This window comes from Eptesicus fuscus, chromosome 10 (assembly GCF_027574615.1).
Source record: "Eptesicus fuscus isolate TK198812 chromosome 10, DD_ASM_mEF_20220401, whole genome shotgun sequence".
NCBI classification, from domain to species: domain Eukaryota; kingdom Metazoa; phylum Chordata; class Mammalia; order Chiroptera; family Vespertilionidae; genus Eptesicus; species Eptesicus fuscus.
In genome coordinates, this window is record NC_072482.1 from 20,971,869 (window position 1) to 21,092,027 (window position 120,159).

The 120,159-nt window shown below is 43.6% G+C and overlaps 4 protein-coding genes and 1 long non-coding RNA gene across 10 annotated transcripts; 2 read left to right on the forward strand and 3 right to left on the reverse strand.

Moving 5' to 3' along the window:
- The first annotated feature begins 328 nt into the window (after positions 1 to 328).
- On the forward strand, positions 329 to 2,728 carry LOC129150580 (uncharacterized). The gene is made up of 3 exons (XR_008557292.1): positions 329 to 420; positions 1,683 to 1,834; positions 2,403 to 2,728. It is a non-coding gene; the product is annotated as an uncharacterized LOC129150580 (long non-coding RNA).
- A 3,861-nt stretch (positions 2,729 to 6,589) lies between these two features.
- On the forward strand, positions 6,590 to 17,852 carry TMEM14A (transmembrane protein 14A). Of its 3 annotated transcripts, XM_054722011.1 has the most exons (7): positions 6,590 to 6,688; positions 6,790 to 6,830; positions 9,722 to 9,810; positions 11,212 to 11,289; positions 12,891 to 12,992; positions 13,549 to 13,636; positions 17,029 to 17,852. In XM_054722011.1, the coding sequence occupies exons 4-7, from the start codon at positions 11,220 to 11,222 to the stop codon at positions 17,066 to 17,068; spliced, it is 300 nt and encodes a 99-aa protein (XP_054577986.1). In that variant the 5' UTR covers positions 6,590 to 6,688; positions 6,790 to 6,830; positions 9,722 to 9,810; positions 11,212 to 11,219; the 3' UTR covers positions 17,069 to 17,852. The 3 variants fall into 3 exon arrangements, with proteins under 3 accessions (XP_054577986.1, XP_054577984.1, XP_054577985.1); XM_054722009.1 differs by lacking the exon at positions 6,790 to 6,830 and having other exon boundaries at positions 6,590 to 6,735; XM_054722010.1 differs by lacking the exon at positions 6,790 to 6,830.
- An 18,789-nt stretch (positions 17,853 to 36,641) lies between these two features.
- Positions 36,642 to 56,128, reverse strand: LOC103300630 (glutathione S-transferase A2). 2 transcript variants are annotated; one of them, XM_008157505.3, is made up of 7 exons: positions 56,088 to 56,128; positions 51,050 to 51,156; positions 43,244 to 43,295; positions 42,095 to 42,227; positions 40,047 to 40,188; positions 37,796 to 37,927; positions 36,642 to 37,019 (listed from the first exon to the last, which is right to left on the reverse strand). In XM_008157505.3, exons 2-7 carry the CDS (start codon positions 51,134 to 51,136, stop codon positions 36,897 to 36,899), a joined length of 669 nt encoding a protein of 222 aa, XP_008155727.2. In that variant the 5' UTR covers positions 51,137 to 51,156; positions 56,088 to 56,128; the 3' UTR covers positions 36,642 to 36,896. The 2 variants fall into 2 exon arrangements, with proteins under 2 accessions (XP_008155727.2, XP_054577976.1); XM_054722001.1 differs by lacking the exon at positions 56,088 to 56,128 and adding an exon at positions 55,157 to 55,213.
- A 3,326-nt stretch (positions 56,129 to 59,454) lies between these two features.
- LOC114228342 (glutathione S-transferase A2-like) lies at positions 59,455 to 73,419 on the reverse strand. Of its 2 annotated transcripts, XM_054722406.1 has the most exons (7): positions 73,373 to 73,419; positions 68,930 to 69,034; positions 65,857 to 65,908; positions 64,677 to 64,809; positions 62,750 to 62,891; positions 60,587 to 60,718; positions 59,455 to 59,725 (listed from the first exon to the last, which is right to left on the reverse strand). In XM_054722406.1, the coding sequence occupies exons 2-7, from the start codon at positions 69,014 to 69,016 to the stop codon at positions 59,603 to 59,605; spliced, it is 669 nt and encodes a 222-aa protein (XP_054578381.1). In that variant the 5' UTR covers positions 69,017 to 69,034; positions 73,373 to 73,419; the 3' UTR covers positions 59,455 to 59,602. The 2 variants fall into 2 exon arrangements, with proteins under 2 accessions (XP_054578381.1, XP_054578382.1); XM_054722407.1 differs by lacking the exon at positions 68,930 to 69,034 and having other exon boundaries at positions 73,373 to 73,397.
- Positions 73,420 to 78,433: 5,014 nt separating this feature from the next.
- LOC114230796 (glutathione S-transferase A2-like) lies at positions 78,434 to 95,320 on the reverse strand. Of its 2 annotated transcripts, XM_054722404.1 has the most exons (7): positions 95,275 to 95,320; positions 90,531 to 90,635; positions 87,166 to 87,217; positions 85,977 to 86,109; positions 83,358 to 83,499; positions 79,552 to 79,683; positions 78,434 to 78,698 (listed from the first exon to the last, which is right to left on the reverse strand). In XM_054722404.1, exons 2-7 carry the CDS (start codon positions 90,615 to 90,617, stop codon positions 78,576 to 78,578), a joined length of 669 nt encoding a protein of 222 aa, XP_054578379.1. In that variant the 5' UTR covers positions 90,618 to 90,635; positions 95,275 to 95,320; the 3' UTR covers positions 78,434 to 78,575. The 2 variants fall into 2 exon arrangements, with proteins under 2 accessions (XP_054578379.1, XP_054578380.1); XM_054722405.1 differs by lacking the exon at positions 79,552 to 79,683.
- Between the last annotated feature and the right edge of the window lie 24,839 nt (positions 95,321 to 120,159).

Below are 120,159 nucleotides of genomic sequence, written 5' to 3' on the forward strand. Positions count from 1 at the left end.
GGCAGGCTCAGCCAATGAACATGAGCTTTGCAGAGGGGACTCCGCCCCCTACTTGGGTCGCAGAAATGCGTCCCACTGCATCCCCGGAAGCCAGAAGGTGTGCTGAGGCGTCTTAGTAACGAAGCGGGCTCTGGGGCGTCCACCGCGTCCACAGCGGCGAGCGGAGCGGCCAGGTGTGCCCAGGATGTCAGAAGCTGGTGAGGAGAGAGGAGCATGGAGGCACGGACACCCCCCAAAATGGACACAAGGCCGCTCCCGTAGGCGGATCGCCTGCCTGGGCCCGGGAGTCCTCAACCTGGAGCCAGAAGGCCAGGGAGGCAGACCAGAGGACGCGGGGCAGGTGCTGTGGGGGTGGTGGAAGTTTCGGTTCAGCGTCGTCGGGGAGCTGCCTGGAGGAGATGGCAAGTGGCCGAGAGGAAGGTATGCCCTTGAACCTGGGCTGAGCCAGGTCGAAGTTGGGGTCTCCATCCTCTTCCCTCCCTCCTTCCATCCTTCCATCCTTCCCTCCAGCTGGGGATGGAGTCACTTACTGACTGCAGTGTCCACTGTCGCTAGGAACCTGGGTGCCTGAGGTCATATCTTGTGCTGCCACTTTCTAGCCAAATGAACTTGGACAAATTATTTAATCCTCCTGAGCCCCCAAATTCTCATCTGCATAATGGGGACAACAGGAGTGCCGGCTTTCTAGAGTGGTCGTAAGGATTTGTTCAGTTAGTACACATCAAGCTCTTAGAATAATATCTGGCACTTAGTAAGTGCTAATCAATATTAGTTACTTTTACTGTTATTATGATAAGTATTTGACAATGTCTGATTCAGTGGCTCCTGCCAATGAAATGTATCAAAGCACAAAGCTTCTTCTCCCTAAAAGTATTGGGATATGTGGCCTCTTGAATGTCTTGTAGGCCCACAGAAAGCAAGCTTTACAAACCACTTAGGGATGAAGATGGAGTGAGCCACATCTTTGTGTCAATCAGGGTGCATGTGACTGGGGATCAGTCCCAGACCAGCGGTAAATGATAGCGTGTCTCCTCCACCCCCTCTCCCTCAAGAGAAACCCCAGGACAAGTTCACAAACTTTTTTCTGCTTAAGAATCCTCACCTGGGAGCCAGTTAAAAATGCAGTGTCCTTGGGAATGGGGACCCATAGCCAGCCGGCCTGGGGTTGAGCAGGGTCGCAGGGCCACTATTAGTAACCATCTAAGCCAAAGAAGGCCAACCAAGTTTTTTGAGAGTGACATCTGGGTTCAGGGTAAGACAGAGGTAGATGGTAACATTTTGATAAGAGGGTTGGGTTTTGGTCTTGGGGTAAGAAAACAAAACAAAAGAACACCTTCCAGTGTGAGGAGTGCCCAGGGCCTGGTGGGTGAGGTTGCCTGTCCTTTCCCTCTTCCACCTGGGGGTGCCGTGGTCTTAAGTTTAGTTAGGGTCCATGTAGAGCTGAGATTTCAGTAAGGAGGTAATGCACATTTGTTAACGTCTTTCAAGGGTAGACTGTGTGTGTGTGTGTGTGTGTGTGTGTAGACCTTGGCTGTGGATGGTGGCTTTATTTGTTATTTTTCCAATGCAAGATTTGGGAGATCCAGCTCTTCCTTAACTCATGGATTTCCTATAAGACATTCTAAACCAACAGCTTCCTTGTAAGATTTCTTGTGGCCATGTGTCTCACCCTACCATTTCAGATAAATAGTTCGTTGGTGGCCTGATACAAGCAAAAAGGACCCAAAAGACTATTTTACCAAATTTGGAGAGGTCCTTGACCATACTATAAAAATGGATCCCAACATTGGAAGATGAAGGGGTTTGGGGTTTATCCCCTTTAAAAATGGAGAAGGTAAGCTGCGTACTCCATCAAGGGCCCTTGTGTAGAGAATTTCTTTCTAAAAGAACATCATGATCACGATGAGTTTGTGTGGGCTGCATGTGGCCAAGTGTCCTGGGGGAAAGTAGAGTTTAGGGTCTTACGATGTAAGTGGGGAGTGAGAAGTATATGGGTTGAGGTCCAGGTAGAGGACAGTAGATATTTCTTTCCTATTTGGGGCACTGCACCAAACACTTCACATGTGAGGACTAGAGAAATATCCAAGGATGCAATGAGGTAAGTATTATGTAAGTGTCGTTTCACAGAGAAAGAAACTAAGGCCCGGAGAAGATTCAGTAACTACAGTAGATCACACAGTGAGTAGGGGGTGGAACAGTGAGGATTTCCTGCTGCTTATTGTGGAGGAAACAAGTCTTACACTGGGACTGCCAGGACAGGGAGTGAGGACTGATTTATGTGTGTGTGGCTAAACCAGCCTGACTTCAGGTGTAGACAAAGAAAATGAGAATTATAATACCAACGCAAGCATGATCCCTTCACCAAAAAAGAAGGCTGAACGACTGTGTTATTTTAATGACAGATGGATTAGGAGGTAAATAACCCAAACAGAGCATACTGCACCATATGGAGAAAAGAACTTGCAATTGGATACAGTGGAGAAGGGGATAGAAAAGCATGTATGGAGACTGTATCTCACAAGTCCAGGATGAGGCAGGCAATACTTCTAAATCAGTCAAAAGTGTTTTGAGCCCAGCCAGCATGGCTCAGTGGTTGAGCATCGACCTATGAACCAGGAGGTCACAGTTCCATTCCCGGTCAAGGACACATGCCTGGGTTGCAGGCTCAATTCCCAGTGGGTAGTGTGCAAGAGGCAGCCAATCAATGACCCTCTCTCATCATTGATGTTCCTATCTCTCTCTCCCTCTCTCTTTCTCTCTGAAATCAATAAAAATATTTTTTTAAAGTGTTTTCATGTCCCCAAAAGACGCCAGTGTTCAGTCAAAAATAGCAGCTGCTAAATGAATTAGTTTGGGCATACCACACAAACAAACATGCATTATCATATTGTTTCCTTGATTGTTCTATGAAACTGAGTAAATTTACATTTTCTGATTCAGAGGTTGCAAGTAAAATATCTTGTGGGAAAACAAAAGAAGAAATTTCCATAACAGATGTGTTGGCCCCTTACAGCGTAGAGCTGATTTTGCCATATCTCACCAACAATGATGTTTTCTACAGCATATCAACTTCAAGGGATGAGCCAAATCATGGCATCAAGAAAATGTTCTCTTTAGCGCTTAAGTACTTTGACGTGAAAATGGAGTTTTAAATAGTGGGCTTGATATCTATGAGGATTTAACAAAACTGCTGAAATCATAAAACAAAAGATTGTTGATATTTTGTCCAAATGCAAACTAGACTTAACTCATCTATCTGCATATTTATGAAACAGGACAAATGTAAATTTTGGCAAATTCCATTCAGTCTATAAACTTCTTAACAGAGATAATGAAAAGATCTTACCTATTCAATGACCTGCACATCTTGTATACAACATCGCTAAAAAGGGTTGTGATTTGCTTAAATATGATATTGAGATTTTCATAATGAAAGTTTTTGGTCATATTCATCAAATGCAAAAAAGCACTTAATGAGTTTTTGACTTTATAGAAATGGAAGGAGATCACCTCTGTAGATATGTGCCTACAAGATGGGCATCATTGCTCCCAGCCATAAAAACCATGCTAAAATGTTGGCCTGCCATAAAATCATATTTTCAAAGTGTGGGACAAGAATAATATCCTTTTTGATTTGGAAATATATCGAGGATGAGAATGGAGAAAAGGACTACAGTAAGATAGAAGTTTATATGCTGTTTGCCAGCACTGCTTGATGGTCTTTCAAGAGGCCATAAAGAGCCTGTAAAAAGGATAACCTGGCCGCTGTGGGAGTCAGGCTGGACTGGCGCCACGGGCGGCAGGGACCCGCGCCTGAATTGCATAGCGCCAGGCCACCGCAGGAGTCAGGCCTGACTGGCACCACGGGCAGCCGGGACCTGCGCCTGACTTCTGCCCCAGGCCCCCCCCCCCCCCGGCTCCCCCTGCCTGTGTCCACTCCAGGGCTGCCCAAGCCAGTGCAGCAGCTCAGCCAGCCCCAGGCCCTCCTGGCCCCCCATCTCTGTCTCCATCTCTGCTCCGGGCCTCACCTGCGCACGCAACCTCCTCCTGTCCAGTCATGACCCGTTATGGCGTCCCAGCCTAATTTGCATATTAGCTCTTTTTATATATACTGTGTATACATATATATAGATAGGAAATACCTAATTAGCCCTCTTATATTTTTATTCCCCTTTTAAAGTCTTGTGTATCTTATTTTGATTTGTATTTAAAATACCCATAGCATTTTAGCACAGCAGTATGTGTCTAATTAAGAAATAATTATACACATATTGGGATGCTTGTTTAAAATTTCCTAAACTGATGAGCACAGGCCTAAAAAAATAAGTAACCATGTGGGTTTTGGAAGAAGAGAAAAGTCAAGGACCTGAAGCAGACTCTTTTGTTTCTTTAAAAATCAGTAAGTCTCCTGTGACTGGTTTTTATGAATCCATCTCCCAAAGCCAGGGTGCCCCTGGAAGAACCGATACAAACTGAGTTCCTGCACATTTAGAAACGAGGGCCAGGCTCAGGAACCACAGGACACTCACTGAGGTGTAAACATCTGGGGAGAACCTGCCTGAGCAGCCAGTCTGCCAGTCAGTCGGGCCCTCAACCTTGCTCGTCCCTTCTCCAATTCCTTGTGCAGCATATACAACTTCTGAAAACCCACATTGCCATAGATTGAGGGTTCCAAATCCTGAGGGGCCTGGGAATGGAAATCAGGAGATCTGAGAACTTGGACAGGAAAAAGAAAGCTCTATTTCCATTAGTCTCTCTAATTAAAATTTAGCATTTCTTTTCATTGGGAAAATAGGTTGCAAACTACAACAATATTAGTACCTGTGACTCTGTCATCACTAGGAATCACAGATATTCACATGTTACAGATAACCTCTAACTATTGTTTATGTGTACCACTATTGGAAATTATGGTAATTATTAAACCCGCTCCTAGATTGTGTGTTTTTATAAAGAAGCACATCTATTATATCACAGGTGTACGTGTTTAATAATTTAATAACGATTTCAATAAAATTGGCTTCCTTGGCAATCCTGTGTATCTTGTGCATTTCTCCAGACTGCCAAAGGGGTTGGTGGCACATTGGGAGTTAGTATCTCTGCTGTGGATCATGAATAGAAAGCTTCACAAATAGGTAGAGGTCAGTAAGCTTTGCTGTACCCCTGCCTGGTGCTCTAACCTTACCATTAGCTGGAGCAGGTGGCAGCTGGTGGCATTTGAGTTGAAAGGACAATGGCCCCTTTGCCCAAGACCTTCCTGTTTCCACATGTCCAAAGGTATGGCATTTCTGTAATATGCAAAGAGTTGGTTTTCTAAATTTAGGTGAAAATGCCTTGAATACCCTGAGGCTGTTTTTACCTTTGAATACCTTTGTGACAGGGATCTCAGAGGGCACCTAATCTGAGCAGCATCTTAAATCCAGGCACGGAGGTTCAGGGGAAGCTGTTTACCAGAGTTCACATCAGTTAAAGATAATGATGCATTCCAAGAGGGTTTTAGTTTTATTCTGAATAGAGAACGTGTGCTGGGAGTCTGAAGCGGGAGGAGGTAGGGGGAAAGAGAGAAAGAGGATGGGAAGAGAAGGGGGTGGAAAGGAGCTCTGGGAGAACTCAGAGCCATTCTTCAGGACACCACTCCCTCCAACCCACATCCCAGTGCCTGTCATCAGCTCTCCTCTGAGTCTTCAGGAGTCGTAACTCCCTAGGACCAACTTAGATTTCTCATCGGTTAGTCACATTATTTCTCAGAAGTACTTTTAAGCACATGGAATAGATTCAGCAAAGTTCACAAGATTCAATGTATATTTTAGCTTTTTTTTTTTTTTAAAGAGAAATCTATTCTTCCCAGTCCCACAGCACCCCTAGCGCTGCTTGATGACTACTAGATGACAGCCTTGGACAAATATATCATGGGCTATTATGTAAGGAAATGGCCTAGAAGGCAATACCAGAGTGAGATGAGAAGTTGTTAGGAGGAGGTATGATTCCAGTCAAGTTAAGTTTCTTTTTGGAAATTGGTTATCCAAGGAGAAGACATTTAAAGTGCCTTCCAATTCTGGCACCCTTTCCCCTCAGATATTTAAACCCACCTAATCCTGGGCTTGGATGATAAAACTAGGATCATGACCTCCCTGCCACATCTAGATGACCCCTTAGATGGTGGGTAATGAAGGGTGCTTGGGCTTTGAAACCTGACAAACCTGGGCTCTCACCTTTGCACCCCACGGAGACTTTAGCTCCCTCCACTGAAAACGGAAGCAATCTTCTGGAGACTAAGTAACAGGCGTGGGTTGCTGCAGACACAAAAGTCCCTGGAATGATGAATGAACTTCAGGGTTAAAAATCTCCTTCTGGGATTCCTGCTACACCCAGACCCACCGTCTGCGAATGCTTGTAGGTTCCGCTCCGTGCGGCAGGAGGCAGCAGACCCCAGCCCAAGCTCAGGGCCAGAGCAAAAGCAGAGCAGATGGAACCAGCAACCAGATGGCCCCGCCCGGGATGCTGAAGGCCTACCTGACTGGCCATCTCCACTCCGCGGGGCGGGGCGGGTCTGGGCGGAGCCGCACTTGACAGTAGACGGAGGGACGCTGCGCATGCGCGCTCTGGAAGGCACCGCCCAGAACCAGCCGCCGCTGTCGAAACCCCGCAAAGTGGGGCGCAGGCCACCAGGACCACTTCCGGATTTCAGGTACGACGTTTGCTCCGGCTGGCTCCTGGGAGGACTTGGGGCTGTAGGTGAGTTGTACACCCTGCAGTCGAGCACTTGCTGCCCTGAATTTTCTCCCAAAGGCGCAGAAATAAACAGACAAGTAGCCATGCAGAGGAACTTGGTAGGTTTTTTTCAGGAGATGGGGGTCCCAGGGATCGCTTCTCTAACCCTCCTGGGAATTCCCCATATTTCTTCCTCCTCACGGTCTTGAATCTCCCACCTGTCCTCCCTCCCACCTTCCTGGAGCTAGGGAGAGGTGGGGTTAGGGGTGGGGCTTGTGGATCTTTGCAAAAATGCGTGGCAGGGTTTTACTTTCCTAGCACCACCCAGGTTTCACTGGAAAATGTGTCTTTCGAGCCCCAAGGAGTGCAAAGTTAGGTAATTGTTGATATCCAACATGTGAAAATGCTTTTTATATGATAGCTTACAGAAAATCTCTTAGTGGGGTCCCCAAATTTTGGAGGGTTAGCGGCAAGGCAGAGCTCTGTCACCTGGATTTGTACCCGGTGCACAAAGTCATTTTGCTGCATTGCACCCAAGATGCTTCCTGGCCCTTCTAAGTGCTGAGCATCTCCTTTGCGATGTGTCCCACATCGTCGTCCCCACCCCCCCCCCCCCCCCCCCGCCCATCTTTTCATGTGTGCTTCTGCGTTGCTCAAATGGTCCTGCCATGGAAGGGGAGAAAGAAGGGTGATTGCTTTTTGTTGGAATTTTCTCTGTGAGCACAGAAACTTCTTGCAAAGATTGGGAATAGATTTTTTTTTTTTCCCCTCATTAAAACAATGCTCAGTTCACTAGGAGATTAAGAGGCTGGCTGTTTCCTGGCATTAGAGCTATACTGAGGGTAGGTCAGTGACACCACATCTTCAGACAGAGGTTGTTTACTTAGGTTCACTCACCACTCATTCATTCAGCAGGTATTTACTAAAACCTGCCTGTGCATGACAATGAGCTTGATCCTGTGAGAAAGGCAAAATGAATGTAACCTGAGCTTTATATTCAAGGATCTGGGCTAGCTGAGAGGAGAGCTAAGTCCAACATAACTAACTCTCTGCCAGGTAGAAGAGGGTGTCAGAGAAGAAGTGGGGGGCTTGGAGGAGGGAGAAGAATCAGTCTTTCACATCAGGTGGTTGGCTTACTAGGAAAATTAGGTCCCCAGATTACTATCTAGTGATGAGCGATCTCTCATAAGCGTCAGGTCTCTCTATAGGCGTTTTCCCAACTGTTGTGTCAGGCATCACAGACTGAACATGTTTCAAACAGGTCTCATCATTCATGGTCACTTCCCTCCTTCCCCCACCACACACCTACTGCTGTTCTGGTGTCCCCTGTTTCAGGGACTAGCATCAAGGCTCCCCTGCCTCTTCCACTGCTAATGGTCCAAGCCAGAGACCCAAGGTGAATCATCTCTGACTCACCCCTCTCCCTCACCTCTGTATCCAGGCTTATTGATGCTACCTCCTGAACCTTTCTCATATCTGTCCACCTCTCTCCACCCTCATTGCCATTTCTCCAGGCCAGGCTACCATCATCTCATGCTTTGTTTACTGCAACAGCCTCTCAGCTTATTCCCCTGCCTGGCTTCCACACATCTCCCGCTACTGCAGCCAGGAAGTGCTTGCCGGAATTAAATCTGATCATGGGGCTCCCTTCATTCATCCTTTGCTGCCCTTGAGACAGAAACCAGATTCCCTCACATGGCTAGTCTGGCCCTGTCTTTCTCTCCAGCCCCATCTCTTTTCACAACCTCCTCGCAATTCTTTCCATTTAAAAACATGTTATGGTTTCTCATGCCAGGAGGCCTTTGCCTACAACACGCCCTTCCTTGCTACCCTCCTCACTTCGGTTACTCCTTTTCTCCCCAAAGTCCCAGCTGGGACTCTGCTTCCTCTAGGAATCCTTCCTTACGCTCCCAAGCCTCTTTAGGTGCCCATGCCTCTCCTCTTAGGGCTCATTCATGTATCTGCCTCCTCCGCTGTGCTGTACTACAAGCCCTGGAAGGCCAGGGCCATGTCTGAGGGCTCTGCTTCCTACTGCCTTGCGCAAAGAAGATGCTCAATAAATAGTTGCTAAATGGAATTCAGTATAAATATAAGTTGTAATATTATCGTTTGACTCGGTGAATGCCTGAATCATAAATTCACCCAACCTCAGTTGTTTTCTCAGATCAAGCTTAAAAATGGGTGTGAGGGTGAACAAGAAGAATAATCATTATTAGAGTAACTAATATTTGTTGAGTGCTCAGTATGTTCTAAGTGCTTTAGGGTATTAACTCATTTAATGATCACGGCTCTACGAGGTAGATATTTCTTATTATCCCTGTTTCACAGATGGAGAAACTGAGATACACAGAGATTAAAGAACATGCCTAATGTCACCCAGCTAGTAAGTGGTGACATCAGGTTTGAAGCCAACCATACACTGCGGAATATGATTAGTTCTTTCAGAAAGATAGTAAGTAGGACTGAACGTGAGATGCTCATTGGGCTGAAGATGGTAAGTCCCCAGATGGAAGACAGTGCCATGCGCTCACAACTTTTAAGCTATGAGGCCAAGTGGAGTGATTAATCCAGAATTTAAAACTCTAAAGAACATTTGTTTCGGTTGCATATTCACTTTTTTTTTTTTCAGCCAGTAAAGCTCAGTTAGGAGAGGCATTATATTGTCTAGGAATGAGACTTCTCTGAGTCTGAAATCTTGCTTCTGCTGTGAGACCTCAGAGATGTTGCTTGCCTTGTCTGTGCCTCTCCTCATCTGGAAGATGGGGATAGTAATGGTGGCACTTACTGCAGAGGGTCGTGGTGATAATTAAATGAGTTGATACATGTAAGGCCTTAGAATGGTGCCTAGCACATGGTACTTGCCCGTAAACATTATCATTATTATTTGTTTTTCCCTCATTTAGTCAATAATGGTTTCTGAACGCAGGTCCTTCCTACACATTCAGTCTCACTGCACTGCTTCTTGGGCACAGATGAGCTCCCCTGTTTTATTTCATTCTTCTTCCCACAGATCCTGAGGATTTTTCAGTGTTGCCTCCTTCACAAGGCCATCGTCTCCTCCTGTGCCCCGGGTTTCCTCCCCAAAGACCCTTTTGCACAGTAAGTTCTAGCTTACCCTCCGAGATAAGCTCACAGCCCGTTTTCCATCCTTCTGAGTCAATTTGTTACCAAGTGCTACAGGAAATAAAAGATCAGGTTAACCTAAATGACAAGCAGTGAGAATGCAATCTCATACACAATTCCTCGTATATACAAAGATAATTATTTCCCTCCTGGAGGAAATATAGATGTAAAAAAGTGAAGGTATATTGCCCTAACCGGTTTGGCTCAGTGGATAGAGCGTTGGCCTGTGGACTGAAGGGTCCCGGGTTTGATTCCGGTCAAGGGCATGTACCTTGGTTGCGGGCACATCCCCAGTAGGAGGCATGCAGGAGGCAGCTGATCGATGTTTCTCTCTCATCGATGTTTCTAACTCTCTATCCCTCTCTCTTCCTCTCTGTAAAAAATCAATAAAATAATTTAAATATATATTATATTTTTAAAAAGTTAAGGTATAAAGCACTATAGGGACTCTCAGAGGAGTTGGTGTTAAGGATGCGGTGTGATGCAAGAACCAAGAGCCAGCTAGTGACCAGTGTCATGTCTCTAGCCTGTAGCCCGTATACTTTCCCCTACATCTTAGAGACCTGTGGGCAGGACTTCAGTGGAGTCTTTCACCCCTGGATGCTTCAACTGCTGCTGTGACGCACAATACAATATCGTTGTCATTTAGTTAACTTTGTGCCTGGGCTTCGTTATATTCTTTAGTGACTTACCATTGATTAAGCGTGGATGTGTCTGCTGCCCCAGAAGAGCTGTCTCATAACAAAGCCCGAGATAAAGCACATGTTTAAAGTGAAGCTGTGGTTCAATCAACAAACACACATCCACATTACCCCTTTTCCATTCTTCGGTGTGAGGAGGATGGAGGGACAAATACCTGTTCAAAGATGAAAGAATTATAAGATGGAGTTGCTGACATCAAGGAATTTAAAGAAGGAGCAGTTGGCTCCAGACCAGGCTAGAGTGACTAAGGAGGTTGGGAGATAGTCAGGAAGGGGGTGGGCTGTCGGGGGTGGTTGGGGTTTGTAGGTGGGAAAGAGGCGGACATTCCAGGCATTAAGTGAAGATTGCGGTGTTGTCTCCAGTGAGGAGACCTGGCTAACCACAGCAGAAATCTTACTAGCAGAAGTAGAAGGAAGTAAACAGCTGAAGGTACAGCAGGTTTGGAAGACAAGGAAAGGAGACTCAACCTGGGTGTCTCCCGAGTGGACTTGAGGGGGATGAGCATGGTACACAGTGGTTGAGCGTCGGATGAGTGAAGATCTAGCTTCCCCTTTTTAGTAGAGAAATTAATGTCTATAATTCTGAGTAATGCATATCACTTTTATATACATTTGCTTTCCCCAACTCTTTTTATTTTGTAAAAGTTGTCCTTTCTCCTTTGTTCTACGATTGCAGCCTTGCCAATGGACCTTGTTGGTTTTGGTTATGCAGCCTTTGTGACATTTGGAAGTATTGTGGGATATAAGCGGAGAGGTAAGCCCTTTTCATCAAAATGCCTTGGTGGGGGCTGCTGATTGTATGAGGAGCAGCTGGGGGCCTGGAAGTAGGACCAGAAGTAGCTGGTGGCTGGGCACCAGTGGAAGGGATTCCTGGAAAAAGCCAGGTCTATGCAGTTATCAGGTTACTGCCTTCCTTAGAGATTGATGAGAAGTCCAAGGCCAGAGCACAGTTCTCCCCAGGGGGCTGAGGGCCTGGCAAGTGAGAACAGGTTCTCTGCTGGGATTCCTGAGAGCCTGAAATTCACGTGAGGTTTTGTTGTTCTTATTTTCTCTCTCAATATGTATAGCACTGCGGATATGCATTTGAAGGGAGAATAATGATGGCACCAAATTAAGACCTGTTAACAACTACATAAAAGTTGGCATATTCAGGGAACCAAAAGAAGGCCAGAGCTCCAATAATAGAGAAAACTTGGGCTTTTCCTAAGAGTAGTGGGAAGCCAGAGGGTCTTTAATTAGAGGAGTGATCTGTCCAGTGTATGTTTTTAAAAGGTCATGTTACTGTGTTTAGAGGATAGCTTTGGGGGAGGGGGTAGATGTTGGGGGTGCAATGAAAAATTTATCACTATATCTGACTGTAACATTCTAAGCCTTTATATATGTGACATGGATGATATTATTAACCCTGTTTTGCAATTGATAAAATTCAGAGAGGCCATGTGACTTAGCCAAAGTCCTTCAGGCAATAAGTAAAAGAATTTGGACTAGAACCTAGGGCATTTGGATGCTCATTCAGGATGCTGTTGCAACTAGGGTGTGTGTGTGTGTGTGTGTGTGTGTGTGAGAGAGAGAGAGAGAGAGAGAGAGAGAGAGAGAGAGAGAGAGGGTTTGTGTGTATTGCTGCAATGGTTCTTAATCTGAATTGCAATCTGAATTCCTATGGATATTTAAAAAGTAGAGCTACCTTGACCCTACTCCTCGGGATTCCAATCCAGCAGATTCTAAATAGAGTGAATTCCGTGAAGCAAGGGCAGTGCGTGTCTTGTTTAGAGTCACGGGCACGGAGCCCAGCGCACAGAAAGTGCTCGGTGTTGGTGCAATGAGAGGACGGGTTGGGGGCTGGCTGGCTGCGGCTGTGCCCTGGTTCTTCCCGTTTCTCAGTGTAGTCACCATTCATCCCTGAGTCCTGGCATCTTGAGGCTGGAAGCTTTGTTAATTATTCAGGATAGAGCCAGCACCTGGTTTGCATAGCACTTCTCTCTCTACCCCTATAAGCTAAAAATACCTCTGCATCTTATTTTTATCATCACAACCTCACAGTAAAGAGATGGAGACAAGGAGAATAGGGAGAAAAAAGAGAGAGACATAAATCAACCAGTTGCCCCAGGTCATGTAATCAATATCAAAACCACTACCACAAGGCAGATTTTCTTATTCCCTCAAATGAGTTGGGATTCAGCATGAAACAGTCATTTCTTACAGACTATCTACGAATAGGCCTGTATTCAGTTTGGCTATGTCCAGTTGCGATGCACAAGTAGAAATACACTGGAAGGTGAATGTATCATACTTGACGTAATTCCTTTCACTTTCTGATTCTCTTTCTGTGCCCATACATCCCCCTCTCCCCTGCAGGTGGTATTCCGTCTTTGATTGCTGGTCTCTTTGTTGGATTTTTGGCTGGCTATGGAGCATACCGTGTCTCCAATGACAAGCGAGATGTGAAAGTGTCTCTGTGTAAGTAAGACACTTTCCAGGTATGGAGCATTGAACCTGGGGGGTAGCTGATATGATGCTTCTAAATTTAATATTATTGCTTAGTGTGTTGGAATGGTACACAATAAAAAATTTGGCCTTCTTCTAAATACTAAAATAGTATTATTTTATTAATCAGGTCTTACTTTAAAAAAATATGTAATTATTTTCCTTACATTCAGTTACCTAAACATTTGTTGGGTGTCTCCAGTGAGTGCAGTATTCTGCCCAGAGTTCCTGAGGAAAGTTGAATAACCTAGCTTCAAGGAGTATTCTATAAATAGAAAGTTAAATTAGAAAAAGACTTCCTTTTAAAGGTGTTTCAAGAATGGATTTTAACATGCTTGTTTACTAAAACCTTTTTAATGAGCTAGTTAAGTGTTTTAATAGAGCTTTTCATCTTTTGAAGAAAATAGCAACTCAATACCTATGCATAATAGTTGTTATATTAGAAAGCTTAAATGATAGCCCTTTTTCTCACAAGTAGGCATTGGTGAGGTGTTTGCAACTCTGATTCATGTATTGGTTTGTCTTTTAGTTGCAGCTTTCTTTCTGGCCACCATAATGGGTGTGCGGTTTAAGAGATCCAAGAAAATTATCCCAGCTGGGCTGGTGGCAGGCTTAAGGTAAGAAAAACTATTTTAATGTTTTCCTCTGCACCTCATTTTGAAATGCTGAATTTTGGGCAAAAGTTGCCGCAGTCTTTTCGCAGCAAGGGTTCAGGAATCTGGAGAAGGGCTGCGCATAAATGAATAGAGACTAGACAAGAAATATAAATTTGGAAGGCATTTGGGGGAACCAGGCAGAAACCAGCTCTCTAGTGAAGTGGCTCCCCGAATCTCCGGACTCACGGCTTTTTATTAACACATTTTTCCCTTTAGCAAAGCAGATATACATATCAAAGGTAAGGTTTGGTAAACAATGAAGGATTATCAGGTTAGGGGAATTGCCCTCAGCTGTTTGGCAGCAGGTAATAATATGCAGATCTTCAGCCCTGCTGAAACTGTCCATCAGCTTTCTGATGAACTTCTCGCATTTATTATGCTAATTACTGTTCTTTAGCCTCCAGCAAAAAGTCAGTGTTAATTTGAAATGTCAAAGTAATTTTTTTTTTTTTTACAATAAGCATGACTTTGAACTCTTAAAATATGACTTCAGTCAGTCTTTGGGACGGATGTGCACAGAACATTTATATTGAATACTAGAGGCCCGGTGCACGAAATTCGTGCACGGAGGGGGGTTGTCCCTCAGCCCAGCCTGTACCCTCTCCAATCTGGGACCCCTTGAGGGATGTCCGACTGCCCTACCAGGATCGGGCCAAAATGGGCAGTCGGACATCCCTCTCACAACCCAGGACTGCTGGCTCCCAACTGCTTGCCTGCCTGCCTTCCTGATTGCCCCTAACCGCTTCTGCCTGCCAGCCTGATCACCCCCTAACCACTCTGCTGCCAGCCTGTTTGCCCCCAACTTTCCTCCTCTGCCGGCCTGGTTACCCCTAACTGCCCTCTCCTGCAGGGTTGATCACCTCCAACTGCCCTCCCTTGCAGACCGGGTGCCTCCCAACTGCCCTCTCCTGCTGGCCATCTTGTGGTGGCCATCTTGTGTCCACATGGGGGCAGGATCTTTGACCACATGGGGCAGCTATATTGTGTGCTGCAGTGATGATAAATCTGCATAGTACTCTTTTATTAGATAGGAGAGAGGCCTGGTACAGGGGTGGGGGCCAGCTGGTTTGCCCTGAAGGGTGTCCCTGATCAGGGTGGGGTTCCCTTGGGGCGTGAGGCAGCCTGAGCGAGGGGCCTGTGGTGGTTTGCAGGCGGGCCACGCCCCCTGGCAATGCAAGCAGAGGCTCTGGTATCTGGAATTTATTTTCCTTCTACAATTGAAACTTTGTAGCCTGGAGCAGAGCCAAGCCTGGTGTTCCCTCCGAGGCCCCAGCCGTTTGTGTTGGGGTTATAATTGAAACTTTGTTGCCTTAAGTGGGTGGGCCCGGCCAGGGTGTGTGGAAAGCTTTGCTTCCCCTGTTGCCGGCGGCAACCCTGGCCTGCTCTCTCAAGCTCCATTCTGCCGCCATTTGTTTGAATTTGTTTACCTTCTATAATTGAAACTTTGTAGCTTGAGTGGAGGCTTAGGCCTGCAACGGCTGGCAGAAAGCTTGGCTTCCTCTGTTACCTAGGAAACCTTGCTCTCTGTGGCTGTAGCCATCTTGGTTTGGGTTAATTTGCATGCTCACTCTGATTGGATGGTGGGCGTGGCTTGTGGGCGTGGCTTGTGGGTGTGTCGGAGGTATGGTCAATTTGCATATTTGTCTATTATTAGATTAGATACTTAGTGTTGCTATAGTATTTGATCACATGTACACTATATCATTTTCAGAATAAAGAACTCAAGTCTCATTTTTCTCAAGATTTACCCATCTGAGGCAGTATTTTGAGTTTTTAAGGGAGAAAACAATATTTTTTCCCAATAGGTCAGTAGGGAGCTTCAAGTTTCTCTTCATTTGCTCCCAGTAATTCTATCCATGAGATTACGCATGTTACCAAGTAAAAATGTATAGTTTATATGTTTTTTGAAAGAGGTGAATAACACTACTGTTTCTATCCAGCTCAATGTAACTTTTTAAAAATGTGTTTTTATTGATTTCAGAGAGAGGAAGGGAGAGGGAGAGAGATAGAAACATCAATGATGAGAGAAAATCATCAATCAGTTGCCTACTGCACGCCCCCTACTGGGGATCAAGCCTGAAACCCGGGCATGTGCCCTGACTAGGAATAGAACTGTGGCGTCCTGGTTCATAAGTCAACACTCAACCCCTGAGCTATACCGGCTAGGCATATAGGTTACATTTTTAATTCTTCCTGAAATCTGCCTTAATATATTAAAAGCCATAAAACATGTTCATTTCCTTTGATACACATTTTTGCCTTTTGAAATTTTTTCTGAAGAAATAATGAGATGTATATAATATCTGGTGTTTATTGCGACTTTATTCCTAATGCAAAACATGACAAACTGAAAAATTAGAAATAACTTAAAAATTCACCAGTAAGGAAATATTTCAGTAAATGTTTGTCCCCTTAATGGAATTCTGAGCAGGCATTACATGTCATGTTTTAAAAAACAATTTAGTGGCATTGGAAAATCTTAACATAAGGAGAGATTTTTTAAATGGATAAAAAAACAAATATACTGTGATCTCAATTTTTAAAAGTTTGTACATGAAAAACCAAGATAAGAAGGGAAATCCCTCAAACTGTTAGAGTTTGACTCTGGGTGGCAGCATAATGAGTAATTTTCTCCTTCTGCTCTGTAGAATTTTCTAGTGTGGCTGTGTTTATGATTTGGGGAGAAAAAGTGTGATTACAAAGACTGCTTTCCAGTCGGAGGCCTGCCTAAAAATGATACTTGGTGGTGGAAAGAATCAGAAGTAGGGTTTACGGGTCAAGAAGACAAGACCCCAAAAATATGAAATACCTGCTGCTACCACCCTTTTAAAATGCTGTTTTTGAAAACCACCAGAATATGTCTTAGGTTGATGTCCCTATTTTAGGGAAATGACTGTCAGTAGTTTCAGTTCTGATAGTAAAAAGAAAACTTGGGTATTTAAAAAAAAAAAAAAAAAAAAAGACAAGACCCCAATCAATGAAAAGTAGCTGAGATGGTAATTACTCCTCAGAATTGTTCCTTGATTATTTTTTTCAACTTGCTTAACTTTATAAGCTTTTGAAAGGTTTGTGTTTCTTTAGAAACCTTTCTCTCATAAAGCTTTATCCCAGATCTTTAGAACAGCAAGTTCTAATTTTTCTCATTCATTGAGTGAACATTTTTAACATTTCTAATTCAGTCATGTCTGGGAAGTTCAAATGCAGGGGTAATGAGGTCACCCCTGCTCCAACGGTAGAAGTCTGTTAGAAGCCTGGGAGCCAGGGTTTAGTCACACCACAGTTAGGGGAGCATGCGGCCCTTTCTGTCTCAGCCATGTAAGAGCCACCCTCCCTTTGCCTTTCTTCTCATCCAGCCTCATGATGATTCTAAGACTTGTCCTACTGCTGCTCTGAGAATCCGGAGGAACTGAAAGCTGAATTGATGTCATTCTACACTAACCGGCAGAGCACACTCTTGGAATTCAGAAGATAAATTTCAGTATGGAATGTTAAGGTTGTTATTTAATACTAGAAACAAAAGAAATACTGTCACCTCTAATATGAACACTAGTCTGAGGTGTTGTTGTTTTGTTTTTGAACAAAACTTTGTTTTCTAATTGTCAGGTACTGTTTTCATTAAGGGTATTTAATAGCCTGGCCAGAGTGACTCAGTTGTTTGAGCATCTTCCCATGTACCAAAAGGTTGTGGATTCAAGTCCCAGTCAGGGTACCTACCTGGGTTTCGGGTTTGATCCCTGGTCAGAGAGCATATGGAAGGCAACTGATCGATGTTTCTCTTTCATATCTATATTTCGCTCTCTCTCTCTCTCTCTCACTTCCTCTCTCAGCATGTCCTCGGGTGAAGATTAAAAAAACATATTTAATAAATTGTAATATACTTTTTCATTTGCTGTGTCTAGTTTTATATATGTGGTATTTCGTGACAATTCTAAATACTCATCTGAAGTGAATTTAAATGAAACTGCAGCGTATCAGATAATGGAATGCCCTAAGTGGACCTCAGAGAATGCTGATGTATCTATGTCATTTGAATTATATTAAAAATTATATGTTTTTCATTTTAATTGTATTGCTGCCAGCATTATTTTTGTTCCTTAAAAGAATACATCATCAGCACACTCTGTGCTAAAAGAATGTATTTAGTGTTCAAATAAAAGATGGTCTGTTTTAAACCTGCTGTTGTTTTTTTGTGTTTTTTTTTTCATTTTAGTGTCTTCTGTATATACTTAAATTGTCTTTGACATTTAACTATTCAATTATTAATGAAAGAAGTTGGGAAGGAGGGTTATTATGCCAGAACTCCTCCTCAGAAGCAGACATTCGTTTTCTCTCTCTCTCTCTCTCTCTCTCTCTCTCTCTCTCTCTCTCTCTCTCTCTCTCAACATTAATAATTCTGAAACGAAAATGATTTTGTCTCAATTCACCACTTCATTTTCAGACTTAGTTTTGACTTTTACTTTCAGGCCCCAGACTGAACATCAGTTCCAGCTCAATTCTCCCGCTGGTGGTTGTATGCTCTTTGCTCTTTGGAAGGTCATTTCCTCTCTCTGAAACTCAGTTTCTCATCCTTAAAGAAGAACCCGGACTAAATGATTGACAAGACCCATTAGAGCTCTAAACATCTGCAATGTTGTTCTTGTTGGCTCTGTGCAATAGTGTCAAATTTCAAACCCTTTTTTATTATTATTTTATGTTTTTAATTGAGCTAACATTTGTTAATGACATTATATACGTTTCAGGTGTACAACATTATAATTCGGTATTTGTGTATGCTATTGTGTGCTCACCACCAAAAGTCTGGTTTCCATCCATCACCATACATTTGATCCCTTTACCCATTTTACCTCCTCTCACCCCTGTCCCCTCTGGTAACCACCAATCCGTTGTCTGTATCTATGCGTATGTTTTTGTTTTGTTTGTCATTTGTTTCTTTTTGGTTTTATATTCTACATATGAGTGAAATCATAGAGTCCCTTTTCTTTTCCATCTGCCTTACTTCACTTAGCATAATACACTGCAACCTTTTCTTTAAAGGAAGTGGTGGGTAGAGCTCCCAACTGAGAACAGCAGAGTTGAATGTTTACTATACTCAGTTACCTTTCCCAACTGACTTTCAAGGAGGTTGTTAAACTTACAATGATAAGTAATTTAATTAAGGGGAGAAAGAAAAAAACAACAACACCTTAACTTAACGAGATAGGAATCCCAGACAAAATCCTTTGATATACTTTAAAAATATCCTACCTTAAAAAAAAAAAGAAAGAAAAAGAAGAAAGGAAGGAAGGAAGGAAGGAAGGAAGGAAGGAAGGAAGGAAGGAAGGAAGGAAGGAAGGAAGGAAGGAAGAAAGAAAAAGAAAGAACTCCACCAATCCTAATGGTATCAAAAAGGTTGTGGCCACAAGCAAGTGTGGGATGCCCCCCTCACTTGCTGATGGTCAAGGGTAATTGAGAAGAGCCTTCATATTCAAATTGCAAACAGCTACTCAGCTTATACTCAAATCATGATTATGACACTGAAGTAGAAACGAAATGTGAACTTGGTAATAGAATCATATACTCTATACCTGGAAAATGCTGTAGTAATTGAAAGCCTAAGAAAATAGTTTGAAGCTATGCCGTGTCCTGAACTTTTCCCAAAAGGTGGTGCAAGTAAGTGATGATGGATCAGCTTTGATGATGTTCTCAGTAGACCCCAGGTCAGAGTGAGATCACGTGGTCAGTCTGGGGCCTGGAGGAAAGAAGTTCTTAAATTTTTGCCCAGTGAATGTCTTTGAGGTGTTCCCTGCTGAATGGAGTCTTTCCTGGTCATTAAACTAAGAATGGTAATGTTACTCAATGCCTTTCTCATAATGGCTATGATTTTGAACATTTGTTGTATAGGAGACACTTTACCCATTAGACAACTTTGGAGTGTCTTCCCCATTCACAGTGGTTCCTCTTCAGAGAGAGATCGAGAACTGCTCGATCTCTCCCACCTCCTGCACAGGAGTGATGGGCTCTGCCGGCCATGGTTGCACTGCAGACCCCCACCTTCCAGCCACGACTGATTTGACCAGGTCCAGTGAGTCACCCAACTCAACTGCAACCCAGTTTTCATCCTAGGAATTTAGCTTTGAGACTCTGAGGCAGCTCTGTGTGTTGCTGGAACTGAAACATAATCTTTAATCCACCATATGCCACAAACAAATGATTTAGAAGAACTACTAAGAAAGAGCCCAGTTAGCCTCTGGAATTGAAATAGAGGAAGAGAGTTGGAGGGAAGGAAGAGAAGTTAGACACTGAAGTATTCTTGAGAGAAAACCCCCTCTTTCCTCACATCGGCCCAGTCAAATGCTGGAGAAGACAGGCTGAGAAATGCCAGAATCCCAGTATGGTTTAGGGTTTCTGCAAACCTGGGAAACATTTACCTTACTTCTTGCAAACTCAGAGCGACTCAAAAGCATTGAGTAGTAATGTCTAGGTGCTGTGTCTAGGCAGGTGGGCTTGAGATAGCCTGAGAGTTATCCACATAAGAGCCAGATGTTTCCAATGCGTAGTTACAAATTCAAAGGACCATGCTGTGTTAATGAAGGCAGGATGATCACCAGGGCCTGATAGGAATGAGGACATCTTGGCAATCTCCTATGTGGACAGAGGTCTGTTAAGGACAGGAGGGCCCTCTCCCTGGTGCCTAAGGACTTAGATACAACCCTAGAGAAAATATGGGGGGATGTTTTGGGAAGGAGACTAGAACTGTCAGATTTAATTTGGTGCACTTGGTGGAGTGGGGCTCAAAATCGAAATTAAATGTAGTTGCAGAAATAATAAAGATTAAATTCTTGCACTCTTGAGTTGGTGAACTGATGGTCACCCCATCTCACATATAACATAAAGTTCCCTTTTCAGAGTGGATGGCTTAGACTCCATTTTAACAATCAGTAGACTGATAATTATAAAAAAGAAAATAGGCCACACCACAGATGCTCTTGCATTACACAAAAATAGAGGAACATTATCTTGTTTTATATTCAAAGGCCTGTTCTTCACAATAATTTCCCAGGCTCTGATAGACCTCCAAGTTTTAGGGTCCCAGAAAGTTGGCCTGGATAGGATTTCTTCGGAATAGCAAGATCGGCAATGTTTTAAAATTTCTTAAAAGCAAAAGTGTATTCTGAATGCCAATGTCTAAATTAGTTGCCTGGGTTAAATGTTTCAAGTCAAAATATCTTGGCTTTATTTGGTTGAGGTCTTTATCTCCTAAATGATAATGAAGCTAGATTATAGGTGGGTCAGCTCTGAAAAGACGTGTCACCATCCTATCTAATAATAGAGTAACATGTAAATTACCATCACTCCGCTACGCCCACGATTGGGCGGCGGGAGGCTGGGGGGCAGGACTCGGGGTGGTCTATCTGGCCATTGAGAGGCACGGATCCGCTGCCACTGACGGGGGCTACCCTGCTGTTGAGAGGCGCGTCCCCCCTGTGCCTCTCAACGGCCAGATCCGTGGCCGGTGAGGGGGCCTGCCGCAGACACCCAGCTGCGCCTCTCAACGGCAGGGTAGCCAGGTGTCCGTGGCAGCCCCCCTCAGCGGCCGTTGAGAGGCGCAGGGGGCGGGAGTCCTGCCCCCTGAGCCTCTCAACAGCAGGGTAGCCCCCTCAGCAGCCACGGACCATCAAAAGTGGGGGAGCTGGGTGCCTGTCTGCTCCGGCACCAGGCCTTTCAGAAGCCTCCTCTGACCCGGAGGCTTCTGAAAGGCCTGGTGCACCAGCAGACAGGCACCCAGCTCCACCGCGAAAAGCAAAAGCATGTAGGGGACCCTATACGTGCATGATTCAATCATGCACTGGGCCTCTAGTTTCATAATAATTTGAAAAACTTGCTATTAAAAGTACAAATCACCCCAGTCAGTGTGGCTCAGTGGTTGAGCGTTGACCTGTGAACCTCGAGGTCACGGATTCAATTCCCGGTCGGGGCATATGCCTGGGTTGCGGGCTCGATCCCCAGTGTGGGGCATGCAGGAGGCAGCCAATCAATGATTCTCTCTCATCATTGATGTTTCTATCTCTCTCTCTCTCCCTTCCTGTCTGAAATAAATAAACTCAATAAAAATATTTTTTTAAAAAGTACAAATCAAAACTATGGTACCATAATTTGTAGGATGCTTGACTTCAATTAAACAACCAAAAAATACCTCTAAGAATTCAAATAAACTCAAAATGAACATTTTAAATGTGGAAAACATGTTGCTGATTTAGAAATATACTCTTGGTATTATATGTGCATATATCTGTATTTAAAATAAAATATCCATAAATGTAACAGATAATGATACATCTCCAGTCCGCTCAAGATGTATATACTAATTTGAGGTGAGAGAGCAACAAAAGTATTTGGCAAATATAACTGAACCAGTATTGTTAGTTCATTATAAATGATTTGAACTATAAGTTTTACTTTCATTAAAGCTATAACTTTATTATAAACAGAAAAATTAGAAATATTTTTAATATCTGTTATTTTGTGTTAAGAGTATAGTAAACACATTCTAGAGTAATTGCTGGATTTTTAACAACTAAACTCGTTTGCTTAAGAGAAAGTACTGGCTTCCTCAGACAAATGATACCAAACAGAACTCTGAGCAATGGGTATTAATAGAATATCATCTTCCGCCAGCATTTTCCAGCTCTCTTTCCTTTTGTAATTACTTCCAAATCTGTCTTTTACTGAAGTCAAGGGAAATTCTAAGAAGAAGGCTCAATAGGCCTTAAAAACACTGATGCCAGTTCTCTCCACCTACTTGCAGAAAAGGAGGGATTAGAAGCAATTATTGTGCATTTATTTCATTCTAGCCAGAAGAACGTCATAGCTTTCTGCTAAGTAGTTAATTTCATAGCTTCCAAGTGTGCCTTTGAAGTAAACAAATTTAAAACTCCATTGTTCAAGTGTGTATGAACATAAGGGATTCCTTATGTTCAAGTGTGTATGAACATAAGGAATTAAATGCAACAGTAGCTGCATGCCCCCTTCCCTGTTCTCAGCCTAGCATTCTGGGATTTTATCTCCAGTCATGCTGGCACCAGGCCTCCATTCTGCTTTGTCTGGCTAAAACTGGGTCTTAGTAACGTGAATTCGTGGGTAATTTAAGATAAAGAATTCCCCCCTTTATAAAAGTGAGTCTAGTAATCGAGTGCACAGTACAATTCATGCGTCCTTGGTTACTGAATACATACTTTCTGGTTGATGAAAATCTTTTTATTTATTTATTTATGTTTATTTTTATTGATTTCAGGGAGGAAGGGAGAGGGAGAGAGAGATAGAAACATCAATTATGAGAGAAAATCATTGACCAGCTGCCTCCAGCATGTCCCACAGTGGGGATTGAGCCCCCAATCTGGGCATGTGCCTTGACCAGAAATCGAACCATGACCTCCTGGTTCATAGGTCGACGCTCAACCACTGAGCCATGCCGGCTGGGCTGGTTTATGAAAATCTTTATGTCCTGCTTATGGCATAAAGTGAGGTTTGCTTTGCTCCTGGCACTCATTGGTCTGATTTGGAAAGGCTGTGCTTCGGTCTCCACACAGGAGGATGTCTTGGCACTGGGAACTGAATTGTTACTAACAGCGGAAAAGGAGGCTTTAAAAATAATCAGGTGCCAGCAAGATAAACAAGTTTATATATTTAAACTATAATGGAAAATTTTTAAGCAAAATCAATTGTCTTTTAAAAATCCTAATGGCCTATTATATTTTAATCTAATGTTTTTAAATTGACAATCTTGAAACACAGAAGTTTGCAATTGAGTGCAGTTCAGCCTGTCAGCATTTAGAACATGTTTCCTTCATGTATGTGTAATGTGCGGGAAGCATATATGTGAATGCACAGGTACATTCTTGTATTGGAAGCTTCATTTCAAGACAGATTAGCGTAAAGGAATTAATTAATTAATTTTTAATTTATTTTTATTGATTTCAGAGAGAAAGGGAGAGGGAAAGAGAGATAGAAACATCAATGATGAGAGAGAATCATTGATCAGCTGCCTCCTGCATGCCCCCTACTGGGGACTGAGCCTGCAACCTGGGCATGTGCCCTTGACTGGAATTGAACCCAGGACCCTTCAGTTCGTAGGCTGACTATCCACTGAGCCAAAGCAGGTAGGGCTCTCTTTATTCTTTTTTTGGTGCAGAAGCAGATGCGTTTTTCTTCAGTAGTTCAAATTATGGTTTCTAGTAGCTGTAACTTGACACTATACCTCCCAAAACACTGTATCATCTGAGCAAAACCTTATGGAAGAAAGCCAGACATTAGATTCCCGTTTCATCTAGAATGAAATCCCAGTTCCTTGACAGTACTCACAGGAGTGTCATCTGCCATCTGCCATCCCCATCTCATCCTCCACTCTCCAGCCACGTCTCCTCTGGCCTGGGGGACTGTGCACTTTCCCACGCCAAGGCTTTGAAAATGCGGGTTCCTCAGTCTGAAACCCTCTTGCCCATCTCCTTGCATGCCTGTTTTCTTCTCACTTTTAATGGCTCATCACCTCCCCCAAATAAATAACAAGTGCTGTCAAGGATGTAGAGGAAAGGGAATCCTCATGCACTGTTTGGTGGGAATGCAGATTGGTGCAGCCACTGTGGAATACAGTATGGAGGGGCCTCAAAAAATTAAAAATAGAACTGCCTTATGACCCAGTGATTTTACTTTTGGGACTATATCTGAAGAAACCCAAAACAGTAATTCAAAAGAATATATGCCCCCCTGTGTTCATTGCAGCATTATTTACAATAGCCAAGATAAGGAAGCAGCCAGGTGCCCATCAGTATGTGAATGGATAAAGAAGCTGTGGTACATCTAGCAATGGAATATTACTCGGATATTTTAATAAATGAAATATTACCATTTGCAACAACATGGATGGACCTAGACAGTATTATGCTAAGTGAAATAAATCAGTCAGAGAAAGACAAATACTATATGATTTCACTTATATGTGGAATCTAAAGAACAATATAAACCAACAAAACAAAAACAGACTCATAGATACAGAGAAAAGTCTGATGGTTGCCAGAGGGGAGGGGGGTTAGGGGACTGGATGAAAAAGGTGAAGGGATTAAGAAGCACAAATTGGTGGTTATAATATAGACATGGGGATGTAAAGTACAGCATAGGGAACATAGTCAATAATATTGTAATAACTATGTATGGTGCCAGTTGGGTACTGGAAATTTCAGAGAAACACTTTGTAAAGCATATGATTGTCTAACCACTATACCTGAAACTAATACAAAATAATATTGAATGTAAATGGTTTTTAAAAATAAAATTTGAAAAATGTTCTTTGCGACAGCATGAATGCACCAGGAGAGTATTATGCTAAGCTAAATAATCTACTCAGAGAAAGACAGACATCACATGATCTCACTTATATGTGGAATCTAATGAACAAAATAAACTGATGAACAAAATAGGTCCAGAGGCATGGAGGCATGAAACGAACTGGCAGATCCCTGAGGGAGGGGAGAGGGGAGGACAGAAAGAGGAGATTGACCATAGAACATATATGCATATATGCATAGCCCATGGACACAGGTAATAGTGTGATGAAGGCCTGGGTGGGGCGGGGGCTGGATGGAGGGGGGCAGAGTGGGGGAAAATGGGAGACATCTTTTAAAAGTGTCAACAATAAAAAAGTAATTAATTAAAAATGTTGCCTCCCCAGAGTGGCCTGCCCTTGCCATCCATCTAAAGTAAAGCTCTAACTGCATGGAATGGATCTGGAGAGTATTATGCCAAGCGAAATAAGTCAGGCAGAGAAAGACCAGTACCACATGATCTCACTCATATGTAGAATCTAAAGAACAAAATAAACTGATGAACAAAATAGATCCAGAGACATGGAGGCATGGAGCAGACTGAGGAATCTCAGAGTGAAGGCAGGGGTTGGGGGTTGGGAGAAGTGATTGACCAGGGAACTTATATGCATATACGCATGGCCCGTGGATAGACAATAAAATGGTGAAGGCCTGGGAGGGGTGCATTCGGGGTGGAAGAGATCAATGGGAAAAAACAAACAAACAAAGGGGACATCTGTAATACTTTCAACAATAAAAATACATTTAAAAAGTTAAAAATAATAAAAAGTAAAGTAGAGCTCTTGTTGGTAAAGGGTGCATACTTTCAGCTATAAGATGAATAAAGGCTGAGGATCTAATGTATGATGACATGGTGACTTTGGTTGATGACACTTTGTTGTATAATTGGAACTTGCTAAGAGAGTAGCACTAGAAGGTACTCATATAAAAAAGGTAAATTTGTGAGGTGATGGATGTGCTCATTTATTCGATGAGGAAATCCTTTCACAAACTGTACATATATCAAACATCACTGCCCTAGCTGGTTTGGCTCAGTGGATAGAGCGTCGGCCTGCGGACTGATGGGTCCCGGGTTTGATTCCGGTCAAGGGCATGTACCTTGGTTGCAGGCACATCCCCAGTAGGGGGTGTGCAGGAGACAGCAGATCGATGTTTCTCTCTCATTGATGTTTCTAACTCTCTATCCCTCTCCCTTTCCTCTCTGTAAAAAAAATCAATAAAACATATTTTCAAAAAAAAACCAAAAACATCACATTGTACACTTTAAATATCTTACAATTTCATGTGTCAATTATACTTCAGGAAAGCTGGGGGAAAAATAAATTAGAACTCTTCCCTACCTGCCCCCCAATTACTCTCTAATATAGTCCCTGTTTAATTTCTTCACATCCCTATCACAGGCTATAACTGTGATATTTATCTTTTTGTTTGTGGACTTACTACTCCCACTAAAACATAAATTCCTTGAGGTCGAAGGCCTTTGTCCATCCCATTCAGCACCAGGGACAACATTTTATATCTTAGGGCTCAAAAATATTTCCTGAATCAATAAATAAATGTGAAAAGTTTTGAACCCCTGGCCTCTAGGCTGATTCTACCACTGACCATCTGTGTGACCTGGACAAATCCAATCTCTGGGGACCCCAATTATTCATCCAAAAATAGCAAGGAAGATTAGATGTATTGAGGTTACAATGGTTGTCAAGTTTTAATGATTAATTCTTCCTCATTTTCTCAAAATAGTACTAGAGCAACCCGTATTTATGGCAACCTCAGAAAAAGTGTGGGTAGGTCTTGAGGGAGAACAACAGGGTGAGGATGGTATAATGATAGAATTTCAGTTTGGTGAATCCCCATCTCAGGAGCATGGGGCCCAGCCTTCACCTACCATACCTCCCTGCTGGGTAGATGTTTCTCCATGATTGCTCACTACTACCACCCTCTTCCCTAGCTTCTCCAGTGTGTGGGTGAGTACACTGTAATTTGAGGACATGGGAACAGAACGGAAGAAATATCATATCTAGGAGGACCCCATGTTGGAATGTCCAGTGTTTATTGAGTTAATCAGAGAAGGGGTCATGATGGAGAGAGTGGTGGGAAGAACAATTCAAGATAAGAAGGGAAGGAGAGTAGAGAGTGTGGAATAGTGGTCATGCCATCTTTGAGCTCATCCAAGTTGCCCTGCCAAATGCTGCATTCCCTGCCCAGTGCCAGACTGTGCAACCTTCTCATAGCATTCTTCACATGCCTGAGCCCCTGAGGGAGGGCTGTCATCGATAACTTGTTATTCATTTTGTGAACATTTGGGCCTTTGGAAATGAAGCAGGATTGGAGGGGGGGAGTGTGACAGCATATGGGCAAGAAAGGCACATACATCACTAAACGAAGGAAAGGAAGCCCAGGATTACACGAGCACTAGAGTTTGGTGGAGGCTGTGGGAGGCCTCTAGTAGAAAGTTGCTGAAGGAAGAGAGGTTGGGCTTGGATTTGCAATAAAGGTGTCAAAGAAGATAGAACCAAGAAAACACATTTGAACTAGTAGGACTAATTTGACAAGTTGTTTATTGGTTAAGAAACAAAAGTTCAAGACTTTGGAAAGAGAAAGCAGAGTCAAACGGTAGACTACTGGAGTTTGGGAAGTGATAGGAAGAGGGAAGGAAAGCAAAAGGGAAAACCAGCCAGGGATAAACCCCCACCCACCTATTGGCTCCCCCACAGCCTTCTGCCTCAGAACAGCTGGGCATCTGCCCATCTGCCCACCTCCTGTTGTCTCTACCCAACCTCTGTGCACCCATCAAGCCTCACTGGGCCCCAAAAACAGAGCTTGGTTCCAGCTCCCTCCCAGTCAAACTGATGTAGGAGGAGCCACCAAGTTAGACTGAGCTCATGTTTTGACTAGTTTTGGAGTGTTTATTTTATTTTACTTTACTTTATTTGATTTTATGAGGGGTAGGAATGTAGGTGGCTGAGGGGATTAGGGCAAGAGAGACCTAAGCCTCTTTGTAATTAGAAGGCAACATGCCAGAGGATAGATTTGTGGGGTCTTATTTACCTTTATTAGTTTTATTGCCATGTTTGGGGGTATAATTGACATTTAATAAAGTGCACATAATTTGTGCAACTGGTCAAGTTTTGACACATGTATACACCCATGAAAACATCGCTACAATCAATGTAGCGAATATAGCATGTCTTCATGCCCTGTTGGAATCCCCTCCTCCGTCCCCTCCCCATATCCCTGATCTTCTTGTCACTATAAATTAGTTTTCACTTTCTAGATTTTTCTATAAATAGAACCATACAGTAAGTGTTATTTTCCACTCAGCATAATTATTTTGAGCTTCATCTATGTTGTTGGGTGTATTCATTCTTGTTTATTGCAAAGTAATTGTACTCATTTCCTGTGACCACTGTGACAATTATCATAGACTGGATGGCTTACACCACAGAAATCCATTCCCTCACAGTTCTAGAAGCCTGAGTCTGAAATCAAGGTGTCATCAAAATTGGTTCCTTCAGATGGCTCTGAGGGAGACTTTGTTCCATGCCTCAGTCCTAGTTCGTGATGGTGGCCAGCCATCCTTGGCTTCTCTTGGCCTGTAGCTATGTCACTCCAATCTCTATCACAGAAATGGACAATGGAAAAGGATTCTGAAAAGAGGGACTGAGGGAATAAGAAAGAATGAACTGGAAGGTGTGAGGGAAAGTATGGAGAACTTTCCACCTCAGCCTTTTAGTCAGCAGGGTTAGTTGCTCTTTTGGAAGTTTACTCCAACATGCATTTAAGATTTAAGAGAAATTTTTCTCAAAAGAAAGAAAGAAAGAGAGAGAGAGAGAGAGAGAGAGAGAGAGAGAGAGAGAGAGAGATGGGAGAGAGGGAGGGAGGGAGGGAGGGAGGGAGGGAGGGAGGGAGGAGGGGGGGAGGGAGGGAGGAAGGAAGGAAGGAAGGAAGGAAGGAAGGAAGGAAGGAAGGAAGGAAGGAAGGAAGGAAGGAAGGAATTTCTCTGTTCCAGCAAACACATTGTTCTGAACAGAAGACTCCCAATATACTCTGAAGTTAGTCTGACTCTGATGCCATGGCTGAGCACTAGATGGCGCACTTTCTGGAGCAATGGGACCTCCCTGGTGACCAACAAAACTTAAATGCCTTTAGGAGCCTTTATCACTTTAGTACACAGTATCGGCCATTCTTAGGTGACTTCCCACAGTTGCAAATGAAACTGAGCCCAACCTACTAACCCTTCCTTTTCTTTTATAGATAAAGTAACTGTCCCATTCATGTTAGCTTTTGGGGGAGCAAAACTTCTCAAAAGGGTGGTTAGTAGCTGCTCTCTCTATTTCTCACTTCCTGTTTTCTCCTCAACCCACTCTAGTCAGGCTTCCACCCCACACTCACAGCACCTGATCTAATCAAGGTCAGCAGTAGTCTCTGGTTCCCAAATTCAATGTTCACTCTTCAGTCCTCACGCTCCTCCCTTCTTGATGCCCCCCTCTTACCACCACCACCCCCACCACCCCCCCACCCCTGCCACTTCACTGACAGACACCTCTGCCTCAGATTTCTTGGCTCCCACTCTGCTTCCCTGCTCCTCTCTAGCTGCTCTCTCATTCTAGGTCATCGTCTCAATCTGTCATTATCATCACAGTGACTCCAGTGCTGGTTTCTGTCTTGCTGTTTCTGGTTTGCTCTCATTGGGACTGCTTGCTCTGGGGCAAGTTAGCTGATCTGTCATGGGGACACTCAAGCAACCTTACAGAGAAGCAGACATGCAAGGAACGGAGGCCTACTGCCAATAGCCAGAGAAGAACTGAGGCCTCTAATAACATTTATGGGAGTGACCCACCTTAAAAGTGGATCCCTGATGCCCCAGTCAAGCTTTCAGATGAGTTCATTCCCTGCTGATGGTTTGATTGCAACCTCCTGGGAGGTCCTGACCAAGAACCACCCAACTAGGTTGCTCCCAGACCCTCAGAAATTATGTTAGATAATAAGTATTTGTTGCTTTAAGTCATTAAACTTTGGGATGATGTTGTGCAGCAAGAAATAACTGGTATACCCTTGCTTATCTCTTTGACCTCATCTTTCAATAGTTCCCACCATGCTCCCACAACATCTGCCTGCTGAAATACACCAGAGTTGTTCCTGACCAGGGTCCTTGCCCTCGTTGGTTCCTCTGGTTAATATTCTGTTACCCTGAATCTTCTCATGCCTGGCTTCCTCCTGTCATTCAGGGCTTAGTCTTCTATGACTACTCATTCTAAGTTAACCACTTCGCCATCGCCATCCCAAAGAGTCTCCACCACACTGCTCTGTTTTATTGCCCTCATAGCATTCATCACTAGTCACGATTCATTTTTTCATTGATTTGTTTATTTACTCATCATCTGAGCAGGAAAATGCTGTTACCATGGCATCCTCTGTGCTTAGAAAAATGTAGGGAACAAAATAGGTGCTCAGTAAACATTTAATGACTAAAACAATAAATAAAATCATTTCAATGTTATTTATTGGGACCATAATCTTTAAGAAAATGTCATCAATTTCTGAGGTCAGGGCCTAAATATTTTTTTCTATGGGTTTGTTTAGCTGGCCTGTTGTCTTAGAATGTCGCAACTATGTTGAAAGTTTCAAAGGACAAATATACTTAAACCTAGCTATGAGTGCATAAGGGAGGTGAACAAATATTGTGGGAGAAAGGTAGGAGTCAAGATGGATTATTAAAATGAACACAGATTAAAGTTGTGCTGCCTCAGTCCAAGCAGCTCTAGTTGGCAGAATGTTTCTAATACATACTTCTTCTTCAAGAAGATTTTGGAAAATTGGCAAGTTACCGTATATACTAGCTCAGATTTTGGCCCGATCCCCTCAGTACAGTCAGAGAAATTAATATCTGTTTTTCTTTCACTTTATATAATCTTTCCATAAAAATGGTGGGTGGTATAGAGATCAATGTTAATTATTTAATGACAAATATCTTCATATTTTTATTTTACAGATTACCTAGGAGCAGTTTTCAAAATATTTAACATCTGGTATACTAAATATGTTAATATGTAAATCAGTATATGTATCAAAAATTAAAAATATATTTCCACTTACAGTTCCAGTGATTTTTAACTAAATTATGTATAGCATAAAGATGGATAAAGATGTAGTGCAAACCAGTCACAAATCAGTGTAATCATTCCTGGTCACCTGTTTTTTTTTTTATAAACTGTCCACATGTCATGGGCTGTTTGGGTTGGCAGTGGTACCTTCCTCTGTGAAGGCCATCAACTCCTGTGGTGGTGGCCCTTTCTTCGTCCATGACTCCCAGTAAATTCCTGAGTCTCTCTACTGCTTTCTGCCCTGGTCCCATTGAGGGAAAGGGAGGTAGAGGCCCCCCATTGTGGCTAGCCCCAGAGTGCTTCCCCATCTTAACCTTACCCCTAGCTTTGTCAATAGACATTTCATTAAATTCTCCTTAGCCACTCTTTTTTAGTTAAGGTGATATCTTATTCTTCTTGTGTTCATAGCAATAGCCACGATGAAGTAAATCATGTAAAGTTTACTTCAGGATAATAAAAGGGAATCTAAGATATAAGTTATAAACTGAGGAGGGCTGGGTGTGATAAGATTGAGAACCTCTGCTCCAGAGCAAGGGTATACGAGGATATTGGTGGAGGGATGTATAGCAAAGCATAATATGCAAATTGGCCTAACAGAGGAATAACCGGTCACTCTGACGCTCACTGACCACCAGGGGGCAGATGCCCAATGAAGGAGCTGCTCCCTGGTGGTCAGTGCGCTCCCACAGGGGGAGCGCCTCTCAGCCAGAAGCACAGCGGCAGTAGCGGGACTTGCCTCCGTGGCAGCGCTAAGGCCCGGGCCTAAGCCGTCAGTTGGACATCCCCCAAGGGCTCCTGAGCTGTGAGAGGGTGCAGGCCGGGCTGAGGGACCCCCCTGAGTGCACAAATTTCATGTATCTGGCCTCTAGTCTATCATAATCATCTATCTGTCTATCCTCAATTATCCATCTATCAATCATGCATTTGTCAATCTATTTATCATCTATCTACCTTGATGCAGAGTTCCACTACAAATAATATTTTATCCTCCCTTAGTCATTCTGTATGTTATCCAGGTATTTGCATCACAACCACGTTCTCCTAACAGACACATATTTTGTGTATTTAGTTGAAAATACTTTATGGTTGATTTTTGCAGTTGGCTGTTAAATCTATGTAATCTTTCCAAGATAAAGTTGTTTTCAAAAATACAGTAATTCTCTATCCATTTGCACCTCTCACTCACCTCCACAGACTGTAAATAGCACCAGGATGGAACTCTACCCCACTCTGTGTTCTTCCTGCAAGTGCAGAGTGAAATGAAGAGAAAAAGTGAGAATATGAATCTTAACTGTGGTGACTGAATCGATGAAGTAATGACTTCTTGTAAAGCTTGTAAACAAATGATCATTGTTGCTATCTTAAGGGTGTAAAGCTTGAAATTTTGAGAAAAAACATATTAACACTATTGTCAAGTACACTCCTTAAAACGAATTAAATGCACATTTCTATAACAAATATTTTTTAACAAACAAGCACGCAAAAAAGAACAATGGACAGGACAGCTCCTCACACAACGAATTACCAACCCCCAAACGCCAGGAGCACCACACTTGAGAACCCTGTTCCAGCCATTTGCTAGACTGGCCATGAACCCCAGAGAGAGCGCGGGACTTCTCACTTAGCTAATCACAGCAGAGACTGAGTGCAATCTAGTGCCACTGACATTCAGACTGATTTCATCCTATCATAATATATTCAATTTTGAACTTCCACAGCCTCTAAAGTATTACAGTATTACCATTCACAATGGCTGCACATTGACTCTTCCAACAGAGAAAGAAACTTTAGTACAAACACCTAAACTCTCTTGCACTGGTCAGGTTCTCAGATTGCCAAAAATGCTATCATTTTTTTCTCCTTATATTATTAATTTTTCTCACATCACAATGCTTATGCCCTCCCTTTCTAAATTCTTCATTTTTACATTTTCATAAAGATGCATCCAGTAGCAATTGAATGAACAACTCTTGAACTGTTCCTTAAGCACACCAAGAAGGCACAATGTGAGTATAAAACAGACATTTTGTGTTGCCAAGAACACATTTTGAAATATTGTTTTGGTGATTTCACTGTGAGGATGTGCTGCCATGTATGAAGTTATAAAATCAGTACTTACCTTATTAAAGTCTGTCTCCCATTTGTCTCAGCAACTCACAGCCACCTCCTCGCGTGTTTAGCAGCTATTTTTGTAGTTGAATAACTTCTCCTCTTAAAGGGGGAGCTTCCAGAGAGGGGAAAGCCACTCCTACCGTGTACAGACTCCATGGGTTCAATGCCAAATTAGAAGAAAAATGAAAAGTCAACCTCCTATCATGAAATAACTGGTTATGTTCCTTTTAAAGGTCAGAAATAAAAGATTAAACAAAACATTTCAGATTGTGGAACTCTCTCTGCCAATCAGTGGACATGGCCTTTTGAAGAAGCTTGCTGTGAGGTTTGCATGAATTGGATGCAAGGACTAAGGTCTCTTCTGTGAGCAGAGAAGGAAGCTGAAATAAGTAAAGGGCAAGCTGATTGTGGAATACTTTTTCTGTTGGGTTTCAGATAAAATACAGGACACCTGATTAAATGTGAATTTCAGACAAGGGACATACTTATATTAAAAAAAAATTTATTGTTTATCTGAAATTCACATTAAACTGGGCATCCTGTATTTACTCTGCTAAATCTGGCAACCTAATTAGTACACCTTTTCCTCTATGCCACACTCATATCAGCCTCGCCAGCCTCTGGGCCTTTGCACAAGCTCTTTGTTCGGATTGGAATACTCTACTTTGAGCCACTACAGCATTATTGACCTTATATGTTTAATATCAGTTTTCCCCTAGCTCTGTGAAGTTTTGGAGGTAGGGTTTTTATCTTGTTTCCAGTCATGTCCCCATTGAGCTATTATGTGCCAGGCACGGTACTTGGCACATAATAGCTCAATAAATAGTAGAGTTTTAAAAAATTATTAAATGGAAAATTTCCAGCAAATACAACCATAGAGAGAATGGTAGAAAGTAGAGAAAGCCCAACATACCCATCCCCCTGCTTCAGCAATTGCCAGCAATGTTTTTGATCTGTACCCTGTTGTGGGGGCGGGGGGGGGGGGGGCGGTCGGTCATGGTGGTGACCTCCTAAAAAGATAGATCCATGTCCAAATACCTGGAACCTGTAAATGTGACCGTACTTAGAAAAAGGGTCTTTGCAGATGTAATTAAGTAACTTGAGATGACATCATCCTGGATTATCCAGGTGGGCCCCAAATCCAATGACAAGTGTCTTTACAACAGAAGAGAAGACGCAGACACACAGAGGGTGAGTTGATGTGAAGATAGACGCAGAGATGGGAGTGATGTGACCATGAGCCAGGGAAAGCAAAAAGCCACCAGAGGCTGAAGGAGGCAGGAAAGGGTTCTCCCTTAAAGCCTCTGGAGGAAGTGCTGCCCAGACAACAGTTTGACTTATAATTTCTGGCCTCCAAGAATGTGAGAGGATATATTCTGTTGTTTTAAGCCACCCAGTTTTAGTAATTTGTTATAGCAACCACAAGAAACTAATATATGGGAACCTATTTTACCCACAACCATGGAATTATTTTGAAGCAAATCCTAGACTGCCTATCACTTCATCAATAAGAAATTAGGTATGCTAATCTCTAAAAGGTAAGGATTCTTTCTAAGTATAATAATACTATTCTCTTATCACACTAAAAATTATAATCTCTTAATTTCATTAAATATTCAACATTCCAATTTCATCCATTGTCTCATGAGGGTTTCTTTACAGTGGGCTTATTTGCATCAGAATCCATGCAAGATCCCTATGTTGCACTTGAGTGATATGAATACAGTAGAGGCCCAGTGCACAAATTCGTGCACCTGTGGGGTCCCTCAGCCTGGCCTGCGGGATTGGGCCGAAACCAGCTCTCAAACATTCCCTGAGGGGTCCCGGATTGCGAGATGGTGCAGGCAGGGCCAAGGGACCCCACTGGTGCACGATCGGGGCCGGGGAGGAATGTGGGAGGTTGGCCAGCCAGGGAGGGACCGCAGGAGGGCTCCAGGGCATGTCCAGCCCATCTCGCTCTGTCCCGATCGGCTGGACCCCCACAGCAAGCTAACCTACCAGTCAGAGCATCTGCCCCCTGGTAGTCAGTGTACATAATAGCGAGTGGTTGAGCAGCCTTAGCATATCATTAGTATATTACGCTTTGATTGGTTGAATGGCCAACCGGACACTTCACATATTAGGCTTTTATTAGATAGGATTATGAAGACATGGGTGAATGAATACAGATGTCAGGCAGATGAGAGTGTGTGTGGAATCTTGAGGAATTCCCAAAGCCCAGACTCAAACCCTTAGGTCCTCAAGCTGTGGGTGGAGTTGTGCAAGGTGTTATGACCATTTGTGATGAAGCGGTAGGGAAGCCACCCAGCCATGACCGCACACCAGAACCTCACAGGAGAGTGGAGGAGGCACAGTGGCATTCAGCTTTGTTAGTGATTTAGAGGGCTCTGTGGGAGGCACAGAGAAACAACTGAGGTGAGGTGTTAAGCATGGTCAGGTGGGAAAGAGGGGATGAGGACAGATGGGAGGAGGAATTCCCACAGGCCTGGGACTCGCTGAAGGACTTAAAGAAGGTGGTGATACTCAAATGTGCATTTTAGGAAAAGTATTCTGGTTGCAAGGAGACAGCAGACTAGATGGAAGTGAAGCTACAGATAAGGAGCTCTGTGTGTCTGTCAGCTCCCTCCCCACGCTACGAGGAAGCTCATTGTGGGGAGAAGAACTCATTATGTCAAAGCCCAGATTTTCTGGGAGGGTGTTCATGATGAGCCCCGAGTGTGGCTGAAGTTAGAAATCACTCCTAATCCAGCCACTCTGCCCAGTGACCGGCCAGAAAAATAGATTTTATATGCATTCATTAACATATAATTTATACATGTAATCAGACCTTGGAAGTCCAGGTCTGAGCAACATTGAGTGATCTGAGAGAAAGCTCAGCCAGGGCCCCACTGAGCATTAAGCAGCAGAGCGATGATGTGCCAGGGGGTCATGGACTGAAAGGACAACAAAGGCACCAGAGAGCAGAGCTTGGGTCTGTTGTCTTGTTCATCATTTCCCCACCCCCTAGGACACACTCTGAAACCCTCCTGGACAGGACCCATGGAGCCCCCTCCATCAGCACCAGCATGAGGCTGGGAAAGCGACACCTAAGACAGGAAGATAAGTCCTTCAGTGACTCCCAGGCACGTGGGGATGCACTAAGAAGTCTGTAGTAGGCATATCACTGTTGTATTGCATGAGAACCAAACTCATAACAAAAACAAAAAAAAATTATTACCAGAAGGAAAACAACTCCTAAGTAAAAAAAAGAAAATTTCTTATACCATTACCAAAAGGGGTAGCTGTTTTCTTGTGAACAACTGAGAATGTCAGATATGAATTTTACACTTGAATCTTTGATGGGCTCTGTGACAGATATGTGACAATTCCTGGAAAAGATGAGAGACATCATAATTCATGTTTCCATTTTTTATTTAATTTTGAATTCCAAGAGAAATGCAATAGAAGGAGATTGAAAATCTGATTTCATATTGGAACTTAATGAACAAGAATAAACTGTAACTAAATCTGCTCATAGGAGATTTAATTATTTTGGAAAAGTTTATTATTCTCACAACAGCCAGGATCTACATCTAGGTAGAGCACTTCATTGTTGCACAACTTCTAAATATTGCACCTGCATGCGCTGGGCGTCCATGCCTGCTTTATTTAAAACTTGAAAATCTTCCTGGCTTCTTCTAAAGCTTTTGCATCTATGGGAGGCTTCCTCTGACTGCCGGGCTGCAGAAACTTCTTCACAGGAGGGAGGTTGCTGATCCTGGTTTTCAGAGCCTGCAATGCACAAAGCACAGCCTCAGATGGAGACACAACACCCACCTGTCATTACACAGGCCAGGGAATCTGAGACCCTCCTAGACAGGACCACCAGCGTCCCTTCCATCAGCACCAGCCTGAGGTGGGGAAACAGACACCCAGCAAGACAAGAAGATAAGAGGAAGGAAACACAGCTCAATACTTCCCCCAGAGACATGGTTAAGACTTGATTCAGTTCACAGTCTTTCCTGTCTTCCTCCCCACATGGAAATCTGGTAGCTTCATCACTCTTGTGCAGACAAGGAAGACTAATGAGTCTGTCAGAGCAACACAGGGAAAGGCTCCAAACTGGAGAAGTGAATATGTGGGACAACTGGGCTGGAACTGAAGATAGAAAATATAGAAGGTCAACCATGAGGATAGTCAAAAGCAATCTTCAGAGAGAGAGGGGCGGGGGGAGAGAGAGAGAGAGGAGAGAGAGAGAGGGCAGTGGGGAGGGAAGCACAGTGCTTGTGAAAAGGAGCAGGAGCTGAGGACAGAGACGCTGAGCCCTAGGTCCCTCTCATTGTGAAAGACAAACTATTCTCAGTGGGGCAGCATCTACCTCCAATTTCCTTGGCAAAACAAGATTCTTTTCCTGCCTCAGACCAGGGCCTATGAGCAAATTTTGAAGACCTGGGGGCAGCGGGGCGTGGACAATGATGCGATCATAATATTGCCAGTCTAAGAGCCCAGATATCAGATTCCAAGATTGAGAAGTGGGTTCCCTCCCCCAGGGCTGTGAAAGGGGTCACCTTCAGCAGTGGGAAGTTGGCCAGAAGGCTGGGGTCAATCTCTTCAACATAGTAGATAAGTTCAACCAGGTGAATGTCGGCCCTGCTCAGCCTGTTGCCAACCAGGTAGTGTTGTCCGTGGCTCTTCAACACCTGGTGCAATGGAGAAAGCAGGTTATGAACACAGGGGCACTCAGGCTGGGTCCCCCTGCTCCTTGCCCAGGTCTCTCCAGGCCGGCTTCCCATCTCTGCTGTCTCCCTGGACAGGTGCAGGCTACCATCTCTTTTTCCCATTCCCATATCAGTGGGCTCCCTCTATGCATCTTGCGCTGGCCCAGGGCTAGCTCTGGCTGCACTGTGTGTCTGTTGGCCCCTTGCTCTGCCCTTTGGAGCCCTGAACTTTAGCACATGGCTCTCTCTCTCTCTCCCTCCTTCTCTCTGTCTCCTCTCTCACTTGGGCAAAGATCCATCTCTAGGACATCCTTCTTCAATCCTGAGCAGACTATATCAGAGCCTACATTTCTCCGCTACTCATTTCCTGGTCTGTCTCTGGAACCTCATGCAAACCTGGGTTAACTTGAACTCACCATCTCTCTTGCAATATGGGCTCTGTCTCCTAAATTGCACTATGTTATGATCTGCTGCTGAAATGTCTATGTGTGAACTGCAGTGATACCTGAAATGCACTTTGTAATTTATCTAAAAACAGCATGTTTGATTGACAGAGAGAGGGGCTCAGAGATAGAAACTCATGATAAAGAAAACATAATGAAAGGTTAATGTTTGTATCCCCATGGTGGGTGCATATGTGTTCAATTATTCTGAATGTATGAAATTTTTCAGAATAAAAGTTTGGGGGAAATGTATGATATTTATTAAAATATTCCAGCAATCATAAAATATGAAGAGAATAAACACACATAGCACCACCAACTAAAGATAATAACATATTGGCAAATACACTTTCAGATCATGCATGCATATAGAAGAATGGATAATTATTTGGTAAAGAATATGATAAGGTCAAAACCTATTTTGTAACATACATTTTTAACTGATGTTATCATGGAGCTCTTTGATTTCAAAGTATCTGCATCCTCAAACTGCAGTGCCTACTGACCTTGTCATTGAGTGAATGTCCCCTAAACTCTCAGCACCACAAGGCCCAGGAGGGTGTATTATTAGATTACTATTCCATTTTTCGCTCTTTGAATATGGACGAACACACAAGTAATGAATTAAAATGTGTAGAATGAAAGACTGTTTCATAAATGCTTTTTAATGCTTTATAAAGATGAGAGTGTTAGTGTTAAACCTTTTTTATATGTAAGCCTCCTGTAGCCCTTACAATCATTATTTGGTCCATAATTTTTATTTAGTTTGATTTCAGGAAATTTGGATCTTGAAATCTTTTTTTACCTTCAGGGAGAAAAATTATGGTCTGCACTACATACAAAATCATGGAACTTTATTTCCTTATTTTGCATAGCTTTCCTCTAAAGTCTGACAATCCAATATTTTGTAGATTGTTTGTTCCTTAACATCTTTCATCTGTCTCTTCCTCTCCATCCCACTGCCCCCATCTCCTTAGATACTTCTCATCCGTCCCAGAAACACTGTTGGGCAATCGGTCTCATGTTTCCTACGCATGTTGCCAGCATATTTCCTAATAAGTTGCTTTCTTCCTGCTTCTCTTGGATGAAAATCCCCTTTATGGTGTTCTGCCAAATCCACTCCAATTGCTAGTTTTGACTCCCAGAGCCTTCCACAGTCCACACTCTAACTGTGGCCATAAAATGCCATCAAATAGAGAATTTTAAATCAGGTCCTAGTAAATTGAAATTTTGGCTCAGCCGGTGTTGCTCAGTGGTTGAGCGTTGACCTATGAAACAGGAGGTCATGGGTTACGGTCAGGGCACATGCCTGGGTTGCAGGCTCAATCCCCAGTGTGGGTCATACAGAGGCAGTCAATCAATGATTCTTTCTCATCATTCATTGATGTTTCTATCTCTCACTCTTCCTTCCTCTCTGAAAGCAGTAAAAACATATTTGTTTTTAAAAAAAGAAATTTTGCTGAAAGATTATAACTTGGGTATAACAGGTTCCTATCCTCCCCACAGCTGATTTTGATAACATCCCTGGAGAGCCAGGGTGCTCCATCAGTAGTCAGGAGGGCCCATTGGAAGTGAAGGTCAAAGACCCAGGACTTCCCAGGCACCATTTCTCTTTGTCCTCTAATCTCAGTGCCCCAAACACTGAACAGCCCACTTACCTTTTCAAAGGCTGGGAAATAACGATTCGTTGTTTTCTCTCTGATCTGGGTCATCTTGGCATCTTTTTGATCGGGTGGGCATAGTGGCAAATGCAAGATCATTTCATTCAGATCTGCCATACCTTCTGAATACATATCAATCCTGAAAGACAAAAATGACCCAATTGTCAACTGTCACCTGCCTTCATGTTATAGTTTAAAAATGTAAGAGAATGGGGAAACAGGAGAGGGCAACTCCATTGGGTGCATTTTTATAAGCCAGTCATTCAGCTATGATATTCACCTAATTTTAACATTTCATATCAAGGTGGATATCTACATCTAAAATTTTTGTTATGCCCAAGACCAAATATCCTGACAGAGAACATCAGTGAGGTGTTAAGAGTCACAGGCTTGGAGAAATGGTGGAGTCACTGCAGGTACCCAGTGAGATGCTACCTAGGGTTTGCCATCTCTGTTTTGGTTGGTCCTGGGCACAAACTCTATGTGATCCTTAGGCTGAAGGCCTGCCACCTGAGGGATCTGCAGAGAGTCCCTGGCACAGACACCTCAGTCACGTCCCTCTCCCTCTCTCATCCTGTTACACCACCCAGGCCCGTTTATATGCCCAATATTAGCAGTTCTTCCAGTGAGTTCCCATAGAACACAGTTCCCAACCCGCTCCATGTGCTGTTTCTAAACTTTGGCCCTGTTTGCACTGCTCAAGTCTCCACCTAAAACATCCCCTGAATGGGTGTGATTCTTTATATAGTTCCAACCAGTGCATATTCCAGGAGATAGGTTTTTATTGTGCCTAACGGGGCTTCCTATAAGAGGTTTTCCTTTTTTAAGAGATAACAATTTTATAGACATTTAATTCAAACACCATAATGCCCCTTTTTTAAATGTACAATTTTGTGATTTTTCATAAATTCACAGGTTTCTGTACCATCACTGCACTCTAATTTCAGAATATCTCCCCCCCCCAAGGGAAATGCTGTGTGCTCCCGCAGCATTCCACATTCTCTCTCCCCTCCACCCCCCACCCCACGGTCTCCCAGCCCCTGGAAACCAAAATTTCTTTCTGTTTCCATGAAAAGTAATGTTCTTGACACTTCATCTGAAAGACATCATACAACATGAGCCTTTGATGTCTGGTTTCTTTTATGCAACGTAATGTTTTCAAGGCTTATCCACTGTCACTCCTTTTCATGGCCAAACAACATTACATTCATGGATACACAATCCATTCATTGGATGATGGACACCTTTGTTCTTTCCACTTTTTGAATATTATGAATAATGCTATTATGAACATTTTTGTACAAGTTTGAGTGTGGATATATGTTTTACTCTTTTGAGTACATGCACACTTAGTAGTGGAGGTGCTGATATGGTAAATCTATGTTTAACGTTTTGGGTAACTGTCAGATAGTTCCTTACAAGATTTTAGTTTCAACCATGTGGTCCCATCACGACAGGGAGGAGACCCCTCCCCAGATGTAGTTGTATTGAATAAATCTGGCTGCTTCAGTACTTACATCAAAATGCTCCAGCATCTTGGGCACCAACCTTTACAAACCTTTGTCAAGTGGCCAGGCCACACAACAGGCTGATAAATTCGGTTCCTGGAAACTATTCCTGTGATTTATGGACCTTGAAAAGTAGCTCCTTCCAATCCTTTCCTCCCTCAGCCTCTTCTTTAATGGCCTGAGCACCTGGAGTCATGACTCCACCATCCTCCTGGCTTCATAGTTCACCAGTGTTTGGAAACCTCTGTCACTGCCTGTGCTACAGCCATGGACTGAATCTTCTTTTATTTTATTTTTTTAAAATATATTTTATTGATTTTTTACAGAGAGGAAGAGAGAGGGATAGAGAGTTAGAAACATCGATGAGAGAGAAACATCGATCAGCTGCCTCTTGCACACTCCCTACTGGGGATGTGCCCGCAACCAAGGTACATGCCCTGGACCGGAATCGAACCTGGGACCTTTCATGCAATGAAGAACCTAAATGTTTATTAATTGTTGATGAAAAAAAAAAAACAAACAGAAAAAAATACCTACAGGGCTCTCTCCTTTATGTCTTTCCCATAGAGGTTGTATTTGGCGGCAATGTAGTTGAGAATGGCTCTGGTCTGTGCCAGCTTCATCCCATCGATTTCCACCATGGGCACTTGCTGGAACATCAAAGACCCATCTTTTGAAAGAAGAAAGAAAAAGTAGAGTGAAACATCTCCACACTCATAGGATGAAAAGATGTTTGTTAAAATGACTAAAGATATGAATGGAAACAAAAAATTATGGCCTGGTAACGTTTTAATAGAAATAGTATTGGGTTTCCGCTTCCTGTAACCTTTTTCTTCACAATCTGCCTTTTGTTTCTTTTAATTTATTATTTCACTTATCTTTTTTCACTTCCCATCCAGATACACGGTAGGTGCCTGTGTTTTTTAATTGACTTATCTTCATGGATAATTTAGGAAGAAGTTGGAGAGAGGCTGCCAAGGGCCACCAGTCAGATGCCATTTCAGATGGGGAGTTCCCACAGTAAGTCTTGTGGGGTTCGTGGCATTAAGGCAAATTCTAAGTGAGATTTCTATGTAGCTGTTCTGTGTGCTCTTCAAACTCCAGCACTCGCCAGTGTGTGCAGGCAGGCCCTGTTTTCCAGACTCCAATGCTGCTGGCTCTTTCTCTTTCTCTTCCTCTTCACATTGTCACGTGGCCTTCCAACTAATTCAACACCATCTTGTTATCTGAGTCTGTAATACTACTGGGATATTACCTTGTCAAACCTGCCTAAGTCTTGTCAAACCTGCCAGATTGAAGGCAACTGCTGGGCCTGTTTCTACTCTCTTCACCCTGATGCATGTGTTTGAGAGTTGGTGGATAGATGGGGTCCTGAGCAGACACACCTTCACTCATGGTGGGTGCAGAAAGGCAGGAGAAGCAAAGAGGGGGTATTCCAGCTCACAGGGGATGGCTGCCTTGGCAAATACTCTGAGAGTTCAAGCCCTTCGTATCCTAAGTGAGTGATAAGACCTGCTCAAGGACCCCCATCCTTACACTTGAACCACTTTTCTTCCTCTCTATACTGCTCCCCCCCCCACCCCTGCCAGCTCTCACCATACACACACATAGGCATTGCCTGGTGTTCAAACCTCACTATTGACTTTATAGACTCCTCATCAGAGCAATTTAGATACATAGTCTTACCATTTCTTAACTTTTCCAAGTCTTCTGGACTTTGCAAAAATTGCTCTTCAAACTGGAAAGCAGAAACAGTAAAGGAGTTCTTGTTACTCATTCCATAGCAGTATAGAACTTAAAAAAAAACAAAACTTTATTGTTGTGAGTATTACAGATACTCTCCTTCCCCCCCCGCCCCCCCATTGACCCCCCCGCTACCCACTTCCCACTCCATTCCAGGCCTTTACCACCCTATTGTCTTTGTTCATAGGTAATGCATATAAGATCTTTGTGGGGTTTTTAAAAGATCTTTGGTTAATCTTTTCCCCTCCCTCTCCCCTTACCTCTGAGATTTGTCAGTCTGTTCCCTGTTTCCAAAAATAGGGACTTTTTTAAAACGCCCTGGGACGCGGGACAAATTGTTAAAAATCGGGACTGTCCCGCCAAAAGCGGGACGATCTGGTCACCTTATCCATGACTCCCTCCCCAAGAAAACCTGGGTTCCACAGAGATGCTGGTGCCCTCTGATCTGGACTGATAGGTGTGTTTCTCAATGACACCTCTAGAGGGCAGAGCTCAACAGAGTGCCACAGAAACGACCAGTTTTCCACAGAGAATCTGGAATTTTGACAAGGTAAGTGCTTGGCTGTGCTCCTAGACGCTCCCATTCTTCTTTTATTCATCTGTTTACTTGTCTGCATCCTGACTGAAATATAAGCTTCCTGAGGGCAGGGACCTTGTCTGTCCTGTTCTTCTGCGTATCCCCAGAACCTAGCACAGAAGCTGGCTCTGAAAGGTGAAAGGTGCTCAACAAAATCGTTGCTGAGTGGGTGTATTAAATCTTTTAACACAGTTTCTTACAGTCTGCTTCTCCCTATATTTCTGGTTTAGGCTTGAACTTAAATTACATTTATTTTCTAATAGTATTTTATTTTTATCTCTTTATTATGGAAATTTCTAGCATAAAAATAAACAGAAAATTATCATCCTGTACCCATCACCCAGCTTCAATAATTACCAACTCAATCCAACCCTATGTCGTGTATATGCCCACTCTCCCGCTCTTGTAATAATTTGAAGCCAATTCTAGACATCATATATTTCACCTTTAAATACTTCAATCTGTTCCTCTAAAACATAAGAATTATTTTTAAAATAACCACAATACATGATCACACTTAAAACATCAACAATGACTCTTTAATATCATCCAATATTCAATCAATGTTCATGTTTTTGATGTTGCATAAATGTTACAAATGATATTTTACAGTGTGTTTAAATTCAAATCCAAATAAGGCCCACACATTGTGATTAGTTTCTTAAAGTTATTTTAATTGTTTGTGTTCCTTAATGAGAAGAATTTTTTGTTGTCGTTGTTAATCCCCACCCAAGGATATTTTTTCCATTACTTTTTTTTTTCTTTAGAGAGAGAGTGGAAAGGAGGGGGGAGGGAGGGAGGAAGGGAAGGAGGAAGGAGGAAGGGAGGAGGAGGAGAAGGAACAGGAGGAGGAGGAAAGAGAAAGAGAGAAAGAGAAACATTGATGTGAGAGAGACATATCAATTGGTTGCCTCCCTCACCCACACTGACCAGGGTGGGGATAGAACTGGCAACCCAGGTATGTACCCTGGACCAGGAATTCAAACAGTGACCTTTCACTTCGGGGGCCATTGTTCTAACCACTTAGCAAAATTAGACAGGGTGAGAGGAAATTTTAATTAATACATTAGGTTAAACCTGTTCATCTCTTAATAACTGGCAGTTTTCTTTTTAATGCAAAACTCATGAGAAGCTTAAAAAAAGCTTATAGCTTACTGAGAAAGTGTGGCAGGACAGTACGAAGCTAGGAAAATTCCTGGGCAAGTGGAATAGGGAAACTGAGACAAGAACATTAAACCAGGCCAAACAATTTGAACAACCTATGGACAGCTAGTGAAACACAAGACCTTATCTTCCCTGACCAAGGACACTTGGGAGCAAATGGTTAATACTTCTCCCTGACCAGAGAATACGTAGCTTAACTCACCTGGTGGGGGAAATAGAACACAGAGACCCAATTAATGCCATTTGTGCCAGCCAAACCCAAGGAAAAATGAAGTCAGGGGAAAAAAATAACAAAAACCCCATTAGAACCAGACAGACCCAAGATAAAAGTAAAATAGTAAAGCAGACCAAAGAATAATCCTAAACTCCCTACACACTTATTTGGATGCATCAACATGTTAAAAACACAACTGGAAAGCTGATGAATATTCTATGAGCCCCCCACCGCCCCGCCCCCCAAGCTTCTCCTCCACAGGAAAAAAAAAAAAAAAGATAAAAAGCCCTCAGGACAGGGAGAAACCAAGATGGCGGCATAGGTGAAACACCTAACCTGCAGCCGGGCACAACAATTTCAAAGGCACAACTAGAGGTCAGAACGGACATCGTCCAGAACCACAGGAGAGCTGGCGGACTGAAATGCCCACAGCTGGGGGGAAGGAGAAGGCCACGGGGACAATCGGGGGAGCCGTAAAAGCCTGAGGTATGGAGAAACTGGCGGAGACACGAGCACGCGCGCCTGCGGGGAGGATGGAGCCGGAGAGGAAGGGGCGGCTGACGGCCTGGCCGGCGTTCACTGGCAGGAAGGAGATAAAGGCTCCGGAGTGCGCTAAGCGCCGGCTCCGACTGCACTGAGCGCCAGTTCCGGGCGAAACCCTGGGAAGCCAGGCGCAGGCTGGGGGAATGAATCTGGGCTGTGGGGCGCAGGCACAGAGGAGCGGGGGAAGGCAGAGCTCCAAAGGCGCGCACGGGAAGGGGCGCAAAGGACGGACTGTTGCCTGCGCCACTGAACTGCCCTAGCGGGAAGGAGACATAAGCTCAGGACCGTGCTGAACCCCAGTTCCGACTGCACTGAACCCCAGTTCCGGGCGAAACCCTGGGAAGCCAGGCGCACGCTGGGGGAATGAATTTGGGCTGTGGTGGCGGAGGCACAGAGAAGCGGCGGCTCCAGACGCGCGCACTGGAAGGTGCGCAGAGGACGGACTTTTGCCTGCGCCACTGGGTGGCCCTGCTGGGAAGGAGACAGGGACGCCAGACTGCGCTGAGACCCAGTTCCAACTGCACTGAAACCCAGTTCCAGGCGAGAATCTGGGAGTCCAGATTCATTAGGGGAGGGACTGGACTGTTTGGCAGTGGGCGAAACTCCAGGGCGCGTTTCTCTCAGAGGTGTTTGCAAGGAATACAGAGGGACACAGACACAGGAGCCTCATAGGGCGGGACTGACAGGAAGCCAAGGTTGTAGGCTCCACCCTGTAGCTCCGCCCCAGCCAAGCTGAGCAGAAGCTTTTTCCTGCTGAGTGCCTCAGGTAGTGGCTGACCCACACTGCATTGGAGACCCAGAAACGAGGGCATCTAGTGGTTGGTGGGAGATGACACCAGATTTCAATCACTTGCATAAGGGAGGCATTCTAGAGGCAGACTCAGTGAGCGCCAAGGCATTGCTGCATCAAGACCCGGCCCACAAACATGTCTCCTGCACAGCAACTCTTCCTATATGGACAAAGAGGGTCCTCACGGCCAATTGGCCTGGAGGACAATTCCTCCCAGTGACACCAACAATAATCAAGACTTAACTGTACAAAGGAGGACCAAGATGGAGACATAGGGCGGCAGCCTGATCGTTGCCTACCACAACAATATTGAGACTACGACGGGAGAGCAGAGCAGACACCAGCCAGAAAGACCGGGGGGCTGGCTGAGCAGATGCTCTACAACTAGAATAAAAGAGAGGGGTACGCAGGATGATGCTGATGCCGGTGACCCAAAGTCCACACTTTAAGAACTATGGCTCAGGCGACACAATGGTGGCCAGGAACGTGCTCGGCGCAGTTCCCCCGGCGGTCTCCGGCTGAGGGGACGGCTCCACTCGCTGCCGAGCACGGACAGACGAGCCCCTGGGAGACATGGGGTGGGAGACTCCGTGCTTGCTGACCTCCGAGTCCTTCAAGAATCTCAATGCCCCGAAGTGGCCAGGTGCGCACGAACAGCGACTGGCCACCGTTGCAGACCCAAGGGCCGACGCAGCAACACCGGACCAGCCCACCGCCGGGCACCGGGCACACCGGAGCCTTGCCGAGCCCGCCGCCCAACGAGTTCTGCGGCAGCCGCCCTGGAGCTCTGAGAAAATGACTGAAGGAATTGCTGAGAGGGAATTGACCAACAGGAATTGGGATCAAGAAGACGAAACCCCGCTAAGACCCGAGTCCAGGCGAGCCTGCGAGCCTCTGGGCTCAGATGTGGTCATACGCCTCTGGGTCTAGGTGAGGCCTCACGCCCCTGGGTTTGGGTGAGGCCACGCGCCCCTGGGTCCAGGTGAAGCTGGATTCCGGGTTCGGGTGAGGCCATGTGCCCCTGGGTCCGGGCGAATCTGAACCCTGGGTCCGGGTGAGGCCGTGGGCCCCTGGATCCGGGTAAGGCTGGGTCCCGAGTACGGGTGAGGCCGTGAGCCCCTGGATCCGGGTGAGACCACGCGACCAGGGGTCTGAGAGAGGTAACGCGCCCCTGGGTCTGGGTGGCTTCGTGCACCTAGGTCCAGGTGAGGCCACGTGCCCCTGGGTCTGAGAGAGGCCACGCACCCCTAGGTCCGGGCGAGACCATGTGTCCCTGGATCCGGGTGGGGCCTCGTGCACCTAGGCCCGGGTGGGGCCGCGTGCCCCTGGGTCTGGGGGAGGCCAGGCGTCCCTGGGTCCGGGTGAGACCGTGTGTCCCTGGATCCGGGTGAGGCCTCGTGCGCCTAGGCCCGGGTGAGGCCACGTGCCCCTGGGTCTGGGGGAGGCCAGGCGTCCCTGGGTCCGGGTGAGACCGTGTGTCCCTGGATCCGGGTGAGGCCTCGTGCGCCTAGGCCCGGGTGAGGCCACGTGCCCCTGGGTCTGGGGGAGGCCAGGCGTCCCTGGGTCCGGGTGAGACCGTGTGTCCCTGGATCCGGGTGAGACCTCGTGCACCTAGGCATGGGTGAGGTCACGTGCCCCGGGGTCTGAGAGGCCAAGCGTCCCTGGGTCCGGGTGAGACCATGCGTCCCTGGATCCGGAAGAGGCCTCGTGCACCTAGGCCCGGGTGAGCCCAAGTGGCCCTGGGTCTGGGAGAGGCCAAGCGTCCCTGGGTCCGGGTGAGACCATGTGTCCCAGGATCCGGGTGAGGCCTCGTGCACCTAGGCCAGGGTGAGCCCAAGTGGCCCTGGGTCTGGGAGAGGCCAAGCGTCCCTGGATCCGGGTGAGACCATGTGTCCCTGGATCCGGGTGAGGCCTCGTGCACCTAGGCCCGGGTGCGCCCAAGTGGCCCTGGGTCTGGGAGAGGCCAAGCGTCCCTGGGTCCGGGTGAGACCATGTGTCCCAGGATCCGGGTGAGGCCTCGTGCACCTAGGCCCGGGTGAGCCCAAGTGGCCCTGGGTCTGGGAGAGGCCAAGCGTCCCTCGGTCCGGGTGAGACCATGTGTCCCTGGATCCGGGTGAGGCCTCGTGCACCTAGGCCCGGGTGAGCCCAAGTGGCCCTGGGTCTGGGAGAGGCCAAGCGTCCCTGGGTCCGGGTGAGACCATGTGTCCCTGGATCCGGGTGAGGCCGCGTGCACCTAGGCCCGGGTGAGCCCAAGTGGCCCTGGGTCTGGGAGAGGCCAAGCGTCCCTGGGTCCGGGTGCGACCATGTGTCCCTGGATCCGGATGAGGCCTCGTGCACCTAGGTCCGGGTGAGCCCAAGTGGCCCTGGGTCTGGGAGAGGCCAAGCGTCCCTGGGTCCGGGTGCGACCATGTGTCCCTGGATCCGGGTGAGGCCTCGTGCACCTAGGCCCGGGTGAGCCCAAGTGGCCCTGGGTCTGGGAGAGGCCAAGCATCCCTGGGTCCGGGTGAGACCATGTGTCCCTGGATCCGGGTGAGGCCGCGTGCACCTAGGCCCGGGTGAGCCCAAGTGGCCCTGGGTCTGGGAGAGGCCAAGCGTCCCTGGTCCGGGTGCGACCATGTGTCCCTGGATCCGGATGAGGCCTCGTGCACCTAGGCCCGGGTGAGCCCAAGTGGCCCTGGGTCTGGGAGAGGCCAAGCGTCCCTCGGTCCGGGTGAGACCATGTGTCCCTGGATCCGGGTGAGGCCTCGTGCACCTAGGCCCGGGTGAGCCCAAGTGGCCCTGGGTCTGGGAGAGGCCAAGCATCCCTGGGTCCGGGTGAGACCATGTGTCCCTGGATCCGGGTGAGGCCGCGTGCACCTAGGCCCGGGTGAGCCCAAGTGGCCCTCGGTCTGGGAGAGGCCAAGCGTCCCTGGGTCCGGGTGCGACCATGTGTCCCTGGATCCGGATGAGGCCTCGTGCACCTAGGCCCGGGTGAGCCCAAGTGGCCCTGGGTCTGGGAGAGGCCAAGCGTCCCTGGGTCCGGGTGAGACCATGTGTCCCTGGATCCGGGTGAGGCCTCGTACACCTAGGCCCGGGTGAGCCCAAGTGGCCCTGGGTCTGGGAGAGGCCAAGCGTCCCTGGGTCCGGGTGCGACCATGTGTCCCGGGATCCGGATGAGGCCTCGTGCACCTAGGCCCGGGTGAGGCCACGTGCCCCTGGGTCTGGGAGAGGCCAAGCGTCCCTGGGTACGGGTAAAGCCAGATCCTGGGTCCGGGTGAGGCCGTGCGCCTCTGGATCCATCCGGGTGAGGCTGGGTCCCAGGCCCGGGTGAGACCACGCGCCCCTTGGGTAGGGGTGAGGCCACGTGCCCCTTAGTCTGGGTGACGCCGTGCCCCTGGGTTCGGCCGAGACCAAGCCAGAGGGAGTCGGACCTCCATTGCCACCATTTGTCCACCATCCAGAGCTGGGGGGTCAGTGCTGACATGTACACATAAGGAACTACTGGACATTGAAATTGGGTCTCAAAAGAACTGTTGGTCCAGGGGGAAGCTCGCTACAGATTGATTCATTTGCCTGTCAGCATAACTATTATTGCTCGTCTCACATTCAGTTCTTGTTAGTATATATCTAGTGACATATGATCTCGCTCATCTAGGGGAAATGATGAACAACATAGACTGAGGAACAGGAACAGAACCAGAAGCAAGGAGGCATCGATCGGACTGTCGGGCCTCAGAGGGAGGATAGGGGAGGGTAGGGGGAGGGTGGGGGGGAGGGGGAGAGTTCAACCAAAGGACCTGTATGCATGCATATAAGCCTATCCAACGGTTAAGTTCAACAGGGGATTGGGGCATGCGTGGGGAGAGGGGTGGGACGGGAATGGGGGGATGAGGACAAATATGTGACACCTTAATCAATAAAGAAATTTAAAAAAAAAAAAAAAAAAAGATAAAAAGCCCTCAGGACAAAGACCAAGAGCAGGCTCATTCTAGAGCACACCCATGCCCCTTCTTGTGCATGAACTTTTTACTTCCTCTGAAACTCTAAGGGTCTCCATGAGACTTGCAACCAGGAGAGCAGCGGGCTCAGCACCTCATCCTGTCTCCAAGGCCCCCTTTTCTCTGACTTCCCAGTGAGCTAAAACCATCCCTGCCTTGGCTCACTTCTTTCCTCTAACGTTTCTAGGGAGTCAAAGCAGACCACTGCCTAGCCTCTCTCCTGTTGATTCTTCTCCCCTAAGTCCTTCCTTTGCTTCACTTCCCCATCTTTTAAAAAGTTAAACAAATAAACAAACAAATTTACAATACTTTCAAAATCACCTGAACTCAAGTTGTGAAACCTTTCCTATACCAAGTCAAGAACCCACACACTACACCCTAGCCTGAGGCAGACCCTCTCCGGGCCTTTCCCTGTCCGGTAACAAAAGTACTTCAATATAGTCAATTTTAGATCCAACTTAAGATGACAGAACTCAGAACCCACCTCAACTCCAGCTGCAGCCAGGAGCCACCGGATGGACTCCATTCGGCCTCGTGCATTGAAGTAGTGAAGCTTGGGCTTCCCAGCCATGATGCAGTCTCCTGGTTTCTCTAAACATGAATGAACAAACGAACGAATGAAACACAAAAGCAAACATTCACTTTCTGATGTGTGGTAGAAGATCACCAACAATGCTGAGGAAGTATCTGCCTTCTTTGTGGCAGAGTTGGAAGAATCCGTGGAACGTATTTCTTGGTCTGATTCCTCACCCATCACTAGCCACCCCTGAGAAATTACTCCAAACCATTGTCATATTTCTATTGGGTAAGATCTGATTGACTTGGCAGGCAATAGGGGAGAGGGTGTGGTAAAGATGTATTTGTGGGTGTTAGGAGGAGGGGAAGGATTAGAAAAGTAATGACTATTGAAAATTTCCTAATGATTCTGGCCCTTTGAACACATTATATCTTTAATCCTCATAACAGCCCCATGAATTAGTTATTACACCCATTATTCAGCTCATGAAACCAAAGGCACGTTCACAGTCATACTCCCGCTAGTGATGGAAATGGAAATCTAAAAATAAACTAAAAAAGGGAAGGGCTAGAAACCACCCAGGTGTGGGCCCTGGGAGCCTGTGAGGCACCTTGAAACCAGAGGACTTCACTGAGAGGGAGGAGGAGGAGGGAGCAGAGTCAGTCCTCAGACCGTGGAGGTTATGCTGCATTTGTTCAAAAGCTGAACTTAGGGCAGAGACTCACTCAATTGTAGCTCAAAAGACCCTAATTCTTTCCACAAACACAGGGGGCTAATTCCTTACCTTTTTTGGAATTCTACATTTTACCTATACTTGGTGTGTTTTATAAGCTAGAAAATTAATGTTACTGCATTAACTTGACAGTCTATGGAATGGAACTAACATTTGTTCAATGCCTACCATACAATGGGCATTCTCTCACCTATTTATCTTCTACTTAATCCTATAAAAATCACCTGAGATGGATTCTGTTATTACTTTCCTTTTACAGTTGGGGATACTGAGGCTTCCAGAATAACTTGCTCAAGGTTAAGTGGTGTCCACCAACTTAAAAAATGAAATAAAAAAATAGAAAATATCAGAGTGCATATTAGGTAGAACAGGTAATCATTGTTTCATGAGGTTTAGTGTCAGTTATGTTTGTTGTTTGTGTAGGTGTGTGCATATGTGCACACTTCCTTGGTTATTATAAGAGGAGCAAATACTTTGGTTGTGTCTGGCCTATCCCAGGTTGCATAAGAACTGGACATAGCCAGGAACCTGAGAATGAAACTTAATGCCTCCAACAAGGGACAGAACTAGTTCTATCATTGCCTGAATGGAAACACACAGGACTCATTAAAAGCATGAATTGCAAAGCCAGGACTTAGAGAGAAACAGTTGCATTTTCTTTGTAAATCCAAAGTGCTGTTTAGAAAACATTAATTCTCTTGAACATTTTTGTTGTTGTGGAGTTTGAGACAAAACATATACTTCTCTTTACCCAATGGATATATCTCTGAAAAAGTGAGTGGACTTGAATTTTAATACCAAAATGTTTTTAATATCCACATTGTTAATGTGAGATTCAAAAATCTAAGCTTTAGAAAGTAAAGACTGTTGTGGAAACATATTTAATCAACCTGTTTTGGGTTTTATGTTTGTTATTTTTAAAAATATTTTTTTATTGATTTCAGAGAGGAAGAAGAGGGAGAGAGAGATAGAAACATCAATGATGACAGAGAATAATTGATTGGCGGCCTCCTGCAAGCCATACACTGGGGATTGAGCCCACAACCCAGGCATGTGTCCTGACTGGGAATCAAACCATGACCTCCTGGTTCTTTGGTTCATGCTCAACCACTGAGCCATGCTGGCTGGGCAATCAACCTGTTTTATAAGTGGAGATTTTGTCTATTGTACTTTCTTATCATGGGAAATGGGAGATGCAATGATTCAGCAGAATGAAGAGGAGAATTTAGCACTAGCATGTGGCAGGTGTTTGCTATGGACTAGAATTCGCAGAGCTTAGTGACTCAAATCCTCTCACTAAGCTGCCTCCTCCATTGATTGAGGATCAAGTTACAAAGAGAAATAATATCTATCTTATGTAATGTTTTATCATAAAGCTCCTCCTTAAAAAACAACGTTCTTCCCCTTCCAAATAGGAGGTACCCAATGTCCTGATATGACTGGGCCAAAAGTTATCATGAAACTGCCTGGTCAACAGAAAATGAGAACCACAGATAGTCAACGACTTGCCAGAGGTCACACACCTTTGTTCCTGATTCTCAGTATCTACTTACTGTGTCTACCCTCAACGACCCTAGGAAACAGCTTCTAATATCCCATTTTAAAGATGAGGAAACTGAAGTTTAAATGGATAAAGCACCACCCCTACTCTCCTATGCTTTGTTAGTGTTAGGCTACTTTGAACTCATCTTCCAATTTCATAACACTTTGGCAGGCTTTTTTTGCTTCTCTCCTGAGACCTTCGTTCATTTTTCCCACTCAGAACCCATTAGCCAGCTAATGGTTAAAGAGGAGGGAAAGAGAAAAGTGTTGAATTCATAAGTTCCTTTTTGTTCCCTAATTTTTAGTGGTTTGACAAGAAGAAATATTAATATGTGCATGCCTTGCTTTACATTAATATCCTAAAAAACTGTGAGTGAATTGGGAACTAGCATCGCTATATTTCCTGAATAAGGAAGTCAGCTTGAAAGGAATATGTCCGATGATAATTCCGTAGTAAAGTAAAGGAGCTAAGTCTCTCGGGGTGGTCCTCATCACAGAGTTTTTTGTTGTGTTTTTTTTTTTTTTTTAACAAAATTAAATCCAAATGGTTTACTATCACAAGAAATGCAAAAGGACTACATTTATCAGTTACTAACTTATAAAACTGGACTAAAACCGAAATTAATTATATGCTGCTTTGAGGCACAGAAGGACTGAAGCTGGTTCCAGCCCTCGGGGAGCCATACGTGGTAGACACAGTCACCAGACCAGCTCCTTGCCCTCAGGGTCAGAGTCAGCTGAGAAAGACAGGAACCGGGACTGATCCCTGCTCTCATTGGTCACAGTCTGGTGGGCAGACCTGAGAACCTGACTAGGCCACAGCCCTCATTTGTCACACCCTGCTAAGGTTAAACACTGCAACCAAGCCTGCTCCATGCCCTCAGGGGTCACAGACTGCTGGGGGAGAACAAACATCAGGTTGGGTCCCACTGCTGGAGTCAGTGTCTTGTGTCGTTCAGTGGAGAGCTAGTTCCTCACTGTAGTCCTGGAAACCAGCAGCGCTGCCCCAGCGACCTCTCCTCCAGGTCCCGGCTTTCTTGAGGCTGGTTTGCAGGCTCCAAGACAGCCCTCACAGCATTTCTTAGCACAGAGGTGGGAGACTTAGAGACAAAGCCCAACTCCTTTCTTTGTAAGGTTCATATAGTGGCCAGGTTGTTTAATATTTGCACCCCAATTCTCTCTTCTAAAATTAGAGATAGGTAATATGTACTTTTGAGGGCTATTGAGAAATAAATGTGAAAATGTACATAAAAGTCATAATAGGAATTAATAAATGCAGGTCCCCTCCTGTTCCCAGTTCCGGGGAAATGGGTTAGTCTTTGTACACATTGGTTAGCACATGTGTCTTCTTTTATCTGTCTATCTATCTATCTATCTATCTATCTATCTATCTAATCTATCATCATCATCATCATCATCATCATCACCACCTATCTGTCTGCCCATCCTCTATCATCTGTCTGTCTATCGTCTACATCTACCAATCATCTATTTGTCAATCTATTTATCTAGCTGCTAGCTTAGATAGATAAACCCACATGCCTGGGTTGTGGGCTCAATCTATCTCTTGATTCAGAGTTCCAGAACAAATATGATTTTATTCACCCACAGTCAATCTGCATGTTACCCAGCTTTTTTTCATTAACCACGTTATCCTAACAGACACATATTTTGTGTATTTAGTTGAAAATACTTTATGGTTGGTTTTGCAGTTGGCTGTTAAATCTATGTAATCTTTCCAAGATAAAGTTGTTTTTAAAAATGCAGTAATTCTCTATCCATTTGCACCTCTCACTCACCTCCACAGACTGTAAATAGCACCAGGATGGAACTCTACCCCACTCTGTGTTTTCCCTGCAAGTGCAGAGTGAAATGAAGAGAAAAAGTGAGAATATCAATCCTAACCATGGTGACTGAATTGATGAAGTGATGATTTCTTGTAAAACTTATAAACAAATGATCGTTGCTGCTTCTTAAAGGTGTAAAGCTTGGAAATTTGAGAAAATATATGTTCACATGATTGTCAAGTACATTCCTTAAAACTAATTAAATGCACATTTCTTTAATATTTTTCAACAAACAAGCAAAAGAAATAGAACAATGGACAGGACAGCTCCTCACAACAATGTATTACCCAGCACAACACGCCAATAGCATCACGGTTGAGAACCCTGTTCCAGCCATTTGCTAGACTGGCCATGAACCCCAGAGAGAGCGCGGGACTTCTCAGTTAGCTAATCACGGCAGAGACTGAGTGCAATCTAGTGCCACTGACATTCAGACTGATTTCATCCTATCAGAATATATTCAATTTTGAACTTCCACAGCCTCTAAAGTATTACAGTATTGCCATTCACAATGGCTGCACGTTGACTATTTCTACAGAGAAAGAAACTTCAGTACAAACACCTTCACTGTCTTGCACTGGTCAGGTTCTCAGATTGCCAAAAATGCTATCATTTTTTTCTTCTTATATTATTACTTTTTCTCACACCACAATGCTCACGCCCTTGCTTTCTAAATTCTTCATTTTTACATTTTCATAAAGATGCATCCAGTAGCAATTGAGTGAACAACTCTTGAACTGTTCCCTAAGCACACCAAGAAGGCACAATGTGAGTATAAAACAGACATTTTCTTGTACTATGGACACATTTTGATATATTGTTTTAGTGACTTCTCTGTGAGGATGTGGTGCCATATATGAAGGTTTATAAAATCAGTACTTACCTTGTTAAAGTCTGTGTCCCACTTGTCTCAGCAACTCACAGCCACCTCCTCGTGTGTTTGGCAGCTGTTTTTACAGTTGAATAACTCCTCCCTGAAAGGGGGAGCTTCCAGATAAGGGAAAGCCCCTCCCACAATGTTCAGGGTCCATGGGTTCAATGCTAAATAAGAAGAAAAATGACAAGTCATCCTCACATCACGAAACAACTGGTTAATATGTTCCTTCTCAAGGTCAGCAAATAAAAGATTAAACAAAACTTTTCAGATTGTGGAACTCTCTCTGCCAATCAGTGGGCATGGCTTTTTGAAGAGTTTGCTGTGAAGTTTGCATGAATTGGATGCAAGGACTAAAGCAGATGATAAACCTGTAATGTGAGCAGTGAAGAGAGCTGAGGTCAGTAAAGGGCAAGCTGATTGTGGAATACTTTTTCTATTGGGTTTCAGATAAAATACAGGACACCTGATTAAATGTGAATTTCAGACAAGGGACATTCTTATACTAGAAAAGTATTTATTGTTTATCTGAAATTCACATTAATCTGGGCATCCTGTATTTTCTCTGCTAAATCTGGCAACCTGATTAGTACACCTTTTCCTCTATGCCACACTCATATCAGCCTCGCCAGCCTCTGGGCCTTTGCACAAGCTCTTTGTTCGGATTGGAATACTCTACTTTGAGCCACTACAGCATTATTGACCTTATATGTTTAATATCAGTTTTCCCCTAGCTCTGTGAAGGTTTGGAGGTAGGGCTTTTATCTTGTTTCCAGTCATGTCCCCATTGTCTGGCATAGCACCTGGCACATAATAGCTCAATGAATAATATAGTTTTTTAAATTATTAAATGGAAAATTTCCAGCAAATACAACCATAGAGAGAATGGTAGAAAGTAGAGAAAGCCCAACATACCCATCCCCCTGCTTCAGCAATTGCCAACAATGTTTTTGATCTGTACCCTGTTATGGTGGTGACCTCCTAAAAAGATAGATCCATGTCCAAATACCTGGAACCTGTAAATGTGACCGTACTTAGAAAAAGGGTCTTTGCAGATATAGTTAATTAAGTAAGGGAACCTGAGATGACATCATCCTGGATTATCCAGGTGGGCCTCAAATCCAATGACGAGTGTCTTTACAACAGAAGGGAAGACACAGACACACAGACACACAGAGGGTGAGTCGATGTGAAGATAGAGGCAGGGATTGGAGTGATGTGACCACGAGCCAGGGAAAGCAAAAAGCCACCAGAGGCTGAAGGAGGCAGGAAAGGGTTCTCCCCTAAAGCCTCTGTAGGAAGTGCAGCCCTGACAACACTTTGACTTTGAACTTCTGGCTTCCAAAAGTGTAAAGAATACATTCTGCTGTTTTAAGTCCCTCAGTTTTAGTAATTTGTTATAGCAATCACAAGAAACTTATATATGGGAACCTACTTCTCCCAGAATCACGGGATTATTTTGAAGCAAATCCTAGACAGCTTATCATGCATCTATCAGAAATTGAGTATGCTAATCTCTAACAGGTAAGGACTCTTTCTAAGCATAAAATTCTCTTATTACACTAAAAGTTATAATCCCTTAATTTAATTAAATATTCAGCATTCCAATTTCATCCATTGTGTTGTGAAGGTTTCTTTACAGTGGGCTTATTTGCATCAGAACCCATGCAAGATCCCTATGTTGCACTTGAGTGATATGAATACATCTATGAAGGCATGAGTGAATGAATACAGATGTCAGGCAGAGGAGAGTGTGTGTGGAATCCTGAGGAATTCCCAAAGCCCAGACTCAAACCCTTAGGTCCTCAAGCTGTGGGTGGAGTTGTGCAAGGTGTTATGACCATTTGTGATGGAGCAATAGGGATGCCGCCCGGCCATGCCTGCACACCAGAGCCTCTCAGGAGAGTGGAGGAGGCACAATGGCATTCAGCTTTGTGAGAGGGCTCTGAGGGAAGGCACAGAGGAGAGCCCAACTCCCCCTGGGAAGCAATTGAGGTGAGGAGCTAAGCATGGCCATGTGGGAAGGAGGGGGTGAAGACGGATGTGAGGAAGCATCCCCACAGGCATGAGACTCACTGAAGGACTTAAAGAAGGTGGTGATACTCAAATGTGCATTTTAGGGAAAGTATTCTGGTTGCAAGGAGACAGCAGACTAGATGGAAGTGAAGCTACAGACAAGGAGCTCTGTGTGTGTCAGCTCCCTCCCCACGCTACGGGGAAGCTCATTGTGGGGAGAAGAACTCATTATGTCAAAGCCCAGATTTTCTGGGAGGGTGTTCATGATGAGCCCCGAGTGTGGCTGAAGTTAGAAATCACTCCTAATCCAGCCACTCTGGTCCAGTGACAGGCCAGGAAAATAGAAAAAAGATTTTATATGCATTCATTAACGTATAATTTATACATGTAATCTGTACCTTGGAAGTCCAGGTGTGGGATCCCCTTTCCATGTCCCACATGGTTAAGGGTTCCAGTTCAGGGTTCAGGTTCTGGAGAAGGGCCTCACACAAATGAAAAGAGACGTGAAGAAATTTAATTTGGCAATATGGGGGGCCACGCAGTAGTCCAACTCTAGTGGGAGAACTACTCTCTGCTCTGGCCCTGCTATCCCTTTTATTGAGGCTATGGGGAAAACACCTTAGGCAGGAAATAACAGAAACTTACATGTAGTCCTTAGGCAGGAAATAACAGAAATTTACATAGGACAAACAGAGGTGGAGGCTGCTTCAGCTAACAATGTCTCAACTAAAGGGTGAGTGGTTAGAGCAATTAAGGTTGTTGACCAGCCTTCCTGGCTTCCTGTCAGCATCTCTCTTTTAGTGAACCCGATTGGTTTCCGGCATCCAGGTCTGAGCAACATGGAGTGATCTGAGAGAAAGCTCAGCCAGGGGCCCCACCGAGCATTAAGCAGCAGAGCGATGATGTGCCAGGGGGTCATGGACTGAAAGGACAACAAAGGCACCAGAGAGCAGAGCTGGGGTCTGTTGTCTTGTTCATCATTTCCCCACCCCTTAGGACACTAATGCGTCCGAGGTAGGCATATCACTGTTGCATTGCATGAGAGCAAAACTCATAACAAAAACATTTTTATTACCAGGAGGAAAGCAGCTCTTAAAGAAAATTTCTTATACCACTACCAAGAAAGGTAGCTATTTTCTTGTGAACAACTGAGAATGTCAGATATGAATTCTATACTCAACTCTTTGAAGGGCTTTATGACAGATCCATGACAATTCCTGGAATAGATGAAAGAGACCTAATAATCCATGTTCCCATTTTTTTAAATTTAATTTTGAATTCCAAGAGAGACGCAATTGAAGGAGACTGAAAATATGATATTATATTGGATCTTAATGAACAAGAATAAATTGTAACTAAATCAGCTCATGGTAGTTTATTATTTGATTGCTTGCAAAAGCTTATTATTCTCACAAAATCCAATGTCTACATCTAGATAGAGCATTTCACTGTTGGACAACTTCAGAAGATTGCTCCTGCATATGCTAGGGAATCCATGTCTGCTGTATTTAAACCTTGAAAATCTCCCTAGTTGCTTTTGACACTTTTGGGTCTGTGGGAGGCTTCCTCTGACTGCCGGGCTGCAGAAACTTCTTCACAGGAGGGAGGTTGCTGATCCTGGTTTTCAGGGCCTGCAATGCACAAAGCACAGCCTCAGATGGAGACACAACACCCACCTGTCATTACACAGGCCAGGGAATCTGAGACCCTCCTAGACAGGACCACCGGCGTCCCCTGTATCAGCACCAGCAGGGGCCAGGGAAAGGGACACCCAGCAAGACAAGAAGATAAGAGGAAGGAAACACAGCTCAATAGCACTTCTCCTAGAGACAGGATTCAGTTCACAGTCTTCTTTCCCACATGCAAACCCTGTGGATTCTCACTCTTGTGCAGACAAGGAAGACTAATGAGTCTGTCAGAGCAACACAGGCAAAGGCTCCAAACTGGAGAAGTGAATATGTGGGACAACTGGGCTGGAACTGAAGATAGAAAATATAGAATGTCAACCAGGTGGACAGTCAAAAGCAATCTTCCCTGTGAGAGAGAGAGACAGACAGAAAGAAAGAAGGGGCTGTGGGGAAAAAAAACACAGTGTCTGAGAGAAGGAGCAGGAGCTGAAGGAAGGAAATCAGAGGAAGGAGACCTGCTCACACAGACTCATGTAAGAGAGACAAGGACTCACGTGGGAGGAAGGGAATCCCAGAGAAAATGAGGACAGAAACTGCATGGAACAGGGCTGAGGACAGAGCCCTGGGTCCGTCTCATTGTGAAAGACAAACTATTCTCCTTGGGACAGCATCCACCTCAAATTTCTTTGGCAAAACAAGATTCTTTTCCTGCCTCAGACCAGGGCCTATGAGCAAATTTTGAAGACCTGGGGGCAGGGAGCCTGGACAATGATGCGATCATAACATTGCCAGTCCAAGAGCCCAGATATTAAATTCCAAGATGGGAGATGTGGGTTCCCTCCCCAGGGCTGTGAAAGGGGTCACCTTCAGCAGTGGGAAGTTGGCCAGAAGGCTGGGGTCAATCTCTTCAACATAGTAGATAAGTTCAACCAGGTGAATGTCAGCCTTGCTCAGCCTGTTGCCAACCAGGTAGTGTTGTCCGTGGCTCTTCAACACCTGGTGCAATGGAGGGAGCAGGTTATGAACACAGGTGCACTCAGGCTGGGTCCCCCTGCTCCTTGGCCAGGTCTCTCCAGCCCGTCTTCCCATCTCTGCTGTCTCCCTGGACAGGTGCAGAGCATCAGACCACATTCATCTTTCCTGACTCAGTGAGACAGAGAGAAGCAGGTCTTTGCTGTTCTTTCCTCACCCCTCAGCTGACGCCCAGGCAACCATCTCCTTTTCCCATCCCCATATCTCTGTGCATCTTGGTCTGGCCCCGGGCTAGCACCGGCTGCACTGTGCTTCTATGTGCTACACACCCTGAAGCCTCAGCAGCTCTGAGATTTCAGGACTTGCCTTTCCAGGCTGTTCTCTCTCTCTCCTTTGGGCAAAGACTCCATCTTGATGACATCCTTCCTCAATCCTGAGAACACTATTTCAGAGTCTATATTTCTCCTCTTGTCTGCTCTCCTCATTTCCTGGTCTACCTATGTAGGACCTGAAATAATCCTGGAACAATTTGAATTCACCATTTCTCTTACAACATTGTCTCTTACTCCTAAGCCACCTGTGCCTCTCAATAACATTGGGAGAATTTGCTATAATTCACATGTGAACTGCCTAGGGGTGACTGCACTTGTCGGTAACTTACTTTTAAATGCATTAAAAAATAATGTTTGATTACAGCAGAGAGGGATGGGGAGATATATGATTAAGCAAACATAATCATAAAATATTAATTTTTAATCTAGGTGGTCAGTATATGAGTTTATTGAACATCTCAACTTTTTTGTTTCAATTTTTTATAATTAAATATTGGAGAAATATGTGATGCTTATTAAAATTATTGCAGTAATGTGGAAATCATAGAGAAAAACACACACATGGACCACTGACTAAAGATAACATTTTGGCAAATACGCTTTCAGATTAGATAGATAGATATGAATGGATAAATAATTAATGACTATAATAAAATATCAAATGCTATATTTTTATATTCATTTTGCATTCACGTGATCATAGGGCTCTTTATTTTCATGGGATCATGGAGCTTTTTATTCATGTGATCATGGAACTCTTTATTTTCAAAGTATAGATACACCTAAATTGCAAAGTCTGTTTAGGTTCTCATTATGTGAAACGTGCCTAAACTCTTAGCACCACAAGGACCAGGGGAGGGTACTAGTATGTTCTGATTAATACCAAATTCTTTGCTCTTTGAATAGAACCTCACACACAAGCAACAAATTAACATTTGAGTGAATGAATGATTTAATACTTAATATAAATAAGTTCCTCAGTATTAATCTTTTTATTTCTATGTAAGCCTCCTGTATCCCTTACAATCTTGTTGTTGTTCATGATTTTTATTTAGCATGATTTCAGGGTGTTTTAATCTGAAATACTCCCATTTTACCTTCAAAGAGAAGCATTAACTAATATAGGTATTATGTATATTGATGGAACTTTATTTCCTTAGTTTTGCATGACTTTCCTCAAAAGTTTGAGAGCCATGTCCACAAAATTTGTAGATTATTTATCCCTTAACATCTTTTTATCTATTTCTTCTTCTCCACCCCACTGCCTTTCTCTCTGTTTAGATACATCTCATCCATCTCAGACACACTACCATATCCTCCGGGTGGGCAGTTGGGGTCATGTTTCCTATGCGTGTTGCCAGCATATTTTCCGATGAGTTGCCTTCCTCCTGCTCCTCTTGGATGAAAAGCCCCTGCTTGGTGTTCTGCAGGATCTACTCCAATCGCTTGTGTGGCTCTAACTGTGGCCATGAAATGCCATCAAATAGAGAATTCTAAATCAGGTCCTAGTAAGCTGAACTTTTGCTGAAAGATTATAACTTGGGGATAACAGGTTCCTATCCTCCCCACAGCTGATTTTGATAACATCCCTGGAGAGCCAGGGTGCTCCATCAGTAGTCAGGAGGGCCCAATGGAAGTGAAGGTCAATGTCCCTGGACTTCCCAGGCACCATTTCTCTTTGTCCTCTAATCTCAGTGGCCCAAACACTGAACAGCCCACTTACCTTTTCAAAGGCTGGGAAATAACGATTTGTTGTTCTCTCTCTGATCTGGGTCATCTTGGCATCTTTTTGATCGGGTGGGCATAGTGGGAAGCGCATGGTCATTTCATTCAAATCTGCCATACCTTCTGAATACATATCAATCCTGAAAGACAAAAATGACCCAATTTTCAACTGTCAGCTGCCTTACATGTTATAGTTTAAAAATGTAAGAGAATGGGGTATCGGGAGGTGGCAAAGTAATTCACCTCTATTCGGTGAATTTTTATATACCAGCCATTCAGCTATGATTTTCTCTTAATTTTAACATTTCATATCAAGGTGGATATCTACGTCTAAAATATTTTGTTATGCCCAACACCAAATATCCTGACAGAGAATATCAGTGAGGTGTTAAGAGTCACAGGCTTGGAGAAATGGTGGAGTCACTGCAGGTACCCAGTTAGATGCTACCTAGGATTTGCCATCTCTGCTTTGGTTGGTTCTGGGCACAAACTCCAGGTGATCCATAAGGCTGAAGGCCTGCCACCTGAGGAATCTGCAGAGAGTCCCTGGCACAGACACCTCAGTCACGTCCCTCTCCCTCTCTCATCCTGTTACACCACCCAGGCCTGTCCTATGGCCAACATTAGCAGTTCTTCCAATGAGTTCCCATAGAACAGTTCCCATAGAACACAGTCCCCATAAAACACACACAGTTCCCATAGAACACAGTCCCCATAGAACACAGTTCCCAACCCTCTCCATTGTGCTGATTCTAAATGTTGGCCCTGTTTGCACTGCTCAAGACTCCACCTGAAACAAGAAACATGGCTACTCTTTAAATATTGTGAGCAACGCTGCTATGAACATTTGTGTGCATGTTGGGGAAGGTCATCAAGAAGATGTGAATGTCATTTGACCCCCAAGCTGGACCTGGGCAATTGGAGGCTCCCCACTCCCTCCCCTGTGCTTGGAATGTGCTCTCCACATGCCTTTCCAGGGACACAGCCTTGAGATAGGAATGCGTTGATGAGACCATCTGGACTTGGTGTGTGACCCAGTTCAGGCCTCTATATAAGCTTTTAAGTTTCTGGAGGTGGATTCAGAAAACTACTTATCTTGTGGTCATGAACAAATGTCCTTGTTGATTAAACCTGCCACCTACCAATAAGGACTGGAGTGCCTTTTTCTTCAGTCTCTCCCTGCCCTTCACAGATGGGAGCCAGTTTCAGATTTCACCTCAGGGCTCCCAAGGAGGTCTATGAAGCCATAGTACAAGGTTTAGTGTGGATGTATTTTTTATTACGTTGGGTACCTACCTAAGAGGTGCTGACATAGGATAACTCTATGTTTAACGTTTCGAGTGCTACCAGTTCCTTACAAGTTTTAGTTTCAATCATGTGGTTCCATCTCAAAAAAAAACCCCTCCCCAGATGTAGCTGTATTGAATAAATCTGGCTGCTGAAGTACTGAAAAAAATGCTCCAAGTAACCTGGCCTCTTGAAAACCTGCCTCTGCTAACCCTTGTCAAGTGGGCAGTCCACACAACGGGCTGGTGAGTTAGATTCCTGGTAACTGTTCCTGTAATTTCTGGAACTTGAAAATTAGCCCCTTTGTGTCCTTTCCTTCCCCAGTCTTTTCTTTGAAGGCTTGAGCACCTGGAGTCATGATTCCACCATCCTCCTGGCTTCATAGTTCCCCAGTGTTTGGAAACCTCTGTCACTCCCTGTGCTACCTCTGTGGACTGAGTCTTCTTTTCTTATCCCACTGCTTGATTCCACTTCAAGTGGGATCCCTCCTCCTCATGCTTCCTGCTGGACTGGACCTCAGTCTATTTCTCCAAGGCTCATGCTGCTGTTGGTCATGATCCCCCAACACAATCCTGATCATTCAAGGAAGAATCTAAATGGTTATTAATTGTTTATTAAAAAACAGAAAAAATACCTACAGGGCTCTCTCCTTTATGTCTTTCCCATAGAGGTTGTATTTGGCGGCAATGTAGTTGAGAATGGCTCTGGTCTGTGCCAGCTTCATCCCATCGATTTCCACCATGGGCACTTGCTGGAACATCAAAGACCCATCTTTTGAAAGAAGAAAGAAAAAGTAGAGTGAAATGTCTCATGGATCACAGTCTTTTAAATATATATTTTATTGATTTTTTACAGAGAGGAAGGGAGAGGGATAGAGAGCTAGAAACATTGATGAGAAAGAAACATTGACCAGCTGCCTCCTGCACACCCCCCATTGGGGATGTGCCCGCAACCAATGTACATGCCCTTGACCGGGATCGAACCCGGGGCCTTTCAGTCCGCAGGCCGACGCTCTATCCACTGATTTCAGCGGATCACAGTCTTTTAAGTGGGAAACAAGTTTGTTGAAATTATCAGGTAATAATTCAACAAAATGGCATTTTGTTCTTAGTTTTTTATAGTCTTTTTTCTTAACAATCTGCTTTTTATTTTTTAACTCATTATTTTATTTACCTTTTTATTTCCCATCAGATACATGGTAGCTGCCTGTATTTTTTTCCCAATTGATATATCTTTGTGGATATTTTAAAAAGAAGCTGGAGAGAGACTGCAACAGGCTGCCAGCCAGAGGGCATTTCAAATGGGAAGTTCCCACAGGAACTCTCGTAGTGTTCACGACACTTAAGGTAGGTGTGGAAAGAGATTTTTTATGTAGTGGTCTCTTTCCCTGACTTCAACATCTGTAATATTGCTAGGATAGTACCTGGCAACAAACCATAGAGATAATTCAAAGCAACTGCTGGGCCAATTTCTACTCTCTTCACCCTGATGCATGTGTTTGAGTGTCGGTGGATAGGTGGCGTCCTGAGCAGACACAGCTCCTCACTGTGGGTGCAGAAAGGAGAAGCAAGGAGCAGGCATTCCAGGTCACAAGGGATGATTCTTTGGCGAATACTCTTGAGTTCAAGCCCTTCCTAGCCCTGAGTGAGTGATGAGACCTGCTCAAGGAGCCCACCCTGACACTTGAACTACTTTTCTTCCTCTTTCAACCACCCTCCAGCTCCCACCATACACACACATAGGCATTGTCTGGTGTTCAAACCTCACTATTGACTTTATAGATTCCCTTATCAGAACAATTTAGATACATAGTCTTACCATTTCTTAAATTTTCCAAGTCTTCTGGCCTTTCCAAAAATTGCTCTTCAAACTAGAACCAGAAAGAGTAAAGGAGCTCTTGTTTTTCATTCCATAGCATTACAAAACTTTTAACCTTAAATGACCTCTGCCTGGTACATCATATGGAGGAGGTAAGGTTTCTGAGTTTGGCATGGTACACAGAGGAGCACAATCCTGCCATTTGGAAATTCAGATTAGAGCCATCAAGAACAGAGCATGCAGCAAAATAAGCAGTCAGAGAAAGACAAGTCACATGATTGTGTAGAATCTAATGAACAACATAAACTGATGAACAAAACAGATCCAGAGACATTGAAACATGCAATAGACTGATGTATTTCAGAGGGAAGTGGTGGGCGGTGGGGGGCTGGAAGAGTTGACCAAAGAATTTATATATGCTTAACTCATGGAAAAACAATAATGTGGGGAAGGCCTGGGGAGTGGGTGGGAGCAAGGAGGAGAGGGTTATTGGGGCGGGGGGGGGGGAGCGGGATAGAACATCTATAATACTTTAAGCGATAGAGATATTTTTAAAAGAGGACAGAGCATGGCTTGCAGCACTTAACTGCTCACACTTGGAGGTTCCATTTTCCTCCACCTGCTTTTTATTTTTCAATGGTCAGGTCATGATTTGGGAGGGGAGTGTTATTGGGGGGAAGGGACTGGGAAGTTCTTCTAGTTGTGGAGTTTTAATATCTCAGGAAAGCCTTTCTCTCCATATGAGACAGGCCAGGAAATTGTGTGTCCCCCAGCATGGGGTATCCTTGGGCCCATAACCATCTAAGATGCTGTCACCAAGGTGACAATTGCATCACTCTAGTTTATTTTATAGTTTAAAAGGGATATTTTATGATAAAACTTGTGGTCTCTAGCTTACTCTGTGGAACAGTCTATTGTGAATCTACATAATTCCATGGGGGAAGACCAGATAGATACTGAGTTATGTGTGCAGCAATTTATAAAGCTTCCAGTTCAAGACAAACATAAAGGTCATCAAGGGAGGGTGGCCAAGATAGGATGGCATTGGCTGGTGTGATGTTGCTTGTGAGGCTAATGGAGATGAAAAAGATTGTAAAGGTCAATGTTTGGGAGCAGAGAACCCAGAAATCCTAGCCAAGAGCCTTACCCTACACCCTCTCCAGTAAAGCTGGGATGGAGTAGAGAAAGCCTGAGATGTTCTCCACATCACCTCCTACTCACCCTCCTGTGCTGAACTCATCCTACCCACAGGCTCCGAACACATCCCTGAACCCCAGAGCTGAAGACAGAGTGGGTTTATGGAGAAAAAAAAATTCGAATGGCCCTATTTGTATTTTTTGTGTACTTTCTTACTCATGAAATTAAGAAAAAAACAGGCTCAAGTCCCCATGCCTTCATGAACCAATGAAGAAAGTATAATCCTGGCTCAGGTAAACATGTTGTTATGAGGCAGAAGGGAGCACATTAAAGCTCCTGTGTCCCTCACCTGAAATCCACCTTTACTGCTCTGATTTGTGGGACAAAGTTTCCTGAGTTCATCCATGACTCCCTCTCCTGAAAACCCTCAGAGTTGCTGAGTCACTCTGATGTGGACTGAGAGAGATGTGTTTTTCTCATTGACACCTCTAGAGGGAGAGCTCAACAGAGTGCCACAGAAACCTACCAATTTTCCAGGCAGAATCTGGCATTTTGACACTGCAAATCAATCATGTCAAACTCAAAGGCTTACACAGGCCAAATAAACAAGGTTTAAGTTTATGTGGGCCGCAAATAAACAAAAGCTTCCATTTTCATAGAAACGTAGGTTTATTTCCATAGAGACATGCTGAATACAAAAGCCTGAAATAAACGAGTCATCGTTTACATAAAATAACAGAATATTTTAATAAAAATTAATATTTTTTTCTTGAACATTAACTTAGCAGACACTGAATAACTGCACAAATTAATAAGCGTAACACAAATAAACCTATTTTTCTTGTTCTCCAAAAGCGAGATATTTCCTGTTGCACACACCAAACACATCAGTATAAGACTAATGAGGTGGCAATCAGCTGCTAGAATATTCGCTGCTAGTATTAGTAGAGAGAAATGGTGTGCCTGCGCATAAGGCACGTAAGGGAAATGAATGCAACATAATTATAGTAATCAGTCATTAATGAACGTTGTAGTTCGTTATTAATAACTAGAGGCCTAGTGCATGAAATTGATGCACTGGAGGAGGGGGTCCCTCAGCCTGGCCTTTGCTCTCTTGAAGTCCAGGAGCCCTCGGAAGATGTCCAACTGAAGGCAGGGAGTTGGCCTAAGCTGAAGTAGTTGGACATCCTTAGCGCTTCCAAGGAGGCGGGAGATGCTTTCACCAGCTGTGAGCCCGGCTTCTGGCTGAGCGGTGTTTCCTCTGTGGGAGTGCACTGACCACCAGGGGGCAGATCCTGTGTTGAGCGTATGCCCCCTAGTAGTCAGTGCACTATTATAGTTTTTATCCTTTTATTTTAAAAATTTATAGCATGTACAAAATAAAAGTACAAAGATCCTCTTTGTATCCATCACCCAGCTACAATCATTATCACACAAGCCAGTCTTGTGTCATCTATATGTCCACCCACTCTCCCTATCTTGTGAAGATTTGAAACAACCCCATATACAGTATCATTTAATACTTAACTCTTTAATTTATATTTCTAAAATATTACATTTATTATTAAAATAACCACAATATTACAAATAAAATCACAACTAAAAATTAACAATGATTTTAATATCCTCTAATATTCAATCAATAGTTGTATATGTGTCATAAATATTTTACTGTTCATTAAAATAAAAATAAAGTCCATAAGTTATGTTTAGTGGCTATTTCTTCTGTTTCCTTTAAAATTTTCCTGTACTCTTACATTGGCAGGATTTTTAAAAATGTTTTGGTCAAATAGTCCAATTCCTTCCTAATATGCATAATTTTTTTATTTAAGGCAAAACCATTCACAGGCCATGGAAGTCTCCTCGCTTATGTGAGAAAGTACTTTAATAGAGTCAATTTTAGTCTCAACTTAAGATGACAGAACTCAGAACCCACCTCAACTCCAGCTGCAGCCAGGAGCCACCGGATGGACTCCATTCGGCCTCGTGCATTGAAGTAGTGAAGCTTGGGCTTCCCGGCCATGAAGCAGCCTCCTGGTTTCTGTAAACATGAGTGAATGAGTGAGTGAATGAATGAAACCATAGAAGCAAACTGTATTTTATGGTGTACATTTGAACAGAAGGGTGAAGTATCTGCTTTGTTAATGGTGGAATTGGTGGAGTCCCATGAGGATTTCCTTTTTTCATATTCTCACCCAATAGTGGCCATTGGTGTCAAATTGCACCAAGTAAGTCTCAGGTTGCCATTTGTCCTCACTCTGAGGATATAAACAGGGCAGCCTGGCTCCCACACAGGAGAAGCAAGCCAGCCAGTGAGGGGCCTTGAAGCCAGAGGACTTAACCACAGGGAGGAGGAGAAGGGAGCAGAGTTAGCTCTTGTGCAAATGCGTGCAGTGGGGCTTAGTCCTGGCCTGATAGTCACTAACACCTTCTAAGTTCTCTCCACACAAGAAGAGGTTCATTCCTCTTTTCTACTGGAATTCTGTATTTTTCCACCTCTGGATGAATTTTATTTTCCATTTAGAAAAAGGGATGTTAGTGCATTACCTTTATAGTACATGGAAAGGAACTAATATGTTTAGTGTCTACCACATAATGGACATTTTCTGATTCTTATCCTTATTTCATATTTGTAAAAATGACTTGAGTTAGATCTTGTTATTATTCTAAATTTATAGTTGGGGGTTATGATGGCTATAGAGGTTAAACAACTGGACTAAAATAAGTGGTAAACCTATCATTTGAACACACTTAAAAAACACTTGTATTGGACACCAAAGTCTTGGAGCTTCTCTAAAACAGTATATTGTAAACAATGGATTGTGATCCCTCAGTGTGCTGTGAAATCAGAACAGTGGGTTCTGACTAGCATTTTCTATTTGAAATATAATAGGAAATATCAGTGTACCATATGTAGTAAGTCTAACTACATACTAAATAAAATTTTAATTTAGTTACACTTACACTGTGTGTGAGTGTGTATATGTGACTGTATGCTCTGGTTTGTTGTAAAATGTGAGAAATTCATTTGTCTGGGTCAGCCAAACAAGTCTGACAGCTGTTGCCCTTTTTTAAGGTTTCTCTGCACCACTGACTGGATAATTCTTTGTTGTGGGGGGCAGACCTGAGCATTGGAGGATATTTACTTTAGCAGCATCCCTGACCTCTACCCACGAGATGCCAGTAGCATAGTGCCCTGTCCCTCTCTCCCATCATGACAACCCAAAATAAAATCAGGGGCAAAATCACCTCTGGCTGAGCACCACTGCTCTGTTCCAAGCTGGGACAGCAGCACATGGATGGGAGGAGCCAAAGACAGCTCCTCACATAAGGACAGGGAAATTCCAGCCAAGGTCTGGGGCAGGTTTTATCTGTGATGTGAGTACAAAGGCACGGGAGTCATTAAAAAGCAAAGATTTATACGAGCCTAACCAATGGTTAAGGACAACAGGGGTGTGGGGGCATCCATGGGGAGGGGTGGGGGATGGGAATGGGGGGATGAGGACAAATATGTGACACCTTAATCAATAAAGAAATTTAAAAAAAATAAAAAAATAAAAAGCAAAGATTTGCTCTTTCTGAAAGTGGCCAGGGGTGACCTCTGAAAATGGTTCGCTATTCACTTGACCCAGAAAACCCCACAAAATCATGCAAATCAAGAGGTTCAAATCTTCCTGTTCATTGCCCAGGCCATCAAGGGTATGCATATTCCAAAAGCCACCAAGTACCTGAAGGATACCACTTTATAGAAGCTATGTGTGCCATTCCGTTGTTACAGTGGTAGAGCTGGTAGGTGTGCCCAGGCAAGGATTCAATTGCCCAGACTTAGCGGGGGACAATTTCTATCCCATTCTTAGTCACTAGACATCTGGTCAGAAAATATTTTTAAGTATTTTTGCAAGATTTTGTGGTTAATTTTTTAGCAAAACATATGTCTTCACGCAATAGTTATATTTTTAAAAGGTACATGAAACTTGCATTTTTATATGTCAAAAGGTAACCATAAATTAACATTGCAATTAATCAATAAATGCTGTGTTTTATTCTGCCTTTTCTTAAGGCTGCAGCCAACCCTCTGTTTTCTTAAAGTGTATATAAAGCCCTGTGGTGTCATTCCCTATTTAGCCTTTCTTACAGCTTAGAGAACTACTGCTTGGGGCCACAGGTGTCCTCAGTAAAGCTACACATTCCGGTTTGAAGAGAGAGAACTCTGCCAGCATCCCATGCTCCCCCTTCTTAGGAGAAGCAGCACTTCCCATTCCCCTCCCCCTGATCTGTTTGTTGTACAGCCCCTGTCCATCCTTATAAAAACCTCCGTCAGCACTGAGATCTCAAGGTGGTTTTTTGAGGACTGGGAAAAGTCCCCCATCTTCCCAAGATGCCAGCACTCAAATAAACCTCTTTTCTTTTTCACCAGCACCTGTCTCGTGAGTTTGGCTCTCCTTGCAAAGGCAGCCAAATCTGGGTTTGATTACAAAAAGAGTTTAAGTGTTCCAAATGATATTTATTTACTTACTTACTTACTTACTTGCTTCTTAGAACCTTGTTTCTGGATGACATGTAATATACTTTCTCTTCTTAGGACGTTTCATTCAAACTTCTTCAACTAACACTCATGGAGCAGCTTCATGTATCAAGCAATAATAATTGCTCTTTGGGAACAAGAAACAAGTCTGATTTGTTCCTTCCCCTTAAGGGACTTAAGTCTGGTCAGAAAAATAGGCTTGTTGACAACTGGAATTCTGAGGCTTTCCTGAATGAGAACTCTGTTTTGCTCTTTCTTATGTTGACAATTCTTCCAGGGCACTACTGACTCTCATTAGGTTGCACACTACTGATGACTTCCTGTGCCTTCTGAAAACGAATGCTCCCTTGATGTATGTCGCTCTCCCCTCAAGACTTCCCAAATTATAGACCCAGAAAGGGCCTGAGAAGTAGGCTAGTCCTTCAAGAGTGTAAAGAATATGCTACACACCAAAGAGAGGGTATGGCTTGCCAGCTAGCCAGTTAGTTATAAAGTCTAAATTAGATGCCAATTCTCCTGGCATTCGGACCAGTTTCTTCCTATTATTCTGTATTACTGAATTTTTGCAGCCCGCAGAAATTAGTGTCTTTGTCCCCCACTAAATTAGTGAGCTTCCTGAGAAGTTGTTGTAGAACACATTGTATTGAGCACAGTTCATTGTTCAACAGGCCATTTGCTCAAAGTTCAGTACACTCTCCAAGTGACATGGCATGGGTAGATTTCTCAAAAGCCACACTTTTTTTTTTTTAGGATTTCCCTCATAAGGCTTGCCATTTTACAATATAGCAGTATGGAGTGATTAAATTATAAGCTGGGATCATGGAATGAAGTAGCCAATCCTGATTATAAAACCCAACATTGTGCCATTTAAATGGAACTATCTAACAGTAGAACTTTCCACATAGTAGAAACACAATGGTTATGCCAAAAAGCTTTGGCAAGGTAGTGTAGAGGAATATTTAATTTGGCAAATAGAAGGGATTTGCAAATCCTCTGTCAGACTGGGAACCTAACAGCTCAAGAGAAGGCAATTATTTTCTTAAGTTTGCCTAAGAAGTAAACCCAGAGGCACTTGACTTCCTATTCTAAAATCCCTATACATTTAGATTCACTAGTCAGTTTGAGTCTTTTCTTTCTAAGAAACCCTTCCTAACCTTTGGTCCAAAAGCATTAAACAAAGAAGGGGAAGAGAAGGAGGATGAGAGCAAGATGGAGGGTTAGGAGGGGGTGGGGTGAGGAGGAAGGGAAGTAGAAGGAAGAAAAAGAGGAGAAAGAAAGATAAGTGTTTAATCACAAAGTAACTCATATAAACAACAAGCTAATATAAGAATTCACCTATGGAGGTGTAAGTTCAGATTCTGATTGGCAGGCATTGCTGCCAATTGGTTTCCCAACAGGAGGTGTCAGTTCAAGAGGCACATAACCATTGTCATACATTTTCTTCTTGTTGCTCAATGTGTGACCCTGCCAAGTTTAAATTCACTACCATTGTGTGTTGACTACTAGATGAACACACTAATGCATCATTTATAATGGCAAAAGTGACTTTAATGTAAGCTCACATGCTCTCCCTGTAACTGGAATATTGTATTTTCTCATTACCTGTAATAATAACACTCTTACTTTTCCCATATCATCAAGTTCTCTCTCTTCATTTTCAAAATTATTGGTTATTATTTTCCATTAAAGACCTGGCCTTGAGGAACTAATAGATAATGCTTGAATTGTCTCCTGAACACACAAGGAAGGCACAATAAGAACATAGAGTACCCACATAAAATAACACATTTTTTAAAAATTTCCAATGACACGGACACAAAAAAATGTATAAAGATGTGTAAGGTCAGTACTAACCTATTAAGTTCACGCTGTCTCTCTGCTCAGCTCCTGAAGGTCACTGCCTAATATCTGTGTTAGATGCTTAAATATTTTGACAACCCTCTCCCTCCTAAGGGGGTGGAGTCCAATAAGGAGCAGTCACTCCCACAGCCTCCAGCCTCCACAGAGTTCAATACTAGACCTGAAAGCAAACGACAGCTTAGCAATGTTTCATTTCAAGATTATCCATAAATGCACAAAGAAGGGATTTCAGGTTTATTTGGTTGCCCAATAGGTCCATGGGAACCAGGCTTCTATTAACACTGCTGCTTATGTAGGATTTCATGAAATTTGCTGTAAAGATGGAAAAGTCTTATGGGAAAATGTATCATAGAAGGGTAGTGTCAGAAAAGAGGATAAGATAGAGAACATAGGGAGATAGCAATCTAAATTTGTAAAAAGGACTGAATGACTGTTGCAACCCAAATTCTCTGGGCCCAAAGAACCTGTCTGAATTCTCTAGCGGTGGGCAGGAGGAACTCAGCTGCCTTCCCTGGGCCATGTTAGACCCTTTCCTTAGAGATATTTCTCTCTAGCCTCAGGACCCTTGCATGTGCTGTTTCTTTTGATTGGAACGCTCTCTTGTCCCTACTCTCAGGCATCCTGTGCTTCCTCTGTCAAATAGTTATGACCTTATCTGTGTAATATCTGTGTGTCTTTCCTCACCCCACTCCCCCCATTAACTGAGAGCTGCCCAGTGTCCATGACTGACTATAGTGCCTGGCACCACATGGAAGAGACTTCATAAGCAAAAATAAATACGTATAAAATGTATAATGTATCTTTTTCTAATGAAAAACTTCTAACAGATATAAATGCAGAAAGACAAGTATGATGGGCCTTAATGTACCCATCACATTACCACAATAATTGTCAGCAATGTTTTGAAGCAAATCCCATTGTATTGCATCAATAAATAATTTAACATATATCTTTTAAACTTTGGTGAAATTATTTATGTTACAGAAAAATTGTAAAAGTGGTGCAGAGTTCCCAAATACCCTTCCCCCAGTTTTGTCTAATATGAATATCTTACATAACCATAGTAAAATGATCAAACCAGGAATTTGATATCGATACAATACTATTAACCAAACTCCAGATTTACACGGGTTTTAGCAGTTTTTTGACCAGTGTCTTTTTTCCAGTCCTGGATTTCACACCGATTAGTTGCCATAGTCTCCTCCAATCCATGACAATTCCTCAGTCTTTCCCTATCTGCCGACCTTGGGCTTTAGGAGAGCAGGGGTCCAATGTCCCTCAAAATGGCTCTGCCTGACGTTTCCTCGTGGCTTGATTGAAGGTATATATATTTTTTTTTTGCAAGAATACCACAGAAGTTATGCTGTTCCTATCTTGGGGCATCACTTCCAGATATAACATCATACCCAAGACAAAATATGTCTTATTAACGATGAAGCTAACCTTGATCCTTTGACTCAAGTAGTGTCTGCCAGTCTTGTCAGCTATAATGTTCCTATTTGGAATTAATAAATATTTTACGGGGAGGTACTTTGTGACTATGCAAATATTCTGTTTCTAAATGAGCTTTCACCCACCAACTTTAACATTCATTATGGACCTTGCCTACAGCAAATGGTAGTATAGTGTTTGCTTAATGGTGATTTTCCTCATTCCTTCTATACTGGATAACTGAAATTCTCTTGTAAGAAAGAGCTATCTCTTCTCCCTTATTTATTTGTTCAATTATTTACTTATAGCAGCATGGACTTACGGATATTTTATCATAAGGGTTATGATCTAATACATTTTGTTGCTGAAATTTTTCCAGCTTTGGCCTTTGGGAGATACTCCAGGTTGGCTCCTATGTCCTTTAAGACAAGTTACCTCCCTTTATGGGTAATTCCATATATTTTCCGCCCCAAAGAAGTTTCAGGTTATCTTGTGTTTCCTCTACCCCAATCCGGACTGGTCAAGCAGAGCTAATGAATGTGCCCAGGAGGAAGGCAAGAGGCCCCTCCATGCCCAAGGCTGTAATTGGGCTGGAGCTTGGGGTAAGGAGGGATGTGAGGAGGCACCCGTGCAGGCATGGGAGTCACTGAAGGAGGTAAAGAAGGTGGTGATCATCAGATTTGCATCTTAGAAAAACTGTTACTGAAATAAAGGCATTCATTTGCCTGTGTGCATCAAAGCCCAATCAAATGCAGCAGGTTTATTCATTGAGGAAATGGCACCAAGCCGAGAGCCACAGGTGAGCAAATGCTCAAAGACGTGGCTCCTGATGGCTTCTAGTGGACACATTATGAAGGGGAAGAAATCATTAATCTTGATGAATAAGCGAGTTAGGGTCTTGGTCATAGTCATGGTTCTAATGATTGGTCGGTGCTAGGGTAGTTATCAATGCATGTGGTCCTGATGTCAGCCGTGGCATTGCTCTGTCTGCTTTCACAAGGGTGTGGTTGGTGGGCTGGTTCTGCTTTCCTGGGTCTGGAGCTGAAACACAACTGAGGCCTAGATGTCATGTCTAGTTTGGCTGACACTCTGTCTCTGTGGTCAGCCGAGAGGCTTTGTTCCTACCAGAACCTCATTGTTTGGAGGACTTAGGAAATGGACGTGCAGGGGAGAAAGCAGTGGGTGAGCCAGGGTGCTGGGTAAGGCCAGTTTGAATCAAAGGGAAAGAAATGAAGTTTCTGCATGGTTACAAACCACTCTGGTTGCAAGTAGAGAGCAGACCAGAGGGGAGTGGAGCTGCAGTGAGGGAGGTTATTGGGGTGGTGGAGGTGAGAAATCATGAGGCCTGATCTCAGGCAGTGGAAGAGAGAGATGTGCATGGCAGTTGGGAGTTGCGTTGCCATGGCTCTGTCTCATCCAGGGGGCGGGCAAGGAGAGGCAAGGCCGCTGAGTGGGCACCTCAGAGGGGCTGCCAGTGCTGCCCTGGCTCCAGGGAGGAAACGGAGAGGAGGAGGAGGAGGAGCCTGTGGAGCAGACTCTGAGTCTGGTTTCTGAGAAGCTGAGTCTGAGGGGACCAAGGAACAAGATGCTGGAGATGAGCTGTGGGCTGTCAGGGGCAAAACCCTGTGGCTTCTGAGTTGAAATAAGGTAACCTGGTCAGAAGGGAGGAGAAGCAGAGCTGGTTTTTCCTGGGTCAACAGAGGAGAGAGGAAGCCCTGAGGTCTCCCGGAGGGAGAAGGAAAGATCCTGTAATACAGGTCAATCTTGCTCATGACATGGAATAAGTTCCTGTCAACTTGGAGGCAACTCACATCCTCCTTCCCTGGGACATCGTCCCCCACTTCACCCCGAAGCAGACTAAGAGCAGGCAGCTTCCTCACAGGGGACCAGAAGGGTCCCATGAAATCAGCAACTGAACTGATTCGGTGGGAGCTCTGCCCAGACCTTTCTCCTGGCACATGACCCGTGTACTTCTATCTTCTGGAAACATCCATCTGGCTGCCCCTCAGGCAACTCAAACTAACCAAACCCCAAACAGAAATCGTGTTTCCATTCTGAGATTGGCCCTGCTGACCCACACCGTTGCCCAGGCTGTAAGCCTGCCATATCCCTGACCCGCTCTCTCCCTGCCAATCTCCATTTCCCCTTCACTCTCACTCCAACCCAGCTGCCACTTTCACTCTCCACACTGACCCATCTTCCATTGCGGGCTGCCATCATCTCTCATGCAATGTCCATAGAACCCTGCACTCCAGACTCTATATCCAGACTTGGTCCCTGTGATGCTGTATTCCAACTTCCATGTGGCAGCCAAAGTAGTTTTGCTTTTCTTTTCTTTTTGAGATATAATTGACCTTCAGCATTATATTAGTTTCTGGAGTACAACATAATGATTCAATATATGTATACTAGAGGCCCGGTGCACAAAAATTCGTGCACTCAGGGGGGGGTGTCCCTCAGCCTGGCCTGCATCCTCTCACAATCTGGGACCCCTCAGGTAGGGTCCCTAGGCCTGGCCTGAGATCAGGGCCTATCAGGGCTTTCCTTCCCCCAGCTGCAGGCAGCTGGCCCCAACCCCACCACTGCCACTGCTTGCCTTCTGTGCAGCGCTGTCTCCCTCCCCTGCCACCAGTGGCCTCTCTCTTCAGGTTGGGGTGCGATGGCTTGGCTGGCCTGGGCCTCCCTCTGCGGGGGATTGCTTGCCGGCCACACACCTGCCACAGAGTCACCGCCAGTGGCCTGGCCTCTCTCTTTCTTTGCTGGGGGGCGGGGCCAGTCCTGTGAGGGGCCGTCTGCCTATCTGATTGCCCCTAACTGCTGGCCTGCCTACCTGATCGCCCCTAACCACTTGCCTGCTTATCTGATCACCCCTAACCACTGGTCTGCCTACCTGATCAATCCTAACCACTCTGCCTGCCTGGCTGATCGCCCCTAAACGCTTGCTTGGGAGTGGGGCCAGCCTGGCGAGGGGCCGTGGCGGTTCTGGTCTCTGGTCATTCTGGTCGATACACTTATGGTGGCTGGACTTTTATTATATAGGATATTGTGAAATGATGACCACAATAAGTCAAGTCAACATCCATGATCACACATAGTTGCAAATGTGTTTTCTTGTGATGAGAATTTTTAAGATCTACTCTCTTAACCATTTGCAAATATAATATGCAGTATTGTTAACTATAATCACCGCACTGTACATAATGACATCCCAGAACTTATTTATTTTGTAACTAGAACTTTGTACCTTTGATCCCCTTCACCCATGTTGCTCACCTCCACCTCCAGCAACCAGCAATCTGCTCTTTATAGCTGTAAGTTTTTTTGTTTTGTTTTTAGATTCCACATATGAATTCTATGGCATTTGTCTTTTTCTGCCTCACTTATTTCACTTAACATAAGGCCCTCAAATGGGTCTGTCTAAGAAGCACATTTAACTCTGTCACCTTCTGCTGCTTTAAAACTGTTGAATTAGCAATTTTTGCCGTCAGAGTGAAGTTCAGACTCTTGTACAGAGATGATAAAGCCCTCCATAATCTATCCAAGAGAGACTCAATCAAAGGAGACTGAAAATATGATATCATATTGGATCTTAATGAACGAGCATACACTATAACTAAATCAGCTCATAGAAGTTTATTATTTGATTACTTGTGAAAAACTTATTATTCTCACAAGATCCAAGGTCTACATCTAGGTAGAGCATTTCATTGTTGGACAACTTCTAAAGACTGCTCCTGCATGCGCTGGGCGTCCATGCCATCTTTATTTAAATCTTGAAAATCTCCCTGGCTGCCTTTACTGCTTTTGCATCTATGGGAGGCTTCCTCTGACTGCCGGGCTGCAGAAACTTCTTCACAGGAGGGAGGTTGCTGATCCTGGTTTTCAGAGCCTGCAATGCACAAAGCACAGCCTCAGATGGAGACACAACACCCACCTGTCATTACACAGGCCAGGGAATCTGAGACCCTCCTAGACAGGACCACCGGCATCCCCTGTATCAGCACCAGCAGGGGCCAGGGAAAGGGACACCCAGCAAGACAAGAAGATAAGAGGAAGGAAACACAGCTCAATAGCAGTTTTCTTAGAGACAGGATTCAGTTCACAGTCTTCTTGCCCACATGCAAATCCTATGGATTCATCACTCTTGTGCAGACAAGGAAGACTAATGAGTCTGTCAGAGCAACACAGGCAAAGGCTCCAAACTGGAGAAGTGAATATGTGGGACAACTGAGCTGGAACTGAAGATAGAAAATATAGAATGTCAACCAGGTGGACAGTCAAAAGCAATCTTCCCTGTGAGAGAGAGAGACAGAAAGAGAGAAGGGGCTGTGGGGGAAAAAACACAGTGTCTGAGAGAAGGAGCAGGAGCAGAGGGAAGGAAATCAGAGGGAGACCTGTTCACACAGACTCAGGTAAAAGAGACGATGACACACTTGGGAGGAATCCCAGAGAAAATGAGGACAGAAACTGCATGGAACAGGGCTGAGGACAGAGACGCTGAGCCCTAGGTCCCTCTCATTGTGAAAGACAAACTATTCTCCTTGGGACAGCATCCACCTCAAATTTCTTTGGCAAAACAAGATTCTTTTCCTGCCTCAGACCAGAGCCTATGAGCAAATTTTGAAGACCTGGGGGCAGGGAGCCTGGACAATGATGCGATCATAATATCGCCAAAGAGCCCAGATATTAGATTCCAAGATGGGGGATGTGGGTTCCCTCCCCAGGGCTGTGAAAGGGGTCACCTTCAGTAGCGGGAAGTTGGTCAGAAGGCTGGGGTCAAGCTCTTCAACTTGGTAGATAAGTTCAACCAGGTGAATGTCAGCCTTACTCAGCCTGTTGCCAACCAGGTAGTTTTGTCCATGGCTCTTCAACACCTGGTGCATTGGAGGGAACAGGTTATGAACACAGGTGCATTCAGGCTGGGTAGCCCTGCTCCTGCCCAGGTCTCTCCAGCCCGGCTTCCTATCTCTGCTGTCTCCCTGGACAGGTGCAGAGCATCAGACCACATTCATCTCCCTGACTCAGTGAGACAGAGAGAAGCAGGTCTTTGCTGTTCTTTCCTCACTCCTCAGCTGACGCCCAGGCAACCATCTCCTTTTCCCATCCCCATATCTCTGTGCATCTTGGTCTGGCCCAGGGCTAGCACTGGCTGCACTGTGCTTCTATGTGCTACACGCCCTGAAGCCTCAACAGCTCAGAGATTTCAGGACTTGCCTTTCCAGGCTGTTCTCTCTCCTTTGGGCAAAGACTCCATCTTGATGACATCCTTCCTCAATCCTGAGAACACTATTTCAGAGTCTACATTTCTCCTCTTGTCTGCTCTTCTCATTTCCTGGTCTACCTATGTAGGACCTGAAATAATCCTGGAACAATTTGAACTCACCATTTCTCTTACAACATTGTCTCTTACTCCTAAGCCACCTGTGCCTCTCAATAACATTGGGAGAATTTGCTATAATTCACATGTGAACTGCCTAGGGGTGACTGTACTTGTCTGTAACTTACTTTTAAATGCATCAAAAAATAATGTTTGATTACAGCAGAGAGGGATGAGAAATATATAATTAAGCAAACATAATTATAAAATGTTAATTTTTAATCTAGGTGGTCAGTATATATGAGTTTGTTGTACATGTCTTTCAATTTTTCTGTTTCAGTTTTTTATAATTAAATATTGGAGAAATATGTGATGCTTATTAAAATTATTGCAATGGAAACTAAAGAGAAAATAAACAAATGGGACTACATCAAAACAAAAAGCTTTTGCACAGCAAAAGAAACCATCAACAAAACAACAAGAAAGCCCACTGCATGGGAGAACACATTTACCAATATTAGCACCGATAAGGCTTTAATCTCCAACATTTACAGGGAACTCATACAACTTAACAAAAGGAAGATAAACTACCCAATCAAAAAATGGGCAACGGACCTAAATAGATACTTTTCGAAAGAAGACAGAAGGAAGGCCAAGAGACATATGAAAACCTGCTCCAAGTCACTAATCATCCGAGAGATGCAAATCAAAACGATAATGCGGTACCATCTCACACCTGTCAGAATGGCTATCATCAACAAATTAACAAACAACAAGTGCTGGTAAGGATGCGGAAAAAAAAGAACCCTCGTGCACTGCTGGTGGGAATGCAGACTGGTGCAGCCACTGTGGAGAACAGTATGGAGTTTCCTCAAAAAACTAAAAATTGAATTCCCATTTGATCCAGTGATCCCACTTCTAGGAATATATCCCAAAAAACTAAAAACATCAATCAGAAAGGATATATGCACCCTTATGTTCATAGCAGCACAATTCACCATAGTTGAGATTTGGAAACAGCCTAAGTGCCCATCAGCAGATGAGTGGATTAAAAACTGTGGTACATCTACACAATGAAATACTATGCTGCTGTAAAAAAAGAAAGACCTCTTACCATTTGCAACAACATGGATGGACCTGGAGAGCATTATGCTAAGTGAAATAAGCCAGTAAGAGAAAGATAAATATCACATGATCTCACTCACTTATGGAACACAATGAACAACATAAACTGATGAACAAAAACAGATCCAGAGACAGAGAAGCATCGATCAGACCATCAAACCTCAGAGGGAAGGTAGGAGAAGGTGGGGGTAAGGGGGAGAGATCAACCAAAGGACTGGTATGCATGCATATAAGCCTAACCAATGGACACAGACAACAAGGGGGTGAGGGCATGAGTGAGGGTGGGGTGGGGGGTAATGTGGGGATAAGGACATATATGTAATACCTTAATCAATAAAGAAATTAAAAAATTATTACAGCAATGTGGACATCATAGAGAAAAAAACCACACATGGACCACTGACTAAAGATAACATTTTGGCAAATACGCTTTCAGACTAGATAGATACATATGAATGGATAAATAATTAATGACTACAATAAAATATCAAGTGCTGTTTTTTAAAATATATATATATTTTTAAAATATATATATATTTAAAATATAAATATATATATATATATATATATATATATATATATATATATATATATATATATATCTTTATTGATTTCAGAAAGGCAGGGAGAGGGAAAGAGAGATAGAAATATCAATGATGAGAGAGAATCATTGATTGGCTGCCTCCTGCATGTCCCCTATTGGGGATCAAGCCTGCAACCCAGGCATGTGCCCTTGACTGGAATTGAACCTGGGACCCTTCATTCCACAGGCTGATGCTCTGTCCACTGAGCCAAACCAGTTAGGGCTCAAATGCTATATTTTTATATGCATATTGCATTCACATGATCATAAGGCTCTTTATTTTCATGGGATCATGGAACTCTTTATTTTCAAAGTATAGATACACCTAAATTGCAAAGTCTGTTTAGGTTCTCATCATGTGAAACGTGCCTAAACTCTTAGCACCACAAGGACCAGGAGAGTGTACTAGTATGTTCTGATTAATGCCAAATTCTTTGCTCTTTGTGTTTTGTTTTGTTTTGTTTTGTTTTTTAAATATATTTTATTGATTTTTTACAGAGAGGAAGAGAGAGGGATAGAGAGTTAGAAACATCGATGAGAGAGAAACATCGATCAGCTGCCTCTTGCACACACCCTACTGGGGATGTGCCCGCAACCAAGGTACATGCCCTTGACCAGAATCGAACCTGGGACCCTTGAGTCCGCAGGCCGACGCTCTATCCACTGAGCCAAACCGGTTTCAGCAAATTCTTTGCTCTTTGAATAGAACCTCACACACAAGCAACAAATCAACATTTGAGTGAATGAATGATTTAATACTTAATATAAATAAGTTCCTCAGTATTAATCTTTTTATTTCTATGTAAGCCTCCTGTATCCCTTACAATCTTGTTGTTGTTCTTGATTTTTATTTAGCATGATTTCAGGGTGTTTTAATCTGAAATACTCCCCTTTTACCTTCAAAGAGAAGCATTAACTAATATAGGTATTATGTATATTGATGGAACTTTATTTCCTTAGTTTTGCATGACTTTCCTCAAAAGTTTGAGAGCCATGTCCACAAAATTTGTAGATTATTTATTCCTTAACATCTTTTTATCTGTTTCTTCCTCTCCACCCCACCACCTTTCTCTCTGTTTAGATACATCTCATCCATCCCAGACAGACTACCATATCCTCCTGGTGGGCAGTTGGGGTCATGTTTCCTATGCGTGTTGCCAGCATATTTTCCGATGAGTTGCCTTCCTCCTGCTCCTCTTGGATGAAAAGCCCCTGCATGGTGTTCTGCAGGATCTACTCCAATCGCTTGTGTGGCTCTAACTGTGGCCATGAAATGCCATCAAATAGAGAATTCTAAATCAGGTCCTAGTAAGCTGAACTTTTGCTGAAAGATTATAAGTTGGGTATAACAGGTTCCTATCCTCCCCACAGCTGATTTTGATAACATCCCTGGAGAGCCAGGGTGCTCCATCAGTAGTCAGGAGGGCCCACTGGAAGTGAAGGTCAATGTCCCTGGACTTCCCAGGCACCATTTCTCTTTGTCCTCTAATCTCAGTGCCCCAAACACTGAACAGCCCACTTACCTTTTCAAAGGCTGGGAAATAACGATTCGTTGTTCTCTCTCTGATCTGGGTCATCTTGGCATCTTGTTCATCAGGTGGGAATAGTGGTAAACGCAGGATCATTTCATTCAGATCTGCAATACCTTCTGAATACATATCAATCCTCAAAGACAAAAATGACTCAATTGTCAACTGTCACCTGCCTTTACATGTTATAGTTTAAAAATCTAAGAGAATGGGGTATCAGGAGGTGGCAAAGTAATTCACCTCCATTTTGTGCATTTTTTAAAATATATTTCTTTATTGATTTCAGGGAGGAAGGGAGAGAGAGAGAGAGAAACATCAATCGGCCGCCTCCTGCACGCCCCTGACTGGGGATCAAGCCCACAACCCGGCCATGTGCCCTTGGCCTGAAGTGAACCCGGGACCCTTCAGTCCGCAGGCCGATGCTCTATCCACTGAGCCAAACCTGCTAGGTCTGGGTGCAATTTTATATACCAGTAATTAAGCTATGATTTTCACTTAATTTTAACATTTCATATCAAGGTGGATATCTACGTCTAAAATTTTTGTTATATTCATGACCAAATATATTGACAGAGAACATCAGTGAGGTGTTCAGAGTCACAGGCATGGATAAATTGGTGGAGTCATTGAAAGTACTCAGTGAGATGCTACCTAGGGTTTGCCACCTCTGTTTTGGTTGGTTCTGGACACAAACTCCATGTGATCCATAGGCTAACGGCCTGCCACCTGAGGAATCTGCAGAGAGTCCCTGGCACAGACACCTCAGCCATGTCCCTCTCCCTTGCTCATCGTGTTACACCACCCAGGCCCATTCATATGCCCAATATTAGCAGTTCTTCCAGTAAGTTCCCATAGAACACAGTTCCCAACCCTCTCCATTGTGCTGATTCTAAATGTTGGCCCTGTTTGCACTGCTCAAGACTCCACCTGAAACATCCCCTGAATGGGTGCGATCCCTTATATAGTTCCAACCAGTGCATATTATAGAGGAGTTTTTCCTTTTGTTCTAAACTGGGTTTTCTACAATACTTATAAATATACCAGCTTTATTGAAATACTATATTTACATACCATAAATATCACCTTTTACGTAAAGTGTACTATTCTGTAGTTTTTAGTACATTCAGAAATCATCATCACATTCTCTAATTCCAGAACATTTCCTATCATGCCCAAAAGAAATTCTGTACCCTTAACTGTCACTCCCTATTTCCCCAAAACTCCTTCCCCAGGAGATCACACAACTACTTTCTGTTTATATGGATTTGAATGTCTGGACATTTCATATGAATGGAATCATTTTATATATGGCCTTTTGTGTCTGGTTTCTTTCATTTTGTATACTATTTTTGAAGTTCAATCTTGTTGTCATCAACATCAGAATTTTGTCCTCTCTATGGCTAAGTTACATTCCATTGTGTAAATATTCCACTCTTTGTTCATTCATTCACCAGTTGATGGACATGGCTATTCTTTCCACTCTTTAAATATTGTGAGCAACGCTGCTATGAACATTTGTGTGCATGTTGGGGAAGGTCATCAAGAAGGTGTGAATGTCATTTGACCCCCAAGCTGGACCTGGGCAATTGGAGGCTCCCCACTCCCTCCCCTGTGCTTGGAATGTGCTCTCCACATGCCTTTCCAGGGACACAGCCTTGAGATAGGAATGTGGTGATGAGACCATCTGGACTTGGTGTGTGACCCAGTTCAGGCCTCTATATAAGCTTTTAAGTTTCTGGAGGTGGATTCAGAAAACTACTTGTCTTGTGGTCATGAACAAATGTCCTTGTTTATTAGACCTGCCACCTACCAATAAGGACTAGAGTGCCTTTTTCTTCAGTCTCTCCCTGCCCTTCACAGATGGGAGCCAGTTTCAGATTTCACCTCAGGGCTCCCAAGGAGGTCTATGAAGCCATAGTACAAGGTTTAGTGTGGATGTATTTTTTATTACCTTGGGTACATACCTAAGAGGTGAGGTGCTGACATAGGATAGCTCTATGTTTAACGTTTCGAGTGCTACCAATTCCTTACAAATTTTAGTTTCAATCATGTGGTTCCATCTCAAAAAGAAGGAGAACACCCCCCACCCTTCCCCAGATATAGCTGTATTGAATATATCTGGCTGCTTCAGTTCTAAAAAAAATGTTCCAAGTAACCCTGGCCTCTTGAAAATCTTCCTCTGCTAACCCTTGTCAAGTGGGCAGTCCACACAATGGGCTGGTGAGTTAGGTTCCTGGTAACTGTTCCTGTAATTTCTGGAACTTGAGAATTAGCCCCTTTGTGTCATTCCTTCCCCAGTCTTTTCTTTGAAGGCCTGAGCACCTGGAGTCATGATTCCACCATCCTCCTGGCTTCATAGTTCCCCAGTGTTTGGAAACCTCTGTCACTCCCTGTACTACCTCTGTGGACTGAGTCTTCTTTTCTTATCCCACTGCTTGATTCCACTTCAAGTGGAATCCCTCCTCCTTATGAACCCTGCTGGACTGGACCTCAGTCTATTTCTCCAAGGCTCATGCTGCTCTTGGTCATGATCCCCCAACACAATCCTGATCATTCAAGGAAGAATCTAAATGGTTATTAATTGTTTATTAAAAAAACAGAAAAAATACCTACAGGGCTCTTTCCTTTATGTCTTTCCCATAGAGGTTGTATTTGGCAGCAATGTAGTTGAGAATGGCTCTGGTCTGTGCCAGCTTCATCCCATCGATTTCCACCATGGGCACTTGCTGGAACATCAAAGACCCATCTTTTGAAAGAAGAAAGAAAAAGTAGAGTGAAATGTCTCATGGATCACAGTCTTTTAAATATATATTTTATTGATTTTTTACAGAGAGGAAGGGAGAGGGATAGAGAGCTAGAAACATTGATGAGAGAGAAACATTGACCAGCTGCCTCCTGCACACGCCCCATTGGGGATGTGCCCGCAACCAATGTACATGCCCTTGACCAGGATCGAACCCGGGACCTTTCAGTCCGCAGGCTGACGCTCTATCCACTGAGCCAAACCGGTTTCGGCGGATCACAGTCTTTTAAATGGATAACAAGTTTGTTGAAATTATCAGGTAATACTTCAACAAAATGGCATTTTGTTCTTAGTTTTTTATAGTCCTTTTTCTTAACAATCTGCTTTTTATTTTTTAACTCATTATTTTATTTACCTTTTTATTTCCCATCAGATACATGGTAGCTGCTTGTATTTTTTTTTCCAATTGATATATCTTTGTGGATATTTTAAAAAGAAGCTGGAGAGAGGCTGCAGCAGGCTGCCAGCCAGAGGGCATTTCAAATGGGAAGTTCCCACAGGAACTCTCGTAGTGTTCACGGCACTTAAGGTAGGTGTGGAGAGAGATTTTTATGTAGGGGTCTCTTTCCCTGACTTCAACATCTGCAATATTGCTAGGATAGTACCTGGCAACAAACCATAGAGATAATTCAAAGCAACTGCTGGACTAATTTCTACTCTCTTCACCCTGATGCATGTGTTTGAGAGTTGGTGGATAGGTGGGGTCCTGAGCAGACACAGCTCCTCACTGTGGGTGCAGAAAGGAGAAGCAAGGAGCAGGCATTCCAGGTCACAAGGGATGATTCTTTGGCGAATACTCTGAGTTCAAGCCCTTCCTAGCCCTGAGTGAGTGATGAGACCTGCTCAAGGAGCCCACCCTGACACTTGAACTACTTTTCTTCCTCTTTCTCCCACCTTCCAGCTCCCACCATACACACACATAGGCATTGTCTGGTGTTCAAACCTCACTATAGACTTTATAGATTCCCTTATCAGAGCAATTTAGATACATAGTCTTACCATTTCTTAATTTTTCCAAGTCTTCTGGACTTTCCAAAAATTGCTCTTCAAACTAGAACCAGAAAGAGTAAAGGAGTTCTTGTTATTCATTCCATAGCATTACAGAACTTTTAACTTAAAATAACCTCTGCCTGGTACATCATAGGGAGGAGGTAAGATTTGTGAGTTTGGCATGGTACACAGAGGAGCACAATCCTGCCATTTGGAAATTCAGATTAGAGCCATCAAGAACAGAGCATGAAGCAAAATGAGCAGTCAGAGAAAGGCAAGTATCACATGATTGTGTAGAATCTAATGAACAACATAAACTGATGAACAAAACAGATCCAGAGACATTGAAACATACAATAGACTGATGTATTTCAGATGGAAGTGGCAGGAGGTGGGGGGCTGGAAGTGTTGGACCAAAGAATTTACATATGCTTAACTCATGGACAAACAATAATGTGGGGAAGGCCTGGGGAGTGTGCAGGAGCAGGGTGAAGGGTTATGTGCATGGGGGTGGGGGGGGAAACATCTATAATCTTTTCAGCAATAAAGATATTTTAAAAAGAGGACAGAGCATGGCTTGCAGCACTTAACTGCTCACACTTGGAGGTTCCATTTTCCTCCACCTGCTTTTACATCTGTCAATGGTCAGGTCATGATTTGGGAGGGGAGTGTTATTGGGGGGAAGGGACTGGGAAGTTCTTCTAGTTGTGGAGTTTAATATCTCAGGAAAGCCTTTCTCTCCATATGAGACAGGCCAGGAAATTGTGTGTCCCCCAGCATGGGGTATCCTTGGGCTCATAACCAGCTAAGATGCTGTCACCAAGGTGACAATTACATCACTTCATTTTATTTTATAGTTTAAAAGGGTTATTTTATACAATGGACATGGACATGGGGTGGTGAGGGCCTGTCCTGGGGGATGGGGGGGTGTTAATCAGGCAAAAAGGAGACATATGTAATATTTTAAACAATAAAAAAAATATCTCTGATGCGTTTGAATATGACAAAAGTTTTGGACTAGCTTGCTCGGTGGAACAGTCTATTGTGAATCTACATAAATCCATGGGGGAAGACCAGATATAGTGAGTTATGTGTGCAGCAATTTATAAAGCTTCCAGTTCAAGACAAACATAAAGGATGGAGGATGGTCATCAAGGGAGGGAGCTAAGGTAGGATAGCATTGGCTAGTGTGATGTTGCTTGTGACGCTAATGGAGATGAAAATGATTGTGAAGATCAACTTTTGGGAGCAGAGAACCCAGAAATCCTGGCCAAGAGCCTTACCCCACACCCTTTTCAGTAAAGCTGGGATGGAGTAGAGGAAGCCTGAGATGTTCTCCACATCACCTCCTAGTCACCCTCCTGTGCTGAACTCATCCTGCCCACAGGCTCTGAACATGTTCCTGAACCCTGAGCTGAAGTCGGGGTAGGTTGATGGAGGAAAAGAAAAAAAAAAGGCTGCATGGCACTATTTGTATTTTTTGTGTACTTTCTTACTCACGAAATTAAGAAAAAACCAGGCTCAAGTCCCCATGCCTTCATGAACCAATGAAGAAAGTATAATCCTGGCTCAGGTAAACATGTTGTTATGAGGCAGAAGGGAGCACATTAAAGCTCCTGTGTCCCTCACCTGAAATCCACCTTTACTGCTCTGATTTGTGGGACAAATTTTCCTGAGTTCATCCATGACTCCCTCTCCTGAAAACCCTCAGAGTTGCTGAGTCACTCTGATGTGGACTGAGAGAGATGCGTTTTTCTCATTGACACCTCTAGTGGGCAGAGCTCAACTGAGTACCACAGAAACCTACCAATTTTCCATGCAGAATCTGGCATTTTGACACTGCAAATCAAGCATGTCAAACTCAAAGGCTATCACGGGCCAAATAAACAAGGTTTAAGTTTATGTGGGCCACAAAAAAACAAAAGCTTCCATTTTCACAGAAACCTAGGTATATTTCCATAGAGACATGCTGAATACAAAAGGCTGAAATAAATGAGTCATCGTTAACATAAAATAATAAAACATTTTAATTAAAATTAATATCTTTTCTTGAACATTAACTTAACAGACACTGAATAACTGCACAAATTAATAAGCGTAACTCAAATAAACCTATTTTTCTTGTTCTCTGAAAGCGAGATATTTCCTGTTGTGCACACCAAACAACTCAGCACAAGGCTAATGACGTGGCAATCAGCTGCTAGAATATTCGCTGCTAGTATTAATGGAGAGAAATGGTGTGTCTGTGCATAAGGCATGTAAGGGAAATGAATTCAACATGATTATAGTAATCAGTCATTAGTGAATGTTGTAGTTCATTATTAATAATTATGTATAACAGAATATTGTAAAAATTAAGTTATGAAATTTTATTAAAACATTTCTTACATACCGTTATATTGGCTGGGCCACATAAATATTCATTGTGGGCCACATGTGGCCCATGGGCCACGAGTTTGACATGCTTACTGTAAATGCTTGGATGTCTTCCTAGATGCTCCCATGCCTCCTTTTAATCACCTATTTACTTGTCTGCATCCTGACTGGAATGTAAGCTTCCTGAGGGCAGGGACCTTGTCTGTCTTGTTCATCCATGTATCCCCAGAACCAAGCACAGAACCTGGCACTTAAAGGTGCTCAACAAAATCATTGCTGAGTGCATGCTTTAAGTCTTTAACAGGCAGGTTGTTATAATCTGCTCCTCTCCACTTTTGTGGTTATATCTTCATTTTAATTGCATTACATTCTAATATTATAGTTTTTATCCTTTTATTATAAAAATTTCTAGCATGTACAAAATAAAAGTACAAAGATCCTCTTTGTATCCATCACCCAGCTACAATCATTATCACACAAGCCAATCTTGTGTCATCTATATGCCACCCACTCTCCCTATCTTGTGAAAATTTGAAACAACCCCATATACAGTATCATTTAATACTTAACTCTTTAATTTATATTTCTAAAACATTACATTTATTATTAAAGTAACCACAATATCACACATAAAATCACAACTAAAAATTAACAATAATTTTTAATATCCTCTAATATTCAATCAATAATTGTATATGTGTCATAAATATTTTACTGTTCATTAAAATCAAATAAGGTCCATAAATTATGTCTTGTGGCTTTTTCTTTTGTTTCCTTTAAAAATTTCTTTTAATTTTTCCTGTACTCTTACAATGGCAGGATTTTTTAAAATTTTATTGGTCAAATAGTCCAATTCCTTCCTAATATGCATAATTTTTTTATTTAAGGCAAAACCATTCACAGGCCATCTAGTATGAAAGTCTTCTCGCTTATGTGAGAAAGTACTTTAATAGAGTCAATTTTAGTCTCAACTTAAGATGACAGAACTCAGAACCCACCTCAACTCCAGCTGCAGCCAGGAGCCACCGGATGGGCTCCATTCGAAGTCGTCCATTCATATAGTGAAGCCTGGGCTTCCCGGCCATGATGCAGTCTCCTGGTTTCTGTAAACATGAGTGAATGAGTGAGTGAATGAATGAAACCATAGAATCAAACTGTATTTTATGGTATACATTTGGACAGAAGGGTGAAGTATCTGCTTTGTTAATGGTGGAATTGGTGGAGTCCCATGAGGATTTCCTTTTTTCATATTCTCACCCAATAGTGGCCATTGGTGTCAAATTGCACCAAGTAAGTCTCAGGTTGCCATTTGTCCTCACTCTGAGGATATAAACAGGGCAGCCTGGCTCCCACACAGGAGAAGCAAGCCAGCCAGTGAGGGGCCTTGAAGCCAGAGGACTTAACCACAGGGAGGAGGAGAAGGGAGCAGAGTTAGTCCTCTGCTCCTTGGCTGCCATGCTGCTCTTATTCAAATGTGTGCAGTGGGGCTTAGTCCTGGCCTGATAGTCACCAACACCTTCTAAGTTTTCTCCACACAAGAAGAGGTTCATTCCTCTTTTCTACTGGAATTCTATATTTTTCCACCTCTGGATGAATTTTATTTTCCATTTAGAAAAAGGGATGTTAGTGCATTACCTTTATAGTACATGGAAAGGAACTAACATGTTTAGTGTCTACCACATAATGGACATTTTCTGATTTTTATCCTTATTTAATCTTGGTAAAAATGACTTGAGGTAGATCTTGTTATTATTCTAAGTTTATAGTTGGGGGTTCTGATGGTTATAGAGGTTAAACAACTGGCCTAAAATAAGTGGTAAACCTATCATTTGAACACACTTAAAAAACACTTGTACTGGACACCAAAGTCTTGGAGCTTCTCTAAAACAGTATTTTATAAACTATGGATTGTGATCCCTCAGTGTGCTGTGAAATCAGAACAGTGGGTCTGACTAGCATTTTCTATTTGAAATATAATAGGAAATATCAATGTACCATATGCAGTAAGTCTAACTACATACTAAATAAAATTTTAATTTAGTTACACTTACACTGTGTGTGAGTGTGTATATGTGACTGTATGCTCTGGTTTGTTGTAAAATGTAAGAAATTCATTTGTCTGGGTCAGCCAAAAAGTCTGACAGCTGTTGCCTTTTTCTAAGGTTTCTCTGCACCACTGACTGGATAATTCTTTGTTGTGGGGGGCAGACCTGAGCATTGGAGGATATTTACTTTAGCAGCATCCCTGACCTCTACCCACGAGATGCCAGTAGCATAGTGCCCTGTCCCTCTCTCCCATCATGACAACCCAAAATAAAATCAGGGGCAAAATCACCTCTGGCTGAGCACCACTGCTCTGTTCCAAGCTGGGACAGCAGCACATGGATGGGAGGAGCCAAAGACAGCTCCTCACATAAGGACTGGGAAATTCCAGCCAAGGTCTGGGGCAGGTTTTATCTGTGATGTGAGTACAAAGGCACGGGAGACATTAAAAAGCAAAGGTTTGCTCTTCCTGAAAGCGGCCAGGGGTGACCTCTGAAAATGGTTCGCTATTCACTTGACCCAGAAAACCCCACAAAATCATGCAAATCAAGAGGTTCAAATCTTCCTGTTCATTGCCCAGGTCATTAAGGGTACGCATATTCAAAAAGCCACCATGTACCTGAAGGATGCCACTTTATAGAAGTTATGTGTGCCATTCCGTTGTTACAGTGGTGGAGCTGGTAGGTGTGCCCAGGCAAGGATTCAATTGCCTAGACCAGTGGTCGGCAAACCGTGGCTCGCGAGCCACATGCCTCAATCAGATTGAGGACGTTTTTAGCAAAGGCCAGCTTAGGAGTACCCTAATTAAGTTAATAACAATGTACCTACCTATACAGTTTAAGTTTAAAAAATTTGGCTCTCAAAAAAAATTTCAGTTGTTGTACTGTTGATATTTGGCTCTGTTGACTAATGAGTTTGCCAACCACTGGCCTAGACTTAGCGGGGGACAATTTCTGTCCCATTCTTAGTCACTAGACATCTGGACAGAAAATGTTTTTAAGTATTTTTGCAAGATTTTGTGGTTAATTTCTTAGCAAACATATATGTCTTCACGCAATAGTTATATTTTTTAAAAGGTACATGAAATTTGAATTTTAATATGTCAAAAGGTAACCGTAAATTAACATTGCAATTATGCAATAAATGCTGTGTTCTATTCTGCCTTTTCTCAAGGATGCAGCCAACCCTCTGTTTTCTTCAAGTGTGTAAATAAAGCCCTGTGTTGTCATTCCCTATTTAGCCTTTCTTACAGCTTAGAGAACTACTGCTTGGGGCCACAGGTGTCCTCAGTAAAGCTACACATTCCGGTTTGAAGAGAGAGAACTCTGCCAGCATCCCATGCTCCCCCTTCTTTGGAGAAGCAGCACTTCCCATTCCCCTCCCCCTGATCTGTTTGTTGTACAGCCCCTGTCCATCCTTATAAAAACCTCCGTCAGCACTGAGATCTCAAGGTGGTTTTTTGAGGACTGGGAAAAGTCCCCCATCTTCTCAAGATGCCAGCACTCAAATAAACCTCTTTTCTTTTTCACCAGCACCTGTCTTGTGAGTTTGGCTCTCCTTGCAAAGGCAGCCAAATCTGGGTTTGATTACAAAAAAAGAGTTTAAATGTTCTAAAGGATATTTATTTAATTATTTATTTGTTTGTTTGTTTGCTTCTTAGAACCCTTGTTTCTGGATGACATGTAATATACTCTCTCTTTTTGGGGCATTTCATTCAAATTTCTTCAACTAACACTCATGGAGCAGCTTCATGTATCAAGCAATAATGGCTCTTTGGGAACAAGAAACAAGTCTGATTTGTTCCTTCCCCTTAAGGGACTTAAGTCTGGTCAGAAAAATAGGCTTGTTGACAACTGGAATTCTGAGGCTTTCCTGAATGAGAACTCTGTTTTGCTCTTTCTTATGTTGACAATTCTTCCAGGGCACTACTGACTCTCATTAGGTTGCACCATACTGGATGACTTCCTGTGCCTTCTGAAAACGAATGCTCCCTTGATGTATGTCGCTCTCCCCTCAAGACTTCCCAAATTATAGACCCAGAAAGGATCTGAGAAGTAGGCTAGTCCTTCAAGAGTGTAAAGAATATGCTACACACCAAAGAGAGGGTATGGCTTGCCAGCTAGCCAGTTAGTTATGAAGTCTAAATTAGATGCCAATTCTCCTGGCATTCGGACCAGTTTCTTCCTATTATTCTATATTACTGAATTTTCACAGCCCGCAGAAATTTGTCCCCCACTAAATTAGTGAGCTTCCAGAGAAGTTGTTGTAGTACACAGTGTATTGAGCACAGTTCGTTGTTCAACAGGCCGATTGCTGGAAGTTCAGTACACTCTCCAAGTGACATGGCATGGGTAGATTTCTCAAAAGCCACACTTTTTTTTTTAGGGGGGGGGGGATTTCCCTCATAAGTCTTGTCATTTTACAATATAGCAGTATGGAGTGATTAAATTATAAGCTGGGATCATGGAATGAAGTAGCCAATCCTGATTATAAAACCCAACACTGTGCCATTTAAATGGAACTATCTAACAGTAGAACTTTCCACATAGTAGAAACACAATGGTTATGCCAAAAAGCTTTGGCAAGGTAGTGCAGAGGAATATTTAACTTGGCAAATAGAAAGGATTTGCAAATCCTCTGTCAGACAGGGAATCTCACAGCTCAAGAGAAGGCCATTATTTTATAAGTTTGCCTAAAAAGTAAACCCAGAGACACTTGACTTCCTATTCTAAAATCCCTATACATTTAGATTCACTAGTCAGTTTGAGTCTTTTCTTTCTAAGAAAAGCTTCCTACCCTTTGGTCTGAAACAGTGGTCAGCAAACTCATTAGTCAACAGAGCCAAATATCAAGAGTACAACGATTGAAATTTCTTTTGAGAGCCAAATTTTTTAAACTTAAACTTCTTCTAACACCACTCCTTCAAAATAGACTCGCCCAGGCCATGGTATTTTGTGGAAGAGCCACACTCAAGGGGCCAAAGAGCTGCAGTTTGCCAACCACGGGTCTAAAACCATTAAACAAGGAAGGGGAGGAAGGAGGATGAGAGGAAGACAGAGGGCTGGGAGGAGGGAGGGGCGGGGCGGGGTGAGGAGGAAGAGAAGAAGAAGCAGGAAGAGAAAGGAGACAGATATGTGTTTCATCACAAAGTAACTCATATAAACAACAAGCTAATATAAGAATTCACCCATGGAGGTGTAAGTTCAGATTCTGACTGGCAGGCATTGGTTTCCCAACAAGAGGTGTCAGTTCAAGAGGTACATAACCATTGTCATACATTTTCTTCTCATTGCTCAATGTGTGACCCTGCCAAGTTTAAATTCAGTACCATTGTGTGTTGACTACTAGATGAACACACTAATGCATCATGTATAATGGCGAAAGTGACTATAATGCAAGCTCACATGCTCTCCCTGGAACTGGAATGTTGTATTTTCTCATTACCTGTAATAATAACACTCTTACTTTTCCCATATCATCAAGTTCTCTCTCTTCATTTTCAAAATTATTGGTTATTATTTTCCATTAAAGACCTGGCCTTGAGGAACTAATAAAAAAATGCTTGAATTGTCTCCTGAACACACAAAGAAGGCACAATAAGAACATAGAGTCCCCACTTAAAATCACACATTATTAAAAAAATTTCCGAGTGAAACGGACACAAGAAAATGTATAAAGATGTGTAAGGTCAGTACTAACCTATTAAGTTCACGCTGTCTCTCTGCTCAGCTCCTGAAGGTCACTGCCTAATAGCTGTGTTAGATGCTTAAATATTTTGACAACCCTCTCCCTCCTAAGGGGGTGGAGTCCAATAAGGAGCAGTCACTCCCACAGCCTCCAGCCTCCACAGAGTTCAATACTAGACCTGAAAGCAAACGACAGCTTAGCAATGTTTCATTTCAAGATTATCCATAAATGCACAAAGAAGGGATTTCAGGTTTATTTGGTTGCCCAATAGGTCCGTGGGAACCAGGCTTCTATTAACACTGCTGCTTATGTAGGATTTCATGAAATTTGCTGTAAAGATGGAAAAGTCTTATGGGAAAATGTATCATAGGAGGGTAGTGTCAGAAAAGAAAATAAGATAGAGAACATAGGGAGATAGCAATCTAAATTCGTAAAAAGGACTGAATGACTGTTGCAACCCAAATTCTCTAGGCCCAAAGAACCTGTCTGAATTCTCTAGCGGTGGGCAGGAGGAACTCAGCTGCCTTCCCTGGGCCATGTTAGACCCTTTCCTTAGAGACATTTCTCTCTAGCCTCAGGACCCTTGCATGTGCTGTTTCTTTTGATTGGAATGCTCTCTTGTCCCTACTCTCAGGCATCCTGTGCTTCCTCTGTCAAGTAGTTATGACCTTATCTGTTTAATATCTGTGTGTCTTTCCTCACCCCACTCCCCCCATTAACTGAGAGCTGCCCAGTATCCATGACTGACTATAGTGCCTGGCACCACATGGAAGAGACTTCATAAGCAAAAATAAATACGTATAAAATGTATAATGTATCTTTTTCTAATGAAAAACTTCTAACAGATATAAATGCAGAAAGACAAGTATGATGGGCCTTAATGTACCCATCACATTACCACAATAATTGTCAGCAATGTTTTGAAGCAAATCCCATTGTATTGCATCAATAAATAATTTAACATATATCTTTTAAACTTTGGTGAAATTATTTATGTTACAGAAAAATTGCAAGTGGTACAGAGTTTCCAAATATACTTCCCCCAGTTTTGTCTAATATGAATATCTTACATAACCATAGTAAAATGATCAAACCAGGAATCTCACATTGATACAATACCATTAACCAAACTCCAGATTGTTTTTTGACCAGTGTCTGTTTTCCAGTTCAGGATTTCACACCGATTAGTTGCCATAGTCTCCTCCAATCCATGACAATTCCTCAGTCTTTCCCTATCTGCCGACCTTGGGCTTTAGAAGAGCACTGGGCCAATGCCCCTCAATATGGCTCTGCCTGACATTTCCTCGTGGCTTGATTGAAGTTATATATATATTTTTTTCAAGAATACCACAGAAGTTATGCTGTTCCTATCTCAGGGCATCACTTCCAGACATAACATCATACCCAAGACAAAATATGTCTTATTAACGATGAAGCTAATCTTGATCCTTTGACTCAAGTAGTGTCTGCCAGTCTTGTCAGCTATAATGTTCCTATTTGGAATTAATACATATTTTATGGGGAGGTACTTTGTGACTATGCAAATATTCTGTTTCTAAATGAGCTTTCACCCACCAACTTTAACGTTCATTAGGGATCTTGCCTACAGCAAATGGTAGTATAGTGTTTGCTTAATGGTGATTTTCCTCATTCCTTCTACACTGGATAATTGAAATTCTCTTGTAAGAAAGAGCTATCTCGAAGAACCAAGATGGCGGCATAGGTAAACACCTATACTTGCTGCCTCTCACAACCACATAAAAATTACAACTAAAAGGCAGAACAACTACCACCCAGAACCGCAGGAAAACTGGCTGAGTGCAAGTTCCACAACTAGAGAGGTGAAGAAAGCGCATTGAGACTGGTAAGGGGTGTGGAGGCCTGGAAAGTGCTGGCACCTGGATGTGCTGCTCTTTTAGTCGGGAAGAAGATACAAGCTCCTGCTTGCTTGGAACTCCAGTTTTGGGCGAGACTCTGGGGGACCCAGACACATGCAGGGAGAAACTGGACTGTTTGGCATCGGGACAGGAACACGCAACTTTCTCTCAGAGGTACTCACAGTGATCATTGTTCCTGCACGGGGGCACAGGACACGGGGACCCAGAGACCTCTCCGGTGCAGGGCTGACTGGCAGCTATTGCTATTTGCTCCACCCTGGTGATTCCCAGAGACCCTGTTCCACCCAATTTACAACCCCATCCAAGCTGTGGGCATAGGCTTTTGCATATGAATGGCCTGTCCTTTCTCCACATTAAACCTGTCAAATTGCAGCTGGGTCAGAGAGCCCCAGAGCTTCCAAAAGAAGGCCCAAGGCCCGGCAGCAGCAGCTGGCCTTGTTTCACCACTGGGCCTCGTTTGGGCACTTCCAAACCCCATACAAAGAGGAGAAATCTGCAGATATCTCTGTAGCTCCTGCTGGGCAACCCCAGACAGTGGTTGACCTTGCACCTCCTTGGAGATCCAGGAGCCTGTGTACCCAGTGGTCAGAATGAGACCATACCGGATTACAACTCTTCACATCCATAAAAGCACACTCAAGGGGCAGACTCAGTGAGCACTAAAGCCCCACTGAAGCAAGTCCTGCCCCATAAGGGTGTCTCCTGCGCAACAGATCTTCCAGTGTAGACACAGCTGGTCATCACAGCCAGTTGGCCTAGTGGTCAATTCCTCCCAGTGATACCATCAGCAATCAAGGATTAACTACAACAAGACTGTGCAAACAGCTCACAAAGGGGTGTACCAAGAGCGTCCACGACTGGGGAAGCTGAGCCACTGGGCCCTATAGGACACCTACCACACAAGGCCACTCTATCAACTCAAGGAGACTTAGCAGCTACCCAGTACATAGAAACAAACACAGGGAAGCAGCCAAAATGCACAAAGAAACAAATCACAAATGAAAGAAATGAATGAAAGCAAAATACTGAATATAGAGTTCAAAACCACAGTTATAAGGTTACTCAAGAATTTTCTAGAAACCTCTAAGAAATAGTGTGACCCTCAAGGATATGAAAAAGGACCAATCAGAAATTAAGCATACACTGACTGAAATAAAGAATAATATACAGAGATTCAACAGCAGACTAGAGAATCCCAAGAATCAAGTCAAAGATTTAAAATACAAAGAAGCAAAAAACACCCAACCAGAAAAGCAAAAAGAATAATGAATCCAAAAATATGAAGATAGTGTAAGGAGCCTCTGAGACAATTTCAAGCACACCAACATCCGAACTATGGGGGTGCCAGAAGAAGAGGGAGAGCAAGATATTGAAAACCTATTTGAAGAAATAATGACAGAAAACTTCCCTACCTGGTGAAAGAAATAGATTTACAAGTCCAGGAAGCGCAGAGAACCCCAAACAAAAGGAATCCAAAGAGGACCACACCAAGACACATCATAATTAAAATGCCAAGGGCAAAAGACAAAGAGAATCTTAAAGGCAGCAAGAGAAAAACAGTTAGTTACCTAAAACAGTCGTTACCATACGACTGTCAGCTGATTTCTCAACAGAAACTATGCAGGCCAGACGGGAGTGGCAAGAAATATACAAAATGATGAATAGCAAGAACCTACAACCAAGATTACTCTACCCAGCAAAGCTATCATTTAGAATTGAAGGTCAGATAAAGAGCTTCACAGACAAGATAAAGCTAAAGGAGTTCATCAACACCAAAACCAGTATTATATGAAATGCTGAAGGGTATTCTCTAAGAAGAGAAAGAAGAAGAAAAAGGTAAAGATAAAAAATTATGAACAATAAAGTGACAACAAATACATATCTATCAACAAGTGAATCTAAAAATCAAATGAATAAAAAACCTGATGAACAGAACAGACTGGTGAATGTAATAGAATCAGGGGCTTGGAACAGGAGCAGACTGACAATTCTCAGGGGGAAGGGGTTGTGGGGGATGCAGGAAGAGATTGGACAAAGAGCTTACACCTATGGATGAGGTCAGTGGGGGGCGGGGAAGACCTGGAGTGGGGTAGAAACCTGGTGGAGGGGAGCTATGGGGGGAAAAAAGAGGAACATCTGTAATAATCTGAACAATAAAGTTTTTTTTTTTTTTAAAGAAAGCGCTATCTCTTCTCCCTTATTTATTTATTTATTCAAGTATTTAATTTTAGCAGCATGGACTTATGGATATTTTATCATAAGGGTTTTGATCTAATACTATTAATACACATTTTGTTGCTCAAATTATTCCAGCTTTGGCCATTGGGCGATACTTCAGGTTGACTCCTATGTCCTTTAAGACAAGTTACCTCCCTTTATGGGTAATTCCATATATTTTCTGCCCCAAAGATGTTTCAGGTTATCTTGTGTTTCCTCTACCCCAATCCAGACTGGTCAAGCAGGGCTAGTGAATGTTCCCAAGAGGAAGGCAAGAGGCCCCTCCATGCCCAAGGCTATAATTGGGCTGGAGCTTGGGGTGAGGAGGGATGTGAGGAGGCACCCGTGCAGGCATGGGAGTCACTGAAGAAGGTAAAGAAGGTGGTGATCATCAGATTTGCATCTTAGAAAAACTGTTACTGAACTAAAGGGGTTCATTTGCCTGTGTGCATAAAAGCCCAATCAAATGCAGCAGGTTTATTCATTGAGGAAATGGCACCAAGCCGAGAGCCACAGGTGAGCAAATGCTCAAAGACATGGCTCCTGATGGCTTCTAGTGGACACATTATGAAGGGGAAGAAATCATTAATCATGATGAATAAGCGAGTTAGGGTCGGGGTCATGGTCATGGTTCTAATGGTTGGTCGATGCTAGAGTAGGGGGTAGTTATCAATGCATGTGGTCCTGATGTCAGCTGTGGCATTGCTCTGTCTGCTTTCACAAGGGTGTGGTTGGTGGGCTGGTTCTGCTTTTCTGGGTCTGGAGCTGAAACACAACTGAGGCCTAGATGTCATGTCTAGTTTGGCTGACACTCTGTCTCTGTGGTCAGCAGAGAGGCTTTGTTCCAAGATGGTTTGATTCCGACCAGAACCTCATTGTTTGGAGGACTTAATGATTAAGGGAATGGACGTGCAGGGGAGAAAGAGGTGGGTGAGCCAGGGTGCTGGGTAAGGCCAGTTTGAATCAAAGGGAAAGAAATGAAGTTTCTGCATGGTTACAAACCACTCTGGTTGCAAGTAGAGAGCAGACCAGAGGGGAGTGGAGCTGCAGTGAGGGAGGTTATTGGGGTGGTGGAGGTGAGAAATCATGAGGCCTGATCTCAGGCAGTGGAAGAGAGAGACGGGTAGTGGAAAAGAGAGATGTGCATGGCAGTTGGGAGTTGCGTTGCCATGGCTCTGTCTCATCCAGGGGGCAGGCAAGGAGAGGCAAGGCCACTGAGTGGGCACCTCAGAGGGGCTGCCAGTGCTGCCCTGGCTCCAGGGAGGAAACGGAGAGGAGGAGCCTGTGGAGCAGACTCTGAGTCTGGTTTCTGAGAAGCTGAGTCTGAGGGGACCAAGGAACAAGATGCTGGAGATGAGCTGTGGGCTGTCAGGGGCAAAACCCTGTGGCTTCTGAGTTGAAATAAGGTAACCCAGTCAGAAGGGAGGAGAGGCAGAGCAGGGCTGTGTTCCCAGCTCAGAGCTGGTTTTTCCTGGGTCAACAGAGGAGAGAGGAAGCCCTGAGGTCTCCCGGAGGGAGAAGGAAAGATCCTGTAATACAGGTCAGTCTTGCTCTTGATATGGGTAAGTTCCTGTCAAGGCAACTCACATCCTCCTTCCCTGGGACATCACCCCCTCCCTTCACCCAGAAGCAGACCAAGAGCAGGCAGTTCCCTCACTGGGGACCAGAAGGGTCCCATGAAATCAGCAACTGAACTGATTCGGTGGGAGCTCTGCCCAGACCTTTCTCCTGGCACATGACCCGTGTACCTCTGCCTTCTGGACACATCCATCTGGCTTCCCCTCAGGCAACTCAAACTAACCGAACCCCAAACAAATCATATTTCCATTCTGAGATTGTCCCTGCTGGCCCACACTATTGCCCAGGCTGGAAGCCTGCCATATCCCTGACCTGCTCTCTCCCTGAAAATCTCCATTTCCCCTTCACTCTCGCTCCAACCCAGCTGCTTCTCTCCACACCAACCCATATTCCAGTGAGGGCTGCCATCATCTCTCATGCAATGTCCATAGAACGCTGCACTCCAGACTCTGTGTCCAGACTTAGTTCCTGTGGTGCTGTATTCCATCTTCCATGCGGCAGCCAAAATGGTTTTTCTTTTCTCTTCTTTTTGAGATATAATTGACCTTCAGCATTATATTAGTTTCTGGAGTACAACATATTGAATCAATATCCTATCTAATAAAAGAGTAACATGCAAATTGACCATCACTCCAACACAAGATGGCTGTCCCCATGTGGTCAAAGATGGCTGCCCCCATGTGGACACAAGATGGCTGTTACAAGGTGGCCAACAGGGGAGGGAAGTTGGGAGGGACCAGGCCTGCAAGGGAGGGCAGTTGTGGGCTAGCAGGGGATGGCATTTGGGGGGGACCAGTCCGGCAGAGGAGGGAAGTTGGGGGCGACCGGGCCTGCAGGGAAGGGCAGTTGGGGGAGACCCAGGCCTGCAGGAGAGAGCAGTTGGGGGGACCAGGATGGCAGGGGAGTGTTTAGGGGGTGATCAGGCTGGCAGGCAGAAGCAGTTAGGGGCAATCAGGAAGGCAGGCAGGCGAGCAATTGGGAGCCAGCAGTCCTGGATTGTGAGAGTGCTGTCCGACTGCCCATTTAGGCCCAATCCTACCGGGATCGGGGCTAAACGGGCAGTCGGACATCCCCCGAGGGGTCCCAGATTGGACAGGGTGCAGGCTGGGCTGAGGGACACACACCCCCCGTGCACGAATTTTGTGCACCGGGCCTCTAGTATGTATATATTGTGAAATGATGACCACAATATGTTAAGTCAACATCCATGATCACACATAGTTGCAAATGTGTTTTCTTGTGATGAGAATTTTTAAGATCTACTCTCTTAACAATTTGCAAATATAATATTCAGTATTGTTTACTATAGTCACCACACTGTACATAATGACATCCCAGAACTTATTTATTTTGTAACTAGAAGTTTGTACCTTTGATCCCCTTCACCCATGTTGCTCACCTCCACCTCTAGCAACCAGCAATCTGCTCTTTGTAGTTGTAAGTTTTATTTTGTTTTGTTTTTAGATTCCAAATATGAATTTTATGGTATTTGTCTTTTTCGGCCTCACTTATTTCACTCAACATAAGGCCCTCAAATGGGTCTGTCTAAGAAGCACATTTAACTCTGTCACCTTCTGCTTTAAAACTGCTGAATTAGCCATTTTTGCCGTCAGGGTGAAGTTCAGACTTCACCACACCACAGAGATGATAAAGCCCTCCACAATCCCACACTCTAGCCCAGCCTTGTTTCTGCCACTCTTCCTCCCTTACCCCAGGCACTCTCACCTTCAGAACTTCCTTCCCACCTCTTTGCCCTCCTGCCTTCACAGAGGGTGTTTGTTCATAGGTGTTTGTCCCCACACCTTTCCTCCATCTGTCTTCAGCCTCCCCAGTTCTCCTGGCTACCTCCTCCTCGCCTTGTAGACCAGTTGGAGTGTCGCTGCTGCTAGAAGCTTCCCCTGACATAGTCCCACAGACCAGGGCTGGGTAAGAGCTTGGTTTGGTGTAAATCATAGCTCTGGCACCTGATACTGTGTGACTTGGGGTGAATGGTTTCCCCTCTCCGTGCTTCAGTTTCCCCATCTACAAAATAAGACTATAATACCTACCTCATAAGTCTGTGGTGAGGGTTAAATGTAAAGTGCTTAGGTCAGGGCCTGATAATAAAAGAGCTCTAATCATCACATTTCTGCCCCTTGTCACAGTGCTTCCTAATTTCACCCTTTAACCCCATTAGATTGCAGTATATACATGGGAAAATATGAAATCACATACATTTTAATGATTAACAACAGTTATCTCTGTATTACAAAATTAGGAGTGGTGTGAGGGGGACACCTGTATTTTGTCTCTCATAGGTTTTGTGCACTAAGCCTGTACTTTATTTGAAATCTAGAAAAATTTAATATAATACTTTAGATAGGCAGTTAATTAAAAGAATCAGAATACTCAATTATTTTTACACTATGGTTACAAGTATATAAGATTTATATGTATGTGAAAAAAATGGAAAGGAACACAGGTAAAGAAAAATAATGTGCATTGGAGTTCCGAGATTGTGGGTTAGTGTGTTTTCTTGTCTCATGTTCTGGGACTGAGGATCCAAGGTGACCATGGAGTAGGTAGATGTTACACTCACTTCCTCCCAGAACAAACTGGAATTATAACTAAAATATAGAGCTATCAACCTGAATAACCAAACCTGCCAAGGTCTGGCCTTATAACCAAGGAGTTACAGAAGAAGCCACGTTGAGACTGGCAGGAAGGACAGAGATGCAAAAAGGGCTGCCCCCTGCCCTGGCTGGTGTGTTCAATGGTTAGAGTGTTGGCCCATGCACCAAAAGGCATGTACCTGGGTTGCAGGTTTGATCCCCACTCCCAGTTGGGGTGCATTCAGGAGGCAACCAATCAGTGTGTCTCTCTCATATTGATGTTTCTCTGTCTCTCCCCCCTACCTCCCTCTCTTCCACCCTCTCTAAAAATTCAATGGAAAAAATATCCTCAGGTGAGGATTAAAAAGACAATTTTAAAAGGCTGGCATCACTCCTACAGATGGTAGCTGATGTTCTGGAGTTATATCTCAGTTGCTGAGGTTCCCCCTGAAGAGCATGGGGTCTAAACCCCACACCAGGCTCTCAGCCCAGAGCGCCTGGAAGAGGCACCCACAGAACATCTGGCTGTGAAAATCAGCGGGGATTCTGTCCTCAAGGGAGAGACAGCAGTCTGCTAAAAACACAGGTGCCCTTTTAAAGGGGCCACCCACAAAATCTCTTTTGCAGGCACTCACCCTGGGCTCCAGTGGAGGGAGGACAGAATGGACTAGAGTCCTATGAGGAGAGACTGGGGTTTGTGGCTCCAGGGAGAGAGCTGAGGCGACAGCTGCCAGGATCCCTGGGCTGAGTCCCCCTCCCATACCATAGATGTCATCTTTATTGGGTGGAGCACTCGCCTTTATACAGCATCAGCCTGGGGGAATGCAATAACCTCACCCTCTGGACTCCCTGTTGCCCCACGCTTCAGAGTTCAACCCTACTGCGGAATCAGCTGCCTGGCAGGGCTGTAGAGGTCTGAGCAGACTCATGGGGTGTCAGTGACTGAGTGTTGCAACTTTGGGGCAGGGGCCATTCCCCCTGTTTTCCCTTGAACCTGACTGGTGCCTCCCTCATGGGAAATCCGCTAGCCCCACTCTTTGGGCTCCCAGTGGCCCCACCTTCCCTACTCCTGGTGGCTTCACCCTGCCAAGGTCTGGCAGAATATGGGCCAGACTGAGTTGTGTGGCTCTGGGGCAGGAGTTATCCCCCAACACACACCTTCTCCTGAGCCTGGCTGGCATCTCCTCCTCTCCTGACTCCATGTGGCCCTGCTCTGCTGAGATTGGGCTCCTGGCAGAATCTGGAACAGATTGAGTTGTGTGGCTCTAGGAGGGGGAAGATTTTTCCCTTGTAGGCCCAAGTGGTGCAGAGCCTCCCTTCACAGGGCAATCTTGGTCTGTCTGGGCCTGATAAACTCGGCTAGTCTTACTCTGGTGACTCCCTGAGGCCCCCACCCCACCACAAAGGTATGTAAGCACCCTGCAGGTGGCAGATCGACTGGTATACCCTGGGATGTTTACTGAGTGGCCTCAGACTCAGCACTGGCACCAAGTCCGAACCTGTATTGTTCTGAGAACACCGCTGGCTCCTACCTAGTGACTCGCTGAGAACATACCTCTTGCAACTGGAGTATTGCCAGAAGCTCTTTCAGCGACTGAGCCTAACAGGCAGCTTAAAGATAGAGGCAGGCAGAGGCAGATCTCAGAGTTTATTGGGATTTTTGCTAACCTACTCCCATGCTTAGTGCTAATAAAAGCCAGCCTTGGTGCACAGCTTGATCCTTCCTGTACACACCCAGGCCCAGCAGAGGCCCAGGGCTAGTCACACATAGTGTCTGACAATGGCCTGCACCAGAGTCCCTCCCAAGAGGTCCCAGGACCAACACACCCAGTGGCCAGCTTCAGACAACATCAGAGCAGGATCCAATGAGCTTTACAAGCAGCATATCCAAAGGGAGATCTAAGCAGGCACAAGACCCACTGAGGCGAATTCTACTCCATGTGGTCAGCACCAGCACAGCTCATCCACTCTGGTCAGGGTTGATCCTCACAGTCAGCCAGCCTGGATCCCATGCATAAACAGGCCAACAGCAATCAAGACTCAGTTACAACAGGAGGACCCACAAAACCCACTCAAGGGAGCTGGTTCTTTGAAAATTAAAACAAGATTGACAAACCTTTAACCAGACTCATCAAGGAAAAAAGAGAGAGAATCCAAATAAATAAAATCAGAAATGAAAGAGAAGTAACAACTGACACCAAATACACAGGATTGTAATAAAATATTATGAACAACTATAAGCCAACAAACTGTACAACCTGGAAGAAATGGGTAAATTCCTAGAAACATACAATCTTCCAAAGATGAATTAGGAAGAATCAGAGAATTTGAATAGGCAGATTACAACTAATGAAACTAAAGCAGTGATTTTAAAAAATAGAAAAAACAAGCAAACTCCCAACACACAAAAGTTTTGGACCAGATGACTTCACAAGAGAATTTTATCAAACCATCAAAGAATAACAAACACCTATTTTTCTCAAACTATTCCAAAAAATTCAGAGGAGGAAGGACTCCCAAGCTTATTTTATGAGGCCAGCATTATCCTAATTCCAAAACCAGGTAAAGACACTACAAAGAAAGAATGTTATAGGCCAATATCTCTGATGAACATAGGTGCTAAAATCCTCAACAAAATATTTGCAAACGGAATCCAGCAATACATTAAAAAGATCATACACTGTGGGATTTATTCTGGGCATGCCAAGTTGGTACAATATCCCCAAATCAATAAATGTGAAACACCCCATTAACAAAGAATAAAAAAAATCACTTGATCATGTGAATAGATACAGAAAAAAACATTTGATAAAATCCAGCACCCATTTATGATAAAAGCCCTCAGCAAAGTGGGAATAGAGGGAACATACCTCAACATAATAAAGGCCATATATGACAAACTCACAGCCAACATCATCCGTATTTAATGGGCAAAAACTATAAGCATTCCTCTTAAGATTGGGAACAAGACAGGGATGTCCACTTTCACAGCTTTTATTCAACATAATACAGGAAGTTCTAGCCATAGCAATCAAATTAGAATAAGAAATAAAAGGCATCCAAACTGTAAAAGAAGTAAAACTCCTTTGGTAGAGGTAGATCTCAGAGTTATTTGCAGATGACATTATTCTGTATACAGAGAACCCTAAAGATTCCACCAAAAAATGTACTAGAACTGATAAATGAATTCATTAATGTGGTAGAATACAACATAAATATCCAGAAATTAGTTGCATCTCTATACACCAATAATGAACTATCAGAAAGGGAAGCTAAGAAAATAATCCCATTTATAACTGCCTCAAAAAAAATAAAATACCTAGGAATAAATTTAACCATTGATGCAAAAGAACTGTACTCAAAAAAATTATAATATATACTGAAGATACAAATAAATGGAAACATATACCATGTTCACGGATATAAAGAATTAACACATTAAAATGTCCAAACTACCCAAAGCAATCTATAGATTCAATGCAATTCCTATCAAGATACCACTAGCTTATTTCACATAACTAAAACAAATATTGCAAAAATTTATATGGAACCAAAAAATATCCCTGATAGCCACAGCAATCTTGAAACAGAAGAACAAATTTGGAGGAATCATGCTACCTGGTATCAAATATACTACAAGGACATAGCAATAAAAAAGCATTATATTGGCATAAAAACAGACATATAAATCAATGGAACAGAATAGAGAGCCCAGAAATAAACTCACACCTTTAGGGTCAATTAATAATTGAGAAAGGGGACAAGAACATACAATGGGCTGTTAGAGAAGTTGGACAGATATGTGCAAAAAATATGAAACTAGACCAACTTCTTACACCATACACAAGAATAAACTCAAAATAGATTAAAGACTTCAATGTTGGACTCGAAACCATAAAAATCCTAGAAGAAGACATAGGGAGTAAAAGCTCAAACATTTCTTTCTTTTTTTTTTTTTTTTTTAATGAATCTTTATTGTTCAGATTACAACTGTTTCTCCTTTTTCCCCCCATATCTCCCCACCACCCAGTTCCCACCCCCCCTCTGCCCTTACCTCCCCCCTGCTGTCCTTATCCATAGGTGTATGATTTTTGTCCAGTCTCTTCCCATACTCCCCACACAGACACCCCTTTCCCCCTGAGAATTATCAATCCACTCCCATTCTATGCCTCTGATTCTATTAAGTTCACCAGTTTATTCTGTTCCTCAGATTTTTAATTCACTTGACTTTTAGATTCACTTGTTGATAGATATGTATTTGTTGTTCATAATTTTTATCTTTCTTCTTCTTTTTCCTCTTTTTAAAGAATACCTTTCAGCACTTCATATAATACTGGTTTGGTGGTGGTGAACTCCTTTAGCTTTTTCTTATCTGTGAAGCTCTTTATCTGACCTTCCATTCTGAATGATAACTTTGCTGGGTAGAGTAGTCTTGGTTGTAGGTTCCTGCTATTCATCACTTTGAATATTTCTTGCCACTCCCTTCTGGCCTGCATGGTTTCTGTTGAGAAATTAGCTGATAATCATATGGGAGCTCCCTTGTAGGTAACTAACTGTTTTCCTCTTGCTGCTTGTAAGATTCTCTCTTTGTCTTTTGCCCTTGGCATTTTAATTATGATGTGTCTTGGTGTAGTTCTCTTTGGATTCTTTTTGTTTGGGGTTCTGTGCACTTCCTGGACTTGTAAATCTATTTATTTCATCAGGTGGGGGAAATTTTCGTTCATTATTTCTTCAAATAGGTTTTCAGTATCTTGCTCTCTCTCTTCTTCTGGCACCCCCATAATTCTGATGTTGGTTCGCTTGAAGTTGTCCCAGAGGCTTCTTACACTATCTTCAACTTTCTGAATTCTCTTCTTTTCATGCTTCTCTGGAGGAGTGTCCTTGGCCTCTTTGTATTCCAAATCTTTGAGTTGATTCTTGCGATCCTCTAGTCTGCTTTTGGGTCTCTGTATAATATTTTTTTATCTCAGTCAGTGTATGTTTAATTTCTAGTTGGTCCTTTTTCATATCCTCGAGGGTCTCATTGAATTTATCGGCCTTTTCCATGAAATTCTTGAAAAACCTTATAACCGTGGTTTTGAACTCTATGTCCAGTCACTTGTTCTCCTCCATTTCTTTGGTTTGTGATCTGTTTCCTTGCCTCCTTATTTTCTCTGCTTCCCTGAGTTGGTAGGGTAGTTTTGTGTACTAGGTGTCCTATTGGTTCAATGGGTCAGCCTCCCAGTTACTTGAGGTGGACACTCTTGGTGTACCCTTGTGTACTGTGTGTCCCCCAGCAGGAGCTACAGCAAGAACTAGTTTTCTCCTCCTTTGCTTGGGCGGTTTTGGAGCAGTCTGACTGGAGCTGCAGTTAATTTGGTTGAGCTGCCACAGAACAGGCCATTTATATGCAAAAGCCGTTGTGTGGAGCCTGGGCGGGTTTGTAGAATGTGCGGGGCGGGGTCTCAGGGCGTCACTAGGCTAGGGCGTGGCCAATGGCGATGGCTGGCGTTAGCCGTCTCTGCCTTTCCACGTTTCCAAGTCCCTGCGCCCCGCGCTCCAGTGCAGTAAAACAATGATTGCTGGGCGCACCTCTGCAAAAAAGTCACTCTCACTTTCCGACCTGATGGCCGAGAGTCCAGCTTCTCCCCATAGGTGTCTGGGTCCCCCGAGTGTCCCCAGAAACTGGATTTCAGAGTGATCGGGAGCTTGTCTTCCTTTGGGTTGAAGAAAAGCCGCGCACCCAGTCGCCCGCCGCCAGCCCGATTTGCGCGCCTCCGTACCTCACTCAGCTTTTCAGCGTTTGTGCTCCTTTCTCTCCTTAGTTGTAAATCTACCACTCAGCCAGCTTTCCCGTGGTTCTGGGTGGTAGACGTTTTGTCTTTTAGTTGTATTTTTGAAATTGTTGTGTGAGGCAGCAGATTAGTTGTTTAACTATGCCGCCATCTTGGTTCTTCTGTCCTAGCTCAAACATTTCTTATAGTAGTATTTTTTTCTGATATATTTCCTTGGGCAAGGGAAACAAAAGAAAGAATAAACAAATGAGATTACATCAAACTAAAAAGTTTTTGCACATTAAAGGAAACCATCAACAAAATGAAAAGACAAACCACTGAATGAGAGAACATGTTCACCAATGATACATCTGATAAGGGGTTAATATCTAAAATTTATTTAAAAACTTATAAAATTCAAACAATCCAATTAAAAAATGAGCAAAGGACCTGAATAGACACTTCTCAAAGAGGATATACAGATGGGCAAGAGACATATGAAAGGGTGCTAAACATTACTAGTCATCAGAGGAATGCAAATTAAAACCATAATGAGATATCACCTCACACCTGCTAGAATGGCGACCATCAACAAATCAACAAACAACAAAAGTTAGTGAGGATGTGGAGAAAAGGGAAGGAACCCTCATGCACTGTTGGTGGGAATGCAGATTGAGGCACTCACTGTGAAAAGCAGTAAGGAGTATACTCAAAACTTAAAAATGGAACTGCCATATGACCCAGTGATTCCATTTCTGGGAATATATCCAAAGAATCTTAAAGCCCTAATTCAAAAGAATATATGCCCCCCTGTGTTTATTGCAGCACTATTTACATTAGCCAAGATATGGAAGCAGCCCAAATACCCATCAGTAGATGAGTGGATAAAAAGCAATGGTACATTTATACAATGGAATACTACTTGGCCATAAAAAGAAGAAAATTTTACCTTTTGTGACAGCATAGATGGACCTAGAGAGTATTATGCTAAGTGAAATATGTCAGTCAGAGAAAAGACAAATACCATACGATTTCACTTATATGTGGAAACTAATGAACAAAATAAACTAACAAACAAAATAGAAACAACTCATAGATACAGAGAACAGACTGACAGCTATCAGAGGGGAGGTGGTTGGGGGGCTGGGTGAAAAGGATAAAAGGATTAAGCAAAAAAACCTCATAGACATACAACAGAATGGTCATTACTAGAGGGAAAGGGGAGGGAGGTAGAAGAAGGTAAAGGGGGGATAAATAGTGATGGAAGGACACTTGACTTGGAGTAGTGAACACACAATACAATATACAATTGTACACCTGAAACTTACATAATTTTATTAATCAATTCATCCCCAATAAATTCAATTTTACAAATATATATACTAGAATGTTAATGTAATATCATTTTTAAAGAAATTAAGTTAATTAAAATCAGGAGAACAGATATGAAGCAAAAGGGAACTTCCTCTATAAAGCAGAAAGAGGGAGGGAGGGATGAAAGGAAGAACGAGAGCAGAATTCATTTAAGTTGACAGTACTATTCATTTAAGTTGACAGCACTACGTGATATGGCACAGCATTGCACTGGATCACACTGGACAGTACAATGAGAGCTTAGCAGAACCTGCATTGGCATGGCTCAGCCTGGCATAAGCTTTAAGTTTGTTTAGTGCCTTCTTGCATCACATCAATTACAGTACCTTACATGAAGAATGTGAAGAATGTGGGCTTTCGAATTTAGATTCAAAACCCAGCTCAACCACTTACCAACGATGCAAACTTGGGAAGTTTCTTAACATTTTAGAGCCTAATTCTTCATCAGTAGAATAGAGATAGTAATACTTACCTCAATAGATTATTGTGAGGTTGAAATGTATGTAAAATAGTGACATATAATTACTCAAAATGGTCCTCCTCCTCTTCTTCTTCTTCTTCTTCTTCTTCTTCTTCTTCTTCTTCTTCTTCATCATCTTCTTCTTCATCATCATCATGTGTGTGCAGTTTCACATGGACAGAGAGGAGCTATATGTGCTAGCAGGGCCCCAACTGCAGGAATCTCATCCTTTGGGGCTGAAGTGGTGGTGGTGGGAAGCTGGTGATAGATGGGGAGTGTTTGAAATGTTAGGAGAGACTTTCCAGGTGGAATTTCACCAAAAGGAGAGTCTGGGCCAAGACAAAGATTCCGTTATCGGAAGTGCAATCTAAAGCAAGTTCTGAGCCAAAGGAAAAATAAATAAGCACAAAACTAGAGATCATTTAGGCTGATAAACAACGATTCCATTGTGGGGAGGTCAGTCAATATTGCTAGAGTTAAAAATGCCGCTTCTGGGGCCCGGGCCTTAAAGGGACAGACTGCTGTCAGACACTGGAGGCACTGGTTCAGTAAATACATAGATTCCAGGTTTTCATAAGAATGTGGTTCTAGAAACTATATTCTAAAGCACATATATCAGAGCATATTTTCCTCTGGGAACTGTGTTACATGTGTACGTTTTATTACTGATCAAGGACTAAGTATGCCAACAAAATGTCATAAAAACAGAGATAAAGCAACTATGAACCTACAAAACAATCTAGTGAGCTTCAGTTTGTGCAAAATGGAAACCTGCCAGCATTCCTGACTCCTCCTATGACAACTGATATTTTGCTGGAAGAATTTAAGAAGTCAGTGGCTGACTGGCAATCCTGGGCTTCCCCTGTCTTCCTCACTCCCACCCAATTATCCACCAAGTTTGCTGGTTTTCTTCAATGTTTTTGAATCCATCTCCTCATCTCTGTCTTTATATCTTTCTGCCGTAGTATTGGCCCCATCATCACTCAGCTGGGTCCTTACAGAAGCTCCTAACCATATTCCCTGCCCCCTCTTTCTGTCTACCTATTAAAGATGCTTTAAGCTTCAAGCAAGAGAAAATTCAAACAAAAGCATCTTAGTAACAAGTAATATATCTCAGTAAGAAATCTGGAAGCACCTCTAGAGATAATGTGATTGACTTTGCAACACAACAATGTCATCAAGGACTCTGCAAGTATGCTGGCTACTTCATCAGGGTCATGACTTTGGCCTCACAATGACTGCCACAACCTTCGTCTCCTCAGCTCCTCGGCTGACTCCTGTTTTGGGTCCTTAGTCAAGGTTGCATGCCATGCCGATGCATAAACACTTGACCATGATTGTCTTAATCAAAACTCACTGATGGAACTGAGAAGGGGCCAGTTTCCCTAACCCCATGAGAGGATGATGCCCCAGAAAAACTGTTGGAATGCTGTAGAATGGGCAAACAACTGTGCCTGCTATCCCTCACCTTCCTTACCACGCCCCTTCTGCACGAAAGTCACCCCTATAATGCAAATCTGACCTATTCTATATTAGAGCCCTTCAGGAGCTCCGCATGACCTAAGTCTCCTACTTCATGAATACAAAACTTCAAAATACTTTTACACATTATCCATCAATCAGCCCATGCCAGCACTCTCACTCCTTTATTCTCATGCTAATACTGACAAGACTCACCTGGAAGCGATACTCTCCCCTTCCACCCAAGATTGGGCTAAATATCCCTCATTAAAGTCCTATTCCAGGCTATATCTATCCAGTGCAGAAACCACCTCAGTGGTTGTGTAGGGCTGAGTTCCATTCTGATTGTTTGGGGGTCCATTCTAGTTGGTCTCTACCCTTCCCCAAACCCACTGTTAAATGTGTTTTACATCACCTTACTCTTATAACACTATTGCAGACTATCTTAGTGGTTGCCTCTTAAAGTAATGAGTCTTCCCTCTACTAAATATAAGCTCATTGAAACAATGTGTATCATCTTAATAATCGATGTAGCTCCCAATGCCTTCCATGATGCTGGCTGGCATAAAGTGAGCTTTCAATAACTTAAACATTTTGATTGATGAACCAGTTGCAACAAGAGAATAAAAGAGAGGAAGGAGTTCAAGATGATGCTGATAAGTGGAATAATTTTGATAGGAAGAAAGTTGGGCAGAAGAACCCATTGGGTGGGAATGAAGTTTTATGGGGTTAAGATTTGGTCAAATGGAATTTTAGGCAATGGCAGTACCGCCTTGATAAGATTGTTACCAACCCAAAACGGGATCTGGCCACTTGGTAGGTGTCAGGCAAAAGAACACTCTAAGTTTATTTTGTTAGTAGGAAATTTATTGCAAGCCAGTGATCAAAGAGTACACTGGGGGATCCTTCCCTGAGCAGTGCCTCCCTGAGTACTAAAGACCACATAGTCTTATAGGGCTAGTTGCTTACATCATAGCACGTTGACGTATGTTGGGGATGAGCATGCCCAGTAAACAGACATGGCTATACTTACATCACATGAAAAGGAAATGGCAGATAAACCCCCTCTTTGGGCAAGATTTTAGAATTATAATGAGAAAAGTTAACACAGAGGCCATCTAAGTGTCTGGTCAACTTCAACTGGTCCAGCTAGTTTTCATACCATTCTGGCCCTAAGGGAAAACATCTTAGGCAAACTTTGTTAGTAATCAGTCAATCTCCCAAGCTTAGCAAATATTTAGGTAATTGGCTAGGCTTTCTCCTAGTTCTTAAACCTTCTGTATAGGCTCCAAGAGGAGATGTTGGCGTCTATCTCCGGGGCCAGGAGAAGTTATAATGATGGTACAGTTGTAGGTGTAGAGGGAATAATACAAAACATTAGAAAAAAACTGTTAATCTCTAGTTGAAAACCTGATTATATAGCCAAACAGGGCTTAGATCAAGCATGTCAAACTCGCAGCCCACGGGCCACATGCATCCCACAACAAATATTTTTGTGGCCCAGCCAATATAATGGTATGTAAGAAATGTTCTAATAAAAATCTTGTAACTTAATTTTTAAAATATTCTGTTATACATAATTATTAATAATGAACTACAACGTTCGCTAATGACTGATCACTATAATCGTGTTTCATTCATTTCCCTTATGCGCCTTACGCACAGGTGCACCATTTCTCTCCACTAATACTAGCAGCGAATATTTTAGCAGCTGATTGCCACATCATTAGTTTTGTACTGACTTGTTTGGTGTGCACAACAGGAAATATTTTGCTTTCAGGGAACAAGAAAAATAGGTTTATTTGTGTTACACTTATTAATTTGTGCAGTTATTCAGTGTCTGCTAAGTTAATGTTCAAGAAAAATATTAATTTTTATTAAAATGTTCTATTATTTTATATTAATGATTACTCATTTATTTCAGCCCTTTCTATTCAGCATGTCCCTATCGAAATAAACTTACATTTCTATGAAAATGGAAGCCTTTTTTTTTTTTGTGTGGCCCACATAAACTTAAACCTTGTTTATTTGGCCCATGTTAGCCTTTGAGTTTGACATGCTTGGCTTAAATGCGATGACTTTCCGATGCCCTTTGTCTGGGTTGCCAGCTCCAGTTATAAATCCCCATAGGAACCTGTTCTGTCCCTATCATCATCATCATCATCATCATCATCATCATCAATCATTTGACTATCTTCCCTGTTAGACTATAAGCACCATGAGGTTAAGGACTGTGTCTACCTTGGTCCCCATTGTATAGCCAGCCCAGGATTCACCAGAGTAGCAGCATTTAAAAACTATTTCTTCAATGAATGAATAAATGTTAAAAATATTTATACTAATTAAGACTTATTAAGTAACTAGTTTTGTGGCAGGGATGGTGCAAATTGCTTTTTTATGGATCATCCCATTTAATACTAACAACCCTCCTTTGATGTTGATACCAACCATCCTCCTCCTCACTCTACAGGTGAGAAATCTGGGCTTAGGAAGTTTAAAATTTGAGTCTACCCTTGGACACATTAATCTACCTTCCAGTTTTAGTAAAAAAAAAAAAAAAAGACTTTATACTCTTTAGTATAAAAGATAGACTTTTAAGTGGTAATCCATGGGTACACATCTTTCCCAGTCTATTTGACTTGCCCATTATTTTCTGAACATTGAAGCCAACACTGAAAATGGGGTGATTTCACATAAACATCTAGATATCCAGTTTCTTTTGTAAAACTTCAGAGAAACTGGAGCAATTGGGCATGCTCAGACATGTCAACTGTGGGCTGGAGCTGAGCAGTGACCACCATCTGGTCAAGGCCCTGAGCCCTGTCCACTGCCCGTCGTCACCCACACAAACTTCTTGAGCAAAGGCACTTCCACCACTGGCCCACTTCACTCACTGGCTCACAGGCACCCTGAAGCTTTGTGACTTTGCAATCCTGAATCTACCAGAAAGTCCTTAGAGTTCTTTCATTATTTAATGCCCCCCCCCTCCTTACTTATTAGCAGAGTAATCAATCTTTTTGTTTCAGTCTCTTCTTAGTTTTTATTTTTAAGACTCCACATATTAATCCACACTTTTATTTTAAAATGAATCAGAGTCCTCAAGTATTAAGATTGATTTCAAAATCCCCTCAAGAAGACATCCACCTCAATTTTCAAATGTATATACAACTTATATAATAAGCCTAATGAAAATAAATATTAAATGTATACATCAATTTCAGCTCCCCCCTCCCACCTCCTTCCCCAATTCGGGGGGGGGGGGGGAAATACTACAGAAAAATGCCATGTCCTATCATTTGAATAAAATGTGCCTTCTTGTTTCTGCTGACCTCTAGTGGTGTCGCAGTAGTGATTAAAAGGAGCAAAGAGGGGGAATGTACATGCTCTTTGTGGAAGGCATGACATTTACAGTACCCCCAAATATGTTTTAGTTAGCAACGCAATTTAGACCACCTGAATGAGAACTCATTGCTTGGTGATGGTGAAACACCATTGTTTCCTTTCAAACAAAATGCAGCTATAGTTGCAAAAATAACCACCATATATATCATTACCGCACTCTGCTTTGAAGCAACTTGAATAAGGCTCTCATTTTAAATTTGCAACTCAGGAATTGTCTAAATTGGAGATGAGTTCATGGTCAAACAGTAACAGATGCTATGGAAGGACAGTACTGGCTCGTATCATTAAGTGCTGTTCGGCTCCAGATCTCTGGAGTTGATATTGGACAAAGATATGAACCCAAGGACAAGGCCATGCCTGCCAGGGCTGCCTGAGGATCCAGTTACCAAGAGATAACAAGGGCAGCCAGATGTGCTCTGTGCCAGGCACTATCTATATGGCTTTGAGAATACCAGTACCCTTGTTTTACAGATAAGGAGACAGAGAGATAAAAAACTCAGAAAGATAAAACTTGCCCACTCATCCCGCTGGCCAGACCCCAGGCCAAAGTCTCTGCTGTTTTCACCACCTGCCTCTCACTCACAGTACAAGAAAGAAAGCAAACCATGATATGGGGCTTGAAGGAAGCATGAACCCAAGACACCACACTGGAAGCAAATAACTAAGGGTCTTAAATATAAAGCAGGAAGAGATGGGGGTGGGGGGCGCAGCCTGGACTTTGGCTCCTGAGTAGCATGGCCAGATAAAATACAGGATACATGCAGTATTTGGGACCTACTTACTAGTATACTAAAAACTATTCACTGCTTATCTGAAATGCAAATTTAACTATGGTTTGTGTGTATGTGTGTGTGTGTGTGTGTGTGTGTGTGTGTGTGTGTGTGTGTGTGTTTCTAAATCTAACAACCTTATTCTTGAGTGCCTTTTGTGTCTGATTGGTTTGAGTTGGAGGCAGGGTCTTGAAGTTGCCCTCAAAGTAAATGTTTGATAGTGTCCATTGTACAGACAGCAAGTAGGAGATGGAAGGAAATAGAACATTTTCTCACGTGGGGAGGATGGCCATCTACGTGGAGAGCCATGACTGAGTTTGTTTGGAAAGCTGAATAATAATACAAAGCCATGTTGAAAACTTCAACAGGCGCACAGGTCACAGGGGATCTTGTTAAAACGCAGATGGATTCTGACTCAGTAGTTCTGGGGCAGGGCCTGTGGCCTTGCATTTCTAACACACTCCCAGGTGCCGTGCAGGAGGCTGGTCTGGGGCCACAGTGAGAGGGACCGGGACGATCTCTCCCCATGGGGAGATGTGTCTCTGGGCATGTCATGCGATTCAATTAACTCCAGCATCTCTTCCAGTCTTCTTGTTTGACACTTGACAAGACTTTTTATCACTAACCCCAGGAGAGGGTGATGCCCCAGCATAAAGCTATTCTCTATGTTGCCTTCTGGGAATAACAAATGCAACTCAACTGTCGTTTTAAATTTGACTAGAGGAAAAACAATCGAATTAACTAGATTATTAAAGGGTCAAGTCAGGGCATTTAGACTACTGGGAAATAGCAGCTACTTCTTGGGATACATTATAACCCTGTGAAGAGGTAATCCACTTAAAGTAGAACTTGGGAGTTCTCCAGCCCCCCAATCTCCACTGCACCAGTTTCTCCTTGTTGTGTACCAGCCGATAACAATGCAAGTTCATCCCACTCCTTGACCCTCCTCTGCTATAGAGATGAATAGCAGGGCCAGTCTTAAAAATTATTTTAAAAATTTTATGTAAATTTTATGTCATGCATGTTTTACTACAAAACACACACACGAGACATACATACAAATCAGAGATACCTGTCCTTTCACAAGAAGAGAGTAATTCCCAGGAGGATCAGAATGCTCCTGACAGCTGGCCAGAAATCTCTAAAGAAGCTGTGATGAGCACAGACTCCAAGCTAGGAGAGTGGGATGATGTTGAGCACTGAACCGGCCTGACTCATGAAATTGTCAACTCCAGGTGCACCATCAGCACCCCTAGGGCAATTTCCCAACCCTTCACAAACTGGCAGAGAAAAGAAATGGTGGTATTTGTGAGCTCTGGGGATAAACCAAGGGATGGCTCCAGCTGAACCCCAAGGCTGAGGTCATCAGTATCTTGGCCCCTACAATCCATCCAGGACCTACAGGAACCTGTATGCCAGGGGACCCAGGACATTCATGCTCAAGTGCTGGAACAGTCTGCAAATTCCTGCCTTTTGCACAAGGCTCTATAAAACTGCTCGTTGAATAACGGCTTACTTTGCACTAAATCCTATTTTCTTGAGATTATACCTCAAGGTCTTGAGCTGATTTAGGGGCTTCTGAGATTTCCTCGGCAGGACCCTGACCATCTCTCCTCGGCTGGTGAAGTCTGTGAAGCCGTATTCCACTGACTGTTGAGAAAAGGTGCGGCTGGCTTGGGCAGGACAGCTCCACACGCAGAGCGGGCCTTCCCGCAGGAAGAGAAAGCCACAAGAAGGCCAAGGCTTACTATCTTGGCATCGTGGGTTCAAGCCAATTTTGTGTTTGGAGAAGTAGACTGTGACAGAAAGCAGATCGGTGATGGCCTGGGTCTGGGGTGAGAAGAGCGATTGAAACAAGAAAACTTTTGGAGATGATAGGAGTGATCTAAAACTGGAGACAGGTGATGCTTGTACAACTGTATACACTCACTAAAAACCATTGAACATTTTACAATACATAAACTATATACTGCAGTAATACTTTCTATTAAAAATAGAAATGTGGCATTTGTAAAAATAAAATATTGAGCTGTAATTGTAAGATTTACCCTCTTAAAAAAAAAGGGTTTTATTTAAAAAAAAAAAAGTGTCAAGTTCCAATCGTGTTATAATCTGAAAGAAAAAAAGTCCTATCCTTGCAAGGTTTGGGGGAGGATCCAATAGATACTGGATGGGAATGAATTTGGGGGGAAAGTAAAATACACTAACTTAGCATTATAATGGCTGCTGAGGGCTATAAAGGGGAACACCCATGTCCAAATCAGCCATCTCTTAAACAAATGGGATTAGATATCTTTAATCTCCCAAACAGAACACCAGGCTCCTGCCAAATATATTGAAAAGACTGTGGGTCCCAACATCTAGATTGGGCTCTGGTTCAGCCACTCATTAGCTTGTGATCTTGGACAAATTTGCCTCCTCCGCCTGGGCCTAGTTTTCCCCCATCCCTACAACCAGGATGCAATTTCTGTTAGTAGCACGACAGACAGACGCAGGGGGGTCAGGGGCTGGCTGAGCCTCACTTTCCCTATCTGTAAACTGCACGGTGAATACGGGCCCCACTGCTTTGAGAAACCGCTCCTGCCTCCTCCTCCACATGGTTCCTCTGTGGCTTCAGCAACCCCACAGGGCCAGCCCAGAGCCACCAGCAGGGCAAGCCAGCCAGTCACCGCTGTGAGAGAACCTGAGCCGACACAGGATGAGACACACCAACCCTGAGGGTCTGAGAGTCCCTGAACTCACCCTCTTTCTTTCAAACATGTGCTAACAAACTCCTTCCTTGCTTGAAAGCAACAACTATTGCCACCAATCACCGCCCCACCCCCAATTCAAAGGCCAAAAACAAAACCAAATCCCTGGCTCCTAGCTTTACTCAGGGCTGGTGATCAGTGGGAACAAACATCTCTGACCCTGTCTTCCCTTTTCTCCCTTTAGCCTGTGCCCAGAAACTCATGCAATCACGCGTTTGGAGTCTAAAGGGAGGATTCATGACCCCCATCAAGTTAGGAGGGGTCATTATGAGGCCACTGCCCAGGTTTTAATTCTTTGTGTACACACACACACACACACACACACACACACACACACACACACAGGCTTTATAGTCACCAAGAAAAGAAATGCTCACCAGCTAGAGTGCTCAACTCCCGATGTGGGAGGGCAAGCTGGTCAGGCTCTGCATCCCAGGGTCTCACAGCAGAGAGGACCCAGGCCTCTAGGGCCACACCCTCCATCTCTGTGGATATGTTCAGCTCACAGACTTCACTCACCCTTCTTTTTCTGTCTACATTCAAGGCTCTCTGGTGTTGAGGGAGGGGAAGTGGGGCCTTGAATGTTGCTGGATGCTGTTGGGTCTCTGAGCCCACTTCCTTGGGCACCCATAGTTACACAGAC

Bases quoted from the DNA above. Each gene is read 5' to 3' on its own strand.
- TMEM14A (XM_054722009.1), top strand. From the start codon at position 11,220: ATGGACCTTGTTGGTTTTGGTTATGCAGCCTTTGTGACATTTGGAAGT. The intron at 11,290-12,890 runs GTAAGCCCTTTT...TCTCCCCTGCAG, and splicing joins TGTGGGATATAAGCGGAGAG to GTGGTATTCCGTCTTTGATT. The intron at 13,637-17,028 runs GTAAGAAAAACT...CTTCTCATCCAG, and splicing joins GGGCTGGTGGCAGGCTTAAG to CCTCATGATGATTCTAAGAC.
- LOC103300630 (XM_008157505.3), bottom strand. From the start codon at position 51,136: ATGGCTGGGAAGCCCAAGCTTCACTACTTCAATGCACGAGGCCGAATG. The intron at 40,189-42,094 runs GTAGGTATTTTT...TTTGTCTTTCAG, and splicing joins GACATAAAGGAGAGAGCCCT to GATTGATATGTATTCAGAAG. The intron at 37,928-40,046 runs GTAAGTGGGCTG...CCATTGCACCAG, and splicing joins ATTTCCCAGCCTTTGAAAAG to GTGTTGAAGAGCCACGGACA.
- LOC114228342 (XM_054722406.1), bottom strand. From the start codon at position 69,016: ATGGCCGGGAAGCCCAAGCTTCACTACTTCAATGCACGAGGCCGAATG. The intron at 65,909-68,929 runs GTGGGTTCTGAG...TTCTGGTTCTAG, and splicing joins TGGCTGCAGCTGGAGTTGAG to TTTGAAGAGCAATTTTTGGA. The intron at 59,726-60,586 runs GTGACCCCTTTC...TGTGCATTGCAG, and splicing joins CCAACTTCCCACTGCTGAAG to GCCCTGAAAACCAGGATCAG.
- LOC114230796 (XM_054722404.1), bottom strand. From the start codon at position 90,617: ATGGCCGGGAAGCCCAGGCTTCACTATATGAATGGACGACTTCGAATG. The intron at 87,218-90,530 runs GTGGGTTCTGAG...TTCTGGTTCTAG, and splicing joins TGGCTGCAGCTGGAGTTGAG to TTTGAAGAGCAATTTTTGGA. The intron at 78,699-79,551 runs GTGACCCCTTTC...TGTGCATTGCAG, and splicing joins CCAACTTCCCGCTACTGAAG to GCTCTGAAAACCAGGATCAG.